The sequence below is a fragment of the Microtus pennsylvanicus genome, chromosome 9 (genome assembly GCF_037038515.1).
Source record: "Microtus pennsylvanicus isolate mMicPen1 chromosome 9, mMicPen1.hap1, whole genome shotgun sequence".
Classification (NCBI taxonomy): Eukaryota; Metazoa; Chordata; class Mammalia; order Rodentia; family Cricetidae; genus Microtus; species Microtus pennsylvanicus.
The window spans coordinates 106,375,390-106,519,568 of NC_134587.1; the positions used below are offsets into that span (position 1 = coordinate 106,375,390).

General features: G+C 40.7%; 4 protein-coding genes and 1 pseudogene across 11 annotated transcripts; 1 reads left to right on the forward strand and 4 right to left on the reverse strand.

The window, feature by feature from the left end:
- Positions 1 to 4,842: 4,842 nt before the first annotated feature.
- Positions 4,843 to 27,002, forward strand: LOC142857870 (uncharacterized). 7 transcript variants are annotated; one of them, XM_075986933.1, is made up of 6 exons: positions 4,843 to 4,948; positions 8,104 to 8,259; positions 11,903 to 12,004; positions 13,159 to 13,285; positions 13,490 to 13,550; positions 22,970 to 27,002. In XM_075986933.1, exons 2-6 carry the CDS (start codon positions 8,257 to 8,259, stop codon positions 24,087 to 24,089), a joined length of 1,413 nt encoding a protein of 470 aa, XP_075843048.1. In that variant the 5' UTR covers positions 4,843 to 4,948; positions 8,104 to 8,256; the 3' UTR covers positions 24,090 to 27,002. The 7 variants fall into 7 exon arrangements, with proteins under 7 accessions (XP_075843048.1, XP_075843050.1, XP_075843047.1 ...); XM_075986935.1 differs by lacking the exon at positions 11,903 to 12,004; XM_075986932.1 differs by lacking the exon at positions 8,104 to 8,259 and having other exon boundaries at positions 4,855 to 4,948; positions 22,970 to 26,996.
- On the reverse strand, positions 17,272 to 17,479 carry LOC142857871 (guanine nucleotide-binding protein G(I)/G(S)/G(O) subunit gamma-10 pseudogene; annotated as a pseudogene).
- Positions 27,003 to 50,654: 23,652 nt separating the features above from the next.
- Positions 50,655 to 90,518, reverse strand: LOC142857875 (uncharacterized). 2 transcript variants are annotated; one of them, XM_075986946.1, is made up of 4 exons: positions 90,418 to 90,518; positions 55,239 to 55,365; positions 54,979 to 55,039; positions 50,655 to 53,842 (listed from the first exon to the last, which is right to left on the reverse strand). In XM_075986946.1, exons 1-4 carry the CDS (start codon positions 90,418 to 90,420, stop codon positions 52,495 to 52,497), a joined length of 1,539 nt encoding a protein of 512 aa, XP_075843061.1. In that variant the 5' UTR covers positions 90,421 to 90,518; the 3' UTR covers positions 50,655 to 52,494. The 2 variants fall into 2 exon arrangements, with proteins under 2 accessions (XP_075843061.1, XP_075843060.1); XM_075986945.1 differs by lacking the exon at positions 90,418 to 90,518 and adding an exon at positions 59,936 to 60,026.
- Positions 60,737 to 90,518, reverse strand: LOC142857876 (uncharacterized). The gene is made up of 4 exons (XM_075986947.1): positions 90,418 to 90,518; positions 66,780 to 66,906; positions 62,945 to 63,005; positions 60,737 to 61,772 (listed from the first exon to the last, which is right to left on the reverse strand). The coding sequence occupies exons 1-4, from the start codon at positions 90,418 to 90,420 to the stop codon at positions 60,737 to 60,739; spliced, it is 1,227 nt and encodes a 408-aa protein (XP_075843062.1). The 5' UTR covers positions 90,421 to 90,518.
- Positions 90,519 to 105,574: 15,056 nt separating this feature from the next.
- LOC142857878 (uncharacterized) lies at positions 105,575 to 116,746 on the reverse strand. The gene is given in 7 exon segments (XM_075986949.1): positions 105,575 to 105,890; positions 106,079 to 106,105; positions 106,108 to 107,219; positions 108,324 to 108,384; positions 108,578 to 108,704; positions 109,574 to 109,714; positions 116,637 to 116,746. Coding segments are annotated over 7 exon segments (1,644 nt in total). The 5' UTR covers positions 116,640 to 116,746; the 3' UTR covers positions 105,575 to 105,717.
- Positions 116,747 to 144,179: the final 27,433 nt, after the last annotated feature.

A 144,179-nucleotide genomic window follows, 5' to 3' on the forward strand; every position in this document is an offset into this window, starting at 1 on the left:
AGAGCCCTGTGGTTTAATTCGTCCAAAGGCCTAAGTGCTTGTAGCAGAACTGAAGTTTCAGCAGAGTCCTCAGCCCCTGTGTCCTTAAGCCTCGATACCTTTCCTTCTGAAGGTGGGCCCACTTCCAGAACTGTCCCCAGGGGAAGGTATTCAGCAGGTTTCAGGTTCCAGATTCTCCTGCGCCCTCAGTGATTGGAAATGACACCCGGAAGGCTGTGTGATGCTTCTTGCCACTCAAAGTACACTTCCTGGCACACAAAGGCACAGGAAACTCTGTTCTTTTATTTTTTGATATTTTTTTAAATGGTGTGACTTAAAAGTACAATTACCACTCAAAGTACAGAGATGAGAGATAAGACAATTCTTTATTCAAGAAGGTTAAAAGGTTACTCACTTTCATTAAATATTTCTAAGATATTTTCTATGCCAGGAATTCTTCTGACAACTCATAAACCTCTTGGTAAACATGTTTTATTTACAACTAGTTCTTAAAATCTCAGGACTATGCACAAGATGACTACCATCTTTCTCAAAGGAAAAGAAATGTTGTCTAGCAGCTAACTCGCTAGTGAATACTATTTCATCTGTACACAGGGTTACCAAGGCTGGTAGAGTTCAGGGGTAGCCATGTAAGGCTTAGAGCTTGAACCCCAACACCACAAAACAAAACCAAAATTCAAACTTCTGGTTTGAATTTGTTTGTTAATTTGTTTTTGGTTTTTTTTTTTTTTGGTTTTGTTTTCTTTCTAGGACCACTAACCGACTGCAAAGTGGTCTAGGCATGTGCCATTTCTGTTGAAGTCATTACTTGAGAGCAACTATGAAGAAGGTCCGCTTGGCTCAAGGTGTGGGAGACTTCCGGACAACTTGCTTCATTGATGCTTTGCTGAATTTGTCTCAAGTTCTTCTGCCAGTGAGTGCTACCTCTGTGAGTGCCGCTGATTCCACCAAAGCAGTCAGAGGGAAGCAGGGAAGACAAGAGCATGCTCCAACATCAATTGTTGTATGGCCTACAAGCTACAGGTGGCTTTTGACCCCCTTTATAAATGAGTGAAAGAGACAAAGAATATCTCATGGTGTGAAAATTATCCAGAATTCTCATTCCAGTACCATATAGTTTACTGGGAATGCAGCCACTGTCCTTCATTTCTGCCTAGCTGTGGTGACTTCCACAGCCTGAAGGTGAGCGCCTCCTTTATATTTACTACTTGGCTCTTTTCACAGAGTTAACTGATGCCTGGTGTAAAGAACACCACACACACACACACACACACACACACACACACACACACACACACTTATGTATATCCTGTGCTTGTGAAAAAAAAAACAATAAAAACCTGGAATCAGATATTGGGGAAAATGCTGAGAGATCAGAGAGATGAAGGAACAAAACCACAGATACCTTTCCTACTCAAGTTCCCAACCAAAAAGAAAATGAGGTCCTGTCTCATCCCACCTTCTCACTTCCTCTCACCACCCAGCCACATCACTTCCTGTCTGTGTGTATAGACCTCCAGACCTCTCCAGTTAGCTAGAGGCCAACTCTGCCATCTGACTTTCAGGCAAGCTTTATTTGTACTAAGGAGATATCACCACATTGCTGTGTAGCTTGGTGGAGTCCCCTGGTGTCCTCTCTCCTCCTTTCCTCTTCTCCTGCTTCTTTCCTATTTATTCTCTCTGCCTGACAGCCCTATTTCTTTCTCCTGCCTAGCTATTGGCCATTCAGCAAAAGTCAGCATGATGCCCTTCCCCATCATGGCCTTTGGATAGGGAGAGAAGGCATATTTAGCTATCCTTTCATTTCAGGGTTAAAACAGTCATGGGCCTGTCTTCCTTGGCAGTGAACAGGTACTCAGTGAACCGAGGTCTGATGTCTCACATCCTGGTAACATCTTTTTGTGAAGAAAATATTAGTGAGATTGGTTGTCTTAATATCTTATACAATTTTAAGTCTAATGTCTGTGGTGTGATTCCTTGGGTTGTTACGAATTCTCTTAGTATTTGGTTAAACATTCCTGTTGATGCTGAAGACCATGCAGGTGGCCAAAATTAATTTTTCTTTTTGTGTTGTTGAGCAATTCATCATCAGGAGTCACTTGGGCTTGAGAGGAATCTAAGACTTCTAGGCTTTCTTTTATCAGTTTTCCATTAATGTAGGGATAAGTCAAAGGCTTTGCTTTATGTACTGTGGCTTCCTTTGAAACATTGAGGAAAATATTACCACACTGACCTTCCTTTTTGTAGACTGGACAATGTTTCAAATTCATTGAGTGGGGTCTCCATAGCTTCCATGACCATGACAAGTGATAGATACCCTCAGGCCTCAGGGAATCTTATAGACCTTCTATGGAAAGGAGAAAGATATTCTTCCTTTTAGCCCCTCTAACCACATTAGAATAACCTCCAAAAATGATTATGAATCATGCAGAAGGTCAGTTTTACATCAGTTTGGTCCTTTTGATGACTGTATACTATTATAATAGCCAGACATAACTCAATAAACTTTTGTTTGATGTACATTTTAGCCAGTCCTTGAAATGGTTGATATCTCATCTTGTCAACCTTAATACAATATATGATCTCTAAATCTCATCCTTTATGTACCTTGAACAACTTACTCGAGCCTTCATAACTTGCCAATGCTTTCTTGCATTTTTCATTCTGGAATCATCTAGTCATTACCACCGTCTTATATCTAAGTCTTCCTTTACTAAGGCCATTTCCATATTTAAAATTTTGAACTTGTGCCTTTATGTACTGGTTCCTTTCCCTAATACCATGAGATATTAGGCACATTAATAAATATATTTATGATCCTTTGTGAGACTTTTCTCCCCTGTGGAGAGAGACAAAACAATGCCTATTCCATTCCCCAGAAGTCCCAATGGCATTGCAAAGTACAAATTTACTAAAGTCAACCCTGGGGGAACCAATGAGTTTATTGGAATCAATTACTGGACATTTTAAGGAGAAATTTACAGGAGTTTGGGTACTGTGGTGGTTTGATACTGAAAAGCAGCCACGCAGGGAGGTCTCCACCCAGGATGTACAATGGCTCTCCCACACCTGCATGTGTGGAGCTCAGCTCCTCTCTAGTCTCTCACCTCTCTAGTCTCTCACTGCCCATTACTTAGTATTACACTACATTTCTCAGTGTACATAGGAGCTAAGCCTGATAGCTTTTAAGATGGCTTTCTCATAGGTGCATGTGCAGAATCCATCCCATACCCAAGTCTCTCCCAGGCTATGTCTATAGCTCCTTCCCAAACCACAAGGTCACATGTCATTAGGACTGAATTGTATATAGGTGCCTGGGAAAGAGCTGTATACTCAGATGGAGAGGGGACCTCATTCCATGATGGAATATCAACAGTTAGCAAACCTGGTGGTGGTCATTCTTTGTAAACAGGGACAGCTGATCACAGGAAGTGATGATGTTTGTCTTAAGATAGTACTGAGCAGCAACAACTAACTAAAAGACAGCTGGATAGAAACTGTGTAAAAGATAATGTAATAAATTACTTTTTTCTAGGTGCAATCTGTTAAACTAAACCTTAGAGAAAACACAAGACAGTCTTCATGTAATACATGGCATCACTACTATAACTATGCTTTTGTTTTATAATGGGTCTGTATAGGCAATACAAAGAAAAAACGAATACCTAACAAAACATCATCAAATTGATGTTTACAGCATCCAGTACAACAGAAATAAAAAAAAAATCCCTCTTGAAACTCTGATGTTCCAGCTTACTATAGTGAGATTTTTACACAGAAGCTCTCTCTTTCCTCTCCATAGTGATAAGTTTTTGCACCCCGTTAAAGCTCTCCAATGCAAGAATCCAAATCAGATCAAATCAAACTGAATTAGAAAAAGCCCAGGTTTAATGAATATCAATTCTCCCGGGTGGCCTTTCAGCTCCCCAGAGAGGAGACTGGGAAGGAAGACTGAAAAACCACATGCTTGTTATCTGGGGAGCAGTTTAAATACCCTGCGGGAGTGATCTTGAGCATCTCTGGAGAGGGGGTCATCATTTGTCAGGCTTTCTAGGAAGTGGAGTCTGGATTGAGGCAATTCCCGGGGGGAGGGGGCTTGGGATGGAAGTTTTACCCAAACATCCCATACTCTTTGGGTATATGGATGTCAGGGGCTGAGGTGAAAGCTTCCACCCAAACACACAGATAAGCATCCCATTAGCTGTTTTTACTAGGGACGTATGACCAATAACAATATACATAAAAGGTGAATAAAAATTTACATCTTAGCATCCTAATCTCTAGTTAACATACTGATCTTTGTATTTTAAAGGCAGCCCTCCATTAGCTAGACGTCCAGCTGGAAGTGCAGAGCTTCTAGCAGATCCTTGAGAAACTAAGTCTCTCCAAGTTTGACAACCTGCCTATCCCCTGGGAGGTTCTTCTCAGGTCTGGATATGTAGAGAAAGAAACGGAGCTCCTTCTCTAAAACCTGGAATAAGCTTGGGAGAGCTGGTAAATATCTGGACCCAGGGTCTGTGGGAAGGGGTGGCTTCAGATCCGGAGAACCCAACTCTTTGTATCCATGAGGCTGTGATTATCGTCCCAATGGCACTGTGGACTTTATGTTTTTGAGCTACCCTGTGTTCCTCTTGTGTAACGTTGTCGGTTTAGTCTCTTACCAATTGGTATATATTAACAAGAGATTTGCTGTTCAGTTTGCTGCAAATCAGTCTGTGCTTGTGATGAATGCCAGGGCTGGGAATCATTGTGTCGGAGCCTTTCAGCTCACTCAGACCTGTCTCAGACCTCACCAGCCAATCAGAGCCACCAGCAGACCCGCCAGTAGGATGGGAGGGTTCTTCCGGTTGCCAGGCTGCTTTCTGAGCGCCTGTGCGGAGAGAGTAGGACGTTTGCTTGTGTGTTCACTTGTGGAGAGAGCAAAAGCGTTATAAGCAGCAGCGCCATGGTGAGTGAGCGGCCTCGGTCCCCAGACAGAGAGGAGCGGCAGGGCATAGTGAGCGAGGGGCTGCTGTCCTCAGATGGGGAGGAGTGGCGGGGTGATCCTTGGGAGTCGGTGAAGTGGGTCTTTCCCTGGCTGGGTAGGAACCAGCGGCCAAACCGAATTCGGCCAGGGCCTGTGTGCCCTGTGTGGTCCTTCTGTGGTCCTGTGTGGGCCTTGCAACTCCCAGGGCTGGGCACCAGCCTCTGAATACCTTCATTCTGCCGGCTGCATCTGTGCAGGGCAATGGTGCTTCAGTTGTTGACGTCACTGTGAAATTCTGGCTCCGGTAGTGCTCGTATTGCTGCTATGGAAAGCAGAGTTGTCAAACCCAGAGAGCTCTGGTCTCTCTAGTATCTCCCATAAGTTCTGCACATTTAGCGTTTAACTCTAGGATGCGTCTGGAATAATTTTGTGAAGCTTGTAAACGGTGTCTCCACTGCTAAACTGCGATGTAGAAGAGTGGAATTAATGGTAGAAGAGTTGATGGTTTGCAAGAAGACTTTAAGTCACAGAAAGTAGAATTTAGGTAATACCCCGAAGATAAGTACTATGCTAATCGCACCTGTTAGAGATTAAAATGATAAGATGTAAATGTTTGTTCGCTGGGATTATCTACATTCCCACAACAGAGGAGACAACCCTGATTTACAACCCGCCTGAAGTCTCCCACCCCTATCAAAGACCAGGCCTCTAACAGGCTGCTCAAGGGGCCATTACGGGGTCACAACCAACATTAAGTCTGCTGTGCTATAAAGGCACATTAATTCTAAAACAGCTGCATCTCCAGTCTTTTTGGAAAATGGTTTTGAGTCAAGTTCTCATGTGTTGATTGAAGTGAACTTGAATCCTGTCGGTAGCATTGCCTTTACTATCACCCTGACTGACTATTCTTCACCCTGGGATTAAAGGTTTGTTGCACCACAGAGTCCTAAAATGACCATCGGGAGTCAAATAGTGTCCATCGCAGTAACGAGAAAAGGATTTGCATAGGGAGCATGGCTTCTCCCTTCAGGTCAGAAGAGGAGGAACAGTGGTCCATGCGCACTGCAGGGCGAGACAGACTAGATAATAGCTAGATCCCAGGCTGAGGTTTAAGGCAGTGAGCTGCAGGGGTCTCCATCATATTGAAGGATCTGAGAGGGCAGGGCGAGTGACCTTCTGGGCAGCTTTCCAGCATGTACTAATTTCTTCCATGTGAATAAAGACAGACAGAATTGGTGGATTGGTGGGCGCACAATTTAAGGAGTTGTAGCTTGAACTACTGATTATTCAGTTTCCAGTTAGGGTTCTCTTCTATGCAGATATGTGCAGTTCTTGATAACACAGTTAGGCCAGCTCAGAGGTTTGAGACACAGGCCAATCATTGACTGTGAATCTGTGTCAGCTTACAGCTATCAGCAGCTAACATTTTACATGGGACAAAATCATACAGTGTCTTATTAATGGCCTTCTCTCTACCAGGGAAGTGTCTACTCTGTTTCAAAGTCAGTATACTTAAATATCCCTCCAATCTAATCATTTATCTAATCATTTTAAAAAGTTATTTAAGTATCAGTATCATTTTTAAAATTTCTTTTTCTTGGGGGCTGGAAAGATGGCTCAGCGGTTAAGAGCATTGCCTGCTCTTCCAAAGGTTCTGAGTTCAGTTCCCAGCAACCACATGGTGGCTCACAACCATCTGTAATGAGATCTGGCGCCTTCTTCCGGCCTGCAGACATACACACAGACAGAATATTGTATACATAATAAATAAACAAATATAAAAAAATAAAATTTCATTTTCTTTAAATGCATTACTGCTATAATATCTATTTGTTTCTATTTGCCAATGTTTGTGGTCATTAAGAATTCCATTCCACTTATTTCTTATGATTTATTGATTGATTGATTGATTGATTTATATCAAATTAGAGCAGCAGTTCTCATGCTGGGAAGGTCAGGGCTCCCTTTGGGGTATCAAATGACCCTGTCATAGCAGTGGCCTCAGACCACTGGAAAACAACTCATAACAGTAGCAAAATTATAGTAATGAGGTAGCATTAAAAATAATTTTATAGTTGGAGGGGGGCACTACAGCATGAGGAACTGTATTAAAGGGTCACAGCACTAGGAAGGTTGAGAACCTCTGGTTTAGTTCGGTGTCTCCTGTAGCTCATGCTTGCCTCACACTATGTAACTGAGGATTGCTTTGAACATTTAATCCTGCTCTGCTGCCCAGTGCTGGGAGGACAGTCCTGCCACTCCCTCCAGGCTGGACCTTTATTGGTTTGTGAGAAGGAAAACAGACCAGTGAATGAGTATCCTCCAACTTCTCTAGATTACACTGCAAATTCCCACACGAAGTGGGACGTGTGTAAGAACTGCGTTCGCTGACCTGCTGTAAAGTAGGCATAGTCAAAACACAGGATGGGCAAGAAGGAGGGTAAAGTTTTCCTGATTTGACAGTAGTTGACAGTAGCAATGAGCAGTGAGGTAATCAATTTTAGATGATCTGGCAATGTCCTGAGAACAACTTGGCTTTGATCCTCATAATACATTCATCAAACTTTCCTCAGTGGTTAGTTTTTGGGTTTGCTTTTTGTTTGTTTGATATTTTCTTGTCTTGGTTGAGTAAAAAGAACAAAGCAGGCTTATACACATCTTCAGCCCCCAAGGGACCTAATTATGAAGCATAGCCTAGTAAATTTTCTAAAATCAAAATTATACAGCTTAGTGAGTGCTGAGGTTATATCCGTGCACTGTGCAGAGTTAAAAGTTAGTGTCAAATCCAAAGCACTAGGTATGCTACTCCATGTAGAGTTAGAAAGGAAAGCCTAAGAGAGTTGTATAACAAACAGAGACATTGTTCACACCCATTGTGCTATTCACACACACTGCTTATGTGTTTATTTCATGCATTTATTCCATCTATTGGGCATATCCATAGATGGCCAGAAAGATGACTTACCATTGTATCCATAGACCAATGGAACTCACATCTCTCCACTTAAATGCTTCTAACTGAATTAGATTATGATTAATGTGTTGGTACATGACTGGCCAGTGTAAAGAGGATAAGTGATTGGGGAATGCTCAGACTTAAAGCAACATATATAACTCAATCCCCGCCTAATTCTCAGGGATCATTGTGGAAGCTGTGGCAGGAAGAGTGTAAAAGGCAGAGGTGTGCTCTCTTCCCCCAGATCTAATCCCCTGCAGCTCATACCTAGTTCTGCAACAGATCGCCAGCTGAAGCCACCCTTTTTCCTGCCCATATCTCCTCTCTGGATATAATGGTAAGTTATTTTGAGTCAGTTTAAATCTATGTCCACTTAGCAGCATAATATTCTTTCCTAAGGCCAATGACCTGCCTAGTAGGTTCTTAGTCTGATAGTGGTGTCAGTAATGCATTTGATCCTGTGAAGGACTTAGATACAGTCAGGAAGTGGTACTTACTCCCACAGTGTTTGTGCTACTATTGCACTAGTGGGCTGGTCTTGCCATGCCAACCTTTACTGTAGCTTGAAGTGTCTGTAGTTGGGCATGACTGATGATTACTTGTCTGCTCTAGTAGCTTGCATAGACCCTTTCCACCACCATGAAAACAAGTCAGTAGGGATAAAGATTCTGCTTCTTTACCACTTTGATTTTGCCATGACCTTGACTCAAACATATAGTGTCTTCAGCAATAGGATCTTATCATCAAGTTCTTGATAGCCAAAAGCAGTAGCAATACAATGTAATGTTTGAGGGGTCTTTGGTACCTAATTAACAAGAACTCCAAAAGAAGCAACTTATACATGGCATAGATTTATTTGTTACCCTCTGGTTTCCAGTAGGGGCATTATTGCTCGGTTTCAGAGTCACTCCATTTAATTCTCTCTCTCCTCTCTCTACATTTCTTTTCCTATGTATCATGTTTGTATCTTTCTATGTGAGTGTGTGTTAGTGATGTTAAAGCAAATTTCCATGTCTTTTTCAAAGGTCGTCTTTTTATTCATCTTTTTCCCTTCTCCTTCCTGTCCCCTACCTCCACTCCCCCATCTCAGTTTAACCCTCTTTAGTCCATTCTTCACCATATATCTGTACATTCTATCTCCCCTCTTTTCATAGCCATCCCCATGGCATTTTAGTAATTTCATGAACCATGTTGGTATTACAATTGAAACACATATATGAAAATTTAACACTAACCTTCACAGTGACAGAGAATATGTCATGTTTATCTTCATTATTCTGGGTTGTCTTTCTCAAAATACCGTTTTCCAGCTCCTTCTGTTTAGTTGTGAATTTCATAGTTTCTTTTTCTCTCTATCTCATTATCCAGTATGACTTTAACAATTTTTATTCAACAGTTGGTGCAAATATAGGTTGTTTCCATTTCCTGTCTATTGTATATATAATCATAATAAACATGGATAAGCAAAAGTCTCTAGAACAGGATATGGACTCCCTTTTGTGTATGCATACATTTATATGTATGTACATGTACATATATATGTGTGTGTATATACACATAGCACACACATAAATTATATGTACATATATATGTAATTTGTATATATATGAGTGCTACTGCTGGTTCATATGGTAGGTACTTCTAGAGTTAGCTCCATGCTGATTTTTAAAATGGTTGCACCAGTTCGCATATCCTCAAGTACTAAAATGGAGTTCCATTTTCTGCAAATCAGTGCCAACACTTGCCATTTTTTTGTTTGTTTATTTAGCTGGGATGAGATGAAATCAGAGAGAAGATATAATGTACATTTCCCTAATAGCTAAGTATATTTAACATTTTAAATGTCTGTCAGCCATTTGTATTTCATTTTTTGAGATTTCTCCATTTAACTGTGTCCCATGATTAATATTTAAAGTCCTATTTAAAATATAAATACATTACAACTCCCTTCCGCTTCCTCTCTTCAATCACTTCATGCCTCCCAATGATTCTGCATCAAATTAGTTTTCTTTCTTCTTTTGTTATTATCTTTGCATATATATTTATACTTCTGTGTACATAAATATTTAAATATAAGTTGCTGAGTCCATTTGGAGTTTCTTGTATTCATGTGATTTCAGGACAGACCACTTTGTTTTAGATAGCCAACTAGGAAGCTCATCCCTGGGAAAACATAAATCTCCCTCTCAACAGTCACTGTTTTCTGTAGTACTTTGTCTAGGGCTGAGGTCTCATTAGATTGCACACACACAGAGACACACAAACCTATATTAGTGTGTCTATTGGCCAGGAGGTTGGGAATTGAGAGTAATACAGACAGTGGAGATCAAGATGATAGGGTTTCCGTTGGAAATTGATTCATGAAAAATTAAGCTAGAGGTAGGTCCCTTGAGTGGTATTTTGGTCCAATTTTTTTCTAATTTTTTCCATGCCCAAAGAAATTGAGTAAGGCCAAATTAAATTTTTTTAAAAAAAATGTTTCTTTATTTATTATGTATACAATATTCTGTGTGTGTGTGTGTGTGTGTGTGTGTGTGTGTGTGTGTGTGTGTGTGTGTGTGCAGGCCAGAAGAGGGCACCAGACCTCATTACAGATGGTTGTAAGCCACCATGTGGTTGCCGGGAATTGAACTCAGGACCTTTGGAAAAGCAGGCAATGCTCTTAACCACTGGGGCATCTCTCCAGCCCCCAAATTAAAAACTTATGGGTGTATTTCTTATGGCATATTAGATTGCTGGATGCCTACTAATGATAGTAACAAGTGGGGCCTAAATAAATGAATATGAAAAGGTAGGTCCAATGGCAGTCAAGTACTGAAACAGAGGCAGGGATTTTCAAAGAGATTATCACCATTAAAGAGAAGGCCATTGCTCTACAGTGGAAGCCTAGCAAGATCCCTAAGTGTAAGACTCCTTTCTAGTAAGTCTGCAGTTGATGGAAGTATTAGGCAAAGTGATTCCTAGTCCCAGGAAGCAGTTTCATACAAAACCTGCTACAAGCTGTGGTCCACGCTTAGCAGGGTCCATCCCAATTTAGAAACCAAACTTGTGCTGGTTCTAGAAAAAAGAATAAAAATTTTAGGTCATGGATTCTTAGCCTCTGGTTTCAGTTCAGCCCTGTTGCGGGCATCTATGTTTGGCAGAGTCGGAGCCCCAGTGCAGAGATTACTACAGTTCATTGCAGAAGGCTGAGAGAATGACGCCTGGGTTGCCTTTTCAGATGACAAAATGCTGAGATACCTAAGTAATGAGACATCTGCCATGCAGAGCTGCACATAGGACGTGGAAGTAACCAAAGAGAGAGATGTAGGAAAAGCTGCGGGGGAAATGTGGCATCAAAGGCCTTTGAAACTGAAGCCCCATGTATCTGAGACAGAGCTACCAGATTTGGTGTTTGCCCTGCTGGGGTTCAGTCTTGCTATAGTCTTCCTCATTGGTCTCCGTTTCTCTTTTGGAATGGAAAAGGGTATTCTGTGCCAGTGTGTGTTGGGAAGATGTAACTTGTTTTTCTGATTTCACAAAATGTCACAGTCAAGTAATTGCCTTTAGTGTCAGAAGAGACTTTGGACATTTGAACAGTGTAAGAACTATTGAAAACTATGGACATTGATGTTGAACACATTTCATCATGGGTTGACTATAAACCTGTAGTGACCTGGGTCAGAATCTAGTTAACTGAATGAAAAACCCATGAGATAGTATAATGTATCTGAGCACTGGTCTCTCCTTGGTGGCTTTCTTTGGGGTACTTGTGGAATCTTTAGTAGGAGGAGCCTTTCTGGATAAAATTCTTCACAGGGGATGGGATTTGAGTGTCTACATCCTTAATCAATTTCCTGTTCTTTGTGTCCTGCTGCCATGACTTCACCACCACTATAGACGGTATCACTAAAGCACATAAGATACAGTTGAAACACTTGCTTATTCAAAGCCATTTTGCAGACCTGATTTTTTTTTATTATTTTTCTTTTTGTTTTGAGGACAAACTTTCACTGTGTAGCCCTGGCTGTCCTGAAAACCAGACTGACTGGCCTCACCTCAGAGATCCCAATGATTCTGGATTATACATGCTGGGATTAAAGGTGGGCAATTATGCCTGGGTTTTTTTTTTTGTTTGTTTGTTGTTTTGTTTTGTTTTTGATTTGTTTTTATATTAGTGACTGATGAGTCTGGAAGATAGGTTTTTATACATGTCAAGCATATGCTGTTGTGCTGAGTTTCACCCACATCTTGAATTTTGAAATTTGGCAGAGGGTCTCATTCTCTTTCCCAGGATGTTGTGAATACTGCTATAGTCTGCTGAGTCACTGGATTGCTAGTGTGTCACATTCTTTCTACCTATTGTGTTTGTTTTGAATTTTTTTGAACAAATATGAGGTTTTTGCCTGTATGCATGGATATGCACCACATGTGTAACTGGCCCTCAGAGTAATCAGAAGGTGGCCTCAGAATGCCTGAACATGGAGTAACGGATTGCTGTGAGCCCCTGGGTAAATACTGTAAGTTGAGCTCACCTATCTGCAAGACCAGCAAGACACTTAACTGCTGAGCCCATTCTCCTGTCTTGTGTTGTTTATGATCAACATTTACATTGCTGATGTTTTCATTCGTAACTGTTTAAACCATTCACTCCCTTTTAGTAATATTATTGATACACTTTAAACTGGGACACTTCAATTTTCTGGAACTGGAATAAATGCGTAAGTCTTCGTAGGAACTTTAGTACATATCTCTGGGTTCTTTCTACCATTTTTTAAATTGATTTTTATGGGGGAGACAGGTTCTTACTAGTATGTAACTCTGTCTGTCCTGGAACTCACTGCATAGGCCAAGCTGGCATCCAACTCAATTAAATTCACCTGCCTCTGCCTCCTGAAAGCTAAGATAAAAATCTTGAGCAACAGCATCCAGCTTGGCTATCTTTTTTCTAGTTAGTAAGTTTTCATACAGTTTCTCTGAAATGTACTCAGCACCTTTGCTCTGATTGCTATCTCTCTACTTATGTCTATTAATTCGCATTTCTTTCCCAAGGCTTCTTCTAGTCAAAGTGAAGAAACGGCAGGTGTGAACCTCAATATTCGGTTTCTTTCTAAAATGACTTAGTGATTACATTAGAAATTCTGTATCATGGAATAAGTGTGGGGAGCACCAGAATTATATATTTTCAAGGAAGTGTACATGTACAATATTGTCACTATCATTGCTTTCTGTTACACACATGCATGGGATATTTCAGGGTGCAGTGACCTATGATGATGTGCATGTTAACTTCACTGGGGAAGAATGGGCTTTGCTGGATCCTTTACAGAAGAATCTCTATAAAGATGTGATGCTGGAAACATACAGGAACCTCACTGCTATAGGTAAGACTGTGAATTTTCCTTCATGTTTTAAAATAAGGGGACAACTCTTTCTTGGTTATTGGTAATCTTCTGTAATTTTGGTTGAGAAAGAGGAAGAATGAGGTGAATACATCAGGCATGGTTCTAAGGTTCACTGAAGATAGCAACTTAAATATTACACAGTTTCTAATAATTTATCATACATTTTCTGATACTATATTTTAGGCTACAGTTGGGAAGACTGTATTATTGAAGAACATTGTCAAAGTTCTAGAAGACATAAAAGGTAATTCCCATGTGAAAGGTAATGCAAATGTGCCTATGGAGAAAATTTAATGTGTCCTGGAAGTTTTAAAGAAAAGCAACAGTATAAATGCTGGGATCACCTTTGTGTGAGCTCTGTTTCTCTTTTAGACAAATTCAATCTCATGTAGCCCAGGGTGGCCTTATACTAACAGAGACCCCTCTGCCTCTGTCTCCCAAGTCCTGGGATTAAAGGTGTGAGCCACCACTCTCTGACCTCTAGTGGCTTACCTCTGATCTTTAGGCAAGCATTATTTATATAAGCAAAATATCACTATATATTATGACTCACACTATTGGAATACTTGTGAGTGTAAAAGTGTGGTAAAGTTCTAAATTCCTCCAGTTCTAGTTAAATATGTGAAAAACCTCATTTAGAAAAAAAAGATGCTACATTTACCCTTTTTGGTCTAAAATAAGAAAAGAAATATAAGAAAAACTGTATTTAATAAACACATAACTATATAATATATACAGACAATAAATACATCAACACATAACTATATAATATATACAGACAATAAATATATCAATAATGTCTAATCCATTTGCAATTGAAAAATTTAGAGAAAATACTACATAACTATCCTATCTTCTTGAGTCCAAAGTGTTGTACATAATTCATTCTAACTTGCATTACCATGCAAAACTATTTTTGGATATCTCTTGCACTTCTTTAGTGAATTTCTTTTCTGAGTCAGGCAAACAAGAAAAACTATAACTGTAACTATCTAGTATTTAATTCCCTCAGAGACCCAGAAGGAAATATTAACTGAGTAAACAGGAAGTGTGATCAAGTGACTTCCAAAAATATCTGAGAAATGACAAAAGCAATTGGCTGCCTGGACAGTCACCCAAGGTTCCTCAGCAATGCTGGGGCATCCATCTTTGGCCCACAGGCCTAGAATATTCAACAAACTCTTCTATGAAGCAGAATTTTTGAAGGACTATCTCTCCTTGACTTGGCAAAGTTTTGTAGTCATTCTCTTTTGTATCCGGCTTGTCCAATTAGGACAGCATATCATCAATAATCAAGGCAAAAGCACTTTTTAACCCATTGGCTTTTGCCACAAAGAAAGTAAACACTATGTAGAGTTTCTTTGACGCCCATTATCTTCTCTGAAGTAGATTGATACTACAAGGAGCAGACATGGCTCATTGTCATAAAAAAAGAGCCTATGTTATTAAAGCATCTTAAATGCCATATTCTGTAGATCTCTGAAGTACTTGAAGATGACCTGTCATTTAAAATATATCCGCTTGACCTTGAAAACATAACTCAAGTTCAATTGGAATAGGTGACTAATTGCTAACTTGCATTTCCTTATTATCTTAAATAGTTGGTAATAATTTCAGGAACTAGAAATTTGCATTACATTGTTAAATGAGCTGTATAGGTACAATACCTTGAACAAGAGCAGAAATGCATGTACAGTATGTTCTAACAAAATTAGTCTCAAATTTGTATCAATAAACAAAATTTTTATATAATATACAAAAGTCCAAACCAATGTGAAATAATTAAATCTGATAGTTGCTTTTTAAAAGTAGATTCAATATTCTACATTTCTATCTTATCTATACTTTTCCCTTTCTTATTTTCAAAATAGATTCAATAATCTAACCTTTTATCCTATTATATCTGCATCCCCCTTTTTTTCTTTTCAAAACAAGAATCCTGAATCTAATCTCCTTTGTTTAGTTTTTCTCCTGACCATTACCAATAAGAACTTATAATCAATTCCCTTAAACAATGACAAATAACCATAACCCATAGTATAATTTAAAACCACCAACCCCACCTCTTGGGAATGTGGACATGTTCTTAATTTACTTACTGCTGTCTGGGGGCAAGAGCATCTTTAGGAGATCCTGAAAAGAAAAATTTGTGTTAATTGTCAAGTCCTGGGAGAGGTAGCTGTATCATTTGTTGTCTAGTCTCTGTGTAATGGGAAAGTGTAGGGCTTGTCTCAAGTCCTGGCTAGAGTAGTCTATGAGGTTGGTTCATCTCAACTTGTAATTGCTCTGAGTCATTTGTAGTGCAAAGCCAATCTTTAGATGGCGTTTTTCAGCTTGGTGGTGTTATCATAGTCCTTATGGAATCATCCTTGTGGAGCCCCTCCTCCTTTTGGAGACTTCAAAGGTCACTGTTAGGTATGGCTGTGGATCACTGTAGAAAACTGATAGATTGAAACCTAAAATCATGTGCAGGAAGGTAGATGAAGGCTTTGTCTAGAATTAGTTAGTACTCTATATTAATATCATGACAAAAACTTTAAAATACATATATATTAATCTTATAAATTTTGATATAATATTTATGCCATAAGAAAAGCTGCTAATGAGTTAATATAAAACCAAAGGATTCTGAGATTAGTGGAAATAAGATAGTCCTTAATTTTTTTTCTTCTGTCCCTTATCAGGTAGCTCTTCTGACATGAGACAGAGATTTTTGGATATTACTTTAACATGCATGCTTGGGTTTAGAGAAGGAGAGAGCCACACCCCAACTTCAAAGCCAATTTTAATCTTTAATTGGACTGGGGGTACAAAAAGACCGTTTGCATTATATGTCAGTAGAGAACAGCAGAAACAAACATTTTGGAAGACTTATGAAAATTCTATCTGGTTGGAAATATGATATACCAATAAGCCAACTTACTCTTTTTCTTGGGAATTTTTTTCTGGATAATTTCCTGTTTCTTCAGATGTCTCATTTGTCCAGTGTTCTTCGGATTCTTTAAATGTCTTATATACTCTTGAAAAAACAGAAACAAAACCCTTTCCCAACATTATTTTTTTTAACTATGGAAAAATTTTATATCCAAATTCTTCAAAGATTATTATAAATAAAAATTTTTCTTTTAAAAGTTTCCCCAATTAAATCAAAGGCACATCACTCCAATAAAATACTTGTGACATTAATTCTTTTAGGTTATAATATTTTTACATTTTATAACCAATTACAATGTTTTGAATATAGTTCACATTTTAAACATTTTTAAAAGACATAAGCACTTTTTAAGGGCTACAAACACAATCATAAATTGTGAACTAAAGGAACTAAAGAAAGATCCAATCAACCTCACCCAGAATGGAGAGCCTAACATTACATCAATCTTTTCACTTGGCGAAGGAATCTGCCAAGATTACTGTCAAAGTAAGACCTTATCTCATTAAGAAATGAAAATGTTCTCCTTTAAAAAGTTTCTGCTATGCCGGGCGGTGGTGGCGCACGCCTTTAATCCCAGCACTCGGGAGGCAGAGGCAGGCGGATCTCTGTGAGTTCGAGACCAGCCTGGTCTACAGAGCTAGTTCCAGGACAGGCTCCAAAACCACAGAGAAACCCTCTGTGTCTCGAAAAAGAAAAAAAAATCTGCTATCGATTATTCCCCCAGTTTTATACTTTGTCTTCATTTAGTAATTATAAATTCTTAAGAACAAATTTTATTAGAGTATAAAATAAAAGTAGGAAGATTACAAATACTCAGTTTTTGAAAATAAAGCATTTCCCTCCTAAAATGCAAATACCCACTAAGTAAAACATGCCCATTTCCCAGGCAGAACAACAGAAGAGATGCAGCTTAGTAAATTTGGTGGTGAGGTTTTAAAAAAATGATTTCTGTAGACTTTAGATCCATGCAACAGAGAAAGTGATTTCTTGGGGCCTGGTTGCAGTCCAGTGAACTTCTTCCTGGAGATCTTCACAGTAAAGCACAGGATCTGGGTGCCCAGAAGGGATTGCTTCCAACTGGAATGCCAAGCTGCAGGACATTCTTGCAGGCATTCTGCATGTAGTACTGATGAAGCTCTGTGGCTGCCTGTGAGAGACATGATCCTTTCGGTGCCAGCCTCCAGCTTGAGCTCCTCCACTATGCACTGCAGGGCACTTTCACTGGCCCTGGAAGACATGGCAGCTACCAACCCTAATTTTTGGAACATTTCCTTTTGGCAAGTTATATCTGATCAAATGAAAAGCATTTGTTAGTTTTATAGGTTAGTTAAGATTAAATGGACATGCTACTTGATGAACTATCATTTCTTCTAATTAAGAAATATCTCTTGTTCAATAGATCTTTATCAATTTTGATGGTATCCATAGCTCAGAAAGAAAAGCAAAAACCCCTTCCCCAGCATAAAACATATCCTGGTTTTCATTCTGAGGTCAACATGACTTTAAAGTATACCAACTGATTAAATTCCATAGCTTTTTCTACTATTCAGTGTCTCTCCACAGCTGTTGTGCTTTTCTCATTAGCATTTAGAAAATTCAAAGTTAATAAAGAATTATGCAATCTATTTCTGGGGGTTTTATCATCCCTTTCTGTTTATTCAACATATCCTTTGGAATTTGACTTGATTGCTCTTTAACTTCCTGCCCTGTAGGGTTGTGTGGTATGCCTGTAATATGCTTTATATTATAATAAGCAAAAAAACTGTTTCATTTTCTTAGAGACATTTACTGGAGCATTGTCTATTTTTACTTGTCCAGGTATACACATAATGGTCATAACTTCTAGCAAATGTGTGATTACCAAATGAGCCTTTTCCAAACTTAAAGCAGTTGCCCATTGAAAACATGAATAGGTATCAATGGTGCAGTGTACTACATATTTTAGTTCTTCCAAATTCTACAAAATAAAACACATCTATCTGCCATATTTATCCCTTTTAGTACCCTTTGGGTTACTTCCTATAGGTAGTAGAGTTTGGTTATACAAAGAGCAAGTAAGACATTTCCTTATAATTTCCTTGGCATGTTGCCCGTGGCGCACTCCTGTAATCCAGCACTTGGGAGGCAGAGACAGGCGGATCTCTGTGAGTTCGAGGCCAGCCTGGTCTACCAAGGGAGTTCCAGGACAGGCTCCAAAGCTACAGAGAAACCCTGTCTCGAAAAACCAAAAAAAAAAAAAAAAAGGTTGTTTTTTTTTAAACCTTGCTATTGACATAATTTTTAGTTTTTGGTTTTTCGAGATGGTATTTCTCTGTATCTTTGGAGCCTGTCCTAGAACTCGCTCTATAGACCAGGTTGGTATTGAACTCAGAGAGTTCTCTGCCTCCCAAGTGCTGGAATTAAAGGCCTGTGCTACTACCATCCAACTGACATGATGCTTTTTATGAAGTTCTGAGGCCTCTAGCACATTTCCATTTCCAATCAATAATTGATCAGTTTCTGCATTACCTTGTGCTAGAGGACTTGACAGACCAGTATAGGATCAGATATGTGTTATATATATGGGATGACTCTTATTCCTAATTATTTCTTGTAACTGAATAAATAAAGTCGATTCTGTATCATCTTGTATAGATTCAGCAGTTTCTATATGCAAAACAACTTTTCCCGCATATTGTGAACCAGTAACTGTGTTGAAAGATTCCTTAAAATACATTGGTGACATGAGAATCACATATAGCTCTTACTTTTGGACAGAATCATAAGGGCTTAGATCCACTTTACTTAATTTTTCTAATGTATAACCTGCCTTTCCTGAATGATTTGCATCAGTATAGAATGTAGGGGCTCCAGATATTGGTGCTTCCTGTACAGTGTGAGGAAGGATTCAGCTAGTTCTTTTAATATCTTGGATTCCCTTGCTTTTGCTTTATTTGTTGTAAATCTTTACCAAAAAAATTATTACAAGCTCTTTGCCAGGGTTCACTTTCTGCCTAAAATTTGTCAATTTTATCTTCAGTGAATGGTACAACAATTTCTGCTGGGTCACTTCCTGCTTATTGACAGTAATATCAATTTTTCATTTAGAATTTATTCAGAGACATTTTATACATAAATTTTAATTTTTACTTGGTTTATATGGTAAAAAGGTCCATTCTAAGATAATATTTCCATCTGCATTAAAAATTTCTATAGGGGAATGCTTGGAGAGTAATATGGTCAGAATTCAGTTGAGTTTTGGATCCACATGATTGACATGTGCCTTCTGTAATTTTTCTTTCATCAAAGCCAATTCTGTCTCAGTTTCAGTTGGGACTATTTAAGTTCTTGTCACAATCTAAGGTTTTGACTAATTACTTAGTTCCTCAGGGCCTATCCTATTGGGCCATAAATATTGGGCCTAGTAATCTTTGTAATCTTTGAATGTCATTGGGAGTCTAAAATTGATCTCTCCTAATTTGCACCTTTTGGGGGTCTAATTTTTTTGTAAACCTATTTTTTTTTTTTTTTTTTGGTTTTTTGAGACAGAGTCTCTCTAGTTTTGGAGCCTGTCCTGGAACTCGCTCTTGTAGACCAAACTGACCTCAAACTCACAGAGATTTACCTATCTCTGCCTCCCAAATGCTGGGATTAAAGACATGCGCCACCACAGCCCAGTGCAAGCGTATTTTTATAGCTTAAATAATTAATAGAATCTCCTCTTTGTGTTTTTTTCAGAAGCAATTTGTAATTCACAACAAGGCAAGATTTTCTTCACCTCTTCAAACATTCTTTCTAAAGTGTCTGCCTTTGAACCAGATAGCAAAATGTCCATGTAATAATAAACTTCAGATTCAGGAAATTGCTTACGTATCATTTCCAATGACTGCCATACAAAATATTTTACATTTGCTGGGAGGGAATCTTCCACTGAGATATCTTAGCAGGCTGAGAATTTTTATAATAAGCAGACACTGTGTAGGCAAATTTCTCTGTCTTTTTCTTATAAAGGTATAGTGAAGAAAGAGTGTTTGAAATCAGTAACTATAAGAGGCCATCCTTTAGGCAACAGGGAAGACAAAGGAATGCCAGACTGTAGAGAGCCCATTGGCTGAATCACCTATTAACAGCTCTTAGATCTGTTACCATTCTTCATTTTCCAGATTTATTTTTTTAACAACAAATACAGGAGAATTTCAAGGGCTTGATCCTTCAATATGCTGAGCATTTAATTGCTCCTTTACCAGCTGTTCTAATTCCTGCAGTTTCTCTATTACTAAATGCCATTGCACAGTCCATACAGGTTTGTCTGCCAAATATTTTAAAGGTAGAGCTGTTAATACCTTTGAATGATCAGCAGCTGTTGTGCCCTCTTCTTGTACAACCTGAATGGTCAGTGACAATTCTTTATAATATCTTGTAATATTTTCACCAGAAACATACATTAATTTATGGTTTGTTTCTAAGATTGGAGGAATGTTGATCTGAATATCATTGTTATAACAAATCATGTCCCCACAAATTCATTGCTTTGTTAGTCACATATGATTTTAATATCCCTCTCTGTCCTTCTGATCCTATACATTTGTCCCATCTCATGCTCTGCTTTATCTGAGAAAAATTCTGATCCCTAAAAACTGAACATACATCCTGAAGAGGCAAATTTGGTTGCCAAGATTCTGGTGCACTTATTGTTACCTGTGTCTAAAAAATCTTCAATGATGACGTCATTTATTTGTATTTTTTAAAGATTTATTTATTTATTATGTAGACAGTGTTCTGACTGCAGACCAGAAGAGGGCACCAGATCTCATTACTGATGGCTGTGAGCTACCATGTGGTTGCTGGGAATTAAACTCAGGACCTCTGGAAAAGCAGCCAGTGCTCTTAACCACTGAGCCATCTCTCCAGCCCCTATTTATTTGTATTTTTAACTTTAGTCTTTGTTCATTTATTGAAGTTTGACAAAATACCCGCTTTATGTTTTTTCTGAACTTTTGTTCTCTTTTCTATAGCTGTTTTATCATCCAGAACAGTATGACTTCTTATAATATGCATTAGGTTCTTCAGTTATTCTGAGGAGGAGTTTCCTTTACAATAACAAGAAACAACTGTATCAAATTTGGTTTAGGGGCCTGCAAAAGGCCTCTCAAGGAGTTTCCCAATGGCAAAGGGCTGTCTTGAATGTCCCTCATTAATCAACATTCATTGCTCCAGTACTTACCTATGCTATATTTTCTGCATAACCCAAAAGGGAGGGGCATTCTGTTTGAATTATGCTTAGAAAAAAAATGTCTAGGAATATCCTGTTTATAGTTCCCTTTAAGGTAATCTGTTTTCCATAATTAAAACACTTGACATTTCCATTTTTCCTCAAACTTCTGGAAATCACCTCTCCTATCCAAGCATCATCATGGTCATGCGATTGCATCTTGGATCCATTCCTCCAAGGACTCTGGTCTTGCCTTTAAAGACCTAATTATCATTTTACATTGAGAATTAATATTTTCAAAATCCAGAGATTCAATTATTTTTGTCTGCCTTTTAAATTTGATATTATTCTATTTACTGCTGATGCCCATCTTTGTAAGAAATCAAAGATTGTCGTAGTGAAGGTTTCTTCCGGGCCTGTATGACTTCAGTAAGTGAGGCAATCTTCTTTCCTACATTTTCTATTACCTCCCAAGCATTGAAAGCTGCTGCATTGCATAAAGCCAGGATGTGGCCATCATATGGGGTTTGCCTTTCTATATTCACATAATCTCCTTCTCCAAGAAATTAATCTTGAGAGATTTCCATACCTGTAGTTCTACACTGTTATTCAATCATCTTAGCCTCTTCTTTCAACCAGGTCTTCCATGGTAATTGTGGACCAGCCTCCAAGACTACTTTAACCAAGTCTTTCCAGTCTTTAGGGATAGTTCTATTACAAGATGACCATGAGTTTAACACCTGCTTCACATATGGTGAAAGCATGCCATATGAGACTATCATTTCCTCGAATCTCCTTAAATCTAGCACAGTGCTCAGACTGAACGGGTAATCCTATCCTCAGACTACATCTCCAGACTCCATCTGTTTCCACCAAACCTCAGATTGCACTGAGTTCCCATCTCCTGCCTTATAGTCCTCTTTCCATCAAGACATATCATTCCTTTCTTGACTTCCCTAGGGCTGGGATTAAAGGTATAGGATCCCAAGTGCTGGGATCACCTTTGTGTGAGCTTTGTTTCTCTTTTAGACAAATTCAATCTCATGTAGCCCAGGGTGGCCTTGAACTAACAGAGATCCCTCTGCCTCTGTCTCCCAAGTCCTGGGATTAAAGGTGTGTGCCACCAGTGCCTGGCCTCGATTGCATAACTCTGCACTCTGATCTTTAGGCAAGCTTTATTTGTTAAAACAAAAACAAAATATCACTACATAGTATGACTCACAATATAGGAATACTTGTGGGTGTAAAAGTGTGGTAAAGTTTTGAATTCCTCTAGTTCTCATTAAATATGTGAAAAAATCTCATTTAGGAAAAAATAATGCTATAAATGTGGGCCATATAATAAAGGTTGTTACCATCACAGACATCTTCAAATATGTAAAACAACCCTTAATGAAGGGGAACACCATAACTATAAACCTTAAGTTCTAATTCCTTTATACAATTAGATCAAATTGTAAAATTCATACAGTTATAATGGTTCATCAGTGTAATAAATATGGTAAAGTTTTTTTTCATTTGCCAATTATCTTTGCAGGTATGAAAGTAACCATATTGGAGGGAAAACTTTTGAATATCCTCATTGTAGCAAAGACTTTGCATATCACAAGCATCTTGAAAGGCAAGAAAGAATTCATGCCGAAGAGAAATCCTATGAAAGTATACAGTATGGTAAAACCTTTGTACATCACAGTAGTCTCCGAAGAACACATCCTGGAGAGAAACCCTATGGATGTAATCAATGTACTAAATCTTTTGCACATCAAAGTAGTCTCCGAGTACATAAAAGAATACATACTGGAGAGAAACCTTATGTATGTAATCAATGTGGTAAAGCCTTTGCACGTCACTATCTTCAAAAACATAAAAGAACACATACTGGAGAGAAACCTTACAAATGTCATCAATGTGGCAAAGATTTTGCAGATCACACTCACCTTCAAGTACATAAAAGAATACATACTGGAGAGAGACCCTATAAATGTGATCAATGTGGGAAAGCCTTTTCACAAAACAGTAGTCTCCGAATGCATAAAAGAACACATACAGGAGAGAGACCCTATGAATGTGATCAGTGTGGGAAAGCCTTTTCACAAAACAGTAGTCTCCAAATTCATAAAAGAACACATACTGGAGAGAAACCGTATGAATGCAATCAATGTGGTGAAGCCTTTGCATGTTACAGTCGTCTCCGAATGCATAAAGGAACACATACTGGAGAGAAACCCTATGAATGTCATCAATGTGGGAAAGTTTTTGCACATCATAGTAGTCTTCGCGTACATAAAGGAACCCATACTGGAGAGAAACCCTATGCATGTAATGAATGTGGTAAAGCCTTTTCATGTCACAGTAGTCTCCGAATACATAAAAGAATACATACTGGAGAGAAACCCTATGGATGTAATGAATGTGGTAAAGCCTTTGTATGTCACAGTAGTCTCCGAATACATAAAAGAACACATACCGGAGAAAAACCCTACAAATGTAGTCAATGTGGTAAAGACTTTGCACGTCAAAGTCATCTTCAACTACATAAGAGAACACATACTGGAGAGAAACCCTACAAATGTCCTAAATGTGGTAAAGCCTTTGCATGTAGCAGTAATCTTCGAATTCATGAGAAAAGAAAATCATACTGCGGAAAAACCCCATAAATATAGTCATTGTTAGAAACTTTGCACTTCATGGTAGTCTTTTGACATGAGTAAAACTTTTAGTGTGTAGTTGGTCTGTTTAAGCTTTTGTATATCACAGCAATCTTTGAGGACCTGAAAAATACTAGTACAGAAGGGAATCTGACTATAAGGGATTCGGTAAAATCTTTAGCCAACACATTTACATTCAGTTAGGCAAGATTATTCTGGAGAAGAGATCTTAAAGATCTGACAGATGTCAACAATCTGTTCAAGCATTAGGATGACCCTATGAATTTATATGAAGAGGTAACCCATTTAGATTTCACACTTCTCTTCCATTACATGAACTAATTCATCCAGGTATAAAACTATGGATGTGTATTAGTGCTTTTTCTGTTGCTTTGATAAGCATGTCTAAGTCAGCTTACAGAAGAGTTTAATTTGGCCCTTGGTTGCAAAATCAGTATGACAATGGCATGACAGAATTTGTCAGGTGTGGTAGGCACAGCAGAAAGCTAAGAACTCACATCCTCAACCTGCACCGTGAAATACAGAGTGGGATCTGAAAATAGCGTGCAGACATAAACTCTAAGGCCCATCCACCCTCGGTGACATATTTCTTCTGACAGGACAGCATTTTCTAAATCTTCCCAAGTGACACCACCAACTGAGGATTAATTTCTCTGACTTCAAGTCGGCATGCTTGCTTTCTGTTACATGAACCAATTCATGATGAAGGTAAACTCCGTAAGCAGACCTTCAGATGCCTCAGCACCTGTGTTACAGTAATGAATGCTCTGGAAAAAACATTCATGAGTGAAATTTTTTTTAATGATTTGTTTTCATTTTCATGTTGTGATATCAGTGTGTCTCTGTGTGGGTACATGCATGTTTGTGCTCATTCCCAAGTGTAACATGAGGGCCAGGCCTGCTTGTTTGGACCCTGTAGTCTTGTAGCAGGAGGAATTTCATGGTGTTGTCAAAAACCTGACCTTGTCCCTGGGAATGAGCCTGTCTTAACTCTGTGGCCGTGTCTCCTACCCTGTAAATGTTTTTAAAACTTTATATGTTAACTTAATGTTAGATAATAGGAAAGATTCATACAAGGTAAAACCTATTCATGTAAATGATTTCACAAAGATTTTAAAAATCAAAGTTGTCTTCACTTTCAAGGAAAAAAATGTTGTTTCATCTCTTTTTCATCATATCCTGAAAGATATAAATTATTTTTCATGTTCATGCAAGTGTAGTGGTGAAGATAACAATTGTGGTTGTGCTTTGTGTTTTGAAACATTTGAAGTAGGTATGAAATTTACAGTACATGTAGCAAATCCATTTAGTGAAGTTTATTTTGTGGTTCTGCTATGCCTTGTGTGGCTATTGTTTTTCTTTTGCACTTTCACTTGGTTGGTATAAATTTTTTGTTGCAATATATAGAATGTGATGCCCATCTTCTAAGTGATCCATTGTTTATTTAAACATCAGGCAGTGTGTGATCACACTTTTCAAGTAACGGCGTCTGTGAAAGGGTGTTGGGATTTTGTTTCTGGTTTTGTTTTTCATGTACTCACAAATTCCCTTGAGATGTTGTTTTTTGTTACCTAGCCTGGTGTTGGGGTCTAGCCTCGAAGGGGTTCACACATTACAGGGTAGGAGCAGGAGGATTAGAATTATCAAACAAAAGAAACAGAGATATGAGAGAAACAAAATACAGAAGAACTGGGAGGGAAATTCAGTAAATACTGAAATCACCTGTGTTTATTTCCTACATATATATCCTACTCCAAAAAGGGAGTGGGGAGGCAACAGACTTCATTAACATGATAGAAGGAATAAACATAGCATCTTCAGTCAAGCACCCTGTTGTTTAGACAGGACACATAGCAATCCATCCCTAGATCAAGTACCTGCAGGCAGCCACTCCCTGGAACTTCCTGCCAATCTCCTTAAAAAACAGGAATAGACTTGTATTTTCTGATCTTTGGTCAAGGTACAGCAGATCCACCTTTATACTCAAAATACTAATTCATCACATCCTAGGTCAAGATCTCCTGTTTGTAGCCACACCTGTTGTCAACACTTTGAGAGAGCAAGAATAAGCTCAAACTCTAACATTTAGTCAAGGTGAAATGGACTCACATCTGTGGGCCCTTGTAGCCTGACTTGGATATCTGCAAGTAGTCAGGGATATATTTCAACTCTTGATCCATGTGTCAGTATCTTGAATACAAGTCCAAGACAGAAGATGTATCCCTAATGTGTACTGATTTTTCTACACATTTTAACAATGTTAATGTTAAAATGCTTAATAGAAAAGAACATAAAAAACAATAAATACCTCATGCATATATCCGAAGCAGCATTTTCTTCTCTCTGGTTGAGATATGATAAAGTAAGATAATCAGCACATATATGTCACACAACATAGCTATATTTGATATGGATATGGTTATATTATTTGATGTTCCATATGTCTTCATGTCCCAATTAATTATCTATTTGGTACTTCATCTTGAAGTACTGTCTTCTATGGAATTTATCTAAATATGCCAGATAACACAACAGCAATGGAATTTACTTTTTAAAAAAAAGCCTGGCATATGTGTTTGTATGTGTGTGTGTATGTGCATATGTTAATGCTTGTGTGTGTGTAAAAACCAATGTAATTATTAGTTTTTAGGTCGAGACAGATATGTAGAGACTAAAGACAATTTTGTGGGGTGTACTTTTTACCATCTTTATATGTATATCAAGGACAGGTTCAAGCCTTGCACACCATAGATATTTCCCAGTGAGCTCCCTCACTGATTCTCAAAAAAGATTAGTTGAAACATTACATCAATAAAATATTGTCTTTTCAGATTGTAAACATTGCCATCTAAGGATGGATAAAAACAGGAGAGTTTGAATAATAAATTATATTTGCAAATGAAAATGATATATTGCTGTCTTTCTTTTTTCTTTGTTCTTTCTCTCTTTTGATTCTGTTAGTTTACTCTGAGGATTAAACAATTGTTCATAACATTTCATCAGAACCACAAATGAATGCCAGAAATCTCAATGGGTAAAATTGATTGCTGCTAAGTCTGGTGACCTCAGTTAAATCACTGTGAGACCCGTATTACTCCTACAAGTTTTTCTCTTATATCTACACTTGGACTGTGCACACTCCAATGCCAGCACATACATAAGTAATCCAAACAAGGGCTAATGAGGTTGCTTTTAGCCAAACCTGACTCCCTATATTTTATCTCTAGACCTCACAGAGGAGACGTGGATAACTCACGTAGAGGAAGTGGATAACTGACACCTGTAAATTACCTCTCACTGTTACATGCACATCATGGCGTGGGTATATGCACACACAGTTCAAGCATTTTTAAGTGACTGAAATTTAAAAAAGCAATGAAAATAACCCAATTATTGGGAATGTATGAAATCATTTTCAAGTTTCAATTTATTATTATTATTATTATAGAATTTCAAGGAGTATTACTGTCCATCAAAACAATAATGGTTCCTTTATAAATCTCATTTTATTCTTTCATTATTCAAAGATAAGTCATTTTTAAAAATTTCAGCTGGTCTTAGTAGTGCAAGCCTGTAATCTCAGTACTTAGAAGATGGTGGAAGGCCATTCTCTCTGAGTTAGAAGCCACCTTGCTCAACATAAATGAGTGGCATAACATGCCTTGAACAGAAAACATAGTCAAGAAAAGAGAACATGGGCTGAAGAAATAGCTCAGCAGTTAATAGTATTAAAGACTCTCTCAGAGCATGCAGGGTACATTTCGTTATACATATGGTGGTTCAAACTATCTATAAATCCACTTCCAAGAAATCTGACACTCTCTTTTTGCTTCCCTGATTACCAGGCATGAACTGGGTACAGAGATACAGGTGAAACATCCGTACACATTAAATAATAACTTAAAAAAATTAAAGAGAACTGCAGAATAAAACTTTTTTTCTAGCCAGGCATGGTGGTGTATGCCTTAAATTATAGCACAAAGGATTCAGAGGCTAAAGATCACGATCAGTTTGAGGAAAATTGGTACTACATCAACACACACACATGAAAAGAAGAAGAAAATTGAATAACAGAGAAGAGGAGCCTTGGGGAAATGGTAACATATCTCCTAAAGTCTTATCAGTTGTAAACCACTCATCCCCATATAATCCATCATTTTCAAAAACAAAATTATCCAACAAATGTAGTAATATGGGGCGGCGGCGGGGCTGCGTCCCCCAACACCCCAGCCGCCGGCTTGGCTAGCTTATGCCCCAAAATAATTACACGGAAACTGTATTCTTTTAAACACTGCTCTGGCCCATTCCTATCTAGCTTCTTCTAGGCTAATTCTCACATATTAATTTAGCCCATTTCTAGTCATCTGTGTAGCGCCCCTAGGTGCGCTTACCGGGAAGATTCTAGCCTAAGTCCATCCTGGGTCGGAGCTTCATAGCGTGTGTCTTCCCTGGAGCAGGTAGCATGGTGTCTCTCTGAAGCATCTGCTCCAGAGAGGAGAGCTGTGGAGTCTGACCTCACTTCCTCTTCCTCCCGGCATTCTGTTCTGTTTACTCCACCCACCTAAGGGTGGGCCTATCCAATGGGCCTAGCAGTTTCTTTATTGCTTAGCTAATGAAATCAACAGATTGATATATGACACTCCCACATCACTCAGTCTCAGAATTAAAGTGCTGAGTGCCGCTCCTACCTGGTGGCCCCAGAGCTAGCACAAAATGGTACGTCCTCCATTTTGAAATTTTCCTGACTCAGCTTCAGCTGCAAAGCCTGCAGCTCATTAAGAGGTCCTGCCACGAAACACTTAAATGGTGTTGACGAAAAGCTGAACGCATGCTTTTCGGTTTTCAACCTTAGCAGGAACAAACCTGTGTTGTTTAAAAATGCCGGCTTTCTGGGCCATCCTGCCAGGGCAAACTCTGACTGTTTGAGGCAGGAGGGCCGGCTACTGAGAGAGGACTTGAGTGTTGTCTGTTGTAGCTCGCTGGCTGGCAGGGACCTTGAAACGCCAGTTGTGGCTATAAACATGGCTACAGCCAGTACCTCAGCCATGAGGCTGGAAAGCTAAGGATCCAGCCGTTAAAGCCACGGCTTTAGTCCTACTGATATTGCTTGGTAAATTAAAGGCTCTTGTGGTCAGAAAAAGAGAGATATACAGTAAAGAGAGATTCAAAGACAGAGAAAATTTCTGAATGGTTTACTGTGTGTTAAAAATATATGCAGACTAAAAGTTAAAATTCTTAAAGTAAACCTCTGTGACTTCAAGGCGTGGTAGCACACGCCTTTAATCCCAGTGCCTAGAAGGCAAAGATGAACAGATCTCTGTGAGTTCAAGGAGTAGTAGCAAACACCTTTAATCCCAATGCCTGGGAGGCAGAGACAGGCGGATCTCCGAGAGTTCAAAGACAGCCTGGTCTACAGATATACGCTCAAAAAGCAAAAAGTTAACCTAGAAATGTCGCAGCTTAGATTCTTAAGCGTCTAGTGATTTAAAGGCGTAAATCAAAAGTGCTCCTGGATAGTAAAAAATTGCAGATTCACAATAGGACAGATTCAGACCACTAAATGAATCACACTGTTGGATGAATGTACGTAGGCTTGGGAGAGAGAAGAAAAAGAATATAGAGAATAAAGTTAATGGTTTAAAAAGAAAAAAGTAAAAGTAAAGTCTTTAAAGAGACAGAGTACAGATAGTTATAGATATAAATAAAAATAAGCCGCGTAAAAATGAAAAATTCACAGAGAGTCTGGATTATGTACATTGTGTTTTCTTTAAAATTTTTGACTGTGAAGGAGCTAAGTACAGAGAGACATTTCATTACATGGGCTGCCAAGCTAAACCAGAATGGATATAAGGGTATTACGATTTCAGAATTTGGGTCTAAGGATATGATGCTTTGGAAAGGAGTTTCTTCTTTTGTTTTCACAGAGGATGAGACCCTGTTCATTTCTTCTATTCCGATTTGGTATGATGGACCACGTCCTCCTGAAGGTTTGCTGTGAACATCTTCAGAAAATTGCTTTGCCCAACTGCCAACTGAGATGAAACTAGCACACAGGTTATACCATGAAAGACCTAATTAACGACGCCCCCATTCAGCAGGAAGCAGTTTGGAGAGAAAAAACTGTGCCCATGTTCCCAAATATGGTTTATAAAACGTTCTTTTACATTTAAAGGGGGATATGATATAGGTATGAATAATTTGCATTGGTATGATTTTAAGGTCAATTTTGTTATATGTATAAATGTTTCTGATGTAATTTTTACTTAATAACTGTTTTGTTATATGTAATTTTGCTATGTTAAGGTTAAAGCCTTCCTTTTTTTGTTTAAACAGAAAAAGGGGAAGTGATGTGGGAGTGTCATATATCAATCTGTTGATTTCATTAGCTAAGCAATAAAGAAACTGCTAGGCCCATTGGATAGGCCCACCCTTAGGTGGGTGGAGTAAACAGAACAGAATGCCGGGAGGAAGAGGAAGTGAGGTCAGACTCCACAGCTCTCCTCTCTGGAGCAGATGCTTCAGAGAGACGCCATGCTACCTGCTCCAGGGAAGACACACGCTATGAAGCTCCGACCCAGGATGGACTTAGGCTAGAATCTTCCCGGTAAGCGCACCTAGGGGCGCTACACAGATGACTAGAAATGGGCTAAATTAATATGTGAGAATTAGCCTAGAAGAGGCTAGATAGGAATGGGCCAGAGCAGTGTTTAAAAGAATACAGTTTCCGTGTAATTATTTTGGGGCATAAGCTAGCCAAGCCGGCGGCTGGGGTGTTGGGGGACGCAGCCCCGCCGCCGCCCCATATTACTACAAACAAATTAGCACATGTTATTAATTCCAGGACCTGGGAGACAGAGTTAGGCTAATCATGATGAGCTCCAGGCCAGACTGGTCTAAACAGTCTGTTCTATAGTAAGACCCATCGTGAAAAACAAATGCTGGAAAGGAAATATATTTATTGTGTGTTAAACAGTGTTCTGTTGTGGTGCAGAGGCACAATAACCACAGAAACTTACACATGAAAGCATTTAACTGGGGCTTTCTTACAGTTTGTTTAGTCCATTATCATTGTCTTAGTGTTCCTATTGCTGTGACGAAAACACCACGACCAAAAAACAAGTTGGGAAGGAAAGGGTTTATTTGGCTTACACTTCCAGATCATAGGCCATCATTGGAAGAAATCAGGACAGGAAACCAAGTAGGTCTGGACCCTGGAGGCAGGAGCTGTTACAGAGGCTCTGGAAGAGTGTGGCTCCCTGGCTTTCTTCACATTGCTTGCTCAGACCACCCACAATATACTGGGTCCTCCCCAAATGATCACAAATTGAGAAAATGCCTTACAAGTGGATTTCATGGAGGCATTTTTTTTTTAAAAAAAACTGAAGCTTCTTTCTCTCTGATGAATCTAGCTTGTGTCATGTCCCAGCCCATACAAATATCATGGCAGTGATCCTGGCAGCTTGAAGGCAGACATGGTGCTCATGAGTAACCCAGAGTTCTGCACCTGGATCCACAGATCAGAGACCACAGAGAGACTTTTGACCTGGCTTGGGCTTCTGAAACCTCAAACCCCATCTCCAGTAACATACTTCCTCTGGTAAGATCAAACCTAGTAATCCTTCCAAATAGTGTCTATGAAACTATGGGGACCATTCTTATTAAAAACTACTACATTCCATTCCCTGGCCCACATAGGCTTATGGCCATACCATAATGCAAAAAATGTATTCAGTCCAACTTCAAAAGTCTCTGTCATCCATAATAATCTCAAAAGTGGTTAAAGTTCCAATATTCAAAGGTCTTCTGAGATTAAAGGCAATCTCTTACCTGTACCCCCTGTAAAATAAAAATATAAAAGCAGATCATATACTTCTGACATACAACATCAAGGAGGCCAAAAGAGTGCATCACATCTCCTGGGCCTGGAAATGCAGGTAGTTTTGAGCCATCTAATGTGGGTGCTAGTTATCAAACTTGAATACTAAACAGGAGCAGTACTACCAAGTACTTCAGCTCCTAATATTTCTTTATAATGCAAAAATGAATATGCCACATTACCCTTTCTGTGGTCTATGATTTGAAAGTCATTAAAGTCCCTGATATATGGTTGTTGGAGGATTTAGTGGATTTTAGCCTTCTATGAATGAACTCTCCACATTTCTTCTTATTGTCACTTTTAACACAATTCTCTTGATGTGAGTAAAGACAACAAAAGATTTTGTTAGATGGTGATAAGTTTAGCCAGGTTATATTATGAAAAGTTCTATAATTTGAGATATGTTTTTTGGAGGGGGTCAGTTAAAACAGTTACTCTAAATAGCCATACCTGTCCTGAAACTCACTATGGACCGTGTTGGCCTCAAACTCAGAGAGATCTGTATAATTCTGTCTCCCAAGTGCTGGGATTGCAGGCATGAACCACTACACCAAGCCAAGATATAATTTTTAAATGTTCTACCTTTGAATCAGAGCATGAAACGATAATGTTAAACTGTCATTGATTTGATGAACAATTACTCTTCTCAATATTCTACAATGTATTAATTTCAACTGGTAAATAATTTCATATGTTCTCAATATTTTGGTTGTTTATTTTCCTTGCTTTGTTAATTTTAAACCATTTTGACAATGTGTATACATTTGTTCTATGGTATGTATATAACAATGTGTATAATTTGTTCTATGGTATGTATATAACAATGGGTATACATTTGTTCTACGGTATGTATATAAAAATGTGTATAATTTGTTCTATGGTATGTATATAACAATGTGTATAATTTGTTCTATGGTATGTATATAACAATGTGTATAATTTGTTCTACGGTATGTATATAACAATGTGTATAATTTGTTCTACGGTATGTATATAACAATGTGTATACATTTGTTCTATGGTATGTATATAACAATGTGTATAATTTGTTCTACGGTATGTATATAACAATGTGTATACATTTGTTCTATGGTATGTATGTAACAATGTGTATACATTTGTTCTATGGTATGTATATAACAATGTGTATACATTTGTTCTACGGTATGTATATAACAATGTGCATACATTTGTTCTACGGTATGTATATAACAATGTGTATACATTTGTTCTACGGTATGTATATAAAAATGTGTATAATTTGTTCTATGGTATGTATATAACAATGTGTATAATTTGTTCTACGGTATGTATATAAAAATGTGTATAATTTGTTCTATGGTATGTATATAACAATGTGTATAATTTGTTCTATGGTATGTATATAACAATGTGTATAATTTGTTCTATGGTATGTATATAACAATGTGTATACATTTGTTCTATGGTATGTATATAACAATGTGTATAATTTGTTCTACGGAATGTATATAACAATGTGCATACATTTGTTCTACGGTATGTATATAACAATGTGTATACATTTGTTCTATGGTATGTATATAACACTCAGAGGATGACTTGCAGGTGTCAATTACTACATCCTTTATGAGAGTAATAGAGACCAAACCCAGGTAGTAAAAGTCTATCAACAATGACATTGCTGGCCTTATTTGGGATTAAAAATTATTTATGTATGTGGTGGTATGTGGGTGTGCATATGCCACAGCCCATCTCTAGAAATAAGAGAAAAAATGTAGGAGTAATACACGTCTCCCAGACATTGAACTCAGGTTGTCAGGGTTAGCATCAACCAACTTTACCCACTGAGACTGTTCTCTGGCATTAATTTGTGTCTGAGAAAGTGTTATGAACAAGTGCTTGATCCTCAGAATAAACATATTCATAAATAATTAAATAGCATTGTGAAAATTGTTTTTATTTTAAGTAAAATTTATTATTAAAATTGTCCTGTGTTCTTCCATCCTTAGGTTTTGCAATCTGAATAGGAGACAATATTTTGCCAATATTATGTCTCAACCAATCTTTGAGCAGTAGTGAGATGTCTCATTGGGAAAAATATGTCTCTGGTGTTCAAGCCTGGAAAGCTGATATTGATCACCATATAAAATGGGCCACAACAATCCCCCAAAGTTTGATTCTTATCTCCACATATCTGTCATGGCCTATACAGCCATAATTACATTACACGCGCGCACGCGTGCCCACCTGCACACACACAGAGACAGACAGAGAGAGAGAGAGAAAGAGAGAGAGAGAGAGAGAGAGAGAGAGAGAGAGAGAGAGAGAGAGAGCAGAATTGTTCCTTTAAAAATAGATCCCATTGTCCTTATATTATGAGGCATTTCTAGGATATAATACTTCAAGATGAAGTGTTAAATGGATGAAAAAATGGATCATGAATATACAAAGCATCAAATAATATAAGCATCCATAGCACATCAAGCTAGGTTATGAGATGTACAATTAATTAATGAATATCTTTCTTTATTACATCTCTACCAGATAGATAAATAGGTTGCTTTAGCTACACACACAAGGCATTTAATACTTGTAACATCCTCTTCTATTAAGCATTTTACATTAATATTTAAAAAACATGTTTAGTCTCTCAAATGTGGACATGCAGCTTTTCCAGGATCATTTGTTAAAGATACTTTTCTCCAGGTTATGCTTTTGGTGTTTTTATCAGATGTTAAATAACTGTAGCTTCATGTACTCATGTTTTGGTGTTCACTTTACTTCCATTGGTTTCCATGAATGTTTTTCTGCCAGTACCATATTGTTTTTCTCAATGTTTGTTTGTAATATAAGTTGAGGTACAGAATGTTAATCTCTCCAGAATTGCTCATTTTATTCAGGATTTTTTTTTTTGCCTTCCTGGCACCTTTTGTGGTTCTGTATAGATTTTAGAATAGATGTTTCTATTTCTGTGAAGAATTATAAGGAAATTTTCATTGGGATTGCTGATGGGGTGGGTCCTCAAGGAGATGCAGTAGATCGAGCTAACATTTATAAGGCCAACCCACCAGATGTCCAACCTATATGATGGAGGAAACTCATAGACAGGGTCTATGAAGAATATTGCCTGTAAATTCTGACTGTTTCTGTCTGTGATTTTCTCATGTGATGTCATGAATCCTCTCTACAATAGATGTGGAACTTGTCAGGGTATTTCTCATTCTTTGGGCCCTGTCCTTCTTGTGTACTGAAAGAAGGATGAATTTGCCTCATATTGTGATATTCTGGTAAATAAAACAATCTCTCATAGTTCATCCATTTTTCCACATTATGATGAGAGACTTAGAAGCCTGTTCTCCATAATTAACTAAGCTCATAAGGCATACAAGGACAGAAAGTGTCTCTGCGGTTAGAGCATACGTGGGACTCATAGATTAAACTCAAGGACGAAATTATGAAGCTTTGTTGAATTAAAGTCCTTCAGATAATAAGGCTACCTAATATACTCTGTGCTTCCCATGATGGAACTGATAAAGGGACCCAGCATCCACTAGCTCTGATCCTATAACAATCAACACCTGTACAAACATTCAGACCTTAGTTTATGGTTCTAGATTTTATGTTCAGTTTGCTAACCAATATCTTTGAGTACTGGATTTTATGTGGATAACAATTAACCAGCTAATCAATCTAACCTAGTCTAGAAATGACTGTGGTTTTTGTTTGTTTGTTTGTTTGTTTGCCTAGTTGCAGTGAGAAACGCCACACAGATGTCCAGAACTACAGGGAGATGCCTATCTTCTTAGCCTTGAACAAAAAAGTTACAAGGGTCCTTCCCTGCTGAGGCTACAAGACAGAAAATGTATTTTTAGGTCTCAGTCGTAGTCGTCGTCTCCTCCTCCTCCTCCTCCTCCTCCTCCCCCCCCCTCCTCCTCCTCCTCCTCCCCCCCTCCTCCTCCTCCTCCTCCTCCCCGCCCCCTCCTCCTCCTCCTCCTCCTCCTTCTCCTCTTCCTCTCCTCCTCCTCCTCCCCTCCCCCTCCCCCTCCTCCTCCTCCTCCTCTTTTTCTTCTTGCTCTTTGGCGAAAGTGCTGTTGCAATTCAATGCTGTTCCCTTTCCCGGGTCACCATGGTTACCCAAAGACGCCACTCCGCCTATTGGTTGTTTGCATAGGGCTCCGCAGCAGCTGTTCTCTCCTGGAAGCGCGGAAGAGACAAGAGACGCTGACAGCTTTGCCACCTAATGTTAGCCTATAATATTAAATATACTTAAGAAATGTAGAGTAGTACACGATTTCCTTACTGTATCTTTAGATCTCTCAATAGTTCAGCCTCCTCCCCTTGTAAGCCCTTAGGCTAATCTCCTTAGAAAGGCCGTGTACAGTCAAACACCCACCTCTTTTTACATCCATAGGGGCCGTCACCCGCTATCAGGAGCTGGCAAGCTTACGCCGCCCGTGTCTCTTATCGTGGAAACAAGGAATGCTTTCTGACCCTGATAAGAGTTTTCTATAACCTTTCTTTTCTGCCTAAAGTTGCTGTGAACTGTGTATACAAGCTGTGAAGAAAAAGCTGAAGCAGAATAATAAAGAGCATGACCCAAACAGCCTGCGTGTGAGTTATTTCATACCTCTCAGATTAGAAATATCCTAAATTCCTTTTGCTTCTCTATGGCTTATGACGTGAACCCTGGAGGTGGCCTGGCAGAGGTGGACTCCAAGGCCCATCAGATTGTACTAATAGCTTTATGTACAATGATCATTTTCTTTTCTTTCTTTCTTTCTTTCTTTCTTTCTTTCTTTCTTTCTTTCTTTCTTTCTTTCTTTTTTTGGTTTTTCTAGACAGGGTTTCTCAGTAGTGTTGGAGCCTGTCCTGGAACTAGCTCTTGTAGACCAGGCTGGTCTCGAACTCACAGAGATCCGCCTGCCTCTGCCTCCCGAGTGCTGGGATTAAAGGCGTGCGACACCACCGCCCGGCTCATTTTCACGTTATAAATCTCCCAGTGTGTGAGGGTCGGATACTGTTCGTTCTCTAGTGACTCTCCCATCCTGCTGCTGTCCTTCACATCCTTGATTAGGTTCTCTCTTGCTACTTAGATTTCTTTGAGGTTATTGTAAATGGGATTTTGTTCATCATCTCTTTTTTTGTATGTTGTTTATGTGTGGGAAAGCTATTGTTCGTGCAAGATGATTCTTCATCCTGGGTATTGCTGAGTTAGCTTGTTGTTTCAAGAAGTTTTCTGTGGAACTTTTGGGATACCCCATGTTATCTGCAAATAGGGATAGTTTGACTTATTTCTCTACTCATATTGCTTTAATTTCCTTCTTTTCCTTATTCCTCCAGCTAGTATTTAGAGCTTAGAACATTATAAATTAGTGGGTATAAAGGGTATCATGTCTTATTTCTGACTTCTGTTGGATTTCTTCAAGATTCTGTTTGTTTAGGAAGCTGCTGGCTGCATTTTCAAATAGACCTTTAGTATGTTGAGGTATGTTTTTCCTCTATCTGTACATTGCCTAGTACATATATCATTAAGCCATGCTGTATATTCTTAAAGGCTTATCCTTCACCTATTGAAATGAACATGTGATTTTTTTCTTTTAGTTCATTTATGTAGTTTAACTTAAGGCTTGCTTAAATTGAATCATCCCTGCACTTTAGGGATAAATGCTACTTAATGTCTTCTTGGTCATGGCAGATAGTCTTTTTGATGAATGTCTGTATACTGTTGGAAAGTATCATATTGAGGACATGGAGTCTAGGGTTTGGCAGGAGGGAAGGTAATATGGGAAGGAGCATAATCATATTTTTTATATTTTATTTATTTATTTTGCTGAAAGATATTTCTGCCTCCTCCCCACCTCTCATTTCCCTCCTTCTCCTCCCACTCCTCTCCCCCTCCCTCTCAATTCTGAAGAGCAGTTCCGATTCCCTGCCTGTGGGAAGTCCAAGGTCCTCCCCCCTCCATCCAGGTCCAGGAAGGTGAGCATCCAAACAGGCTAGGCTCTCACAAAGCCAGTTCATGCAGTATGATTGAAACTTAGTACCATTGTCCGCCATGTTCAGAGAGTCCGGTTTCGTCCCATGCTTATTCAGTCCCAGTCCAGCTGGCCTTGGTGAGCTCCGAATAGGTCAGCCCCACTGTCACAGTGGGTGGGTGGACCCCTCCCGGTCCTGACTTTCTTGTTCATGTTCTCCCTCCTTCTACTCCTTGATGTGGGAGTGTCATATATCAATCTGTTGATTTCATTGGTTAACTCCAGGTGTGAAAGTTAGCCAAGAAAAGGCTAGATATAATGGGCCAAGCGGTGTTTAAAAGAATACAGTTTCCGTGTAATTATTTTGGGGCATAAGCTAGAGCTAGCCATGTGGGCGGCCGGGTGCCGGGGACACAGCCCCGCCGCTCCTATTTCAACAGAGTGGTGCCCGACGTGATGAACTAAATCCACTTAAAAACCTAATAGGCTTAAAAATAAGGGAGAGAGAGTTTAACACACATTTTTGCTGTTTGTTGGTGGCGTGCTGTAGAGAGATTTCCTGATTCAGCAACAGCAGCATAAAAAACGCTGTGTCATTTTAAAGCGCGGCTTCCTGGGGCTGTGCTGCCAGTGCAAACTCTGGCTTTAAAGCATTTCAATGGCTTTTATGGCACTGGATATTTGTGTTCCCACTTGGGATCGGAAGGAGAGTGCTCTGAGACTGTGCCGATGGCTCAGTGCTCCCCGCCTGCACCTGGGCAGATGGCAGAATCAGGCTTAGGCAGGCAGAAGATGTGTTTTCAGACTGCACAGTGCTCTGCGTGTCAGATTTGGATGTAACTTGGATGAAAAGAATTTCTGGGCTGCACGCTCAGTCTCAGAATTAAAGTGCTGAGTGCCGCTCCTACCTGGCGGCCCCAGAGCTAGCACAAAATGGTACGTCCTCCATTTTGAAAATTTCCTGACTCAGCAGCAGGAAAAAACTGGCTGTTTTAAAATGCTGGCTTTCTGGGCTGTGCCGCCATTGCAATCTCTGTCTAGCTCCTGCAGGAGACAGAACTTTTGCATGGAGCATTTGGAGTAAAGTGCTACAATTTGTTTGATGGCAACTAGACTGCTGTGTGCCTAAAAGGGGGACATTGCGTGCCGCAGCTCAGAGGCACAAGCAGCTCCGCCATGCTAGTGGTGTAATGTGCAAGGATCAGAGGCACGAGCAGCTCCGCCATGTTGGACTGGGCAGGGCCAGCCGGCAGTACCTGTTTTTGACCTAGAAATGTCACAGCTTAGATTCTTAAGTGCTTAGTGATTTAAAGGCACGAATCAAAAGTGCTCCTGGATAGTAAAAATTGCAGAATCACAATAGGACAGATTCAGACCACTAAATGAGTCACACTGTTGGACAAATGTACGTAGGCTTGAGAGAGAGAAGAAAAAGAATAAAGAGAATAAAATTCATGATTAAAAAAAAGGTAAAATCTTTAAAAAGACAGAGTACAGATAGTTATAGATTAAGAGAAATAAAGTAAAAATAAGCCACGTAAAAATGTAAAAATTCACAGAGAGTCTGGATTATGTACATTGTGTTTTCTTTAAAACTTTTGACTGTGAAGGAGCTAAGTACAGAGAGACATTTCATTATATGGGCTGCCTAGTGGAACCAAAATGGATATCATGAGGGTATGACTTCAGAATTTGAGTCTAAAGATATGATGCTTTGGAGAGGGTCTTCTTTTGTTTTCACAGAGGACCAGACCCTGTGGATTGCATCTATCCCAATATGGTATGATAGACCACGACCTCCAGAAAAGTTGCTGTGAACACCCTCAAAAAATTACTTCACTTAGCTGCCAACTGAGATAAACCTGGCACACAGGTTACACCCTAAATGATCTAATTAATGATGCCCCCATTCAGCAGGAAGCAGTTTGGAGAGAAAAAACTGCGCCCATGTTCCCAAAATATTGTTTATAAATGTTCTTTGACATTTAAAGGGGGAAATGATATAGGTATGAATAATTTGCATTGGTATGGATTTTAAGGTCAATTTTGTTATATGTATATGTATTTCTGATCTTGAATAAGGTGTTGTGATTGTGTAGTTCATTTTTAAAATGTAATGTATAATTAGGAAATATAGGATGTTGATGGATAATCATAAATAATAGTCAAGTTTGTAGTCATGTTACTTAGATTTTCTAGATATATAGAGATATATTTCAGATAGGCATTCTTCATATCTCTCAAAGACTGCAGAATATGGCATTTAAAATATTTTAGTAACTTAGGACTTTTCATGACAATGAGACATGTCTGCTCCTGGAGGCACCAATCTACTTTGAGAGGAAGATGGGCATAGAAGAGGATCCTTATGGAGTTGGATAGCCATTTGGGCAAGAAACTGCTCTTGCCTGGACTGTTGCATAAAATGGACACAGAGAACCCGCAAAGAGAGAACTGCTGAACTTGCCTAAAGGTGAGATGGTCTTTTGGGTTTCATGACTCATGAAAGAGTCTGCGAGACATTCTGCAGGACACAACAGATAGTGATTGAACTGTCTTTGGAATTTCCTGCTTCATGGAAATGTCTGCTGGAAACTATGGGCCTGTAGGCTGAAGATGGATGTCCCAACAATGCAGAGGAACTTTAGGTGACTGTCCAGGCAGCAAGATGTCTCTGTCATTTTTAGAGTTTTCTTATTTCTTGTTTACTTAGGTAGTATTATATCCTTCTGGAGTCTTTGATGGAGTTGAAGAATTAATAGATAGTTGTAGTTTTCCTTAGTTATGATAAAAGATAAAATAGATATAAATATTGTAACTGTAATTCTTGCTTGATAACTGTTTTGCTATATGTAATTTTACTATGTTAAAGCCTTCCTTTTTCTGTTTAAACAGAAAAAGGGGAAGTGATGTGGGAGTGTCATATATCAATCTGTTGATTTCATTGGTTAAGCAATAAAGAAATTGCTTGGCCCTCATAGGTTAAAACATAGGAGGGAGGAATAGACAGAACAGAATGCTGGGAGACAGAAGCTGAGTCTAGGAGTCACCATGATTCTCCCACTCCTGGCAGACGCAGGTTAAGATCATTCCTGGTAAGCCAGCTCGTGGGCTACACAGATTATAAGAAATGGGCTAGTCCAGGTGCAAGAGTTAGCCAAGAAAAGGCTAGATATAATGGGCCAAGCAGTGTTTAAAAGAATACAGTTTACGTGTAATTATTTCGGGGCATAAGCTAGAGCTAGCCATGTGGGCGGCCGCGTGCCGGGGACGCAGCCCCGCCACTCCTACTTCAACAACTCCTCATTTGGACCTTGGGAGCTCAGTCCAGTGCTCCAGTGTGGGTCTCTGTCTCTATCTCCATCCATCACCAGATGGGGGTTCTGATATGGGGGTGATATGCAAGATATTCATCAGTATGGCTATAGGATAGGGTCATTTCAGGTTCCCTCTCCTCAGTTGCCCAAGGTACAAGCTGGGGACATCTAACTGGACACCTGTGAGCCACTCTAGAGTCAAGTCTCCTGCCAACGCTAAGATGGCTCTCTTAATTAGGATAGATACTTCCCTGCTCCCATATCCACCCTTCCTTTATCACAACCATCCCATTCCCCCAAGCTCCCCCCATCCTCCCCTTCTCATTTGTCTCACCACATTTCCCCTTACCCCCATCCCACCTCATCCCCAAGTTCCCAGTTTTTGCCCAGCAATTTTGTCTACTTCCCATATCCAGGGAGATAAATATATGTTTTTCTTTGGATTCACCTTCTTATTTAGCTTCTCTAGGATCACAAATTATATGCTCAATGTCCTTTATTTATGGCTAGAAACGAATTATGAGTGAGTACATCCCATGTTCATCTTTTTGGGTCTGGGTTACCTCTCTCAGGATAGTGTTTTCTATTTCCATCAATTTGCATGCAAAATTCACGATGTCATTGATTTTTACCGCTAAGTAGTACTCTAATATGTATATATTCCACACTTTCTTCATCCATTCTTCCATTGAAGGGCATCTAGGTTGTTTCCAGGTTCTGGCTATTACAAATAATACTGCTATGAACATAGTTGAACAAACGCTTTTGTCATATACTAGGGCATCTCTTGGGTATATTCCCAAGAGTGGTATTACTGGGTCTTGGGGTAGGTTGATCCTGAACTTCCTGAGAAACCACCACACTGATTTCCAAAGTGGTTGCACAAGTTTGCATTCCCACCAGCAATGGATGAGTGTGCCCCTTAATCCACAACCTCTCCAGCAAAGGCTATCATTGGTGTTTTTGATGTTAGCCATTCTGACAGGTGTAAGATGGTATCTTAACGTTGTTTTGATTTGCATTTCCCTGATCGCTAAGGAGGTTGAGCATGACCTTAAGTGTCTTTTAGCCATTTGAACTTCTTCTGTTGAGAATTCTCTGTTCAGTTCAGTGCCCCATTTTTTAATAGGGTTAATTAGCATTTTAAAGTTTAGTTTCTTGAGTTCTTGATATATTTTGGAAATCAGACCTTTGTCTGTTGCAGGGTTGGTGAAGATCTTCTCCCAGTCAGTGGGTTGCCTTTTTGCCTTAGTGACAGTGTCCTTTGCTTTACAGAAGCTTCTCAGTTCAGGAGGTCCCATTTATTCAATGTTGTCCTTAATGTCTGTGCTGTTGGGGATATACGTAGGAAGTGATCTCCTGTGCCCATGTATTGTAGAGTACTTCCCACTTTCTCTTCTATCAGGTTCAGTGTTTTCGGGCTGATAATGAGGTCTTTAATCCATTTGGACTTGAGTTTTGTGCATGGTGATACATAAGGGTCTATTTTCATTCTTCTACAGGTTGACAACCAGTTCTGCCAGCACCATTTGTTGAAGATGCTTTCTTTCTTCCATTGTATACTTTTAGCTCCTTTATCAAAAATGAGGTGTTCATAGGTTTGTGGGTTAAAATCCGGGTCTTCTACTCGATTCCATTGATTGACTTCTCTATTTTTATGCCAATACCAAGCAGTTTTCAATACTGAAGCTCTGTAATAGAGTTTGAAGTCAGGGATGGTAATGCCTCCAGAAGTTCCTTTATTGTATAAGATTGTTTTGGCTATCCTGGGTTTTTTGTTTTTCCATATAAAGTTGATTATTATCCTCTCAAGATCTGTGAAGAATATTGATGGGATTATAATGGGGATTGCACTGAATCTATAAATTGCCCTTTGTAGAATTGCCATTTTTACTATGTTGATCCTCCCAATCCAAGAGCAAGGGAGATCCTTCCATTTTCTGGTATCCTCCTCAATTTCTTTCTTCAAAGACTTAAAGTTCTTGTCTGTTGGTAAGAGAAAAACCCAGAGTTTCTGGAGTTTCTGTCTCATGTCAAGAACCCTGATATGGGACAGAAAGAAATATGAGTTTAGAAAACATCTTTGTTTTTCTTCATATCTACCATACTTTTCATTGAATATATCTACCATGCATTTCATTGAATATATACAAATATATGTCTATATGATTAATGTTTACGTTTTTCACAATGAACAATGAGTTTCTCCTGCAGTGACATTTGAAGTTTCCAGGAAGAATTGGGGCCCCATAACAACTACTCCACCTGGTTGATATAACGTCATGATACTGATAGCGCTACTACAAGACCAGTTTTGGGTATCAGCTGCACAAGACGATCCCAACTTGGTTAACTGAAATGGTGCACATCTTTCACAACATTCTGGCCAGACCTGCATAAAAAACTCAGAGACTATTTGCAATTTTAAAAGACATTGATCTTGAAATTTAACTATCATTTTACTTTCACAGGATCCCCCAGAAAGAACGTTGCCCCCATGACAGCTGGAAGTAATTCTAGAGGACGACATCCCCTCTCCCATTAAACTTTGTCTGTGGGTTTAGGGACATCATTTAGGGGTTGATTATAATTAGTATATGGTTGAGGGTTGGGGGAGGAATTTTATAAGCTCAGGGATCATTTTGGGATAAAAAAGAGGGATGATGGGATAATAGATTTGTAATTGTGAGTTACTGTTTTTAGACAAATATATTGGTATCGATTCTTGTATATTGATACAAAGTTAAATTATATTGACTATTGTATGCATGCAGGCTTTTACCTCTGTTTAAAACATTTTTATGTATTAATATATATATATATATATTATATATTTACCATATTGCAGTGTACATTCCTACCTCTGATTAAGATACTTGTATATTGTTTGTGTATTGATATATATTTACCATATTGCCATGTATATTTGAACATTGTTTATATTTGGAGGTCATTATCCTCATTTGTTACACAGTTGTTTGTTGTAATAGGGGTGACGGTGGGGCTGCGTCCCCCAACACCCCGCCCGCACGGCTAGCTTTACCCAAAATAATTACACGGAAACTGTATTCTTTTAAACACTTCTTTGGCCCATTCCTATTTAGCCTCTTCTAGGCTAATTCTCACATATTAATTTAGCCCATTTCTAATCATCTATGTAGCGCCCCTAGGTGCGCTTACCGGGAAGATTCTAGCCTAAGTCCATCCTGGGTTGGAGCTTCATAGTGTGCGTCTTCCCTGGAGCAGGTAGCATGGCGTCTCTGCTGAGGCGTCTGCTCCTGAGAGGAGAGCTGTCGAGTCTGACCTCACTTCCTCTTCCTCCCAGCGTTTTGTTCTGTTTACTCCACCCACCTAAGGGTGGGCCTATCAAATGGGCCTAGCAGTTTCTTTATTGCTTAATCAATGAAATCAACAGATTAATATATGACACTCCCACATCAGTTGTTTATTGTCTTAGTCTTTAAGTTAGATAGATATTGAGAAGTATATAGATCAATAGTCATCTAAGTTTGTCATCTATAATTAGACTAATCAGGTTCTTTAGATACATAGAGATTATACTCAGTAAAGATAGATAATCTTCAACCTCTTCAAAGAGCTGTAGAAAATGGCCTTTAATCTAACTCAGAGTTTCGTGATAGTGAGACACAATTGTTCCTGGCAGCACCGATCTATTCCCGAAAGAATGTTGAGCACCAAAGACACTCCACCTGGAGCCTTTCTTTTTGGCAGAACTGGCCTTCGGGCAAAGAAATGCCCATACCTCAACCACTGACATAGATACAGAGCATGCATCAATTGATAAAACAGGACTGTCATATCCTGCCAAGACAGGGTAAGATAGTTTTGAAAAGTTGCCTGCCTTTGAAAATGGTGTGTCAGTTATGTTAGGCCTTAGCCAAAGTTGGTTGCTTCAACGATGCAAATGTGAGTTTGGGTGATTGCCTAGGTAGCTAGTTGTCTGTGTGATTTGTTGCATGTTTTGGAAGTTGTTTTACTGAACTTCCTAATTACCCAGGTGTAGTAATAGGGGGGCGGCGGCGGGGCTACGTCCCCAAAACCCCAGCCGCCTGCCCTGCCCGGCTAGCTTTACCCGAAATAATTACACAGACACTGTATTCATTTAAACACTGCTCTGGCCCATTCCTATCTAGCCTCTTCTAGGCTAATTCTCACATATTAATTTAGCCCATTTCTAATCATCTGTGTAGCGCCCCTAGGTGCCCTTACCGGGAAGATTCTAGCCTAAGTCCATCCTGGGTCGGAGCTTCATAGCGTGCGTCTTCCCTGGAGCAGGTAGCATGGCGTCTCTCTGAAGGCATCTGCTCCGGAGAGGAGAGCTGTCGAGTCTGACCTCACTTCCTCTTCCTCCTGGCATTCTGTTCTGTCTACTCCTCCCACCTATCTTCTAACCAATGAAATGGGCCGAGGCAGTTCCTTTATTGCTTAGCCAATGAAATCAACAGATTGATATATGACACTCCCACATCACCCAGGTGACATTATTTCCCTTCTCAGATCTTCTATGAGGTTGAAGACTATATAAATGTAGTTACTTTTCTTTCATGACTTGGCCAAATTATTTATTATACAAGACCTAAGCTAGTTAGAATAGGATATTTGTAATTATTGTATATAATTTCATAGTAGGCTTAGAACTCTCTTACTTAAACAAAAGGGGGAGGTGTTGCGGGAGGTCCTTCTGTTCCTCCAGCCAATAGCCGCTGAGATACCAGCCCATTGGGGCGTGGTCTCTCTCTTTAAAAATGTGGCCACTACCCTCTCCTCTCTCTCTTGTTGTTTCCTGCTCCACTTCCGGTGACTAGACTCCCTTCCTGATTGGGCAGAGGGCTGTTGTCTGAGGTGATCGGTAAGTTTTTTTCCCCCTTTAAATAAATACCATCCTATCAATCATAATTCCAAACTGGTGTGGGATTTTTTGTGATTTACGCCTTCATCATCTGGCGCCTTCACTTCCTTGATTAGAGTTACCCCAAGATATTTTATGCTATTTGTGGCTATCATGAAGGTGATGCTTCTCTGATTTCCCTCTCTGCTTCCTTATCCTTTGTGTATAGGAGGGCAACTGATTTTTTTTGGAATTGATCTTGTATCCTGTCATGCTACTAAAGGTGTTTATCAGCTGTAGGAGTTCTTTGGTAGAGTTTTTGGGGTTGCTTATGTACACTATCATATCATCTGCAAATAATGAAAGTTTAACTTCTTCCTTTTCAATTCGAATCCCTTTGATCCCCTTATGTTGTCTTATTGCTATTGCTAGAACTTCAAGCACTATATTGAAGAGATATGGAGAGAGTGGACAACCTTGTCGTGTTCCTAATTTTAGTGGGATGGCTTTGAGTTTCTCTCCATTTAATTTGATGTTAGCTGTCGGCTTGTTGTAAATAGCTTTTATTATATTTAGGTATGACCCTTTTATCCCTAGTCTCTCGAAGACCTTTGTCATAAAGGGGTGTTGAATTTTGTCAAATGCTTTTTCAGCATCTAATGAAATGATCATATGGTTTTTTTCGTTCAGTTTATTTATATGATGGATTACATTGATAGATTTTTGTATGTTGAACCAGCCCTGCATCTCTGGGATGAAGCCTACTTGATCATAATGGATAAGTTTTTGGATGTGTTCTTGGATTTGGTTTGCCAGTATTTTATTGACAATTTTAGAGTCGATGGTCATGAGTGAGACTGGCCTGTAATTCTCTTTCTTGGTTGAGTCTTTGTGTGGCTTTGGTATCAGGGTAACTGTAGCTTCATAAAAGGAATTTGGTAATGACTCTTCTGTTTCTATTTTGTGAAATACATTAAGGAGTATAGGTATTAGGTCTTCTTGGAAGTTCTGGTAGAATTTTGCATTGAAACCATCTGGTCCTGGGCCGTTTTTTTTTTTTTGGTTTTTGTTTTTGTTTTTTTGTAGGGAGGTTTTTGATGACAGCTTCTAATTCCTCGTGACTTACAGGTCTATTTAAATTGGTCACCTGGTCTTCATTTAATTTTGGTATGTGGTACTTGTCTTAAAAAAAATGTCCATTTCTTTTACATTTTCCAGTTTTGTGTTATACAGGCTTTTGTAGTAAGATCTAATGAGTCTCTGAATTTTCTTTGTGTCTGTGGTTATGTCCCCCTTTTCATTTCTGATCTTATTGATTTGTGTTTTCTCCTTCTTCCATTTGATTAATTTGGAAAGGGGTTCCTCAATCTTGTTGATTTTCTCCAGGAACCAGATTTTTGTTTAATTGGTTTTTTGGATTGTTTTCTGTGTTTCTATTTTGTTGATTTCAGCCCTCAGTTTGATTATTTCCAGTCTTCTACTCCTCCTGGGTGAGTCTGCTTCTTTTTTTCTAGAGCTTTCAGCTGTGCTGTTAAGTCTCTGTGTGTGCTTTCTCTGTTTTCTTTATGTGGGCACTTAGTGCTAAGAACTTTCCGCTTAGCACTGCATTCATAGTGTCCCATAGGTTTGGGTATGCTGTGTCTTTATTTTCATTGAATTCAAGGAAGACTTTAATTTCTTTCTTTCTTCCTTGTCGCAGGGGTGGTTCAGTAGTTGACTGTTCAGTTTCCATGAGTTTGTAGGCTTTCTGGGGTTAGAACTGTTGTTGAATTCTAACTTTATTCCATGTTGATCCAATAGTACATAGGTGGTTACTACAATTTCTTTGTATCTATGGAGGTTTGCTTTGATACCAATTATGTGATCAATTTTTGAAAAGGTTCCATGAGATGCTGAGAAGAAGGTATATTCTTTTCTGTTAGAGTGGAATGTTCTATAGATATCTGTTAAGTTCATTTGGTTCATTACATCTGTTAGTTCTCTTATTTCTCTGTTAAGTTTCTGTCTGGTTGACCTGTCCATTGGTGAGAGCGGAATGTTGAGATCTCCTACTATTAGAGTGTGGGGTTTGATGTATGCTTTGAGTTCTAGTAATGTTTCTTTTACATAAGTGGGTGCTTTTATATTAGGGGCGTAGATATTCAGGATTGAGACTTCCTCCTGATGAATTGTTCCTGTTATGAGTATAAAATATCCTCCATCTCTTCTGATTGATTTTAGTTTGAAATCAACTTTGTTACATATTAGTATAGCCATTCCTGCTTGTTTCTTTGGTCCATTTGATTGGAAAACCTTTTCCCAGCCCTTTACTCTGAGGCAGTGTCTGTCTTTGAGGTTGAGGTGTGTTTCTTGTAAACAGCAGAATGTTGGGTCCTGATTTCGTATCCATTCTCTTAACCTGTGCCTTTTTATAGGTGAATTGAGTCCATCGATATTAAGTGATATTAATGACCAGTGGTTGCTAACTCTGGTTATTTTTTCTGTTGGTAGTGTTTGTGTGTTTCCCTTCTTTGAGTGGTGATGGTGGAGGGTTGTTAGATACTTGTGTTATTATGGGTGTTCTTGGCTTCCTTGGCTTGTGGTTTTCCTTCTAGTATTTTCTGTAATGCTGGGTTTGTGGCTATGTATTGTTTAAATCTGTTTTTGTCCTGGAATATCTTATTTTCTCCATCGATGGTGAATGCAAGCTTTCCTGGGTATAGTAGTCCGGGCTTGCATCCATGGTCTCTTAGTTTCTATAGCACATCTATCCAAGACCTTCTGGCTTTCATGGTTTCCACTGAGAAGTCAGGTGTAATTCTGATAGGTTTCCCTTTATATGTTACTTGACCTTTTCCCCTTGCAGCTTAATATTCGTTCTTTATTCTGTATATTTTGTGGGTTTTTTTTGATCCAGTCTATTTGGTGTTCCGTATGCTTCTTGTACCTTCATAGAATATCCTACTTTAGAAATATCTTTCTTTGGGAAAGTTTTCTTCTTTAATTTTGTTGAATATATTTTTGGGCCTTTGAGCTGTAATTCTTTTTTTTTTATTTAATTAAAAATTTCCACCTCCTCCCCTCCTCCCGTTTCCCTCCCACTCCCCCATCCCCCTTCCCCTTCCTCTCCAGTCCAAAGAGCAGTCGGGGTTCTCTGCCCTGTGGGAAGTCCAAGGTCCTCCCCACTCCATCCAGGACTAGGAAGGTGAGCATCCAAACAGACTAGGCTCCCACAAAATCATTACATGCAGTAGGATCAAAACCCAGTGCCATTGTCCTTGGCTTCTCAGTCAGCCCTCCTTGTCTCTTCTCCTACCTCTATTATTCTTAGGCTTGATCGTTTTTGGTATCCCAGATTTCCTGGATGTTTTATGTTAAGAATTTGTTGGTTTGCTGTTTTCTTTGATCAGTGAGTTTATTTCCTCTATAGTTTCTCCAGCGTCTGAGATTCTTTCTTCTATCTCTTGTATTCTATTGGTTATACTTGTCTTTGAAGTTTCTGTTCGTTTCCCCAGATTTTCCATATCTTGCCATCTATTCGTTTGTTTTCTTAATTGCCTTCATTTCAGTTTTCAAGTCTTGAACTGTTTCTATTACCTGTTTGATTGCTTTTTCTAGGTTTTCTTGGGTATCTTTGAGGGATTTATTCATTTCTTCTAACTTTTTGTTAGTCTTCTCATCCATTTCTTTAAAGGAGTTTTTCACATCCTGTTTAATGATCTCTAACACTTTCATAATGTTACGTTTAAGGTCGATTTCTTCTACTTCTTCTGGATTAGAATGTTCAAATCTTCCTGTTGTATGTTCGCTGGAATCTGGTGTTATTATGTTGTTTTTCAGATTGTTGGAGGAATTCTTACATTGGTGCCTGCCCATCTCTTCAAATGCTGTTAGGAGAGTCTTGGCCGCTTGGTCCGATCTTTGCTGTGGCTAATTGTGTACTTGGGGGTTTTTCTTGGTCTGCCCTTTCTTAGATCCCTTGAGTTGGCTCTCAGATCCTCTCCACCCTGAAGTAGGCTGTGGTGGTGTACCTAAGGACCCTAGAGATGGAGAGAAGTGCTTGGGGGACAAGCTGGGATGGGATAAGTAGAGAAAGGCAGTAGCCGGGGAGAAGCCCCACTGAATGGCCAGAATGTTTAGGGGATTGGAGGGTGCCTGTGCTCCATTCCTGGGGCGTCCCACCGGCCAGTCAGGAACTCATTTACCCCTCCAGACGGAACTTCTGGTACAGGAGCAGGGCCCACTTGCTGGCCAGGGACCTTGCAGACAAAAGGGTGGGCTTGCTAGGTGCAGGGTCAGTAGAACAAAGAAAGTCCTGCAGCAGTTGCACTCACCACTGTATCCCCAGACCCTCAACCCCAAAGCAGGCTGAGTTGGGGGATCCTATGACTGCACAGATGGAAAAGGGTGCTTGGGGGCAACCTGGGATGGGATAAGTAGAAAAAGGTTGCTTCCTGGTATTTAAATAAGCAATGGACAACTGAGAGGTTGGGCACCACATTCTATACATGACAACAGAAAAGTACTTATCAGAACGTGAAAACATAACAGAAAGTGAACAAAAGACAAAGCATATGAGGATCACAATAACTTTTATTAAATCAATTGACCACATCAAAAAACCACACTTTTAATATCCACCCCAAATATTTCAAAATAGAAATCATCACTCTTGAGTAAACATGGTAAATCAATTACTTACTTCAAGGCTACAATGAAAAAGAGATGAAACAGGATTTTTTTTTTCTTGAAAGTGAAGACAACTGTGATGTCTTTACAAAATCATTTTCACAAATAGGGTTTTTCTCTTCTATGAGTTCTTACATATTTCCTGATATCAAGATGATATGTACAAGGCTAGAGATTGGCAGAGCAGTTATGACAAGTTCCCTCCCAGGACCAAGGCCAGATTTTTGACAACTACCTGTAGACATAGGCTGCTTGTTCATTTCTCAGCTACCCAGACCCAAATAATCACATGGAAACTACATTAATTACAATATTCATTGCTTGGCCTATCAACTCAGGTTCATTATAAACTAACTCTTACGTCTTAAATTAACAGATTTCTACTAATCTGTGTATCACCATGAGGCTGTAGTCTACCAGAAAGTTTCAGCATGTATCTCCCTGACTTCACCTACTCTCTCTATATATCTTGTCCAGCCTGGTTATATCCTGCCCTGTCATACGCCAAAGCAGTTTTATTAATGAACCAATAAAAGCAACATATATAAAGGACATCACATATCAACTACCTGTGTAATTCCTGCTACAAGAAGATCCTAGAGTCTAACCTTCTTGGAAACCAGCATTAAAATGCATATCCCCACACAAAGATACAATGACATTGCATAATTAAAATTAAACTCTTAAACAAATGTTGCTCATGAATGTTTTTTTTGAGTAAACATTCATGCATATAACACAGGTGTTTAAGCACTTAAACACTTACTTATAGGTTTTCCTCATCTTTGATTGGTTCTAAGCATATCAGCTTCAAGTCAGAGAAATTAATCCTTCACAGCTGGCTCTATCATGTAGGAAGATTTAAAAAATAAAACTGTGCTGGAAGGATAGGACTGAGAGTTTCCATCCACACACCATTTCTATTTCCCACTCTCTGCTTCATGCTGAAGGCTGCTTTGGCTGCTAAGCCTGACACTTGGAGCCCTGCCACTTGCATGGTGATCTTGTATCACTCTGGAACCATGGGAAAATTAAACTCTTTCCTAAGGTGGCTTGGACATTATGTTTATCACAGCAACAGAAAAGGCACTATTACACATCCATAAAGTTTTACACACAGATGAGTTATTTCATGTAGCTGAAGCATGAAATCTAACTTACTTAAATCCACAGAGCTTTTGTCACGAGTTTGCAGATAAAAACAAAATAAAGAGAGATGTCATAATGCTTGAACAGATTGTTGACATTTGTCAGATCTCTTTTTCTCCATAACAAATAATCTTGTGTAATTGAATGTAAGTGTGCTGGCTAATGGTATTGCCAAATCCTTTATAGTCAGATTCCCACAGGTATGAGTTCTTTCAGGTTCTCAAAGATTACTGTGATATACAAAGGCTTTAACAGACCAATTACACACTAAAAGTTCTACTCATGTATAGACCACCATGAAGTGCCAAAATTTTGCCACACATTTATAGGGTTTTTTTCTGTGATACAATTTTGTCTCAGGATTTTGAAGGGTGTTGATAGAAGCAAAGGCTTTATCACCTTTATTATATTTGTATAGTTTCTCCCCAGTGTGTGTTCTTTTATGTCTTTGGAGACTTCTGAGATGTGCAAAGGCTTTATCACATAGCTTACATTTATAAGGTTTCTCTCCAGTACATCTTTTACATATCCTGAGACTACTTTGACATGCAAAGGGTTTACCATATTCATTGCATTCCTAAGGTTTCTCTCCACTGTGTGTTCTTTTATGTACTTGGAGATAACTGTGACTTCTAAAGGCTTTACCACATTCATTACAGCTGTAAGGTTTCTCTCCACTGTGTGTTCTTTTATGTGCTTGGAGATAACTGTGACTTGTAAAGGCTTTACCACATTCATTACAGCTGTAAGGTTTCTCTCCACTATGTAGTCTTTCATGTACTTGGAGATAACTTTGACGTACAAAGGCTTTACCACATTCATTACAGTTGTAAGGTTTCTCTCCACTGTGTGTTCTTTTATGTTCTTGGAGATATCTGTGACTTGTAAAGGCTTTACCACATTCATTACAGCTGTAAGGTTTCTCTCCACTATGTGTTCTTTTATGTACTTGAAGATAACTGTGACTTGTAAAGGCTTTACCACATTCATTACAGTTGTAAGGTTTCTCTCCACTGTGTGTTCTTTTATGTACTTGGAGACAATTGTGACTTGTAAAGGCTTTGCCACATTCATTACAGCTGTAAGGTTTCTCTCCACTGTGTGTTCTTTTATGTTCTTGGAGACAACTGTGACTTCTAAAGGCTTTACCACATTCATTACAGCTGTAAGGTTTCTCTCCACTGTGTGTTCTTTTATGTACTCGCAGATAATAGTTACATGTAAAAGCTTTACCACATTGATTACATTCATAAGGTTTCGTTCCAGAATGTCTTCTTTTATGTACTTGAAGATGACTGTGACGTCCAAAGGCTTTACCACATTGATTACATGCATAAGGTTTCTCTCCAGTATGTGTTCTTTTATGTACTTGAAGATGATTGTTACTTATAAAGTCTTTACCACATTGATTACATTTGTAGGGTTTCTCTCCAGTATGTGTTCTTTTATGTACTTGAAGATGACTGTTACTTGCAAAGGCTTTACCACATTCATGACATTCAAAAGGTTTCTCCCCAGTATGTGTTCTTTTATGTTTTTGAAAACTACTGGGGCGGGAAAAGGCTTTAACACATTGATGACATTCATAAGGTTTCTCTCCAGTATGTCTTCTTTTATGCTTTTGAAGATAACGGTGACATCCAAAGGCTTTACCACATTGATTACAATTGTAAAGTTTCTCTCCACTGTGTATTTTTTTATGATTTTGGAGATGACTCTGTTGTACAAAGGCTTTGCCACACTGACTATGTTCAAAGGATTTCTCTCCAGTATGATGTGCAGAGGCTGCACCATATACAATACCTTCATAGGGTTTCTTTCCAGTATGATTACTCTCAATCCTTTGAAGATGACTATGACATGCAAAGGCTATACAACACTGAGTGAATTCAGAGGGTTTCTCTCCAGTACAAATTCTTTCATGCCTGTGGAGAAAATTGGCAAATGGAAAAGCTTTAACACATTCATTATTCTGATGAATCTCTGTACTTATATACAAATTAATTTTAAAATTCAGACTAACTGTAAAGGGGAATCAGATATTAAGGTTTATACTCATGGTGTTGCCCTAAATTGAGCATTGTTTTGTGTCTTTGAAGATACCTGTGATAGTAAAAGCCTTTTAAAAAAATGGTCCATTTTTTAAATATAGTATCTTTTTTCCATGTTCATATATTTGAAGAGAACTGGAAGAACTTAGAACTTTACCATACTGTTCCATTAATAAGTTTTCCTACAGTGTGAGCCATACCACATTTCAAAATGAACCATGACAAACAGATGTATTTACACATTGCAACAGTCATGGGGATTTGCTACAATGTGAGGTTGTTGATGTATTCCCAATAAAGTTGGAAAACTAATTAATTGTAAACTTGTAAATTGTAAATTGTATCACATTTAACAAGCTACTTAAAGTGGAGACTACAAACTATCTTCTAATAGTCCTGGAAGAGAAACAGGTAAACCGCTCCTTTCCTTATGTGCAAATGGCTTGTATGCAGAGTGACATATGAGGTATCTATTAAAAAAGAATAACAACAAAAGATTTCCACAGTGCATTCACATTTTGACTTTCTGTTCCTCATAGACATGTGGTGTAGGTATTAAGATTTCTCCACAGCAACCTTGTTGACTCTCATAAACTGTCCCCCTTTGATAAATTTAGTAAAGTCACAAGTATATGAGGACCATGAGCCTTGCTATGGACGACTGCTTGTTAGACGGTTTTGGACATATACTTATGACATCCATACCTTTTGCACTATCTAAGTGGTATAAACCTCAATGGATCAGAACTTCTACAGTGTAGCTATCATTGGCCCGAGATTCAAATGGTGATATTTGTGAGGCATTGTTTCCTTGTCTTCTTTCTGAGAGGAATGACTTGAAAACAGAGATCACCTCCCTGACACTGAGTTATATGGTTTTGTGAGAAGTTAATAATCATGAATACACTTTAAGCTGTGCTTATTTATACCGTTGATTTTCTTTAACACTTCTAGGACACACTAAAAATTTCTTTAGAGCCACATTCTTATCAGCCGTAAATGAAAATTACCTTCCATGTCTTCTAGAACTTTGACACCCTTCTTCAATAGGACGGGTTTCCCAATGGTAGCCTAAAATACAGTAGCAGGAAATGTATGATATATTATTGGAAATTGTACAAGATTGAAATTACTATCTTCAGTGAACCTTAACAACTTCCCTGATTTATTCACCTCACTCTTTCTCTTTTTCAATCAAAATTACAGAAGATCACCAATAACCAAGAAACAGTTATTTTATTTTAAAATGTGAAGGAAAACTCAGTCTTACCTATAGCAGCGAGGTTCCTGTAGGTCTCCAGCATCACAGATTTGTACAGACTCTTCTGGGAAAGATCCAGCAAAGCCCACTCTTCAAAACTGAAGTCAATATGCACGTCATCATAGGTCACTGCACTCTAAAATATACCATACATGTGTACAATAGAAAGAATGATACTGAAAAGTTGTAAAGGTATACTTCTTTGACAATATATTCATATAATTTTGTTGCTCCCCATACTTTATTCCACAACATAGAAGTTCTAATATAATCTCCAAGTCACTTTAAAAGGAAACTGTATGAGAGGTTCACCTTTGCCCTTTCTGCACCCTTTGAAAAGGATATAGTCTTAAAAGAAAAATGCCTATTAACAGACATACAGCAAGCCAAACAACAGATCAACAGTACTGATAACACATCAGAGTGATTGAATGAACAGTTACAAGTATAAATACATGGACAAGCTGGGTGTCTTCACTCATGCCCATAATCAAAGGGCTCAGGAAGCAGAGGTAAGTGAATTTAATTGAGGTGGATGCCAGCCTGGCATATGAAGTGAGTTTCAAGATAGCCAGAGTTACGCATTAATAAGACCTGTCTCTACCACAAATATCAATCAAATAAAAAAGGTAGAAGGAACTGAGAGGTTTTTACAGAAGTTCTTACAAAGAGGAAGGCATTCACTCCAGTTCTATATTCATCTTCCAGGAACCTGAGGTGCTGCAGATTAAACTGTCACATTAATAAGATCTTACTAAAATGGAATGCAGTTACAAATGGACAGATGAAAATATTAGCAATGAAATGTTGTTATTAATAAAGAACACAGGGGAGGACAGATGGTTCAGTAGTGAAGATCTCCTGCTAGTCTTGCACATAGGTGGTTCAATTACCAGTATTTAAATCGGGGCTCACAACTATCCATTACTCCAAGTTGCAGGGATGATGAGGCCATCTTCTGACTACTGTGAAGAGCAAGTATATGTATCCATGTGGTACATAAACATGCATATGAGCAAAAAAATCATATTTGTTCATAGGAATTCAAAATAAGCACATTAGGTAAGAGGATTGTCACACGTTTGAAATTCTGTGACTCAGAATGTCCAGGCAGTATTAATTTCATGAATATTGCCAACCTGGGAAAAAGAATGAAACCCAAATTTCAAAATTCAAGATGCAGGTGAAAAATCAGTACAACAGCATATGCTTGACATGCATACAAAAACCTAGTTCCAAACCTATCAGGCAATAATATATATATTTCAAAACCCAGGCCCACCTTTACAACCCGCACTCCGGGGCCCAGAATCACTTGGATCTCTGAGTTGAAGCCAGCCTGGTATACAGAGCTACTTTCAGAACAGCCAGTACTACACAGATAAACCTTGCCTTAAAAAACAGAAATGAAAACAAACAAAAAAAATCAGCCTAACAAACTGCATTGAATAGCAATTGTTCAACTGTATCTCATGTGCTTTAGTGATATCATCTACAGTGATGGTGAAGTCATGAAAAAAGGACACAAAGTCCAGAAAATGGTTGAGGTTATATATAAACATGCAAATCCCATCTCCAGTGAGTCCTGAAGGTTCTACAAGCATCCCAAAGATACTCACCATAAATAAATAAGTATTCAAATAAATCATCCTATCTGGGGCTTTTCATTCAATTGGCTACATTCTGACTCAGGTCACTACAGACTCTTGATCATTCCATAAAAAATGAACTTACTGATTTAATGATTATCATAGCCTTCAACAGTCCCTATACTGTCAGGAGCCATTTCCTCCTAGGATTATTTCAGGAACCATCGCCCTGGGGAGTCTGCAGAGAACCCCACACCCCCAATTGTGTTAAGAATCGTTCTATTGACAGAGCCTGCCCCACACTCAATTAGCTGTTAATAGAGAGCTATCTGTTAGCAGAACCCGCCCCACATTCCAAACTATCTAGAGAACTAGGTGTGTCAACCGGTGAACTCCTGGCCTACGTGACCTGACCGAACTTAACCTCCTGGCCTACGTGACCAACGTGAACCACATGGCAAGAGCCCAGGCTCCTCCCCCCTCCCCCCAAAATTCCTTATCCTATATAAGCTGTGACCCTGTCTCTAATAAACAGAGGCTTTGACAAGAACCCCGCTTAGCCTCCTCCTTCTCTCTTATCCCATTATCTTCCAGATAGTGCCTTTCCGGGACCCTGGAATAACTGACTAGACTGAGTAACCCACCCAAAAGTGGTTTACACTATACCATTTAAATGTCCAAAGTCTCTTCTGACACTCAAGGCAATAGTGACATCTTGAAAAATCAGAAAACAAGTGACATCTTTCCAACATAAAATGGCACAGAATACCCATTACTATCCCAAAAGAGAAAAACAGAGACATAGTAAGGAGAGATTGGAGCAAGGCAAGACTGAAACCCAGGAGGGCAAACACCAAATCCTGTAGCTCTGTCTCAGACACATGGAGCTTCGGTTTCAAAGGGCTTAGGTGCCTCACTTTTTCCTGCAACTTATCATACATCTCTCCATGGAATATGTCTCATAGCTTAGATATTTCAACATCTTGTGCTCTTAAAATGCAACCCAGGCTTCAATCTCACAGCTTCAGGCAATGAACTCACAACACTGCATCTCGGACTCTGCCAAATATAGACACACACAACAGTGTTAAACTAAAACCACACACCAACTCCTAACCTGAAATTTTGACTCTCCTGGTTCCAGAACCAGCACAACATGGCAGATCCTGCCAAGACCAGCTTCTTAATTAGGATGGAACCTGTCTCACTTGGACCACAGTTGCAGCAGGCTAAGTACGAAGCTGCTTTCTGCAACTCGGAATCACTCTGCCTAATCTTTCCATTAATCAATGGAGTATCAGTTTTAGGACACCTACCTATTTTCCACTGAAGAACAAGGGCCTCCTCTTTAAAGGTGAAAATCTCCTTGAAAATTCCTGCCTGCTTCAGCACTTGACGGCCATCTGAAACTACCTTATCATAATCACTTATTTCTGTCCCACTTGCTAACTTTTTAACTGTGGACCTGAAGAAGCAAGCCATCACTAATAATCATCCAAAAGACTTAACATTCCATCTAAGAAAGCAGGCCATTACTTTTTAATGCTACCTCATCACTCAATTTCTCAGGGCATGGGCAAAATAGGAGAGATTTCTGGTCAATATATCACACAAATGTTCTCTAACTTAATTTTTCATTGAGTCTATTTCCAACTGAAATTCCATGACCTCGACTTCCACTGTCTGTATTACTCTCAACACTTCCAGGTTCTACAAGAAGAGACAGTTAAGCTCTGTGTACAGCTTTGCAGGTATTTTCTAATCTAAAGTATGGAAATCTTCCACATTCTTCCAAAAGACAATATTATCAGGTTCTGACCAGCAGCAACAATATCACTATTGGTGGCACATTTTTTTTTTTTTTGTTGTTGTTGTTCTAACATGATTCTCTGTTGCTTTGATTAAATCCTTTAGCCAAAAGAACCTCAGGTAATGAATGGGGTTTTTTTTATTGTTGTTGTTGTTTTTGTTTTTCTGATTCTGTCATTTTGGAAGCTTATGATAAATACTCAAGCTGCAACTGAAGACAAAAAGCATGACAAACAATCTTTCTTGGCTTTTTCTCTTTCATCGTCATTGTCTCATATTTAACTAGCTCTTATCCATCTGAGGCCCACTTGAGAAGGTATATTCCTCAGTGGAAGAACCGTTCCACATCAATCATCGACCAACAATCTCTCACAAACGTAGGAGTTTATGGTTATTATGAATAAAGCTGTTAGAAAAATGGTTACGCAAGTGTACTTGTAGTAAGATGGAGGAACATTTTTTGGGTATATGACTCATAGTGGTATAGCTGCGTCTAAGTAGACAGATTATCTGAAGAACTGCTATATTGATTTCCATAATGGCTATACAACTTTATATTCCCACCAGGAAGTAAGGAGAGTTCCCCATGAGCTGTCATTTGCTCAATTGATCCCGGCCATTCTGACAGGTATAAGATGAAATCTCAAAGTAGTTTTGATTTCCTTTTCCTTGATGGTGAAGAATGTTGGACATTTCTTTAAGTGTTTACTAGCCATTGTAGAATCTTCTGTTGTGAATTCTGTTTCAATTGGGCACACATATAACAACACACTTTTAATATCTACCCCAAATACTACAAAATAGAAATCACGATGCTGTAATCTCAACTATCAGTCTTGAGTGAACAGGGTCAATTATTTACTTACTTGAAGGCTACAATGAAAAAGAGATGAAACAGGAATTTTTTTTTTTGAAAGTGAAGACAACTGTGATGTCTAGTCTTACAAAATCATTTCCATAAATAGGGTTTTTCTCTTTTCTGAGTTCTTCCATATTTCCTGGTATCAAGATGATATTAAAAGCATAAATATTTACAGGGCTAGAGATATGGCAAGCCGATATGAGAAGTTCATTCCCAGAACCAAGGTCAGGTTTTTGACAACTACCTGTAATTCCTGCTACAAGAGAATCCTAGGGTCTAACTTTCTTGGGTATCAGCATGCATATGCACATATCCACACAAAGACACAATAACATCACATAATAAAAATTAAACCAAATCTTTAAACAAATTTTCACTCATGTTTTATCTTGTCGAAGCATTCATGCCTGTAACACAGGTGATGAGTCATTTAAAGGCTTACTTACAGGGTTTTTCTTCATCTTGAATTGGTTCATGTAACAGAAAGCAAGCATGTCAGCTTGAAGTCAGAGAAATTAATCCTTCACAGTTGGCTGTATCATGTGGGAAGACTTAAACAATGCTGCTGGGCTGAAGAAATGTGTCCCGGGGGCAGGCCTGAGACTTTCCATCCACACACCATCTCTACTTCCCACTCTCTGCTTCATGCTGAAGGCTGCTTAGCCTGATACTTGGAGCCCTGCCACTTGCATGGTAATCCTGGACCCATGGGAAAATTAAACTCTTTCCTAAAGTGGCTTGGATATTATGTTCATCACAGCAACAGAAAAGGCACTATTATACATCCATGGAGTTTTATACATGGATGAGTTATTTCATGTAAGCGAAGTGAGTTATTTCATGTAAGTGAAGTAAAGTGTAAAATCTGAAAGGGTTACCTTATTTTTTAAATTCACCGGGATTTCGTCCATTTGAATTTGGTGGTACAAATGGAATAAAGAGGGACATCAAATGTTGACACGTCAGATTTTTTCCCCTTCAATCTTGTGTAACTGGATTTAGGTATGTTGGCTAAAGATCTTACCAAATCCTTTCATTTCAGATTGCCTTCGGTATGAGTTTTCTGAGGTTCTCAAAAACTACTCTGATATGCAAAGGTCTTAACATATCAAGGTTTACTCTTGTGTTAATATTATGAAGTGCAAAACTTTTCCACACTCACTACATTTATAGGGCTTTTCTGCAGTATAACTTTTTCTCATGATTTTGGACAACAGCTGATATATGCAAAGGTTTTATCACACTGATTACATTTGTAGGGTTTCTCTCCAATGTGTTCTTTTATGTATTCGAAGATGACTGTGATGTGCAAAGGCTGCCAAACATTGATTACATTTGTAAGGTGTCTCTCCAGTATGTATTTTTTTATGTATGTGGAGACTACCTTGATGTGCAAAGGTTTTCCCACATTGATTACATTGATAAGGTTTTTCTCCAGTATGTTTTCTTTTATGAATTTGAAGCTGACCATTACTTGTAAAAGCTTTGCCACATTGATGACATTCATAGGGTTTCTCTCCAGTATGTCTTCTTGTATGTATTTGGAGATTAGTTTGCTGTGCAAAGGCTTTACCACATTGATTACATTTGTAGGGTTTCTCTCCAGTATGCGTTCTTTTATGTACTTGAAGATGATTGTGACGTGAATATGCTTTACCACATTGATCACATTCATAGGGTTTCTCTCTAGTATGTGTTCTTTTATGAATACGGAGGTAACTCTGATGTGCAAAAGTTTTACCACATTCATGACATTCATAGGCTTTCACTCCAGTATGGGTTATTTCATGTATTCGGAGATTACATTGCTCTGAAAAGACTTTACCACACTGATTACATCTGTAGGGCTTCTCTCCAGTATGTGTTCTTCTATGTATTTGAAGATGACTGTGACGTGCATAGGCTTTGCCACATTGATTACATTTGTACGGTTTCTCTCCAGTATGTGTTCTTGTATGGATCTGAAGATTACAATGTTGTGCAAAGGCTTTACCACAATGATTACATTCATAAGGTTTCTCTCCAGTATGTGTCCTTTTATGTTTCCGAAGAAGACCATGACTTACAAAGGCTTTATCACATTGATTACAATCATAAGGTTTCTCTCCAGTATGTGTCCTTTTATGTATTCGAAGACTACTACGGTGTGTAAAAACTTTACCACATTGATTACATTCACAGGATTTCTCTCGAGTATGAATTCCTTCACGCCTTTGAAGATGCCTGTGATAGGCGAAGTGAGTATATTCAGAGGGTTTTTCTCCAGTATGACTTCCTGTGTACCTGCAAAGACAAGTGGTACATGTAAAAGCTTTACCGCATTCATTACACTGATGAATCTTCACATATTTATGAATTAATTTTACAATTTGATCTAAATGTAAAAAGGGATAAGATCTTATGGTTACACTCATGGTATTCCCTTTTGTTAAGGGTTGTTTATTTTGGGTCTTTGAAAATACCTATGATGACAAGACCCTTTATTACATGGCTCACATTTATAGCATCTTATTTCTATATGACATTTTTCACATATTTGAAGAGAAATGAAAGAACTCCAAGCTTTATCATATTGCTGTATTCAAATTTTTCCTATAGGTAAATGATAGTACATTTCCAAAGCGAACCATGACAAACAGAAATATCTATACATTCCAATACTCATAGGGCTTTTCTGCAGTGTGAGTTTGTTGATGTATTACCAATGAAGTTGGAAAACAAATATTAATTGTAAACTTGTATCACATTCTACAAGTCTACTCAACAAGAAGACTACTACATATCTTCTAACTGTCCTGAGAGAGAGAGACAGAGAGACAGAGAGACAGAGAGAGAGAGAGAGGGAGAGAGAGAGAGAGAGAAATACACTGCTTCTTTCCATAATCCTGTGTTCAAAATGCTTGTACCCAAAGTGACATATCAGAGAAGAACAACAAATAAAAGGTTTCCACATTGCATTTACACAGATTGCTGTTCTGTTCCTCATAGACAGGAAGTAAGGTTTTCCCTAGCAACCTTCTTAGTCTCATAAACACCCTCTCTCATTAAACTTAGCAAAATCACTACAAATATTATGAGTAACACTAGCTTTACTGGGGACTATTTGCTTATTAGAAGGTTTTGGACAGATCCTTATCACCTATTCAATGTGTATATCTTTTGCAATATCTGAGTGCTGTGAAACTAGAAGAGTTTGTAGTTCTACATCCTAGCTCTTACGGTATTTTGATTCAAACGGTCATATCAGTTAAGGCACTGTTTCCTTGTCTTCTTTCTTAGAGGAATGTCTTGCAAAGACGGATCAGCTACCTGACAATGAGATATATGGATTTGTGAGAATTTAATAATCAATACACTTTAAGATGTGCTTGTTTACACTGTTGCTTTTCTTCAAAACTTCAGGACTCATTTAAATTTCATATGCATATTTGTATCGGCTTACACATGAAAATTACCTTCCATGTCTTCTAGAAGTTTGACAATGTTCTTCAATATTATGGTCTTCCCAATTGTAGCCTAAAATATACAACCAGAAAATATGTCATATATTTTTGGAAATTGTACAAAATTCAGGTTACTAACTTCAGTGCACCTTAAAACTGTTTGGTTGGAGCCAGATGGTGGTGGTACACACCTTTAATCCCAGCACTTAAGAGGCAGAGGCAGGCGGATCTCTGTGAGTTCGAGGCCAGTCTGATCTACAAGAGCTAGTTCCAGGACAGGTTGGAAGCATCACCCCAGCTGCTGACACCCCTATATCCAAAGAGTCTGGATTGTTTGAGTGGGGCTTTAATGGGGGAGAGTCTTCTGTTTTGTGTTAATTTCATTGGTTAAATAAAGAGACTGCCTTGGCACTTTAATAGGACATAAAATTAGGTAGGTGGAGTAAACAGAACAGAATGCTGGGAGAAAGAAGCTGAGTCAAGGAATTGCCATGATTCTCCTACCGGACACAGATGCAGGTTAAGATCTTCCCTGGTAAGATACCTCGTGGTGTTACAGGGATATTAGAAACGAGTTAGATCGATATGTAAGAGCTAGCCAATAACAGGCTGGAACTAATGGGCCAGGCAGTGTTTAAAAAAATACAGTTTCCGTGTAATTATTTCGGATAAAGCTAGCCATGCGGGCGGCCGGGTGCCAGGAACGTAGCCCGCCGCTTATTATTTCAACAAAGTGGCGCCCGACGTGATGGACTAAATCCACTTAAAAACCTGAGAAGGCTTAAAAATAAGGGAGAGAGAGTTTAACACAGATTTTTGCTGTTTGTTGGTGGCGTGCTGTAGAGAGATTTCCTGATTCGGCAACAGCAGCAGAAAAAACGCTGTGTCATTTTAAAGCGCAGCTTCTTGGGGCTGCGCTGCCAGTGTGAACTCTGGCTTTAAAGCATTTCAATGGCTTTTTTGGGACTGGATGTTTGTGTTCCTGCTTGGGATCGGAAGGAGAGTGCTCAGTGCTCCCCGCCTGCACCTGGGCAGACTGCAGAATCAGGCTTAGGCAGGTGGAAGAGCATGGCGGATTCCTGCCGCCATACAGAGACGTGTTTTCAGACTGTGCAATGCTCTGCATGTCAGATTTTGCTGTAACTTGGATAAAAAGAGTTTCTGTGCTGCATGCTCAGTCTCAGAATTAAACTGCTGAGTGCAGTTTCAATGTGGACTTACTGTGTGCCTGGAACTGTGTGTGGCTCAGGGGCACCAAATGGCTCTGAGGCAGGAGTAGCTCTGCTCCACCATGCTGAACTGTTCTGGTCTCAGCCAGGAACTACCATAATTACCGTAATAACGGCGCAGTTAAGGTTTCGACTGGGCAGGACACAGGCAGTACCGTATTACCTGTACATGGTGCAACTTCAGTTTTTAAGAAGTGCTTAACATTTTAAGAAATGCTTCTGGATAGTAAAAAAAATTACAGATTCACAATAAAACAGATTTCAGACATAAAAGACCACTAAATGAATCACAATGTTGGATGAGTATACGTAGGCTTGAGAGAGAGAGAAAAAATAAAGTTAATGCCCATAAAAAAGGGTAAAGTCTTTAAAGAGACAGAGTACAGTTATAGAATAAAAGAAATAAATAAAAATAAGCCACATAAAAATGGCAAATTCACAGAGAGTCTGGATTATGTACATTGTGTTTTCTTTAAAATTTTTGACTGTGAAGGAACTAAGTACAGAGAGACATTTCATTACATGGGCTGCCAAGCTAAGCCAGAATGGATATAAGGGTATTACGATTTCAAAATTTGGGTCTAAGGATATGATGCTTTGGAGAGGGTCTTCTTTTGTTTTCACAGAGGACCAGACCCTGTGGATTGCCTCTATCCCAATATGGTATGATAGACCACAACCTCCCGAAAAGTTGCTGTGAACACCCTCAAAAAATTACTTCACTCAACTGCCAACTGAGATAAACCTGGCACACAGGTTACACCCTAAATGATCTGATTAACCGTGCCCTATTCAGCAGGAAGCAGTTTGGAGAGAAAAAACTGCGCCCATGTTCCCAAAATATTGTTTATAAATGTTCTTTTACATTTAAAGGGGGAAATGATATAGGTATGAATAATTTGCATTGGTATGGATTTTAAGGTCAATTTTGTTATATGTATATGTATTTCTGATCTTGAATAAGGTGTTGTGATTGTGTAGTTCATTTTAAAAATGTAATGTATAATTAGGAAATATAGGTTGTTGATGGATAATCATAAATAATAGTCAAGTTTGTAGTCATGTTACTTAGATTTTCTAGATATATAGAGATATATTTCAGATAGGCATTCTTCATATCTCTCAAAGACTGCAGAATATGGCATTTAAAATATTTTAGTAACTTAGGACTTTTCATGACAATGAGACATGTCTGCTCCTGGAGGCACCAATCTACTTCGAGAGGAAGATGGGCATAGAAGAGGATCCTTATGGAGTTTGATAGCCATTTGGGCAAGAAACTGCTCTTGCCTGGACTGTTGCATAAAATGGACACAGAGAACCCACAGAGAGAGGACTGCTGAACTTGCCTAAAGGTGAGACGGTCTTTTGGGGTTCATGATTCATGAAAGAGTCTGCGAGACATTCTGCAGAACACAGCAGATAGTGACTGAACTGTCTGAAATTTCCTGCTTCGTGGAAATGTCTGCTAGATACTATGGGCCTGAAGGCTGAAGATGGATGCCCCAACGGTACAGAGGAACTTTGGGTGACTGTACAGGCAGCGAGATGTCTCTGTCATTTCTAGAGCTTTGGATTTCTTGTTTGCTTAGGTAATATTATATCCTTCTGGAGTCTTTGATGGAGTTGAAGAATAGTTAGTTATAGTTATAGTTTTCCTTGGTTATGATAAAACATAAAGTAGATATAAATATTGTAACTATAATTCTTGCTTGATATCTGTTTTGTTATATGTAATCTTACTATGTTAAAGTGAAAGCCTTTCTTTTTTGTTTAAACAGAAAAAGGGGAAATGATGGGGGAGAGTCTTCTGTTTTGTGTTAATTTCATTGGTTAAATAAAGAGACTGCCTTGGCCCTTTAATAGGACATAAAATTAGGTAGGTGGAGTAAACAGAACAGAATGCTGGGAGAAAGAAGCTGAGTCAAGGAGTCGCCATGATTCTCCTACCGGACACAGAAGCAGGTTAAGATCTTCCCTGGTAAGACACCTCGTGGTGTTACAGAGATATTAGAAATGAGTTAGATCGATATGTAAGAGCTAGCCAATAACAGGCTGGAACTCATGGGCCAGGCAGTATTTAAAAGAATACAGTTTCCGTGTAATTATTTCAGGGCATAAGCTAGCTGGGTGGCGGGACACAGCCCAGCCCGCCGCTCCTATTACAACAGGGCTTCATCTTAGCCCTTAGCATCCATTTTGGACCATCTAGGTAGAAAGTTCCATTTCAAGTCCCATCCTCTGGGAGTTACAGAAAGCCACCAAACAGTGACTCCTCTGCAGGAAGGGTCAAGACCACTCCCACAAGCTATTTAAACTGCACCTGCCTCCCCCTCCCTGAGAATGAGTGGTCCTCTAGGTTCTCCGTTCCCCTCTTTGTGTTTTTCCAGGAGTGCTGGCATCCATTAAACCTGGGCCTTTTCTAATTCGGTTTGATTTGGTCTGATTTAAATTATTGTGTCGGTGGAGAGGTTTCTTGGGCCAATAAATCTTTACAAAAACCATGCCTAATTTATTCACCTCATTCTTCCTTTCTTAATTGAAATTATAGAAGAATATCAATAACCAAGAAACAGTTGTCCCCTTATTTTAAAACATGAAGTAAAATTCAGTCTTACCTATAGCAGCAAGGTTCCAGTAGGTCTCCAGCATCACATCTTTGTAGAGATTCTTCTGGGAGGGATCCAGCAAAGCCCACTCTTTCAGAGTGAAGTCGACATGCACATCATCATAGGTCACTGCATTCTAAAATATCCCACGCATGTGTACAACAGAAAACATGATACTGACAGCATTTTAATGTATACTTCTTTGACAATATATTTGTATAATTCTGGTGCTTCCCACAGTTATTCCATGACTGAAGTTCTAATGTAATCACCAAGCCACTTTAGAAGGAAACTTAATAGGAAGTTTACCTCTGTCATTTCTTCACCCTTTGAATGGGATATAGCCTTGAAAGAGAAATGCCAACTAACAGACATAAAAAGAGACAAGCAAACAGATCAATGGTACTGAGTACCATCAGAGAAACTGTATGACCAATTACTAACTACAAAAAAAGATGGGAAAGCTTGGTGTATTGACTCATGCCTTTAATATCAGCACTCAGGAGGCAGCCGCAAGTGTATGTCATTGAGTTGGATGTCAGTCTAGTCTATGTCATAAGTCTAGGACAGTCAGAATTACATACTAATAAGAATCTGTCTCCCCTTCAAAAATCAATCAAACAAAAAGGCAGAAAGAACTCAGGGGTTTTCACTGACATTCCTACAAAGAGTTATACATTCACTTCAGCTGTATTCATCTTCCAGAAGCCTGAAGTGCCCCAGGTTAAACTTAACATTAAGATCTAATTATAAGGGAATGCATGTTTCAACAGTTACAAATGGATAGATGAAAATATTAGCAACAAAAAAGACAATCCTAGGGCAGGAGAGGTGGCTCAGCAGTTAAGAGCTCTTGCTGGTCTTGCAGATAGGTGGGTTCAATTGCCAATACTTACACAGGGGCTCAAAACTATACCTCCAAGTTCAGAAGTTCTAAGGCTATCTTCCAACTACTGTCCAGTGCAGGCAAACATGCAGTGAATATCCATCCATACAGGCAAAAGGCTCATTCATTCAAATAATTCAAAACAAACACAACAGGTAAGAATGTCACACACCTGCGATCCAATGCCTCAGAAGGCTCAGGCAGTATTAATGTTGTGAATACTGCCATCCTGGGAAAGAGAATGATACCCTCTAACAAATTTCAAAATTCAAGATGTGTGTGAAGCTCAGCACAAAAGCATACACTTGACATATACAAAAACCTACATATACAAAAACAAAACAAAAAAAACCAGGTATGTTGGACCCCCTCTAATCCCAGCACACAGGAGTTAGTCATTTGGACCTCCGAGTTGAGGCCAGCCTGGTCTATAGAGCTACTTTCAGGACGCCCAGAGAAACCTTGCCTTCAAAAACAAAAATAAAAACAAAATTATTTTGGAAAAAAAACATATTAGGCTAGCAAAATGGCTTCAACTGTATCTTCTATGATTTAGTTATACCATCTATAAGAGTGGTGAAGTCATGAGAGCAGGACACAAAGAGCAGGAAATGGGCTGTGGTTAGACATGCAAATCCCATCCCCAATGAGGAATTTCATTGAGAAAGGCTCCTCCTACTAAAGGTCCAAAGGACGCCAAATAGAGCCACCAAAGAGAGACAAGTATTTAAATACATCATTGTATTTGGGAGGTTTTCATCCAATTGACGACATGCTGATGCAGGTCACTGCAGACTCATTATCATCCTATGATGAAAATGTATTTAATCTAACTTCGACTACTGTCATAGTCTACAACATCCCCTACACTGTTCAAATGTTCAAAGTCTCTTCTGACACTCAACACAATCTCTTATAATACCAAGAAACAAATCAAACATTTCCAGCACACAAATACACAGAATATATTCCCATGCAGAACGAAGGGACTGTGGCAGACATCCCATGCTTATGCGCCGGCTGCATCAGCCAAAACAGGTAGGCAAAACCAGGCAAAGACTTCCTTCTGGACTAGAGGCCACATCCATCGGAAATCCAGGGAAGCTGCTAACCCATGGACTTAGTGGATGGAAACCATGGCTCTGTTCCCGGAACACTGACTGAGTGTTTCATGGATGGCTTTCCTTGTGGGAAACATCAGAGAAGCTCTCGCAAGCCTGGCAAAGACAGGTGTGACAGAATATTCAGCCTACGCTGTGCTCTTGATAATTGTTTTCTTTCACTTGGTCTGTAATGGGTATGGCAATGGCACAGAAGAAACCTCCTATAGAGTTGTAAGGTGGATTTATTAAAAATTTATGACCGGACTGAGAAAATGATTTCTGAAGAAACTCAAATCCCAGGAAAGTTCCTAAAAAGACAAAATAGAGATAATACAGTTCTTTTAAGCATATAATTGTTCTCAGAAAAAAGAGTATCCTCTGACTGAGAAAACAGTCCTTGCAAGAATGGATTAGAGAAGTTAATAAGTATATATAAACGTGAGGACAAGAAACTTATCTCTATAAGTACCAGAAGCTCAGGCAGTCAGAAATCAGGAGAGGTTGGCCAAGAGTCAACTAGCTCTTGTGCCAACAAATTTAATCTCCTTATTCTGGCTGTGCTTATACAGGAGAGAACTATGGACACTGCCGGAGTAGAGTCAGAGAAAAACTTGTAAAGCTCATTGCATAGGCTGCCAGCTAGATATTTAAAATACAACATGCTAACCACGATGACCACTGAGATGTGCTTAACTATGACGTCATATGATTAAACATCTGCCTAACCAAAAAAAGAGCGTGATAAAGAAACCTGTGATAAAACTTCAGATTATCTAGATTCTTGGAATGAATTTAAGGACATGAAAATGAAATTGTACACTTTGTGACTTTCAAGTGAAACAAATACAGAGAGGATCAAGCTATTTGGGGGAAATCTCCTAAAGAGCAAAATTGGTACTCATATCTTCCATTATGCCAATGTCACATCTCTGTCCTTAGGACCCTCGAATCTGCGAGAAGGCGACCCTAGAACCTCCTTCACTCTTTCAATACTCCCCAACACTATCCCCATTCCCACTCCATTCCTCGTTGCTGTATCCTAGCCCCAACTTGAGCAGAGATGCTCTGCTCAAACAAAAGACACATGAGCTACCAGAAGTCCATGCAGACCACCTGCCATGGACCCGCCCCCACACTATCCCTAGTCCCTCCTCCCCTCCTTGCCTTTTCTCAGCCAACAGTCTGGGAGGAGACTCCCTGCTGGTATAGAGGCCTTACGTGCTGCCAGTTTTTAAGCTCCCAACCTAGGAGGGGGAACCTCTATTCAACCATAGGATACACAGACCAGAAGATCAGAGAGCAAATATAAACTAAGGAACAAAACACCAATCCAAAGATAAACTGAGAAATAGGCGCATAGAACCATAATCACCCCAAACCGAGATACCTAGATGCCAGCTTAAGAACACAGTAACTTCCAGGAGGATCTATATATGTTTTTCTTTGGGTTCACCTTATTATTTAGCTTTTCTAGAATCGTAAACTATAGGCTCGATGTCCTTTGTTTATGGCAAGAATCCACTAATGAGTGAGTACACATCATATTCGTATTTTTGGGTCTGGGCTATCTCACTCAGGATAGTGTTTTCTATTTCTATCCATTTGCATGCAAAATTCAAGATGTCATTGTTTTTTTTTTTGTTGTTGTTGTTGGTTTTTTTTTTTTACCACTGAGTAGTACTCTAATGTGTAGATGTGCCACACTTTCTTTATCCATTCTTCCGTTGAGGCAGGCATCTAGGTTGTTTCCAGGTTCTGGCTATTACAAATAATGCTGCTATGAACATAGAAAATTGGAAGCAGACAAGACCACCAGGCAAAAGTTGGGAGCATGGGGGTGGGGTGGGGTGAGGGAAGGGGAGAGGGGGAGAGAGAAGGGAGAAGGGGAGGGTTGAGGAGAGCTTGGGGGAATGGGATGGTTGAGATGGAGGAAGGGCAGATATGGGAGCAGGGAAGAAGATATCTTAATTAAGGGAGCCATTTTGGGGTTGGCAACAGGCTTGGCTCTAGAGGGGTTCCCAGGTGTCCACGGAAATGTCCCCAGCTAGGACCCTGGGCAGTGGAGGAGAGGATGCCTGAACTGGCCTTGTCCCATAGCCACACTGATGACTATCTTGAATATCACCATAGAACCTTCGTCTGGAGGGAGATAAACACAGAGACCCACATCAGATCACTGGACTGAGCTCCCAAGGTCCAGCTGAAGAGCAGAAGGAGGGAGAATATGAGCAAGGAAGTCAGGACCACAAGGGGTTGCTCCACCCACTGAGACAGTGTGCCTGAGCTAATGGGAGCTCACCAAATCCAGCTGGACTGGGACTGAATGAGCATGGGATCAAACTGGACTACTGGAATCTCTGAATGTGGCTGACAATGGGGGCTGACTGAGAAGCCAATGATAATGGCACTGGGATTTGTCTCTACTGCATGTACTGGCTTTTGGGGATCCTAGTCTATTGGATGCATACCTTCCTAAGCCTGGTTGGAGTGGGGAGGATCTTGGACTTCCCACAGGGCACCCTGCCCTGTCTTAGGACTAGAGGGAGGGGAAGGTGAGTGGGGGAACGGGAGGGAAATGGGAGGAGGGGAGGAAGTAGAAATTTTGAATGGTATTATTTATAAAGCAATAAAAAATAACAAAACAAAAAGAATCCAGTCAACAACAACCATGGCAATGTCACCACCTGAGCCCAGTTATCCTATTACAGCAAGCCCCAAACATTCCAAAACAGCTGAAGCATAAAGAAAAGATCTTAAAACAACTTTATAAAGAGTGTATAGGTCCTTATAAAGGAAGGGGATAAGTCCTTTAAAGAAATTTAAATTTAAATTAAAGCTCTTTGGCCTCGGCGGCAGAAGCAAGATGACGAAAGGAACATCATCCTTCGGAAAGCTTCGGAACAAGACGCACACGTTGTGCCGCCGCTGTGGCTCTAAGGCCCACCACCTTCAGAAGTCTACCTGTGGCAAATGCGGCTACCCTGCCAAGGGCAAGAGAAAGTATAACTGGAGTGCCAAGGCTAAGAGACGAAACACTACCCTCAGTGGAGAAGCCTTCCTACATCAATCACAAATCAATACATTTTCCTATAGACGCTGTTACTAGCAATTCTTATCTGAGACTGTCAACAATTGATGTTGCCTCAGAAGACTCTAGGCTACATCATAGTGACAGGTGAAGCTACTTACAACAAAGCTAAAATAATATATAAAAAGGCTTTAAAAACTCAAAACCAATGTATAAACCATATCAATCACTAAAACAGCCAAAACCCAAACATGAAAATATCAACAACTGGAAAACACAGACATGCCTACAAATGAGGACAGCCAAGCCTCTAAGATAAAGAAAACTAAAACTATCACTTTATAGAAAGTTCCAAAACCAACAAATTCAAACATTTAATATAGTAAACTTTCTGAATACAGAAATGGTGAAGGTCCATCATTTTCCAGAGAAACAACAATATATTAAGATGGTAATAAAGCTAACAACATAGATGGCACCACTGGGGAAAAATGAGACCTAAAGAGACATCTACATTTCTATCTATCTATCTATCTATCTATCTATCTATCTATCTATCTATCTATCTATCTATCTATCTATCCATCCATCCATCTATGTATATATATCATGGTCCCTTCAACAAGAATGACAAGATTCTAATCACAAGTCAAACTCTAAGGAATCACTGGCCAGAACTCATCCCTGAACTCTTACTCTCCCCTCTGCCAATAACAGAGAAGGGGGCAGATGAAGAGAACATGGATTTGTATGAAAGCACACTAGGAATTAGTCATACTTTCCTCTCAGGCTGAACATCTGAAAACCAGAAAAATAACAGTATTTTAGGGAAGGTCACACCATTTTGTCCAGATCTATATTGGCTAAAGTAGTTTAAGTACAGTAATTTGGCTTCATGATAGGGTCAGTCCCTTTTCCAGATTCTTGGTTTTTCTCATCTGTGTACCCAAGAAATGGCCTACATTACTTACTGAACATATAAGGTTGATTATGTGACTTCACCTTGGTAATATCATATCAACTAGAGCCAATGAAGGAAATCTTTTACCTTCCTTCCTGCACCTCCCTTTCTGCACGGTCACTAACTACACCAGCTTCAGAGATGGTCAGTGAATGCAATTCATCCACAGGTTCCTCTTACTTCTAAATCCCCCCAAAAAACCCAGAGAGAGATTGGAGGACACTCATTAACTGGTCTGTTTTTCCGTCTTTCTTTCTGTCAAGGCCCAGCCTGGAAGGAGTTGCAGGACTGTCTTCCCAGCACTGGGCAGCAGAGCAGGATTAGCTGTGTTCAGAACAATTCTCAACCACAGTGAGGCAAGCCTAAGCTACAGGAGACACTGCTCTAAACAGAATAGTCCAGAGCACTTGAGAAATAGGAATGAAATTCTTACTGACCAGCAACAATGGAGAGCTGAGGCGAATAAATACTAGAGCAGCAATGTTCTTTAGAGAAAATGAGTTTAAATGATGTCAATAATTGACTTGGCTAAATGATGGTTTATTTAAGACTTAAAAACCAACTGTATTGACATTACTAAGGAGTAGGCCCTACCCAAGTAGCGGGAATGTCATTAATGAGAGATTGACGATCTTGCTCATATGCAAATGTTGGCTCCTGGGATCTATAACACAGAATCAATGGTCTGTGTCTCACACCTCTGAGTTGACTTAACTGTGTCAAGCAGGATTGAACACATGTGCATAGAAGAGTTCCCTAATTGGAAATTCAATATTCATTGAATCAAACTTACCTTCCCAAACTGTACACCCACCAATCTAATCAATCTTTAGTCACGTGACATGAATTAATACATGCTGGGAAATACAAAATCACTGCCAGGCCACAATCAGATTCTTTTTCATAAGGGGACTCAAACAGCTGATTGCCTACCCTGTTTACCCCATGCAGTGCACACGATAAACTATTCCTCCTATTCTGGTAGGAAGGCAGAAATCATGCTCCACATGCGAACCATTTCTTGTGACTGCAACGGACAGTCGACTACATGACTCAAATGGACAGTTTTACAACTCTGAGGTGATACAGTCATTAAAGAATTTTAGAGGTCTGATATAGAGAACAAGGTCACTGACCTAGAGAGCAACAGACTGTGATCAAGACCATCTGAATGAATGCATGAAAATGTGTCTCAGAAACATTTTTTTCTAAAAGGCCTGGCTGCTGCTTGTCTTAGGACTGTGGCATCGCTGCAGAGAATTCCATTCTTTTCTAACCTCTATTTTTATTTTAGTTATATGGGTGCTTTGCCTGCAGTTACCTTGTGTACAGTATCGACAGAGACCAGGGGAAGGTGGCAGATGCCCTGAACGGGAGTTATAGAAAAGGGTTAGCTACTATTTGGGCTCTGGGAATGGAACCTCCCCTCCCTGGAACAACACCCAGTGTTCAACTGTTGAGCCATCTCTCTAGCCCCTGTTCCTTTATTTAAAATTTATTTCTTTACATTTTAATTAAAATATATTACATCACTTTCCCCCTTTATTCCTCCCTTCATCCCTTCTCAAATACTTCCCAACTTCGTCCATGTTAAGTATGTATGATTATAAATGCTAAAATAAATTAATATAACCTGCTGAGTTCACCATTGATGGTTTTGTGTATTTTGTTTGAGATCTGACCATGTAGTATTCTATAAACAATTAAGGAGCCCATTCCTGAGTGATATCAGAGAGTGCAAACAGCCCCACTGGTCAGCCTTACTACCAGGCAGTGGTAGCAGTAGCCACACTAGTTGCAACAGAAACCAGGCGGTGCATGCCTTTAATCCCAGAACTAAAGAGGATTATAAAACGGGAGACAGCTCTCGGTCTGTCTCATTCTGAGATTCCTGGAGACAGGATTGCCATTTCAGACTGAGGTTGAGGTAAGAGCCAGTGGCTGGCTGCTTTGATTTTCAGATCTTCAGGTTGAACCCCAATTTCTCTCTCTGAGTTCTTATTAATTGTGCTTCATTTGGCACCTCTCATCTGGAGGAGAATTCCACTTTTCAATCAGCCCCAAATTTTGAATTCCTGGCTAGGCTGTCTTGGAGAGGAAACATTATAAAGAACAGAAAACTTAAAATGGAAAATACCTTAGCAGTTAGGAGCACTGAAGAGTCTTCCAAAGCACACAGCTTCCATTCCCAAAAGATATGGATCTGACACCATCTCCTGGCCTCCCTGGCTACTGGACATAAATGAGATACAAGGACATGCCTGTAGGCAAAATGCCCACAAACATAAACCAGCAACTAGACTCTTTCTGTGATACTACTAAGGAGGGGGGACAAACAGCACCAGGAAACTGAACTTTTAAGCTGGGCGTAGTAGTGCATCCTTAAAACACCAGAACTCTGGACACAAAGGCAGGAAGATCACTGTAAGCTTTAAAGCCTGTGCTACACAGCACACACACACACACACACACACACACACACACACACACACACACACACACAGGGAGGGAAGAATGGAGAGGGAGAGAGAGGAAAAGAAGGATAAAATGGAATAATATACAGGAAAAGGAGGATTGGGAAATCAGTACGATATTTCTTTAACTCATTTCAGGTGTCTGCCACTGGTGCCCATACAATAATGCTCAAAAGTGAGTATTTCCAAGCATGGTAGCACATGCCATTAATGCCAGTCATTGGGAGGCAAAGGAAGGCTGCTATCCATGAATTTGAGGCCATAGGCATGGGACTTAAAGTTAGGATAAACTCCTCAGTGGTTTCTGTAGTTGGAAGGGGTGAGTATTCTGCGTTTTGATCTTCCACAGAACACTACCTTTCTATTGCTGGGATAAAACACACAATGTCCAAAGCAATTTATAAAAGAAAGAATTAAATTGGGCTTACAATTCCATAGGTTAGAGTCCATGATGGTCCATTAAACATATGACAGAAGGACAAGCTGAGAGCTCAGACCGTAAGCCTCAAGCAGGAGGTAGAGAGCACACTGGGCATGTCAGAGAATTCTGAAGCCTCCAAGCACACCACCATGACACAGGCCATCCCTCTACTCCTTCCCACGTAGTTCCACCAACTGGAAACAATGGTTTGAGCTGGAGTCTACAGGAGCCATTCTGAGCTAACCAACTCCTGTTCTTTAAGGCTTAGTGACAACACTTAGTACTTTGTACATGACCACACTACTTCCTTGAAGTGACACTGTTATGTTTCCAACATAAATGGTAAGAATAAACATTCCTATTCCACAGAGAAAGAATCAAAGCAAATGAGGAATGAACATACAAAAGCAAGACCAAAATCCAACAAGACAAACATCAAATACTATAGCTCTCTATTGAGCATCTTGAGATGAAGATGAAATTGCCTGGACTGGAAAGGGCTTAGGTATTCCAGCTCCTCCAGTTTTAACAGCCCCAGAACACCTCTTTTTAAGATCAGCTTATTAGGTTTCTGCAGCTTTCTCAAAGGATGTGCATGGTTTTCTATTTCACTTTATTGAAAGTGGGTTAGAGGGGCTGAAGAGATTGCTCAGTGATTAAGAGCACTGCCTGTTCTTCCTACCATCCCAGGTTCCATTCCTAGCATCCACGTGACAGCTCACAACTGTCTGTAAGGACAATTTCACAGGCACTATAAAGCTAAATAATTAGGTATAAGCTGATACCTGGCACTGATATCACTGATTATACGGATGGGAGGTTTGTCTATGAGTCCTAACACTTAGGTTCAGAAATTAGTGACACAACAATACACTTCTGTTCTACAAGGGGACATGAGAGTTGTCTGAGTTATTGTCCTCCTTGCAGCAACAAAATAGTTAACAATACATGATACAAGAAATACAAGTTATATTACCGCTTATATATAGCTCCAGGGGAAAATATTCCAATATGCTGGGAAGGCATTAAAAACAGTGTTGGGAGTCTAGCTGTCAAGGGTATTTCACATATAAACTGAGAAGTAAATATCAGCGATAACGATCTAGTAACGCAGATTAGAGTAACTCAAAATCCATGTTCCCATACAATAACAGTCTCAGAAAGTTTTTTCCATCTACAGTAAGAGGACTAGGAAGTTTAGGAATCAAGGCATTTAAAATGTATTGAAGAAGAGAAGGCTTATGATGGAGATGGAGTATCTCTTTGCAAACAACTGAAAAGCTACAATGTAGGTGGGAAGGGTGAAAAAGTCTCTGGCTCACTTTAAGGAAAAAGATTAACAGTGCACCAAGAAGGTAGACTTACACAGTGAGGTGGAGAGAGTCCTACTGTGGTATCAGTGGCTGAGAACCTGTTTCCTGTATTCCAGAGGTAAAAAGGAGGTAGGGCATGCTGGTGTGTTCCGACCTATAAGGCCATTTTGAATGTACTTCTGTGCTTCAATCAATTTCAAGTCAATTTCTGATCAATACTAAGCTCATGGTAACCCCATTGTCCTTCTCTGTTCCTACTGCATCAGGGTGGAAACAATGCTACCACTCATCTGAAGTAGGACACAGTGTGTGATGTCAAAGTTGGAAATCCTTCTAATACACTTCAGATAGGACCTCATGACAATGTTAGTCTGTCCATGGGTGAACGTTAAGGTAGAATGGTAATGGGGACTGAGATCCCCTTACAAGTTCTATGGACTTCAGGAAGAGATTACTTACAATGTCACCAGGAGATTCAGAGTTTCCTTTCTGTTCCATTTCCTTAACTCACCTATAAATGGTCATGCTAGTAGATCAAGCTGCTCTATATTAGTGACAGCTGAACCATTTCTCTTCTGCTTCAGAAAGCACATCTAAGTAATGATTTTGTACCAAGTATACTTTAAGTACTTGTTTACTCATGGTGGACAGAATGTTTTAGAGAATAGGAAGGCTCTTTCCCTTCACTTACTAAGCTCACATTGTATTCAATAGCAATATTATACCCGTTTGTATTTTAAAAGGGGAGGCTTATTTCCATGGCAAGGATCTCCAATGCAATGCTGAATAAATGGAGTAGCTGTCTGTCCCACTCAAACATTAGAAAGAATCCCCATTTTGACATCAGGAGTCAGTACCGTTTTCTAGGAGAAGTCACCTTTAAGAATGTTTTATTTGTTATGACTTCTTTGTACATTATTTGGACATTTTACAGCATGCTCAAGTTTTTCCTCAATTTTGAAATGATCTTCATGTTAAGAGAATACTAATGTTGACAATTCCATTTATCTAAAGTTCTTACCCAATTGTAGTCTATCGTCTTTACCAAAAACTATTATGTCTACAACTTTATATGCTTTCTCATCTCTTGGTGGCTCACTTTCTGTCTGTCTGGTCAAACCAGTCAGCTCAACAAGCTAGTACAATCACACGCAGCATAGCTAAAAAGCGCTAGAGAGCACTAAGGAAATTATATGTTAGTGACACAGAAGAGACTCAAACTTGTGTGTCAGGGATCACTATTAAAAGTGTACTTCAGTAGGAGGATTGCACATGTCTATGAATTGATATCCACGTTCTCTCCACTTTTAACAATGAAAACCGGAGTCAGATATCAAGTGTGAATGCCGAAAGATCAGAGAAGCAGAGCAACAGCCACAGTCACTTCTTCCCTCTGTGAAATCTCAGAGAGAAATGGGGAGATCCTGTCTCTCTCCACCTCCCTAGTGCTGGGATTAAAGGCATGAGATCCCAAGTGTTGGGATCAAAGATGTGAGCCACCACTGCCTGGCCTCTATGGTTAACTAGTGGTTAGGTCCACCCTCTGACCTCCAGGGAAGCTTTGTTGGGATACAAATAATATCACACAACACAGGGCATTTGTCTAGCCTCATTTCTGTTAAGCTGACAAACTGACCCAAAGTAACTTTGGGGAAAAGCGTTCTTTTGATTCACAATTTTAAGTTACAGACCATCATTTGCATGGTATAAATGCAAAAAATCGAGAGCCTAATCACATCACATCCACAGCCAAGAATAAAAGGAGAATAAACACATACTAGCTTTCTTCTCTCTTAGACAACCCAGGGCTCAGCCTGTGGCTTATTATTCTGTATAATCCAGATAATCCACCACAGATCTGCCCATACGCCAACCTAGTCTCCACGATACCTCATTCAAACACTTTCCAAGTAATTTTATGGTGTGTTGAGCTGACAGTTAAAATTCGCCAGCAAATTCTACAACTTGTGACTTAAAACACAATCCAAAGCATCTCTTTCAAATCAGACCTTTCCACCCACGCTCCACATGGTCTCATGTTTGCTGTAGAATATTATTTTAAGGTGTCACTTTTGTTTATGCTCTGGAACATCTGTTTAATGATGTAAAGATGTGTTTGATCGAAGGAAATTTACTTGTGGTCAGGAGGCTGCATCAGCAACTAGCTGGCAGGAAGTTGTAGGGAGGAGCCAGGTGGAGAAGGGATTTTTAAGGAGGGGCAAGAAGAAGCGTGAGAACTTCTTGGGAGTAGTGAGGAGGTGAGTTGCTTGCTTGCTATTCAGTATCTCTGAGGAGCAGAATTCTGTCTCAGCCTTTGAATTCCCTCAGGTTGCGGCTCTAGCAGTCTAAACTGCTGCTGGTAGGGGCAGAGTTGAAGTTGCTAACTAGGATAGCCATAGCTTTAAAAAAAACCAGCAACAATTAAAAAGGAAATCAACACATGTTAATAATATCAGAAAGCACTTTCAACTTCTTAAATTCTAGTCTTTAAAAATTCTAACATTTAAAAAGTCTACAGTCACCTAAACTATATATATATATATATATATATATATATATATATATATATATATATAATGAAAGAATAAAAGACCCCTACCTAGTAGCATTAAGTTAGCAGACCCCTACCTAGTAGCATTAAGTTAGCAGACCCCTACCTAGTAGCATTAAGTTAGCAGCAATAACGAGCCCAGCCGCCCCCCCCCCCATAACCTGCAGCTAGCCGGCTCTCATGAGAAACATCCTGTCCGCTTGAGACCCTCAGGACCCTCTCAGGACCTGCAGCTAGCCGGCTCTCATGAGAACATCCCGTTTGCCTAGGGGAAACAGGATGCCTATAGCCAGCACATGTGCCCAACTTAGATATATCAACAATTCACAGGAGAAACAATTCCCCCTACGGAAGATCCCAGCTTAGCTGCTGTAACGTCATTCCACGCGGCTTTTGACGAACAATGTAAATGCAGAGTGAGGTCAGGGTTCCTGGCTGCAAGGCAGAATATAGAATCAATTAACAGGAAGCCTGTTGCCATACATCTGGGCTGGGAAAGGAAGAACCAAGAGAAACAGGATATTTGACCCCATACATCTATTCTGGGAAAGGAAAAACCACCTGTGCCCCTTGCCCATTCCAGCTGACCAATAACCATGCATTTGCTTCTGTAATCCGCTTCTGCTACCCTCTTTCCTATAAAAAGACTTTCCCCCAGTCTGCAGGCGCGCAAGCCCTACGAAAGACTTGCTGCCCGCAGGTACCTGTGCTTACTCAATAAACCTCCTGTTAATTGCATCCTGTGGCCTGGTCTCGGAGTGTCCTGGTTCTGGGGTCTTCATCAGAGAGGAAAGGTCCTCTCTGGGGATCTTTCATTTGGTGCATTGGCCGGGAATTGAAGACACCCCCCAGGAACTACCGACCCACCACAGGGAGGTAAGCTGGCCAGTGCTGATTCGTTAGTCTTTGCGTTTGTCTGTGTGACCGTTTGTGTTTCTATGTTTGCGCTTGCGACCGTACTAGTTAGCTAACTAGACCCGTATCTGGCAGAGGTGTCTGGGGCCCGTATCTGTAGGTGTATCTGTATCTGGCAGACCCGTGGAGGAGCTGACGAGCTCGTACTCCCGACCGCAGCCCTGGGAGACGTCCCAGAGGTGTCTGGGGCCAGATTCTTGGCCCATCTGTATCCGTATCTGGCAGAGGTGTATCTGTATCTGGCGGACCCGCGGAGGAGCTGACGAGCTCATACTCCCGACCGCAGCCCTGGGAGACGTCCCAGAGGTGTCTGGGGCCAGATTCTTGGCCCATCTGTATTGGGTGAGTCCTACCCAGGAAGGGCTGTTCGGGGCACCCCCACAGTCCAAAGGGTACGTGATTCTTCTGGGAGGAGAGAGGTCTCCGTCTGAAAGTCTGTTTTGGGTATTACGCCGAAACTGCGCCTGCGCATCTGTATTGTTTGTGTATTTTTGTGCTTAATATGTTCTTTGTTTTGTATATCTGTTTGTACTCGAGTCTAAATCTGGTACCATGGGGCAGTAAATAACCATCTCTTTGGCCCTAACTCTATGAAAATCCAAAAGAAATGCTGACAGTCTGCCCCTCCTTTACTTCTCTAGGCTGTGCTGCTGAACTGTCCTGCTTGCTGTTGCAAGGAGGGAGGGAGCAGGGCTGTGATCTCCTGCAGCACAGCCTGGAGCCAGGCCTAGGCGGGGCAACCAGCTCCAGCTCTGAGCAAACTTCTCAGCAGGACGCAGGGCGGGGCATGGCAGCAACCCTGGCCAGAGTCAGAGAAGGGGGCAGCTGTGGCCCCCACATCTGCGTGTGAGTCCCCTCCCCGGCCCAACAGCGGCCGCCTTAGCTGCTACCATGGGCGCCGACGAAGAGATGCTTAAACTCCTTAGCATCATTGCAGGAGCCCAGGGAGCATAACTCTCCCCTCAGTGCCAGGTGCTGGGGTAACACTGAGCCTCTGCCACACCCCACCCCACAGGGGAGCTCACTGACGGGAGAGCTCTCTTAGCTGTGTCAAAACCAAACAAAGGCTTTAGCTCCTTTAGACGCTGCTCAGGAATAAGCCCAGCTGATGACTAGTTGGGCCATGTAATCCTGCCCACCTCTGCTCACAATTTGCTCTCCCTGCTACGTCAGGTAGAGACTGGGGTTGGAACATCCACGAGAAGGGAATGCTTGCCCCCCCCCCCCCCTGAAATCCCTGTGCTGAGAGTGACGTCCTCCCTTGTTGACCTGAAGTCCACCAGCACCGCACGGGAGGACTGGGGGAGGAGGGCTGCCTTAGACAGTCCAGGGTGTTCCCTCCCCCTACAGCCAATGCACAGGTCTTCCCAGCTGCTACTGGCAGTGTGAGGGCTAAAGAGGAGCCTCAGTGGTGACCGATGTGGCATCCCCCAGGAACTGAGTTGAGGCTTCCAGACGGCCGACCAAACCTGACCTGATGAGTTCCCTGGAGGGAATGCCTCCTGGGGCCTCTGGAATCCCATTCAGAGAAAAGCTGCTAAATTGCTGTGAGTACTGAGGTGTGGATGGGGGAAGCTTGTGCTATACAACTAGGAGCTCACTGTGGACGGAGCTGCTGAAGCCAGGTCCTGGGAGGATCCCCAATGGGGTTCCCTATGGGGTCTTCTTTCCAAAGATAAGGCTTGTTTTCCTTGAAAAATAAGGTGCTAGGGATTAAATGGCAGCCTCCCCTCTACAAATGCCATATAAAGCCTTGTGCCAAAGATCTATGGCCCTTGCCCAGGGAAAGTAGCTGATGCTAGCGCCAGGGTCACGGAACTAAGGCCTCCTGGACCTTTCCGTTTTGGCAGTAGGGCAAGAGATTGCAAGTAAATATCCCTGTGGCTGTTGGTAAATGACAAATATGGATTCAGGAGCTGCAGGTAATGGAGTAAGCTGACATAAAAAGGGCCTACCAGCCCTAATAACATCTGTCTTCTGGGGATGCTCTATTCCAGTCATCATGTGCTGCATCCAGGTAAAAGCCTCTGGTTTAAAAATTAAAAAATTAAATTAAGTCACTTTAAAATAATGTGCTTATAAAAAACTACAGATTGTTGGTTTCTATATTTCTTACTATGCAGTGTGTCCAGAGAAAAGTGAATTCCCAGCTCTGTTTAGATGGGTGCAGGACTACACTGTCTTCAAGAACTATTGCTATAAAAGCCCTGGCACAGGGCTGGGGCCCTATGAACAGCCCAGATGAGCTTCTAAGCCAGCCCATGTTTAGATCTAAATTTAACACTTGTCTGCTCACAATGCTTGTAATAAGGTGGGGGCCCCGAGTTACCCCACAAGGCAAAGATCTGCTAAAGCCTCTCACCCCACTACAATGGCAAAGGGGGCGTTACTAAATGATGAGGTTGAGTTAAAATGGCCCTTTTGACTCTTTATAATGTTTATGGATATTTAAAAAAAACATGGCAAAGATTCTCATTTATTATTAATATAAAAAGGTACATTTTGGGTTGTTTTCAGATTCTGTCTATGATAATATAAAAAAATGTCGCTAAGTTTTTAAGGTAGTATGTTATCTAATTCTGAAAATCCACCATGCTAATGTTCAAAGTAGCTGTAAGCATAAATTGTCAAATGATATTTTTAACCTTGGTCAGTTTTACAGGAATAAGATAAAATCTCAAAATTGTTTAATTTGCATTTCCCTGATGATTAAAGATGTTATTTTTAAGCAGATTTTAAATATCTTTCAGTCATTTCAAGTTCATTTGTTGAGAATTTACAGTTTTGGTCTGTGACGTAATTGTACTGAAATATTTGTTTTTATGAGAATTAAGTTCCTAAGTTCCTTATATGTCTCATGATACCTCCCCATTCTACAGGCTGATATTATGTTGTTAATTATATCCTTTGTTATAAAAAAAAAAGCTTCTCAGTTCTAGAGATTTCAATTACTGATTGTTTCCTTTAATGTCTACGCTACTGAGGCCATGTTCAAAATTCTATTTATATTGTTGCCCTTATGTTAAGGTCTTTAATTTGTTTGGATTTCAGTTTTGTGCATAGAGATAAATATGGATCTATTTTCATTCTTCTACATGATAACGTCTAATTAATTCTTAAAGGGAGAAACTGACAGTCATAATGTTGGGCTCATGGCAAATCTCAGGGGGGGCTGCAAGGCACCCCACTAATTCGGCCAAGGTAAGAGAGGTTCTCCAGGGGCCAGTTAAGATCTGTGTTCCTTAAATGATTAATAAAAGTTTACAGGCATTTTACCCAACCTCTGAAGGTCAACAGACAGCAGTAGCCATAGCCTACATAGGACGGACAACATCAGATATAAAAAAAAAAAAAAAGATACAGCAAGTAGATAAAAAAAGATTATACTTAGTAAAATTTAAAGAAAAAAAAATTGTTAAATGAGGGACAGAGAAAGGGAAATGAAAGAGAGAGAGGCGGGAAGCAAAAGAAAGATAGGACTCAGATAGATTAGGAGCCTGGGCAACAGAAGATCAAAGACAAATGAAGAGGGATACTGGAACTGAATAAAGAATACAAACTGGACACCTTACGAACTATAAATTAAAAAAAAAAAGAGACAAATAAATGACTCGTTCCTCCCTGGTCACTTCTGAATATATGACCAAAGCCTTTTGTTGACCAAATGAGGGACTTTTGCTTTTGCTGCTGTTTTCAGTTCTGCAGGAGACGCAGGCTGCTTGTCTGCCTCTGCCTCTACCACGCCCTCCTCACCAGGATGACCACCTCTCCCTGCCTCCACCGCTGAAGAAATCCTCACCTCCTAGCAACTGCCTTGATGCTGTGCTTGCTCTAAAGCCTGCATGAGCCCTGACTGCTCACTTTACAGTCTTGCTCCCCTCACCCATGTCAGACTGCGATACAGCAGTCAAATGCTACCACAGGTGCCCTCCTGTGCCTGACTACTGCTCCTGTGCTGGGCTGACGTCGATGAACTATGGATCCTACCAGCATCTGCATAAAGGACAGGCGAATGGCAAAATGACAGACTAAGCTGTGCCAGGCAGAACCGAAAATGAGGGCGAAGCTTGCCAGGGGCACAAGGCTGACGGTCTGAGCTAAGCAGGTACACAAGACTGAAGGTAAGCGGAAGGCGGGGGCAACATTGGTGGACAGGAAGCAAATGATCGGGGCCAGTAGCCTCCGTTCAGGGATGGCAACCCGACCAGAACGCTGAACTTGTGGCTTTGATACAAGCTCTACAGATGGCAGAGGGAACGTCTATACTAACAGCAGGTATGCTTCAAAGCAATATACAGACAAGAAGGACTGACATCTGCAAAAATTTTGAGCCTCCAGGAGGCCACACATTTGCCAAAGAAGATAGCCATCATACATTGACCAAGATTGAGACACCCAATATAATGGCTAAAAAGATCAAAAAGAAATCATCCTAAGGTTTGGGATGCCCAAGATAATCATGTCCCATAATAGACCTGTCTTTGTTGCCCAGGTAAGTTAGGATGTGGCCAAGACATTGGGGATCAATTAAAATTTAAACTTACCAACCCCAAAGCTCAGGTCAGATAGATAGGATAAATAAGATTCTAAAAAAACAAATTGACATAATTGGCCCTGGAGACCAGCAAAAATGACTGGACAGACCTCCCTCCCTCCTGTCCTTCCTGGGTTCAAAACACCCCGGCAATCACTGCCACTAGTTCTGTTGCCTGGCTAGTTAGCTGCTGCTCATGTATCCGCTGACGGTGGCTGACCCTGGTGATAAAATCCTGAGCTCAAGGCTTGCACAGGGCAGGCACATCTGCTATAAGATGGGCTTACATCACCTTTAAGGCTCTTCTTTCCTAAAGTCAGAAACCCACAGGGCTCTGCTCATTTTTTTAAAAAAAATGTCTTTTAAAGCACAATATCAGACAGCAGAAGCAAAAGACAATCCTGTTCTGTTCCTCCTCTGTGTGTCTGGGACCTATGGACAGAAATTATTTAGTACAGTTTGAGACTTTTCCAGATCAGACCATATTGTGCAGATAGCTGCAGAGAGAAGCAAACACACCTAAAGCCTCCTTACCTCTTGGCAGGTTTTGTTTTTCTACAGAAAAATCTTGTTTTAATCTATAGGGATATGGCTTTCAAAAGATAAACAGATATGGTTTATAAAATAAATTATCAATGGGATGTCAAAACTTTTTTTAATACTGTACTTACAAATGTAAAGCCTGGGTAAGGTCAGTCTCAAAAAGATATTTATGTCTTCATTGGCTGTCCTCTGGTTTTAGGGCTTTTTGTTTATTTTAAACATTTGTCATCCTGTATTGCATTTTCTCTCATTGTTTGTTAAAGTTCTCACAATGGACACAACCCTGTATGTTTGGATAAAGCTGATGCTACAAGATGCAATGAAAACTCGTAAATGCCATGTGGTGCCAGCTGGACCGAAACTGACTTCTCCGGCACATTCTCTGGAGCTGAGAAACAACACTCCCGGTGCCTACAACAAAAGAGATTTAAAACTTGCCTCTTGGGAGAAGGCATCCATGTGTTTCATAGGACTGAGTTAAGCCCTTTGTAGTCTATCCCAAAAAAAAAAAAATGGGGAAATGAAAGAATAAAAGACCCCTACCTAGTAGCATTAAGTTAGCAGACCCCTACCTAGTAGCATTAAGTTAGCAGACCCCTACCTAGTAGCATTAAGTTAGCAGCAATAACGAGCCCAGCCGCCCCCCCCCCCCCCATAACCTGCAGCTAGCCGGCTCTCATGAGAAACATCCTGTCCGCTTGAGACCCTCAGGACCCTCTCAGGACCTGCAGCTAGCCGGCTCTCATGAGAACATCCCGTTTGCCTAGGGGAAACAGGATGCCTATAGCCAGCACATGTGCCCAACTTAGATATATCAACAATTCACAGGAGAAACAATTCCCCCTACGGAAGATCCCAGCTTAGCTGCTGTAACGTCATTCCACGCGGCTTTTGACGAACAATGTAAATGCAGAGTGAGGTCAGGGTTCCTGGCTGCAAGGCAGAATATAGAATCAATTAACAGGAAGCCTGTTGCCATACATCTGGGCTGGGAAAGGAAGAACCAAGAGAAACAGGATATTTGACCCCATACATCTATTCTGGGAAAGGAAAAACCACCTGTGCCCCTTGCCCATTCCAGCTGACCAATAACCATGCATTTGCTTCTGTAATCCGCTTCTGCTACCCTCTTTCCTATAAAAAGACTTTCCCCCAGTCTGCAGGCGCGCAAGCCCTACGAAAGACTTGCTGCCCGCAGGTACCTGTGCTTACTCAATAAACCTCCTGTTAATTGCATCCTGTGGCCTGGTCTCGGAGTGTCCTGGTTCTGGGGTCTTCATCAGAGAGGAAAGGTCCTCTCTGGGGATCTTTCAATATATATACACACATATACATGATATGAAAGACATCCACTGTTTTCAAAAAAGGGAAGACAAGAAGTACAGCAAATAATCACATTTAAGGAAAGCAAAACCTAACAGCTTCCTGTATCACACTGTAAATTCTGAGAACTTTAATGCTATTCGGGGCTCTCGGAGACTTAGAAAGCTCTGTTTCAGGGCTGCCATCGCCAGCACACACAGCCCTCCTACCATCCCAGCCCCACACCAGCAGCAACCCAAGGGTCCTAAAATCTACCACCTTTGCAGGTGCCATCATATAAGCGCAGGGCCTCTCTGCAGGTGTTTCAAATGTTACCAGGTCAACAGCTCTCCATGAGCCCTTCAATCCGGGATTGACAGGCAAGATACTCAAGCAGAAGAATCCCAGCAAATTCCACACCAGTCTGGATTCTAGACAGATAGCAAACAAGGGTAGTCTCTAGTCCTTCAGCCTATTGTATGTTGATTCTACTATTAAGCTGATAATTTGCTGAATTTGAGGAAATGCATGAGGGGGTAGGGAGAGGAAACCCAATAGACAGGAGATCAGAAAGAGATGGGAAATGCCAGGAGGAGACAGGAGAGGACCTGAGTCCTGGCCCCCTGGAGATGATTCACTGGGCGGAACCTGATAACTTGTTCCCAGTCATAGAATTACTGTTTGTGCCTCAAACCAACTTGGCTTGCCCTCAGTCAAGTGACAAGGACACTGAGATGTGTGCAGGGAAGAAGCAGGTTATTAGCCCCATTCAGTTGGTGGCTGTCAATCCTCCTCCCCATCCCCTACCAGCACATCCTAAGACTCTGCCACTGTAGAAATGTTGTGAGCTTGAAAGTAAAGGCAACTGGGACTCATCTCTCACTGCTTAGACTGTGGTTTCTACCACAGGGAAGAAGGCATCTTGAGCCTAAGGTGTGGGATTTTACAGAGACTCACATTGACATTTGCTTGAGCCCAGCATAGTCCTTCCTGTTCCTGCAGGTGTCTCCGTACCCCATTGTACACTCAGGCCTTAGATGACACTGAGACTCTTAAACTCCTGCCTCTGCCTCCTAAGTTCTGTGATCACAGGGGTGTGACAGCATGCCTGACTTGGGTGACTTGTCATTCAACTTTACTGAGTATCATGAGATGAACATGTGGACACTCAAAAGGAAAATTTTTAAATAAAAAGAATGTTTATAGAAAGTAGCTAACACAGATTGATTTCGCTGTATCCACAGTCAGGAACCAGGCCGTGATAAATGCCACCCAGCATCTGACCCCAGCCCATGAGCCGTGGAGCCCTATGGTGGGACGCCTTGCTTAGCCTTGATGCAGGACAGAGGAGCATGGTCCTGCCTCAGTTTGATATGCCAGACTTTGTTGACTCCCATGGGGAGTCAACAACCCTTTCTGAAGAGTAGATGGGGGGGGGGTTGGAAAAGAGATGGAAGGAGGATATGGGAGGAGAGGAGGGAGGAGAAACTGTGGTATGTAAAATAAATGAAAAATTTTAAATAAAAATGACATCAATAATTGAATTTTTAGAATTATAAAACTAATTGGAAGAACACTAGGCTACACTGACTTTGAAATAGCAGGCACTTCCCTTATAGAGAGAGGGCCATTAGTAACAGACTTTGACTTTGTCTCACTCAAAATGTTAGCTGCTGAGTGCTGTAAGAGACACGGGTTTAAAGCCAGTGTCTCACATCTCTGAGCTGACTTCACTATGTCAACCAGGATTGCACATATCTGTATAAAAGAGCTCACTAACTGGAAAGTGAACACTCGGAAGTTCAAGCTATTCTCCATAAATTGAATAGCCAAAAGTTCTATCTGTCTCCATTCACACTGAAGGATTAGAACACACAGGGGAATTACAGAGAAAGTCACTCACCCTACCCCATCAGGTCTTTCTTACAGGTAAAATCCAAGGACAGTGCCCTTCGGGGCTACAGACAGGGTTCAAGACCACCTCAATCAACACAGGAAACCTTGACTCAAAACCACTTTTAAAAAAGGCTGGCCGGGTGGTGGTGGCGCACGCCTTTAATCCCAGCACTCGGGAGGCAGAGGCAGGCGGATCTCTGTGAGTTCGAGACCAGCCTGGTCTACAAGAGCTAGTTCCAGGACAGGCTCCAAAACCATAGAGAAACCCTGTCTCGAAAAACCAAAAAAATAATAATAATAATAATAATAATAATAAAAAATAAATAAAAAAGGCTGGAGACGCAGCTGTTCTAGAATTAATGTACCTTTACGGCACAGCAGGACTTAAAGTTCATTGTGACCCAGTAATGGCCCTGGAGCAGCACGTTAGAGGCCTGGTCTTTGCTGAGGGGGAGGGGGCTGGCTGGTTGTAAATCAGGGTTGTCTCCTTTGTTATAGGATTAATCTAATGGCTGATTAATCCTGGTGAACAGACATTAACATCCTATCATACTCATCTCTAACAGGCATAGTTAACTACTATTTACTTTTAAGGTATTTGGGAGTTGGCCCTCCCTTAGTTGTCAGGAGCCATTTCCCCCCAAAATTATTGCCCTGGGGAGTTGGCAGAGCCTATCCCACACCCAATTATCTGTTAACAGAGAGCTATCTGTTAGGGGAACCCGCCCCACATTCCAACTATCTAGAGAACTAGGTGTGTCAACTTGCGACTTTCTCGTGGCCGGCTTGGACCATCTCGCTGCAAGATCCCTTCCTGCCCTGGTCTTGCCCCTACCCCCCAACCCAAATTCCTCATCCAGGGGTTATATAAGCTGCAACCATGTCGCTAATAAACGGAGGCTTCGACAAACCTAGGGACCCTGGAATAACTGACCAGCCAGGCGGGTTACAACCCCTAGACTAGCTAACCCGCAAGGCGGTCTACACTTAGTCAAATTCTACTTTGCATAACTTAATGTCTCTTAAGAACTGAGAAATCCTTCTACATCACAGTTTAGCAGTGCAGTGCTACTCTACACAGGAGATACCGTTTATAAACTCCACAAAATTAACTCCAGATGGATCCTAAACCTAACTGTTAAATGTTAAAAGTGCAGAACTTCCCCGGGCGATGTTGGCGCAGGCCTTTAATCCTTGGGAGGCAGACGGATCTAGTAAATTCAACACCAGCCTGGCCTAGAGCTAGTTTCAGGACGTCTAGGTCTGTTACACAGAGAAACCCTGTCTCAAAAAGAAAAGGGGAGTTGGGGTAGAGAAAGTGCAGAACTTCAGGTACATACTAGAGAAATCAGGGCTCTCCAGATTTGGCAAATCTGCCTTTCATAAATATAACAGCAGCACCGCAGGCGCCCGCATTTCACAATGTTATTAAGAGGAAATTTCAAAGCATTTCTGCTCCCAATGGTGGGCACAGACGCGGCCCAGAGTTGTTATTCAGGGAGTTGCAAGGACACGGGACGAGCAGAACCACGAAAGAACACGCCCAACTCTGCCCGCCAGATCCCACCCAGCCAGGGAAGGACCCAACACACCCACACCCGCATCCGCACCAGCACCCGCGGCGCAGCGCCGACGGCTGAACCCAGTCTGGGGACAGCAGCCCAGCACTCGTCATGACTGGTCACATCTCCCAGTCTGCGGAAGGCAACTCCTAACTCACCATAGTGCAACAGCCCAGCTTGCCTGTGCTCTCAACACACCTCCCCGCAGCAGGATCCGTGGCGCAGCACGCGTGACAACTTCCGCCTTCGTCAACTCCGGAGCTCAGCCACGGCCGGTCAGGAGAAAAGCCCTCTGGCACCTACGCTGGAGGCGCTGATTGGCTAGAGAGGCTGAGCGACGGGACCAGGTGAGCTGAAATTTCCTGCTCTGGCTTCCAGCCCAAGTAAGATCTATTCCAGATTGGGTGCAGATTTATGCCAAATTGAACAGTACATCTGTAGCACAACTAATAAAAACCCAGAGGCGAATATTGGGGTTCAAGCTGAAAGATCAGAGAAGCAAAGCAGCCAACCACTAGAGAGCTCTTACCTCTCCAAAATCTTCAAATTGAAAAGAGACCCAGTTACCCAGTTACCGTCTCACCCCAGCTGGTGCTGGGATTAAAGGTGTGCACCACCACCGCCTGGCCCCTATGGCTAACAAGTGTGGCTGCTGGGATTAAAGGTGTGCACCACCACCGCCTGGCTCCTATGGCTAACAAGTGTGGCTGCTGGGATTAAAGGTGTGCACCACCACCGCCTGGCTCCTATGGCTAACAAGTGTGGCTGCTGGGATTAAAGGTTTGCACTACCACCGCCTGGCCCCTACGGCTAACAAGTGTGGCTGCTGGGATTAAAGGTGTGTGCCACCACTCCCTGGCTTGTATGACTGACTAGTGTGGCTAGCTTTGCTTCTCTGATCTTCAGGCAACCTTTATTTATTAAAACACAAATAAAATATCACTCTACGTGTCTCTTGTTAATATATCAATGGTTCAGTTTTAAAAGAAAGTATATAAATTCAGGAAGAGGCCAATCAGACAATGTTGCACAAGACTGGTGCACAGGGGATCTCAAGAACATTGTAAATAAAGTACAGCGTGGCCTCGGGACTGGTAAGCACAGCACCCTGTATGGAAAGAGTTGGGTTGTCGGGATCTGAGAGTTTGGGTAGAGAGCTTATCTAATGGGTTATGGAGGGGAAAAGGGGGGGGGCAGAAGGGGTAAGAAGGGGGGTGGGGAGGCAGTAATTACTTCAGAAGAGGGACTGGAAGAGAGCAAGCACAAGGAGAGGAAGCAGGGGATCCACTTGCCTTGGTGGAAGGGAAGGGAGGTTGAGAATGGGAGGTTTGTCTCTTAAAGGAACAGGGTACCAGGTGACAGGGAAGGTCAGCAAAATCCCAGACTTTTACCAGCTCTCCAAATCATACTCCCAGATTTAAAGGAACTCTGTTTTCAGTCTATACATCAGTGCCTTAGGGAAACCTCACCAGGCCTAGGCAGAGAGGCCTAGTTTATCAAGTTTCTTAGTTTCTGGAAGTCCTGCACTATGCTTTTGACGTTTATGAGTAAGATCCATTCGCAGTTAATTTTGTGGAGGTTGTAAATGACGTTTCAAGTTGAGTAGCACTCAACTACTAAGTTGTGATGTAAAAGAGTAGAATTGTGGATATAAGTGATTTACCAATGCATAAAGTCACACAAAGGAGAATTTAACTAAGGTAGGACTGCCTCTAAAATAGCCCAAAGATAAGCAGTGCGTTAACCAGGTCTGTTAAAGATTAGGGTACTAGGACATTTATGTATGCTCCTATTGGTCACTTGTCTGTGGTAAAAAGTGCTGATTGGATTCTGAGTAAATCTGTCTCTGTAGTAAACTGGGCAGCACATTCTGAAGAGGGCCTTCTTAGTTGTGTTGTTCAGGATGCTGTCCACATCTATCTCATGTTGGTTTTCTTATGTATTTCCTGTTTTATTATATCGCCTACATCCACCCATTAAAAACCAAAAGCATGGTTATAGTAGTGGTGCCATGTTTTGCATAAAGACTGTCTTGTGTTTTCTCTAAGCTTTGTACCTAGGAAATACTTATTTCTTACATTATCTTACACAGTTTCAATTCAGTTTTCTTTTATTTAATTGCTATTGCTCAGCACTATTTTAAGAAACAATTGGCACCTTCCTATGATCAGTTGTGCCTACTTACAAAGGATGACCACCACCAGGTGTGCTGACTGTTGATATTCCATCATAGAAAATTTTTAGAAAACACTTCTCCTATTCAAGTAAGTGTGAGACCCAATGTCAGCTGTACTTTGGATCCATTCAACTATTGATACTAATTTTAAGTTTAAAGGCCTAATCACACTTTTGCATTATGAATTAGTATTTTCAAAAGTCAAAGATTGAATTAACATTTGTCGAACTTCTGGATCTGAAATTCTATTTACAGCTAACCCTGCCCCAAGCATTCAAAGCTGCTGTATTTCATAGAACCAAGGTGTGATCATTAAGAGTAAACTATCTTTGCAAATTACCATTATGGCCCTAACCGAGAAAATTCTCACTGGCCTAGGGAAATTTCAATACTTCTAGTCCTACTTCGTCATTCTATGACCCCAGCTTCCTCTCTCCACCATGTTTTACATTGTAACTGAGGAATAACTTCCAATATTGCTGTAGCAAAATCTTTCCAGTGTGGAATAATTCTGTTCCTAATTTTCCATGAATTCAACATCTGCTTCACAAAGGGTAAATGCATACCATATGAAATGACTGCGTCCTTAAATCTCAAATAATCTAACATTTCTACAGGATTCCAATAAATTTCTGCATAGCCTTGAGGATGCTTATCATATAGTGGTCCTTCTTGTAAAGTAACTGGATAAGGTGGATTTTCTATTAACCTCAAGTTGCTCCTTTTCTGTTTCATTTTTTTCCAGGTTCTTGGGTATTATTTATTTATTGTTTAAGTTAAATTTACTTAATAGCTGATTTACAAAAATATAAAAAGTATACAAAGTAATGGGATCGTATATGATTAAGAGTTTTTAAATTTAAATTTGATTTTAAATATATGGGTGTACCATACTTGTGCAGTGCCTGTGAAAGTCAGAAGAGGGTGTCAGATCACCGTGGTTTTAGAGTTACATAAGGTTGTGAACTGTCATCTGGGTGCTGGGAACTGAACTTGGGTTCTCTCTACTCTTCTGACACTTGTCTCCAGGCTCATATTATTTTTGATGTCTCCCTTTCTGTCTTAGTCACTGTTCTATTGCTGTGAAGAGACACCGTGACCAAGGCAATTGTTACTAAACAAAGCTTTATTTGGGGGCTTGCTTATAGTTTCAGAGGTTAGTCCATTGTCATCATTAGGGGAAGCACAGCAACACAAAGGCAGATCAAGTGCTGGAAAAGTCGTTGAAAATTATACCCTGATTTAGAAGTGCATTCATGAACGAGAGAGAAAGAGAGAGAGAGAGAGAGAGAGAGAGAGAGAGAGAGAGAGAGAGAGCAAGAGCGAGAGCTTCCAAGCCTGCCCCCAGTGACACACTTCCTCCACAAGGCCACACCTCCTAATCCTCCTAATCCTTTCCAGCAGTCCCACTTCCTGATGACCAAGCATTCGGATATATGGTCTATGAGGCCTCATCTTATCCAAACCACCACTTTCCACTCCCTGGCCCCAGCAGGCTTATAGCCACGGTATAACACAGGATGCATTTAGTCCAACTTCACAAGTTTTCATAGTCTGCCAGTCTCAAGACTGCTTTAAAATCCAAAGACTCTTCAGAGACTCAAGGCAAGTTCTTTACTGTAACCCCTGAAACATCAAAATCAAAAATCAGATCACATACTTCCAACATACAATGGCATGGAATATACAGTACCGTTCCAAAGGGAGGAAAGGAAGCATAGTGAGAAAATACTGGACCAAAGCAGGACCTATGACAGGTAGATTTTTTTGGGACATGGGTAGAAAGGAGCCAAATTCTTTGCCAAAATATCAAATATTCAAACTACCATGTGAGATGTAATTTTGACCTGGTTAAATAGATAATGTATTTGTGATTGCACGTGGGATACTTACATCATCTTAGGCATAATTATGACCTGGTTATTGTTTTCACTTGGAAATTTTTTTAATTTATTTATTTATTAAGGATTTCTGCCTCCTCCCCGCAACCGCTTCCCATTTCCCTCCCCCTCCCCCGATCAAGTCCCCCTCCCTCATCCGCTCGAAGAGCAATCAGGGTTCCCTGACCTGTGGGAAGCTCAAGTACTGCCCACCTCTATCCAGGTCTCGTAAGGTGAGCATCCAAACTGCCTAGGCTCCCCCAAAGCCAGTACGTGCAGTAGGATCAAAAAACCCACTGCGATTGTTCTTGAGATCTCAGTATTCCTCATTGTCCGCTATGTTCAGCTAGTCCGGGTTTATCCCATGCTTTTTCAGATCTAGGCCAGCTGGCCTTGGTGAGTTCCCGATAGAACATCCCCATTGTGTGTGGGTGCACCCCTCGTGGTCCTGAGTTCCTTGCTCGTGCTCCGTCTCATTCTGCTCCTGATTTGGACCTTGAGATTTCTGTCCGGTGCTCCCATGTGGGTCTCTGTCTCTGTCTCCTTTCATCGCCTGATGAAGGTTAATATTCAGGAGGATGCCTATATGTTTGTCTTTGGATTCACCTTATTTAGCTTCTCTAGGAACATGAATTATAAGCTCAATGTCCTTTATTTATGGCTAGAAACCAAATATGAGTGAGTACATTCCATGTTCCTTTTTGGGTCTGGCTTACCTCACTCAGGATAGTGTTTTCTATTTCCATCCATTTGTATGCAAAATTCAGGAAGTCCTTGTTTTTTACTGCTGAGTAATACTCTAATATGTATATATTCCATACTTTCTTCATCCATTCTTCCGTTGAAGGGTATCTAGGTTGTTTCCAGGTTCTGGCTATTACAAACAATGCTGCCATGAACATAGTTGAGCATATACTTTTGTTGTATGATAGGGCCTCTCTTGGGTATATTCCCAAGAGTGGTATTGCTGGATCCAGGGGTAGGTTGATCCCGAATTTCCTGAGAAACCGAAACACTGCTTTCCAGAGTGGTTGCACAAGTTTGCATTCCCACCAGCAATGGGTGAGTGTACCCCTTTCTCCACAACCTCTCCAGCAAAGGCTATCATTGGTGTTTTTTATTTTAGCCATTCTGACAGGTGTAAGATGGTATCTTAAAGTTGTCTTGATTTGCATTTCCCTGATCGCTAAGGAAGTTGAGCATGACCTTAAGTGTCTTTTGGCCATTTGAAGTTCTTCTGTTGAGAATTCTCTGTTCAGCTCAGTGCCCCATTTTATAATTGGGTTGATTAGCCTTTTGCGCGGTTTAGTTTCTTGAGTTCTTTATATATTTTGGAGATCAGACCTTTGTCAGTTGCGGGGTTGGTGAAGATCTTCTCCCAGTTAGTGGGTTGCCTTTGTGTCTTAGCGACAGTGTCCTTTGCTTTACAGAAGCTTCTCAGCCTCAGGAGGTCCCATTTATTCAATGATGTCCTTAGTGTCTGTGCTGCTGGGGTTATGCGTAGGACGTGGTCTCCTGTGCCCATGTGCTGTAGAGTACTCCTTTTCTGTTTCATAATGCAATGGTATGATAGGTTTTGCTCTAAATTCCTTTGTCTGTATCTGAGTATTTTCCTTATTTCATTAGTAGGCCTTTCTAAAGCTTGTATCGTATCAATAGTAAGCCCTTATAAAACTTTTACCTTATTAATCATATTTTTATTATTTCATTCTAAGGGTTCTATCGTATCAGTCATTTTTTTCTTTTCATTAGTAAGTCATTCTAAGTCAATTTTTCATTTTTTTGGGAAGTTATCAAACCACCTTTTAAGGATAAAATATGAATTGATATCTTAGTTAGGGTTACAATTGCTGTGAAGAAACACCACGACTATGGCCACATTTATAAGGAAAACATTTAATTGAGGGTGGCTAGCTTACAGTTTCAGAAGTTCAGTCCATTATCACCGTGAAGGGGAGTATGGCAGTGTGCAGGTAGACATGGTGCTGGAGCTGAGAATGCTAAATCTTGCAGGCAACAAGAGGTCAGCTGACAGTCACACTGAGGGAAGCGTGAGAAAGAGGGATCAAGGCCCACCACCACAGTGACATACTTCCTCCTAGTAGTGCCTCTCCCTTTGGGGGGATTTTCTTTCAAGCCACCTCATTTACAACACTGAAAGTAATTACAATCAGCGTTATGTTAACCCCAGCTAAGTGTCTTATCCCGTCATTTTTTTTTCCCATTTGCAAACCATCCATACAAACATTATACAGGGCCCTAACTCCCTGCATTGTAACATGTCCAATTTTTAGCATGGGAAAAATTTTTCTTTCTAATATTAGTTACTCTCTCTTTCAGGAATTCCCAAGTGTCTCACCAAATCTGCCGACTTCTTGGTTTATCCACAGCAACAGCGCCACCATCAGAGACCCATGTTCTATAGTCCTGCATTTAGGCTTAGACACAGGGGGTGACTGCAGAGGCACCAACTGGCAAGATTTCTCCCTCCAAGTGACAGCTATGCATTGGAGCACTATGTAATGTTTTTTCTGCCAACTTAGAGGGTGCACAAGAATGTTATGGTTTTGGTCCCTTTAAGAGACAAGCCACACCCATTCCCCTCCCCATCCGCTGAGGCAGGCTGATCTTCAGCTTTTGGCCTGAGCTCTTCCTCTCGGAGAGGCAGCTTCGCTTCTGCCTCTCTCCGCACTTCTCTGTCTCCCCTCTTCTCTGTCTCTGTCTCTGTCTCTCTCTCTCTCTGTCCCCCCTTCACCCTTCCTCCTCCATAACCCCCTGAATAAACATTCAACCTCACCCTGCATGTCGTGTCTATCAATGTTTCTATCTTCTGCCCGCCCGCCATGTGTCTCCCTGCCTGGAACCAGCCATTGCTCGGGGACCAGCAGCCTACTCTGTCTGGGGCCCACTGCCTGCTGCCACGTGGCCCACCACCACTGCTCTGGGACCAGCAGCCATCTCTGCCTGGGACTGGCTGCTCCTAGGGCCCGCTGTCTGCTGCCACATGGCCTGCCGCCACTGCTCAGGCCACCGCTCTGGGACCTGCAGCCATTTCTGCCTGGGACTGGCTGCTCCTAGAGCCCGCTGCCTGCCACCACATGGCCTGCTACCACCATTTGGGACCTACAGCATTTCTGCTGCCTACTGCCCCAGGGATCTTGGAGCATTTTTTAAAAAAGAACAACTCGAATGATTCGCCTGCCCCAGACTTCCACCCGGGGACAGAGTTCTGGCTGTAGGCGCCGTCTGGGACTCTGAGCTCCCTCCTGGGGCAGAATCAGGACTCGAGGACCTTCTCTACAACGACCCACGTGTTCCATCTGCCTGGACGCAGCTCTTCCAAACAACAAATCAACTAATCGTGAGTGTCCCCATCTCGGCCAGCTTAACCATCTCTTTTAACCCAAGGGATTGACCGTTGAGCTCCTGGCAACCCTTCTCAGTTTCTAGGGATGGGGGAACCTCCAACCGCGGGCTTTCAGGGCCTCGGTTGTTCCCTTTGCTCGCATTCAATTCGGCTTGTCTCCTGCACTAAGCCTGTGCCTGAGACGGCTGGCCTTAGCCAGCCCCTTAGCTCACCCGCGCCTAGAGGCCCAGGGTCTCCAGTTCTTCCTCTTTTTATCTTTTCATTCCTTTTCTTCCTTCTTTCCTCATAACTGCTGCTACGGTGCAGCATTCCAGTACGGTGCGGCCTGACCTTGGCTGAATCCCTCCTGCCTGGGAATCCCTCTCCCGTCGGAGGCTTGAGTCGATTCAGCCAGGTTATTACACCCCCCCCCCCACCATGAAATCAGACACCTTTTCATAGGGCCTGGGTGTTCGTGCCATCTGCATCTCACCTTAACAGGGAGCTGTTCTCATTGTAGGCTTGAGGTGCCACGGTTTTTGTGGGTGTTTTCACGGCCTTGACCATGGGAGCCAAGCCATCCAGACCTATCACTCCGGCCTTATGCTTTAATGCCTTACCCTTATCAGTCTCTGTCCAAAATGGCCCCAACTACCTTAAAAATAATTTAGATAGCCGTTTTGGGTTCCAGCCTTTTGCCCTTCCCTGCTGCGGCTTCTGTTATGTCATGGCGGCTCTCTAACAGAGCAGACTACACGTGGTGGTCGCCATCTTGGCTGAAGGCCTGATGGGTCAGGTGACTTTTTCTGCCATCTTGGTTGAGGGCCAGATCATGTGACCACACTCTCCTGGTTTTACCCTGCCTCTTCACTCGGTTTTCACTAAACTTATGCTAACTCTGTTAAGTGTGTTTTGAGCAATGGCATGTCTCTGATAGGGCCCATCAGAGTCGTCCACATTGCCCAATTCCTGTTCACTCTTTCTATACATAATAATACATATATTTTAAACTGGTGAGAGGTTTTGCAAGGTGACCTCACCAAACAAATTTCAAACCAAATTTATCTCTTATGCTACAGTCATTATATGTCTAAAACTTCTGTTTTCACAAACCCAAGGAGTTCTCGTGAGTTCCAGGGAGCCGAATTAAAGAATCCACCTTAAACAGGTCAGATACATCCCCCTCAATTCCCTGGTCCTAATTTTTTTTTCCTTAATTTAACTTTGTTCTTTGTTCTGCCAATACCTTAAACAGGATAAGAGATACCAGATATTTCCATGCCACAGACATTGGTCAGAAACAAAGAGACCAGCTAGCCAGGATGTGACCAGCACCCAGCCTTCTCTCGTGCCCCCCCCACAAAGACGATGCCCACAATCAGTTGGAAGCAGTCTTGAGAGTTCGCCGCCCCAGTTCCTTTGGGCTGTGGTGCCTGGTCTCCTGCTTTTTATTATAAGGAAGACCTGGGAATGTTGTGCTTTCCTGTCGCTTTAAGGGACAAGCCACGCCCACTCCCATTACCTCTGACCTGCCCACCGCCATATTGGGCCCTTCCTTTTCTGCTTCCTTGATGTGCCTGCTTTTTATTATAAGGAAGACCTGGGAATGTTATGGTTTTGGTCCCTTTAAGAGACAAGCCACACCCATTCCCCTCCCCATCCGCTGAGGCAGGCTGATCTTCAGCTTCCGGCCTGAGCTCTTTCTCTTTTCCATCTTCCTCTCGGAGAGGCAACTTTGCTTCTGCCTCTCTCCGCACTTCTCTGTCCTCCCCCCTCTTTCTGTTCCCCCCTTCACCCTTCCTCCTCCATAACCCCCTGAATAAACATTCAACCTCACCCTGCATGTCGTGTCTATCCATGTTTCTGTCTTCTGCCCGCCCGCCATGTGTCTCCCTGCCTGGAACCAGCCATTGCTCGGGGACCAGCAGCCTACTCTGTCTGGGGCCCACTGCCTGCTGCCACATGGCCCGCCACCACTGCTCTGGGACCAGCAGCCATCTCTGCCTGGGACTGCCTGCCACCACATGGCCTGCTACCACCATTTGGGACCTACAGCATTTCTGCTGCCTACTTCCACGGGGATCTTGGAGCATTTTTAAAAAAAGAACAACAAAGAATGTTCTGATTTTTATTTTATTTTATTTTTCAGATCAGAGTTTCTCTGTGTAACAGCCCTAGCTATCATGGAAATGAATCTACTAATATTGTATTGTCTGCAACCCCATGGCCCCTCAGTCAGCATCCCACCAGCCACTCAAGCAACAGCCTGCTGGAGCTTCTGGTTTCGTGGTCCAGACTCTGTTGCAGCCGCCACATGTACATTTAAATTAAGTATCTATCATTCTATTTATTAAGAAGACTCAAGAGTCAAAGGCTGGAGTTAAAAACCTGCTAACTCAGAGAGGCTGAGTAGGAACTAGCTGATAGTTCTTTCTGGCCAGAGACAATGCAAGAGAAACATCTCTTCCCTTGTCCCAGAACAGGAGCAAGCTGAAACTTCATTCCTAATCCTTTCATTCCTGTGCCCCCTCTCTATCCAGATTTCTGGCTTCTCTGTGGCTAATTCTGGTCAGCTAGTTGCTGGCTCCAACATATGATTCAAGGTTTAACATTATTGGCGAGTCTCAGGAGTTGGTCACAGTGCAATCAAAGTATCCCAGAACAGAGACGGTGGAAATGATGTGATTTTAATCCCAAAACTTATATTAAAAAGTTGAAACAGGCTTTATGACCATGTGCTCTAGAGACTAGGGATTTATATGAGAACACACCAAATATTACTTTTCTCTAAGGCTGTACATCATTCACTGGAAAATAAAGTCCTGTTAGGCAAGACCACACATTTTACCCAGACCTTCTAGAATGGTTGAACTAGAGTAATTACAGTAATTTGGTTTCATGATAAGTTTAGTTCTTTACCCATATTTTTTATTTCCTGGTCTGTGGCCAGTTAGGACACTTATCAATTAATCTTTGATTACCTCAGTATTCATACCTAACGCTGTCAAAACAGGAAAGCTTTTATCCTTCTTCATGCCCTTCCCTTTCTGCGCCACATTACACCAGCTTTAAAGCCCAGCAGTGTATTCAATTCTTACACAGGTTTCTCTGCATTTAGAACTTCTCAATAAAAGCCAGAGAGGTTAGAGGACTCTCATTTATTCATCTATTTTTCCTTTTCACACACCAGTCAAGGCCCAGACAAGGAGTGGCAGAACTATTTCCATCCCTGAGCAGCAAAGGCAAGATTAAATTTTCAAATCAATTCTTAATTACATAGTGTGGGACAAGCCTGAGCTATGGGAGAAACTGCTCTAAACACATAAAATCAACAGCACCCGAGAAAAACAAAGAAATTAATGACTAGAAAATATTTGAGAATAAAAACATGTAAGAGATTAGAGCAACAATTGACTTTTTAAAAAAGATAAATATTGTTGAAAAAGCAATAGTTCTACTGACTTTGAAAAAGAGCACGCCATTCTCTGGTAGAGGGAATGGCAATAATAAAATAATGTTTGACCTTGCCCTTATATGCAATGTTAGCTGTTGAGATCTGTACATTGACACACACAGTTCCAGCCAATGGCCTTTTACTCAACCCACTGAGCTGACTTAACTGTGCCAACCTAGACTGTATATATCTGCAAAGGAGAGCCCCCTCATTGGAAAATCACTATTCATTGGTTCAAGCTAACCTCCCCAAATTGTAAACCCACCAATCTAGCCTGGCTTCATTCACATGACATGAATAAATGCATGTTGATAAATTATAAATCACTCTCCTGCCACAAACAGGTCCTTTTTCATGATGACTCCATCAACTAATAGCCTACCCTATTTTCCACTGTGGTGTAGACAACAAACTATTCCTCCTATTCTAGTCTGAAAACAAATACCATGATCCTCATGCAAATCCTTTTCCAGTTACTGCAATGGACAGTTTACTACATGATTCAAATGAGTAATTTTAAAACACAGTGGTGGTACAGGGCATTAATAATTTAGTAGATTTAATCAATAGGACAGTAAGGTCATGGTCCTGGAGAGTATCTGAAGGGGATCAAGGCCACATGAGTAAACATAAGAGAACTTGTTTCAGAAACATTTTTCTAAAACACTGGATGTGCAGTTGTTCTAGAATTAATATGCCTTCCCAGATAGAAATTAGTCCACGCTCTGTTTGTTTGGGGGGTTGATTGATTTTTGTTTTTTTTCTAGATAAGAGTTTCTCTGTGTAGTTTTGGAACCTGTCCTAGAACTCACGTTTTAAACCAGGCGGAGACTGCTCATTTGTTCCTGACTGCCAAGATCCAAAATAATCATACAGAAACTATATTAATTACAACACTGTTTGGCCAATGATTCTAGCTTATTCCTAGCTAGCTCTTACATCTTGAATTAACCAATTTCTATTATTTTGTATTTTACTAGGAGGGTCATGGTTTACTGGTAAGGTTCCAGGCCGTCTGTCTCCTTCGGCAGCTGCATGGTGACTCTCTGACTCCACATTCTTTCTCCCAGTTTCATTTTCCCGCCTAGCTCTATCCTACCCTGCCACAGGCCCAAAGTAGCTTTAAGTACCATCAACCAATGGTAATAAAACATTTTACAGCATACAGAGGGGAATCACACATCACAGGTTGGCCTCAAATTCACAGAGATTTGCCTGCCTCTGCCTCTGCCTCCCAAGGTGTGCACCACAACTGTCTGACTAGTCCACAGTCTTAAAAGATTAATAAAAATCTCTTTAACAATAGAATGCATCTGGCTAATACTAAAAGAGGAGCCAAACTAGAATAAATTTTGCATTTGTCTCTTTTAGATTCAGGCCCCAGGTTGTATACTGAACAATTTAAATAAAGACAGAAGATTGAAAGTCTAGAGGATAGCCAGATCCATTACAGAAGAAATCTTTTAATCATATAATATGATCTACATTTAAAAGATATTATCAACAGATTTAAAAAGATGTATCATTGCCTTTAATTCTTACACATACAAAGGGCAGAGAACACAAATACAGAAAACATCAAGGAACACACCTGTAAGCACTGTGCATGCTGTTCTTAGATGAACAGTCCTGCTGAGCGACTCTAGTCTCAGCCTTTGCTTCTGAGCAGGCTGGCTCAGAGAAAGGCCACATGTACGAAAAGAAGTTCATTTTAACTAGCTCTGCCTGCTTTCTTGGGCTGTGACATCACTGTAGAGAATTCTGTTTCTAAGCTTTATTTTTGTGGTTTGTATACATGTGTTTGCCTACAAGTGTCTGTGTACAGTACCTACACAGGCCAGAAGAGGGCACCCGATACCTTTGGACTGGAGTAACCATCTTTAGCAACCAGGTTGTTTCTGGGACTGGAACCTGTGTCCTCCACAACACCCAGGGCTCTTAACTGCTAAGCTGTCTCTCTAGCTACTTTTTTTTATTAAAAAATATTTTATACACTTTAATTAAAATATATTACATCACTTTCCCCCTTGTCTTCTCTCCATGTAAAAATACATGAATAAAACTTGCTGAGTCTATTTCTGTTGGTTGTATGTATATGGTTCAGGGCTGAATACATTGCATTGGATCTGCAATTGGGGAGCTCTAATTCCTCCCCTTGAAGAAAAATTCCACTGTTTAAGGAGCAACAGGAGTCTGACCCTGAAGTGAACTGGGCTGCCTTGGACAGGAAACATTATAATTAGAAAACCTGGGGTGTAAATACCTCAGTGTATGCTTGCTGGTGCCATGGCCCTGAAGTCCTGGAGCTGCAGTAAAGACTATGGACACTGGCTAGAACTAATCATTGCCTCTCTTAGTTCTTGGGCCTCCCACCATTTTCAACTTAAATGACTTGACATCCTGAAATTCCTGTCTCCACTTTCTAAGTACCAGGGTTACAGGCCTGAGCCACCATGCCTGGCTTAGGTGGCTTCAACTTCATTTACTGAGTCATTAGGGTACCAGGATGAGTGAAATGAGAAGTCACACTTAATTGTATTCAGAAAGCTCTGATATCTGCAAGCCTGGATTTCAAAATCTGCCCCAGTCCCTGAATGAGTTATAACAGATTCAATGATAAAGAAAATCATTGCTCACAGTTGGAAGACAGTGGACTCTAAAGTAGGAAGGGTGCATTTAATGGGAGCCTTCTTCTGGTACTGGAGCTACCCAAACCATCTAGGCTCAGTGACTCATCCTCACTAAGACAATTAAGAGAGCTAGGATATCAAGTTGTGATGTGCCCCCGGAGGGCTCAGACAGGGCACTTGCCAGCGGGAGTTGGCTAATGGGATCTGGGGTCAAAGGAATGAGTCAGCTCACACACACCCTCTTCTCATCGTGTCCCATTAATTCTTCTCTATCTTACAAGGTTTATACACCCGCACAGAAACAATTAATTCTCTGGCACTACCAAGGATACCAGGCATGCATTTTTCGGGGCCAAGAAGACAGATAAGGCGACAAAGTGGGTGTCTGTTATCTTACTTATAATCTCAGAAGGGGCATGGTTGTGAAGCGCCTGGGCATATCTGAAAAGGGGAAACAGAGGGAGGGGCTGCGATTTCTAAGAGGAGGGAGAGGGGGTTTGGGTTTTAACTACATTTGTGTGGTTAGTTAAGCTAGAAGTTTGTGACTGATAGATGTAGAAAAAAGGGAAAAAACACAGCAGTGCTGTGCACTTTCTAAGCACTTCCATTCTGGCTGTGGCTGGGTATACGGCAGTGTGGTAACCACCGTAACCAGCTTACTGTGCGGGATGCATTAACATTTTCACCTAAATGTTAGTTGATTAAAGGTTACTCTCAGCCCTAGAGATAACATCTAAGGTGGCTAGATCAAAGGGAAAACTGCGGTTACTTAGTGTAAAATACAGAGCTTGGCATGTTCAGCCTCTGGGCCAAGTGGTGGCTTTATTCCAGCTAACCCCCAAGTGAAAATTTCCTTTCTATGGGGCCTTTTTAAGAATACAAAGCATTATATTCTATATATCAATATTATACAGAAAAATGAAAAGTCATCCGGTACAACAGTACATGATGAAGTTATGCCCAATAATTGATTAACATCCTGCTGGGGTTTTTTGGGATGAGTCCCACTACAGAAAAGAGAGCTATGGTTTCACAAGGGTTTTACAGAAACGGCAGTGACTATTCAAAAGGCAGGTATCTTCCAAGCTCTACAAACTGGTTTACTCCACTGGAATGTGTGATTTTGTCAGCTGTATTCTCACTGTATAATCAATCCTGTGGACCACAGCATGTGCCCACCTGTAATGCAGACACTCTGGAGGCAATGTGGGCAGATCTCTCTGATGTCCTAAGACAGCCTAGTCTACAGAGTCAGCTCCGGGCCAGACAGGGAATCATAGTATGGTTATTTGTTAAAATAAACACATAAACAAACAACAGAAAAATGCAAATGACTGAATTATTAAAACATGGTATTTATTCAGTATGATGAGTTTGGAACAGTTATGAAGATATAAGGTAATCAATTCATCCTTAGTTAGAAGGCAACTAAGAAATCTAACAAAGCCCTATAATGATTTTTTCCATCCCTAAATCCCTCCCAATTCTCAGCTTCCTCTAATGCAAGGTATTCGGATAAGGGGTAAATGTGTCTTCAGCAGAGTTTTCTTCTGGAGGACTCAGTCTTTGCCCAGAGTGAGACTCCTGGGGATCTCAAGGGGTGCACTGTTTCACTAGCTGCTAGCCAACAGGGGAGACAGAAAAGATGTTTCTATCTTTAGAATACCCTATTCCTACCAGGCAGGCAACAGGGGAGACAGAAAAGATGTTTCTATCTTTAGAATACCCTTATTCCTACCAGGCAGGCAAGTTACAGGGATGGCAGGAGGGGGACTGAGGAGCTAAGGCTAGTGTGGTGACCACAAAGTGGGAGCCTTCAGGATGCTGTCACTGAAAGCTACATGTAGTTGCCCAAAAAAGGAAAAATGGAAGACTTGGAGGGCACAGAACAATCACACCCATTAAGTTTTACACCTACATGAGCTATTTCATGTTATTGAACCGAAGTGTAAAATCTAAAAGGGTTACCTTATTATTTAAATTCATAAGGCTTTTGTCCATATGAGTTTACAGGTACAAACAAAATAAAGAGGGACATCATAAGCTTGAACAGACTTTCGACAACTGTCAGACTTTTTTTTTCTCCAGAATAAATAATCTTGTATAACTGAACATAAGAATGCTGGCTAAAGATTTTACCAAATCCTTTGATGTGAGTTTTTTCAGGTTCCCAAAGACAACTGTGATGTGCAAAGACTTTAAAAGGTTTCCTCTTGAATGAAGAAGACCACAAAGTGCAAAGACTTTGCACACTGACTGCATGTTTAGGGATTCTCTCCAACATGATTATTTCCCATGACTTGAAAGAGTACTGTTACATGCAAAGGCTTCACTACATTGCTTGCATTCATAGAGTCTCCTCCAGTATGTGTTCTTTTATGTATTTGAAGGCTACTGTGATGTGCAAAGGTTTTACTACATTGAGCACATTCATAGGGTTTCTCTCCAGTATGTGTTCTTTTATGTATTCGGAGGTAATTGTGATGTGCAAAGGCTTTATCACATTGATTACATGCATATGGTTTCTCTCCAGTATGTGTTTTTTTATGTATTTGGAGACTAGTGTGCCGTGCAAAGGCTTTACCACATTCAGCACATTCGTAGGGTTTCTCTCCAGTATGTGTTCTTTCATGTATTCGGAGATAACTATGATATGCAAAGGTTTTACCACATTCAGTGCATTCATAAGGTTTCTCTCCAGAATGTGTTCTTTTATGCATTCGGAGATAACTCTTATGTGCAAAGGCTTTACCACACTGATTACATTTGCAGGTTTTCTCTCCAGAATGTGTTCTTTTATGCATTCGGAGATGCCTGTTATGTGCAAAGGTTTTCCCACATTGAGTACATTCATAGGGTTTCTCTCCAGTATGAATTCTTTCATGATGCTGAAGAGTATAGAAATGTGCACAGGCTTCATCATGTTGAGGACATTCATAGGGTTTCTCTCCAGTATGCATTCTTTCATGCTTTTGAAGATGACTGTGACGTGCAAAGCCTTCACCACATTCATTACATTTGTAGGGTTTCTCTCCCGTATGCGTTCTTTTATGTACTCGGAGACTATTGTGTTGTGAAAAGGCTTTACCGCATTGATAACATACATAGGGCTTCTCTCCAGTATGCGTTCTTATATGTATTTGGAGACTAGTGGGTTGTGAAAAGGCCTTATCACATTGATTACATCTGTAGGGTTTCTCTCCAGTATGTGTTATTTTGTGTCTTCGGAGACTACTGAGATGTGCAAAGGTTTTACCACATTGCTTACATTCACAGGGTTTCTCTCCAGTGTGTGTTCTTTTATGTATTCGGAGATAACTGTGATGTGCAAAGGCTTTACCACACTGACTACATTGATTGCGTTTTTCTCCAGTAGGAATTCTTTCATGTCTTTGAAGATGACTGTCATATGCAACGGCTTTATCACTTTGAGTATATTCACAGGATTTCACTCCAGTATCATTTCCTTCATGTCTGCAAAAATAATTGGTATATGTAAAACCTTTACTGAACACATTACACTCATGAATCTTTTTACCTGAATGAATTAATTTTAGAATTTGGTCTTATTGTAAAGCCGAATCAGATCTTAGGGTTTTATCACTTTGTTTACACTCACAGTATTCCCCTTCACTAAAGGTTATTTTGCATCTTGGAAGATACCTGTGATGGTAAGAGCCTTTATTACATGGCTCACAATTATACATTGTTTATGAGTTTCCAGACAGTTGAAGAAAACTGGAAAAAGTTGGAAGTTTGTCACACTGGTTGCATCAGTAAGTTTTCCAATAGTGTGAATCATACCACATTTGCATAGCGAACTAGGACACACAGAAGATTTCCACATTTCTAATACTCATAGGCTATCTTACAGTGTTAGTTTGCTGATATAGTCCCAACAAAGCTGGAAAAACCAATGAATTATAAACTTCTATTTCATTCAACAAGTCCAAGCGAGGACTACTGTATAGAGGGGATATTGCTTCTCTCCATGCTCACATGGCTTGTGTGACATATGAAATATCAAGTAATGAAAGAATAACTAACGAAAGGTTTCCACATTGCATTCACATCGTTTGTCTTTTGGTTCCTCATAGGCCTGTGGTACAGAAGTTAAGGTGCTCCACAATCATCGTCTTGAAGCTCATAAACTGCCTCTCTCACTGAACTCAGCAAAGTCCCAACAACTCCCATACACTTGTGTATATGGGTAACACCAGCTTTTCCATGTACTATTTGCTTATTAGAAGATTTTGGACATATATTTATTACCTATTCATTGTGTATACCTTTTGGAATACTGAAGTGGTATGAAATTAAATGGACTGGGACTTTACATGGGGCCATGAGTCAAAAGGTGATCTCTGTTAAGGCATTGTTTCCTTGTCTTCTTCATATAAGAATGACTTGTAAACACAAATTAGTTCCCTGACATTGAGGCACATGGTTTTGTGATAATTTAATAATCATCACTACACTCAAGTGCTTATTTACACAGGTGCTTTGCCTTAAAACTTCCAGTTCACATTAAAATTTCTTAAAGAGTTACATTTGTATCTACTTGCACATGAAAATTACCTTCCATTTCTTCTAGAAGTTTGACAAGGTTCTTCAATATTATGATCTCCCGAATTGTAGCCTAAAATATAGTATCAGAAAATGTCTATTATTGGAAATTATGAAAAATTTAAGTAATTATCTTCATTGAACTTTAGAACTCTAACTGATTTATTCACCTCATTTTTCCTCTTTCTCAATCAAAATTTCAGAAGAGCATCAATATCCAAGAAGCAGTTGCCCCCTTATTTTAAAAAGTGAAGCAAAATTCATACCTATAGCAGTGAGATTCCTGTAAGTCTCCAGCATCACATCCTTGTAGAGATTCTTCTGGGAGGGATCCAGCAAAGCCCACTCTTCCCGGGTGAAGTCAACATGCACATCATCATAGGTCACTGCATTCTAAAATATCCCATACATGTGTACAAAAGAAAGTGTGATACAAACAGCACTGCAAATGTGTACTTCTTTTACAATATAGTCATATAATTCTGGTGCTTCCCACACTTTATTCCATTATACAGAATTTTAACTGTAATCACCAAGTCACTTTAGAAGGAACCTTAGGAGGTCCACCCCTGTCATTTCTGCACCCTTTGAATGGGATATAACCTTGCACAAGAAATGCACTAATTACACCAGACTTAATAAGAGAGAGACAAGCAAACAGATCAACAGTACTGAGTACACACCAGACACATTGTATGACCAATTACTAACTAGGAAAAAAAAGATGAAAAAATTGGGTGTAATGTCTCATGCCTTTAATCCCAACACTCAGGAAGTAGAAGAAGGTGTATCTCATTGAGTTGGATGCCAGTATGGTCTAAGCAAAGAGTCCCAAGATAGCCAAAGGTATATATTAAGACTCTATCACCCTGCAAAAATCAATCAAACAAAAGGAAAGAACTCAGAGATTTTTTTAATGAAGTTCCTAAAAGATTTATACAGCTCTGTATTCATTTTCTAGAAACCTGAAGTGCCCCAGTTTAAACTGTAGCATTAATAAAAAGTTATTAAAAGGGAATACATGATTAAACAGTTAAAATGGACAGATAAAACGTTAGCAATGTAAATGTTGATCATAAATAAACAACAAGGAGAGATGTCTCAGTAGCAAAGAGCTTGCATATGGGTGGGCATAAACAGAGTTCTTGCAGATCATGGCAGCTGGCTAGATTCTGGAGTGTTAGCCCCTGGGCTTTGATCTCCCTTTTGTGACTGTCTCCTTTTGTGTGAGCTACCTTTTGTTTGAAGTATGTATATCTTACCTGAGTTCTTCCTAAATGGTTCAAGGTTATGGGATAATCTTTTTGTGCACTGTGAAGGTATGTCTCTGCCAAGGCAACTTCTGATTTCTTTAATAAAGAGCTGAAGAGGATAGGTGGGACTTCCGGGCAGAGATAGGAACTCTAGGACAGAATCAGAGAGGCAGAGATTACAGTATGGAGGTGAGATAACAAGCCACATGGCAGAACATAGATTAATAGAAATGAATGGATTAATCTGAGTTTCAAGAGCAAATTAAGAACAAGTCTAAGTTAAGGCCAAGTTTTCATAATTAATAAGAAGTCCCTATGTCATTATTTTGGAGCTGGTATGATGGAGGAAGGTCATTGGTTAAGTAATAAAGAAACTGCTTGGCCTCATAGGTTAAAACATAGGTGGGAGGAGTAAACAGAACAGAATGCTGGGAGGAAGAGGAAGTGAGGTAGACGCCTCAGACAGATGCCATAGCTCAGCTCTCGGGGGCACACGCAATGAACCTCTGACCCAGGATGGACGTAGGCTAGAATCTTCCCGGTAAGCGCACCTTGGGGTGCTACACACTTTATTAGAAATGGGCTAGTCCAGGTGTGAGAGTTAGCCAAGAAGAGGCTAGATATAATGGGCCAAGCAGTGTTTAAAAGAATACAATTTGTGTGTTGTTATTTCGGGTAAAGCTAGCCAGTGGCGGGAGCTGAGTGGCGGAATGCAACCCGAAGCTCCCACAACACTGGTGGTCCAAAGAAAGTCCATCAATTGTTCAAAGTCTACGCAAAACTTGGTTGTAGAAGTTAGAAAACTGAAAGTTTCTGTGACTGAGAATTGCTTTGACATTTGTCTCCTTTGTAGAGTTTCAGATAAAAGGTTTCAGTATACGATCAGATGACCTAACAGCCATCTCTACTAAGGCTGACCATATGGACAACCGCCATTTTTAGTAAGGACAAAAAGATGTGTGCGTGTGTAGGGGGAGGGTCTGTGGATGTGCGCACACAGGCACACACATGTGACTTGGATTTAACTTTTATGTGAAAATGTAAGCTAGCTCCAACACTGTGTGTTTATGTATGCAATTTAAATTCAACTGCTCCTATGTGTGCCAATAACTACTGTTTAGAAAAACATCGTTTACTAAAGTAAAAGAGTAAACTTCTTAGTCCTAATGAGCTCTCTGTTCCTTGTATCTCCTTCTAAACTAAGAAAACAACGAGTCTCAAATATTTGAAATTGGTATGTACTTTTGTATGATGATAAAATATATGATTAGATCAGTTACAACATACTATATATCTGGCCTAAAATATAATCTATACATTGATAAAAATTTAAGGTTATAAAATCTATTCAGATTGATAAGGAATAAATGATCAAGCTCTTTAATTGTAGTCATGCTAAGTACTGATATAATTAACTACAGGGATAAGCCCTAACTAGTCCCCTATATGTTTTCAGAACTACACTTAAAACAAGTAACTAAAGACAAAGTTTGTTTACTCAGATATACCCAATAGAAAGTCAGTCCTCAAATGCTCAGAGATCTGCAGAATATGGCATTTAAAATGTTTAATTAAAAAGGTTTTTTGTAATGGAGAGTCAGGACTACTCCTGCAAGCACCCCTATTTCCTCCAAAGAAGACAAATGGGTACAGAAGAACCTCCACCCATAACTTGCTTCATAAGTGGCAGCACGCTTAGTCACTGAGGGGGGGGGAACTGCCTTTCGCCTCAACTGCTGCTTAGACTGTGGGCATCAGGACACTGAAAACTCAACTGCCTCAAGTTGCCTAGACAAAGGTAGGCAGGTCCTCCCATGAGGAGAAGCCTATGTGACCATCTAGGGCCTTACAAGCCCGCCTCGCCAGCTGAAGAACGCTGCTGTGAGACCGCTGCCCTCAACAACCATGGAGGACCTGAGGTGGCTGTCAAGCAAGTGAGTCTCTGGGTAAAGTTTATCCTCCTCAGAACTCTGATGCTATTTGATGACTAGTAGCTCTGCCAGCTTAACAGCAGCAAGCAAGGTTTCAACGGCCTTCGAAGTTCTCGGTGTGAAATTCAGGTCACAGGCCTCACTCTCCTAGAGCTAACTAAGTCCAGACACAATCCACATCATTACCAGACTCAGAAAAGAGATAAACTCACAAAACAAGTGTCAAGATAACTTCTTACCATACCTTTGTTTAAAGGAACTTTGCAGTGACTGCCCTCAGCAACCAACCTGAGTGTTCAAGTAACGCCATCATGATGGGGAAGGAACAGGTGCTTTAAGATTCACTTATGGAAAGATAGAAAAGCCTAAGATATGAGGATCTAAGAATGTTTTAGGGTCAAAGAAGGTGTTTTAAGGTGTGCAAATGTGAGTTGATAAGGTGTGGAAATGCGAGTTGATAAGCTGTGTACATACAAATTATAAAGGTCTGAGGATGAAAAGGCTTAAGTGCTGATAAAACAATTCAAGACATTAAAAAGAATGCAACATGTCCAGATTTCTCTCTCTCATTATGCCACTGTTATACTAAGACTCCAAAAGTTGCCAGTCTTAACATTAATTGCCAAAATCCTGATAAGCCATTAACCTGGCTGAGTACTACCACTATGTGAGTACACCACCCTTTTCTACAATGTAAATATCAGTACCGATCATAAACAGTGGGAATGCTTATAGGTCTAAAACTTCTGTTTTCATAAACTCAAAGTATTCTTGTAAGCTCTGGGGAGTCGACTTGGATCCACCCAAACAAGGCAGATTCACTCCAGATAAGTAACATTCCAGTTTTCCCTGGTCTTGCAATCCCCCTCCCTGAATAACCAGGACCTAAGGAAATTTTCTTCCCTAAAATTAACCTTGTCATCTGCTCTGCCAGCGCCCTGCCAGATCCAAGAGGCATAGGAAAGTTCCATGGAGCCTGGACAGCAGCCAGGCAACCAGACACTCCAGGGTGTGGCAAGCTTCCCTGCTTTCTCACATCCCCCAAGATTTCAACACCCACAAATCAGAACTCTGCACCCTCATTCCCCTAACCTGCTACGCCTAACTCCTCTCCTTTTTTTTTAAATAAACAAAAGGGAGGAATATTAGCATCAGGCACACCTGCCCCTGCCCCTGCCCATTGGGGACCTGGCAGAGTGAGTCACCCTGTGCGCATGGCAGGCAGTACCCTGACCTAGTGTGATCTCTGTGCACATAACTGCGCCCCATCACTTTAAAAGGAGGAACTCCCCCACTTCCTCCTACTCTTTCTCTTCTTCTCTCTCATTCATTTCTTTCCATGGCTTTCTGCCTCTTTGCACCTCTTTCTCTCTAGCTCTCTGCACCCCCCCCCCTCTCTCTCTCCCATATAGGGCTTCTCTGTGTGCTCCCTTTCTCTCTCTCTCCCTTCCCTACTCTTCCCTTCCCCCAATAAAACTTCCAAAGTAAGCTCTGTCTCCATGGCTCTCACCCACTGTGGGGCTCCTTGAACGTGAACTACCCACCAAGGTTCATTCTGCGCTATTTCATAACATTTTCTAATAAAAGAAAGAAATTAAAGATTGCCCTCCCTTCCTGCCCCCTCTCTGTGTACCAGACCCCATCTTGGGCTGACAACCCTGCTCAACCAGAGGCCACGCCTGCTAGAAGACTAGGTAGGCTGCACAAAGACCTATCCCACTATCTGCTACCGCAGACGCAATTCTCAAAGTTGCCCATAGAACTGGAACAGAAAACCAAGGGTACCTTCCTCTCACCCTGTTCACACCACCTGTGAATCCCTCAGACCATCCCCACTTGCCTCATCTCTGTATCCCAGACACCCATTGCTCAGTCACATCTCATGCATGCCAGAAGATCAGGTAGGTTGTCTGGAGATTTATCATACTGTTAACCCAGACACCCATTGCTCAGTCACATCTCATGTGTGCAGAAGATGAGGTAGGTTGTTGGAGATTTACCACACTGTTAACCCAGACCTGATTTTTGGTTGCCCCAGAACAGGAATAGAACAATAGGATTAGAGATGGCTCAACATATGAAAATCAGTAAATGTAATCCACCATATAAATAAATTGAAAGGAAAAAAAGCACAGGATCATCACATTAGACACTGAAAGAGCTTTTGACAAAACACAATACTCATTCATGACAAAAGTCTTGGAGAGATTAGGCATACAAGGGACATACATAAACATAAGAAAGGAAATTTACAGCAAGCCTACAGCCAACATCAAATTAAATGGAGAGAACCTCAAACCAATTTCACTAAAATCAGGAACAGGCAAGGCGGTCCACTCTCTCCATATCTCTTCAATATAGTACTTGAAGTTCTCACTAGAGCAAAAAGACAACTGAAGAAGATCAAGGAGATATAATATGAAAAGGAAGAAGTCAAAGAATCATTATTTGCAGATGATATGATAGCATATATATGCATATACATATAGCATATGTGTGTATGCATCTATACATTTATACACATATACACATATACACACACATGACCATACAAATTCAACTGCTAAACTCTACAGTCAATAAACACAGCAAAGTGACTGAATACAAGATTAACTCAACAGGGAAAAAAAAGGCAGAAACCCTTATATATAAATGATAAATAGGCTGAAAAACAAATCAGAGAAACAGCACCCTTCACAATAGCTTCAAATATTATCAAGCATGTTGGGGTAACTCTAAAAAAGCAAGTGAAAGACTTGTATAAAGGAACTGTCAGAAAAACCCTATGAAAGTGATTATTGCCTCAGCTAGATTCTCTGTTCTTTCTGCCCTTCATTTTCTACTGCTACCTGTAGTGCAGACAAGATGGCTGGGGCTCTCACATCCATCCAACAAATGACAGTACACGGAAGAGTAAAATAGGATGGGAAAAAGAAATGGGCTGACACTGCCTAAGCTGTAATAAGTGCTGTCAGAATAAGTCCTTGATAAGATACACTGAGAAGACTGCTGGGTCCGGAGCAATTCTCTCATTTTATGAGAACTCTGTATCCTGTAAACACACATACAGAAAAAGAATGTCTGGGGAACACAGTTTACTCTGATGTTTGTGATGAGGTGGCTTGGGTGTAGGTAATATGGCCAAATGCATCAGAATACATAAATAAGTGTAATTTTATATCAACTATAACAGCATAACATGGCTTTAACTGATTTTTGTAGTGACATTTCATTTGTATTTTAATAAATAAAGTTTGCCTGAAGTTCAGAGAGTAAAACAGCCGCACTGATCAGTCTTCCGTAAGGCAATGGCACCATACACCTTTAATCCCAGTAGCCACACTAATTTAACATAGAAACTGGGTGGTACTGGTGCACTCCTTTATTCCCAGCCCCAGAGAGAGGAATATAAGACAGGAGGATACAGCTCTCAGTCAGTCTCATTCTGAGATTCCTGGAGGCAGAACCACTATTTCGGACTGAGATAGAAGTAAGAGCCAGCGGCTGACTGTTTTGCTTTTCTGACCATCAGGTTGAACCCCAATTTCTGTCTCTGGGTTCTTATTAATCGTGCTACAGATTTTAACTGCTATCTGTGGGAAATCCCAACCTACTGCTATCAGAGTTTATTTCGCATGCTACTACACAGTCCCATGAAACACTCAGATCCACTGTTCAATTCTGGGGCATGTTTGATTGTCACTCTTAGCTTTCTCAAATGAATCAAACTTAGTGGGATACCGTTTATGTGATTATCATTATGAATCTGTGCACTGACCTATTCTGCAGTCCTCTTTTGGGATACCGTTTATGTGACTATCATTATGAATCTGTGCACTGACCTATTCTGCAGTCCTCTTTTGGGATACCGTTTATGTGACTATCATTATGAATCTGTGCACTGACCTATTCTGCAGTCCTCTTTTCTGGCTTCGTACATTATCTCCCACCAGTGTCAGATCCGCCCTCACTGCAGTTTGCACAATAGTATCCTTTATCCCTTTACATCCCTGTAAACATTACCATCCACATGACTTTTTAAAAAGGACATTGGGTATGCTCAATTTGAAGTATAAGTTTAATAATCCAAAGAAAATTCTCAAAGATTTTTAACAGGAAACCTGAAAGCCACACTCCATGTGGAAAACTTGAGAATTTTCAATGGAACTATGAAGAAATAGTAAATACACTAATACAATGTGACTTCTGTGCTTACCACAAATTTACACCAAACAAAAAAGTGTGAAGAATATGAATGGAGGGGAAAAGCCAAGAACAAAAGCACAAAAAGACAGTCAAGTTTTCTTCAAACGACCTCAGGAAATACAGCTAGGAAGACAGTGAACCTGACCAACGCTGCCTACGTTTGAGCTGTATAGAAAGCAAATAAGCAAAGACTTCAACAAAACTCACAAAGATGATTCAAAGTGACCCCGAAACTGTTATATTTCTGACCTTCCAAGTACTGGTCTCTCTTCCAAACAGCCCCATGCTCTGGAGCGCTCTCTGGAAGTGGAGGGCATCATAAAGGTGGGCTATGGCTCTGCAGCACTTCCCTCTCCTGCCTTTGTGGTTTCAGGCAAACCCCACTCCACTGATGCCCACACACAACAACGACCATCAACTCTACTCTTCTACATCACAGTGGAGTGCTACTCTACACAGGAGACACTCTACAAGTTCCACAAAATTATTCCAGAAGGAATAAGGAATAATTTTGTGCACCTAAATGTTCAATGTTAAAAGAGCAGAACTTCTGGAAGATACTAGAGAGATCAGAGCTCCCCGCGTTTGGCAAATCTGCCTTCCACAGAGACAATACACGCACGACAGGAGCCAGCATTTCACAGTGACGTCAAGGATGTTTCTAAGCACAGTCCCGCTCCCAATTACGCGCGCAAACTCAGCCCGCGGAGTGAAGTTATTCAGAGGCCCAGCCCAAGGAGTTACAAGGACCACGGAGGACACGCTGGACCGTGCAGGACCAGGCATGACCACGTTTAACTCTGCAGCTGGCCGCTGGCCCCGACCGAGCCGTGGTAGGACCCACCACAGCGGCTCCCATGGCTCCGGAGGCCGCTCAGGTCGCTCGCCATGGCTGACCGCCCCTGCCTGTCTGGGGACGGCAGCCCCTCACTCACCATGGTGCGCTGCCGGACTTGCCGGAACTCTGCCTGCCCACAGTTTTCCCCCGGCGGAGACCCCAGCACAGCACCCAAGACAACTTCCGCCTTCCTCAGCACACCGGACAACTTCCGCTTTCCTCAGCAGTGGCTCTGAGCCAGAAGCCCTGTGCCCGGAAGAACCCTCCCATATGACTGACAGATCTGTTGGAGACCATGATTGGCTAATGAGGCCTGAGTGGCAAGAATACTTGTCCCATGGGGGCTGGAGAGATGGCTCAGAGGTTAAGAGCATGGACTGCTCTTTTTCAGAAGGTCCTGAATTCAATTCCCAGCAACCACATGGTGGCTCACAACCTTCTGTACTGAGTTCTGGTGCCCTCTTCTGGCTTGCAGGCATACATGGAGGCTGAACACTGTGTACATAACAAATAAATCTTTAAAAAAAAAAAAGGAATACTTGTCGGGGGGGGGGGGGGGGGGGGCTGGAGAATTGAAGGGACCCAGCACAAGGGTTCCTGATCCTGGCTCTCACACTTAGCCCAAACCTATCCCAGATTGGATGCAGATTTCAGCCATTTACAACAGCAAGTTTCAGGTTAATATAAACCAATCAACTCAGTTTTAAAAGGAAGTGGACAAATTCAGACAATATTACATAGAAGGAACACAGGGTATCTCAAGAACATTATAAACAAAGTACACAGTGCCTTTGTAACCAAAAACCACAGCCCCATGTGTGAAAAGGGTTGCATAATCAGGATCTGAAGCAGCCCTTTCCCAAAGGCCTGGTTCCATACCATGAACAGCTCTCCCAACAAATTCTAGGTTTTGGAGAAGATCTGTTTTTGCTCTATACATCAGGGCCTTAGAGAAAACTCCTAAGGCCCGGGCAGGTTGCCAAACTCAGTTAGGTCTAATTTATCAAGTATCTTCCAAAAGTTTTGCACTTTGCATTTGACATTTAAGAGTAAGATTCATTCGCAGCTAATTTTGTGGAGGTTGTAAATGTCATCTTATGAACTGGGTAACACTCAATAGTAAGCTTTAATGTAGAAGAGTAGACCTGTGGATAGGAAGGATTTACCAATACTGGGAGATTAGTAAGCCACACAAAGGAGAATTTAGCTAAGGGGTGGTGCCTCTAAAACACCCTCTTAATGAATAGTATGATGGAGGAAGGTCATTGTTTAATAAAGGAACTGCCTTAGCTCATTTCATTGGTTAGAAGATAGGTGGGAGGAGTAGACAGAACAAAACGCTGGGAGGAAGAGGAAGTGAGGTCAGACTCGACAGCTCTCCTCTCCGGAGCAGACACCTCAGAGAGATGCCATGCCCCACTCCCAGGCAGACACACGCGATGAAGCTCCGACCTAGAATCCTCCCGGTAAGACTGGTGCCACAGATTATTAGAGATGGGTTGATTGGGATATCAGAATTAGCCAGTAAGGGCTAGAGCTAAGGGCCAAGCACTGATTAAAAGAATACAGTGTCTGTGTAATTATTTCAGGGCATAAGCTAGCCGAGCAGGCGGCTGGGGTGTTGGGGACACAGCCCCTCCGCCCATATTACTACAACAGACATATAATTTTTCTTCAGTATGAATGCTTTTATGTTTTTCAGGTGAAAGTGCTGTATAAAAGCTTTATTACATTGTCTACATGCATAGTGTTTCCCTCTGTATGCATTATTTTGTGTAATAGAAATGAAGAATGATATGTGAAGGCTTTACCACACTTACATTTATAAAGCTTTTCTCCAGTATGAAATTTTTCATGTAACTGAGGGAAGTGATTTGTTCAAAGGCCTTACCACTCTGTTTACACTCATAGGGATTCTCTCCTTTATGAGTTATGACACCTAAAGGCTTTTTCACACTGTTTATATTCATGGGGCTTTTCTCCAATATGAATTTCATATAATCTAAGATAACTGTGATATCTAAAGGCTTTGCCATATTGACTGAATTCATACAGCTTTCTCTAGTATGAATTATTTTATGATGTCAAAGGGTGAAGAGGAATGTATCAGAAGAAGGGGAACATGAATCAAATAATCCCACACTAACTACAAATACGGTATAATGATGTGTTCTTCATTAAATGGGAACTCAGGGATCACAAGAAGGAACAGGAACAGAATCCAACATCCAGGTGTGGCGATCAAGAAGAAAGAGAATGAGAGGGTGAACTTGTATGCCTTTTGGTACCCAAGGTCATGCCCAACCTGATCCAGCCTCTCAAAGGCCATTGGTTGAAGGGGGTCACAAATCACCTTTTCTTTTGTCTAAATAAGACAGTTCCAAACACAATAAAAACTATATAAAATAAGAACAGACATCAAGTATAAAAATTAGAATTCCAACCAGCATAAACAATATTAAGGAAGAAATATATACTAAATGATTTCATAGTTATTCTATCCCAAGGAGTCTAATTTTTTTGTTTTTTTATTTTTAGTTTTTTTCTTTTTTCTTTTTATTGAAAAAAAATTTTCCGCCACCTCCCCGAATCCCATTTCCCTCCCCCTCCTCCCACTCATCTCCCCCCCACTCCTCTCCCCCTCCCTCTCCAGTCTGAAGAGCAGTCAGGGTTCCCTGCCCTGTGGAAAGTCCAAGGTCCTCCCCCCTCCGTCCATGTCTAGGAAGGTGAACATACAAACTGACTAGGCTCCCACAAAGCCGGAACATAAAGTAGGATCAAAACCCTGTGCCATTGTCCTTGGCTTCTCAGCAGCCCTCATTGTCCACCATATTCAGAGAGTCCGGTTTTATCCCATGCTTTTTCAGTCACAGTCCAGCTGGCCTTGGTGAGCTCCCAATGGATCAGCCCCACTGTCTCCGTGGGTGGGTGCACCCCTTGTGGTCCTGACTTCTTTGTTCATGTTCTCCCTCCTTCTGCTCCTCATTGGGACATTGGGAGCTCAGTCCAGTGCTCCAGTGTGGGTCTCTGTCTCTATCTCCATCCATCGCCAGATGAAGGTTCTATGGTGATATGCAAGATGTTCATCAGTATGGCTATAGGATAGGGTCATTTCAGGTTCCCTATCCTCAGCTGACCAAGGAACTAACTGGGGACATCGCCTTGGACACATGGGAGCCCCTCTAGGTCCAAGTCTCTTGCCAACCCTAAGATGGCTCCCTTAACTAAGATTTGTGCTTCCCTGCTCCCCTGTCCAACCTTCCTTTATAACAATCATCCCTTTTCCCGAAGTTCCCCCCATCCTCCCCTTCTCACATTTCTCTCCCCATCTCCCCTTATCCCCCTCCCAACCCACCCCCAAGATCCCAATTTTTTGCCCGGCAATCTTGTCTACTTCCCATAAACAGGAGGATAGCTATATGTTTTTCTTTGGGTTCACCTTCTTATTTAGCTTCTTTAGGATCACCAATTATAGACTCACTGACCTTTATTTATGGCTAGAAACCAATTATGAGTGAGTACATCCCATGTTCATCTTTTGGGGTCTGGGTTACCTCACTCAGGATAGTGTTTTCTATTTCTATCCATTTGCATGCAAAATTCAAGAAGTCATTGTTTTTTACCTCAGTGTAGTACACTAATGTGTATATATTTCACACTTTCTTCATCCAGTCTTCCATTGAAGGACATCTAGGTTGTTTCCAGGTTCTGGCTATTACAAATAATACTGCTATGAACATAGTTGAACAGATGCTCTTGTCATATGATAGGGCATCTCTTGGGTATATTCCCAGGAGTAGTATTGCTGGGTCCTGGGGTAGGTTGATACCAAATTTCCTGAGAAACTGCCACACTGATTTCCGAAGTGGTTACACAAGATTGCATTCCCACCAGCAATGGATGAGGGTACCCCTTCCTCCACAGCCTCTCCAGCAAAGGCTATCATTGGTGTTTTTGATTTTAGCCATTCTGACAGGTGTAAGATGATATCTCAAATTGTTTTGATTTGCATTTCCCTGATCGCTAAGGAGGTTGAGCATGACCTTAAGTGTCTTTTAGCCATTTGAACTTCTTCTGTTGAGAATTCTCTGTTCAGTTCAGTGCCCCATTTTTTAATTGGGTTAATTAGCATTTTAAAGTCTAGTTTCTTGAGTTCTCTATATATTTTGGAGATCAGTCCTTTGTCTGTTGTGGGGTTGGTGAAGATCTTCTCCCAGTCATTAGGTTGTCTTTTTGTCTTAGTGACACTGTCCTTTGCTTTACAGAAGCTTCTCAGTTTTAGTAGGTCCCATTTATTCAATGTTGCCCTTAATGTCTGTCCTGTTGGGGATATACGTAGGAAGTGATCTCCTGAGCCCATCTGTTGTAGGGTACTTCCCACTTTCTCTTCTATAAGGTTCAGTGTGTTCGGACTGATATTGAGGTCTTTGATCCATTTGGACTTGAGTTTTGTGCACGGTGATACATATGGGTCTATTTTCATTCTTCTACAGGTTGACATCCAGTTGTGCCAGCACCATTTGTTAAAGATGTTTTCTTTCTTCCATTGTATACTTTTAGCTCCTTTATTGAAAATGAGGTGATCATAAGTTTGTGGGTTAAAATTTGGTTCTTCTATACGATTTCATTGGTCGACTTCTCTGTTTTTATGCCATTACCACACTGTTTTCATTACTGTAGCTCTGTAATAGAGTTTGAAGTCAGGGATGGTAATGCCTCCAGAAGATCCTTTATTGTGTGGGATTGTTTTGGCTATCCTGGGTTTTTTGTTTTTCCATATAAAGTTGATTATTGTCCTCTCAAGATCTGTGAAGAATTTTGATTCGACGTTGATGGGGATTGCATTGAATCTATAAATTGCCTTTGGAAGAATTGCCATTTTTACTATGTTGATCCTCCCAATCCAAGAGCAAGGGAGGTCCTTCCATTTTCTGGTATCCTCTTCAATTTCTTTCTTCAATGCCTTAAAGTTCTTGTCAAATAGATCATTCACGTCCTTGGTTACAGTTATCTCAAGAAGTTTTATGCTGTTTGTGGCTATCGTGAAAGGTGAAGCATCTCTGATTTCCCTCTCTGCTTCCATATCCTTTGTGTATAGGAGGGCGGCTGATTTTTTGGAGTTGATCTTGTATCCTGCCACATTACTAAAGGTGTTTATCAGCTGTAGGAGTTCTTTGGTGGAGTTTTGGGGGTCGCTTATGTACACTATCTTATCCTCTGCAAATAATGAAAGTTTAACTTCTTCCTTTCCAATTCGAATCCCTTTGATCCCCTTATTTTGTCTTATTGCTATTGCTAGAACTTCAAGCACTATATTGAAGAGGTATGGCGAGAGTGTTCAGCCTTGTCATGTTCCTGATTTTAGTGGGATGGCTTTGAGTTTCTCTCCGTTTAATTTGATGTTAGCTGTTGGCATGTTGTATGTAGCTTTTATTATATTTAGGTATGAGCCTTGTATCCCTAATCTCTTCAAGACTTTTATCATAAATGGATGTAGAATTTTGTCAAATGGTTTTTCAGCATCTAATGACTTGATCATATGATTTTTTTCTTTCAGTTTATTTATATGATGGATTACATTGATAGATTTTCGTATACTGAACCAGCCCTGCATCTCTGGGATGAAGCCTACTTGATCATAATGGATAATTTTTCTAATGTGCTCTTGGATTCAGTTTGCCAGTATTTTTTGAGAATTTTTGCATCGATGTTCATGAGTGAGATTGGCCTGTATTTCTCTTTCCTGGTTGAGTCTTTGTGTGGGTTTGGTATCAGAGTAACTGTAGCTTCATAAAAGGAATTTGGTAATGACTCTTCTGTTTCTATATTGTGAAATACATTAAGGAGTATAGGTATTAGGTCTTCTTGGAAGTTCTGGTAGAATTCCACATTGAAACCATCTGGTCCTGGGCTTTTTTTGGTAGGGAGGTTTTTGATAACAGCTTCTAATTCTTCGCGACTAACAGTTCTATTTAGATTGTTCACCTGGTCCTGGTTTAACTTTTGTATATGGTATTTATCTAAAAATGTGTCCATTTCTTTTACATTTTCCAGTTTTGTGGCATACAGGCTTTTGTAGTACAATCTAATGATTCTTTGAATTTTCTCTGTGTCTGTGGTTATGTCCCGCTTTTCATTTCTGATCTTATTAATTTGCATAGTCTCTCTCTGCCGTTTGATTAGTTTGGATAGGGGTTTATCAATCTTGTTGATTTTCTCCAGGAACCAGCTTTTTGTTTCGTTGATTCTTTGGATTGTTTTCTGTGTTTCTATTTTGTTGATTTCAGCCCTCAGTTTGATTATTTCCAGTCTTCTACTCCTCCTAGGTGAGTCTGCTTCTTTTTCTCTAGAGCTTTCAGGTGGGCTGTTAAGTCTCTAATATGTGCTTTCTCTGTTTTCTTTAAGTGGGCACTTAGTGCTATGAACTTTCCTCTTAGGACTCCTTTCATAGTGTCCCATAAGTTCGAGTATGTTGTTTCTTTATTTTCATTGAATTCAAGGAAGATTTTAATTTCTTTCTTTATTTCTTCCTTAATCCAGGTATGGTTCAGTAGTTGACTGTTCAGTTTTCATGAGTTTGTAGGCTTTCTGGGGGTAGCATTGTTGTTGAATTCTAACTTTAATCCATGGTGATCTGATAAGACACAGGTGGTTACTAATATTTTTTTGTAACTGTAGAAGTTTGCTTTGTTACTCAGTACGTGGTCAATTTTCGAGAAGGTTCCATGGGCTGCAGAGAAGAAGGTATATTCTTTCCTATTTGGGTGGAATATTCTATAGATGTCTGTTAAGTCCAATTGATTCATTACCTCCATTAATTCTCTAATATCTCTGTTAGGTTTCTGTCTGATTGACCTGTTCATTGGTGAGAGAGGAGTGTTGAAGTCTCCTACTATTAGTGTGTGCGGTTTGATGGCAGCCTTGAGTTTTAGTAATGTTTCTTTACGTACGTGGGTGCTTTTATATTAGGGGCATAGATATTCAGGATTGAGACTTCATCCTGATGAATTGTTCCTGTTATGACTATAAAATGTCCCTCTCCATCTCTTCTGATTGATTTAAGTTTGGAGTCAACTTTGTTAGAAATTAGTATGGCCACACCTGCTTGTTTCTTAGGTCCATTTGCTTGATAAGCCTTTTCCCAGCCCTTTACTCTGAGTAGGTGCCTGTCTTTGTGGTTGAGGTGTGTTTCTTGTAAACAGCAGAATGTTGGATCCTGTTTTCGTATCCAATCTCTTAGCCTGTGCCTTTTTATAGGTGAGTTGAGTCCATTGACATTAAGTGACCAGTGGTTGTCAACTCTGGTCACTCTTTTAGTAGTAGAGTTTGTGTGTTTCCCTTCTTTGAGTTGTGCTGGTGAAGGGTCTCTAGATGTCTGAGTTATTGTGGTCATTGTTGGACTCCTTGGTTAGTGATTTTCCTTCTCTTACTTTCTGTAAGGCTGGATTTGTGGCTACATATTGTTTAAATTTGTTTTTATCCTGGAAAATTTTGTTTTCTCCGTTTATAGTGAACAAAAGCTGTCCGGGTATAGTAGTCTGGGCTTGCATCCATGGTCTCTTAGTTTTTGCAGTATATCTATCCAGGACCTTCTGGCTTTCATGGTTTCCATAGAGAAGTCATGTGTAAGTCTGAAAGGTTTACCTTTATAAGTAACTTGGCCTTTTTCCTTTGCAGCTCTTAATATTCTTTCTTTATTCTGTATATTTTGTGTTTTGATTATTATATGGCGAGGGGATGTTTTTTTTTGATCCAGCCTATTTGGTGTTCTGTATGCTTCTTGAACCTTCATAGGTAAATCTTTCTTTAGCTTGGGAAAGTTTTCTTCTATAATTTTATTAAATATATTTTCTGGACCGTTGTGCTGCACTTCTTCTCCTTCTTCTACTCCTATTATTCTTAGGTTTGGTCTTTTTATTGTGTCCCATATTTCCTGAATGTTTTGTGATGAGAGTTTGTTGGACTTGCTGTTTTCTTTGATCAGTGTGTTTATTCTCTCTATGTTATCTTCAGAATCTGAGATTCTTTCTTCTATCTCTTGTATTCTGCTGGTTATGTTTGTTTCTGTAGTCTCTATTCGTTTTCCTGGATTTTCCATGTCCAGCCTGCCCTCAGTTTGTGTTTTCTTCTTTGCCTCCATTTCAGTTTTGAAGTCTTCAACTGTTTTCATTATCTGTTTGATTGTTTTTCCTTGGTTTCCTAGGGTATCATTCACTGATTTATTCGATTCTTCAAACTTTCTGTTATACTTCTCATTCATTTCTATAAGGGCATTTTTTACATGCTGTTTAAGGGCATCAATCACTTTCATAAAGTCAGTTTTTTCTACTTCTTCTTGATTAAGGAGTTCCTGTCCTCCTGTTGTGAGGTCGCTGGGTTTTGGTGGTTTCATGTTGTTTTTCAGATTGTTGGGTGAATTCTTGCATTGGTGCCTGCCCATCTCTTCCTCCGAGTGCTTCCCTATGGATCTTCTTTTACAGGATCAGGTCTCTTTGCCTACTGATGTACCTTCCCAATGATGGCCCTCCCCAGTGATGGCTCTCCTGATGCTCGAGTGATGTCTCTCCTTGTGCTGGGAATTGATCTCTGTGCTGGTTGGGTGCTCATAAACAAAGAGCCTCCCTTGCTTCCTGCAGGCAGGCTATTGAAACAAAGGAGCTCCGGCCTGCTAGGTTGCCCTCGGGATTGGCCCCAGTGACCCGAAGGGGGAAGGGAGGCAGAAAGGGGGGAGGGTTCTAGATGCAAGCTGGGTTGGATAGGAAGAGAGAGGCAGTATGCTGGGAGTATAGGCCCAGCAGGAAGCCCAGGAAGTATAGGGAGGATGAGGAAAGTCTGAGTTCTCTGTCCCTGGCTGCTGCCGCGGGTCCCAAACTCACCCCAATGATGGCTCTCCTGGTGCCAAGATCAGATCTCTGTGCTGGTTAAGTAGCTCGTAAACAAAGTGACTACCTTGCTTGATGCAGGCAGGCTATTGAAACAAAGGAGCTCCAGCCCTAGGGATTCGGCCCCAGTGTCCCAAGAGGGAAGGGAGGCAGAAAGCGGGGAGGGTTCTGGATGCAAGCTGGGTGGGATAGGAAGAGAGAGGCAGTATGCTGGGATTATAGGCCCAGCAGGAAGCCCAGGAAGTCTATCATAACTTTTTAACAGATTCTGATTGTTCAATTCAATAGTATTAATTCTTTCAGATAATTTCCCAGCATCCTTTGAAAGGGATTGAATTTTGTCTGTCAAATTAATGTTATTCTTTTCAATGGTATTAATCTTTCAGCTAGCTTTTCATTGGTAGTCTGTAAAGCCTGTACCATTATTAAAAGTGCCTCATTCTAGGCTCTGTTATCAAACCATTTTCTTAAGGATGTAATATGAAAGACAAAGCTAATTCCCTAAATCAAGTAAATGGATGTATAAAGAAAATTACATAAGCCTTGAGGAATACCACCCAAAGTGTAAGCAAAATTGTTATTAAATTCCTGAATGGTAATATTCTTAGCAACCAAATAACTTTCAAATTTATCAATTCACTTACCTTCTTTGGGCAATTTCAGTGAATTAGTGTAGCTGTAATAATGTTTATTGATCAATAGGTGTCATGGTTGCAGCCGTGTGGTAGAGAGATGCAGCAGAGAGAATCACATAGTGCCAAACAGTCCCACTCTGGTTCCATGCACTTACATAGATACTGACATTCTTCAGCATCAGTTCTGCCTTCACACCGCCAGGCTCCCCACCATGACGGTAATGTACAGAACCTCTGAAACTACAACAAACAACATGGTGATGAGGGTAATGTTAGCAATATCAATAACAGTGATTCTTACCTCATTCCATCAGCCAGCTTCAAGATGGGTGAAGCCCTAAACACACATGGTTTTTAGTATGCCAACTTCCCAATGATCAAATACCTTGATAACAACAGCATACCCTTAAAGGGCATCAGGGATACATGGATGACCTGGGAAACCAGGAATAATGGATAGACAGCATATGCCACTTTTATTAATAAAATAGCAGTAGATAAAACTACCTGGAGATGGAGTGCCCTGGTAAGAGGAGATAGTGATTAATACACAGACAAGAACTGGGTCATGTAAGAATAGAAAGTGTATGTTCTTTTTTATTATTTAAAACATGTAAGGCAATATGGTACCTTGAAATAATCTGAAACTTTTGATCAGAGGTCAAGAGCAACACTGAAAATTACCGTTTAGTAGTTGATTACCCTTTTAATTTTTTAAAATTAAATTTATGTGCATGGGTCTTTCACATACATGTGTAGTAGTCATGTACATTTCTAGATCCTGTGGATGCATGAAGATGGCATTGGATCCCATGGAATTTGAGGTACATATGGTTGTGAGCTGCCATTTGGGTGCTGGGAATCAACCGCAGTTACTTAAAAATTAGCCAGTGCTCTTCACAGCTGAGCAAAAAGACCAAATTATTAGAATTGTGAGAGAATTATAAAGTTCATAAATAACAGAATAGGTAAGATTTAAATATCTACCTTCTCCTAGTTTGATATTCCATAGCTTTGACAAACATAATGACCCAAACAAGCTTGGGGATGAGAGGAATTATTGAAATTCAAACCTTCTAGTTTCTGATTGAGCTTCTGCCCTGCTCTCCCTTAATGATGATCATTAGTGTATAAACTTAAATTAAACAAAGAGGCATCCTAGAAAGAAAAACCTAAAAAACTATGGAATAAATATTCAAGGATGTGCCGGGCGATGGTGGCGCACGCCTTTAATCCCAGCACTTGGGAGGCAGAGGCAGGCAGATCTCTGTGAGTTCGAGGCCAGCCTGGTCTACATAGCTAGTTCCAGGACAGGCTCCAAAGCCACAGAGAAACCCTGTCTCGAAAAACCAAAACAAAAAAAAAATGTTCAAGGATACATAGAAGGTTTGACTTTGAAACATTAAAAAAAGGACATTTGATTGGTTATTCAGTGTTACATGTGGAAGAAAATTGTGAAATTTTGTGGGATTAAGTTTGTGATTGTGAAGTCCCTGACTAGGTGTTTTATATGAATGTTGCTTGGAGTTTCCAACAGTCTTTCTACAACTTCATTTCTGTTTTTTTTTTTAAAAAAAGAAAAGTATACCAATAAAGTTATAAATTCCCTATCAGCAGAATTCCTGAGAATTTCTGAATATGACTGAAGATTCTACAGAATGTAGAGACAGGTAATATCAAGACACTGTATTTATATAGGGTTTCTTTTTGTGTTAACATTTATTTATTATTTGTATGTGCACATGCTATGGTGTGCATAAGAAAGTCAGAGGACAGCTTGTAAGAGTTGATTCTCTTCTTCTACTATATAGGTGTCAGAGATTGAACTTGGGTCATCAGGCTTGGTAGTGAATACCTTTACCTGATGAGTCATTTTCCTAGCCCAATCATATTATTTGTTTCCTTGCCAGATCGTGGACAAAATGGTTTCCCATTCCTTCTTCTTCATCTTCCTACACTACTGTACAAGGGGGTACAACATGCTCTTGTGTAATGAATAAATTCCTCTGAGATTGGAGCACTCCATCTTGCAGGGAGCTCCTTAAACAGAATGTTGAACAACTCAATAGAGCTTTAGGAAATCCCTGAAATTGACAAAATTTACTAGGCCCCTCTCTGCTCAAGTAAGTTCTTCTTAGGGGAGGAGAGTCAAGATGCAAAGAAAATTTTCAAAGAAGCAAAACTACAAAGAAGACTGAGACTAGACCATTGGCCTGGAAGAAGCAGAAAACAGCTGAACTGCCTGGGAGAGTTTTACACCAATTGAAGCACTTGGAAATGATACTCCCCAACCTGTTGATCCACCTGCAGGCTGTTCAGTGTGCCTCAGGTTCCTAGCTTTGTTAGATGTCACCCATGAGGGGTAAGCTTTAGTGATGCATCTGTCTTGCTGTCATTTCCGCTCCTGTTAATAACCCCACACCCATATTACTATAAGTAACCAAATAATACTCAGGGTTTCATGAAGCTGGACTGGTATCCATACTTTGATCAGGTATGGCTTCCTTATCTGGGGTGAGTAGATAAGTGTGTTGCATCTTTCAAGAATAGGTCTGTCATATAACACATGTCCACATTAAAAATCTATTTTTCTTTAATCAAGGTAGTCTCCAGTTTCAACATTAATCTCCTCATCAGGTACTAATTGTTGTTGCTTATATCTGCCCACCTGGATTTTCATACTTTTCTTTGAGGGGAGTATTGGTTTGGATGATTTTCCCCAAAGATTCATGCGTTAAAGTTTTGATTAACATCCTTCTGGGAAGGAGTGGTATCTTTAGTTGGTGGGGCTTAATGGAAGGAAGTTAGGTAATTAGGGGCGTGTCTTTTAAATGGACCTTTGGATCTTATCCTCCTCCTCTCATTGCTGCCCAGGCACCATGTGGTGAAGATCCCTTTTGATGTGGGATTCCCCTTTGTATTCTGTGAATATGTTTTATTGCCTTTGGTTAATAAAGAAGCTGTTTTGGCCAGTGGCTTAGGAGAATAGAGCAAGCCTGGAATTCTAAGCAGATAGAAGAAAAAAGAAGGCAAAGTCAGAGAGATGCCATGTAGCCACTGAAGGAGACAGATAATGCAGAACATTGCCAGCAAACCACAAGTGTCATGGTAATACACAGAATAACAGAAATGGGGTAATTTAAGATGTAAGAGCTAGCTGTAAATATGCATGAGCTAATTGGCCAAGCAGTGTTGTAATTAATATAGTTTCTGTGTGATTATTTTGGGTCTGGGTGGGTGGGAACAAACAAGTCACCTCCACCTACAGAAGGGAAGAGTAAGAACTCAGGGATTTACCACATTGGTTACAATGACAACATTTTTCTATAGTGCAAGTTTATCCATCAGTGTGATGTGAACTTGTACAAATAGAGGCCCTTCAATATTCCATGTACTGATACAGTTTTTTTGTACTGTGAATTTCTTCATGTATTCACAACAAAATTGAAAAACACAAATATTTTATTTTATTTTTGCTTGAAGTATTTAAGATTTATTTATTTATTATGTATACAGTATTCTCAGTACTCTGCCTGCAGGCCAGAAGAGGGCACCAGACCTCATTACAGATGGTTGTGAGCCACCATGTAGTTGCTGGGAATTGAACATACATCATATTCACAAGGTCCACTCACAATGTGGGTTCCCATATAGCTTTGACAGCTTATGAAGAATTATAGTTATATTGCTTGCTTCCACAGTCTTCATTTTTATATAATGTATATTTCAAATGAGATGTGATATAGCTATTAAAGGATATGGTATGGATATTAAAGGATGTACATGTAAACATTTCTATATACATTAAATTCACATGTTGTTACTTCAGTAGAAATATTCACGCTCATATGGAGACTTGGTGTAGGGCTTAAAGAATCCTGACCACTTCCTTTGCTCTCATACAGTGCCTCTAACATGCAACTTCTGTAAAAAAAACAAACAAACAAACAAGAAACCACAAAGTATATTAGTAAAAGTTGCTTTACTAGTGACTGCTTATTACAAGGTATAAGTCATACAGTATACTGTATTCATAATCTGTTAAGTGAATGCTTTTTGCCATATCTGACAAGTTTGAAATCAGATGGCTCTAAAATATGCCTCCCACAGAAGATCTGATCATAATCAGAACTGTCCTATTTGTTAGTCTGAGATCTGGTACTATTTTCAGACATAATGCTCTGCAGTAACCAGTGTCCTCATGCTGAATATTCTGGGTAAAAATATTATAATGGTAAAAAAATTGATGTAACTTTTGTTTTTGTTTTTTTTTTTGTTTGCTTTTTCTTTAATTATCTTGGGATATTAAAATTCCTTCAAAGTTCCTTTGATTTCATTTTTACACTTATTTAACCTGATTTTCCTTTCAACATTTTTATACTGGTTTTCCACAGTAACTTCCAGACAATATCCCCTATTCTGTTCTTTCCATCTGTGTTCTAAAATGTAGCTCCAGAAAATGATGACAGATTATTAAAAATTATTTAAAAATTTCTAGCATTAATGTATATGGAAACTTGCCTGATTTATTGAAGGCGTAAGTCGCAAACAATGCCACACCAGTTTGGAATTATGATTAATAGGGTGATATTTATTTAAAGGGGAAAAACCTTACAGATAACCGTCCCAGACAACAGCCCTCTGCGCAATCAGGAAGGAGTCTAGTCGCCGGAAATGGAGCAGGAAGCAAAGAGAACGAGAAGGGAAATAGCTGCTTTTTTAAAGGGAGAGAGACCATGCCCCAATGGGCTGGTATCTCAACGGCTATAGGCTGGAGGAGCGGAAGGACCTCCCGCAACAATTTATTAAACATATTCTTTCCTTTTGAGATTCTGTATCACAAAAGAGCACAGATGACAAGGAAGCCTTTTACTTAGAAACAGAAATCATGAGAAAATGATCAGGAACAACAAACACAAGCACAAACAGCAGAATACAAGAGATGGAAGAGAGAATATCAAGCGCTGAAGACATAATAGAGAAAATAGAATCATCAGTTGAGGAAAACATTAAATCTAACAAAAGCTTAACCCAAAATATTCAGAAAATATGGGACACCATAAAAGGCCAAATCTAAGAATCATAGGTATAGAAGAAGGAAAAGAAGCTCAACTCAAAAGCACAGAAAATGTATTTAACATAGAAGAAAACTTTCTCAACCTAAAGAAAGATATGCCTATGAAGATACAAGAAACTTACAGAACAAATTGACTGAATCAAAAAAAGTCCTCTTGTCGCATAATAATCAAAACACTAAACATACAGATTAAAGAAAGAATATTAAGAGCTGCAAAGGAAAAAGGCCAAGTAACATATAAAGGTAAACCTATCAGTACTGAACCTGACTTCTAATTGGAGACAATGAAAGCCAGAAGGTCATGGTCAAGCATTATGCAGACATTAAGAGACCACAAATGCCAGCCAAGACTACTATACCCAACAAAACTTTCAACCACCATATATGGACCAAACAAGATATTCCATGACAAAACTAGATTTCACCAATACCTAGCCACAAACTGAGCCCTACACAAAATACTAGAGGTAATACTTCAACCTTAGGAAGTTGGCTACACCAACAAAGCACAGACAAATCCCAAAGAAAAGAGGGGAAAACACACAAATTAACATCACCAACAATGAAAACTTAATTACCAGGAGATAGCAATCATTGGTAATTAATATATAAAAGAATCAACTCACCTAGAAAAAGGCACAGGCTAACAGATTGGATACAAAAATGGAATCCATCATTCTTCTGTATACAAGAAACACATCTCAACCTCAAAGACAGACATTGACTCAGAATAAAGGGTTGGAAAAAAATATACCAATCAAATGGACCTAAGAAACAAGTGGGTGCAGCTATCCTAATATCTAACAAAATAGACTTCAAACTAAAATCAATATAAGAGACAAAGAAGGTCATTTCATATTACTCACAGGAAAAATTGATCAAGACGAAGTCTCAATACTGAACATCTATGCCCCAAATATAAAGGCACCCACATATGTAAAAGAAACACTTATGAAGCTTAAATCATACATTAAACCACACACACTAATAGTAGGAGACTTCAACACTCCCCTCTCACCACTGATCACATCAGTCAGACAAAAAATGAACAGAGAAACAAGAGAACTAACAGATGTTATGACTCTAATGGACTGAACAGACATCTATAGAATATTCCATCTAAAAAAAAAGAATATACCTTCTTCTCAGCACATCATAAAACCTCAAAATTTGACTACATACTCAGTAACAAAACAAACCCCAAAATACAAAAAAATAATCCAATTAAAAATGTGGTACAGATCTAAACAGAGAACCCCAACAGAAGAATCTCAAATGGCCAAAAGACACTTCAGGAAATGTTCAGCATCCTAAGCCATCAGGAAAATGCAAATCAAAAGGACTTCGAGATACCATCTTACACCAATCAAAACTACTAAGATCAAAAACACCAATGAAAGCTTGTGCTGGAGAGGATGCAGAATAAGGGGAACACTCCTCCATTGGTATTGGGAATGCAAATTCCTACAACCACTTTGGAAATAATATGGCAGTTTCTCAAAAAACTATGAATCAATCTACCTCAAGACCGAGCAATACCACTCCTGGGCATATACTAAAAGGATGATGAATCATACTATAAAGATATTTGTTAAACTATGTTCATAGTGGCATTATTTGTAATAGCCACAATCTAGAAATAATTCAGATGCCCCTCAAACAAAGAATGGATAAAGAAAATGTGGTATATCTACTCAATGGAATACTACTTAGCAGTAAAAAACAATGAGATCTTGAAATTTGCATGCAAATGGTTGGAACTAAAAAAAAAAAAACATCCTGAGTGAGGTAATCCAGACCCAGAAAGATGAGCATGGTATGCACTCGCTCATAAGTGGACATTAGCTATAAAGCAAAAGATAATGAGCCTATAGTTCACTACCCCAGAGAACATAAATAACAAGGTGAACCCTAAAAAAATATAGATACACCTGAGAAGGGAAATAGACAAAATCTCCTAAGAAAATTGGGAGCATGGGGCTGGAGAAAGATGGAAGAGTAGATGGGAGAAGGATTGGGGAAGGAAGGGGCAGGAGAGCTTGAGGAAAGGAAATGATCTAGACGGGGGAAGGACAGAGACAGAGCAAGGAAAGAGATATCTTAATTGAGAGGGCCATTATGGGGCTAGCAAGAAACCTGACACCAGAGAAATCCCCAGTAATCCACAAGGATGACCCTAGCTAAGACCCTAAGCAATATTTGAGAGGGTGCCCAAACAAGTCCTGCCTTGTATTTAGATTGATGACAATCTTAAAGTTCATCATACAACCTTTATTAGCAACTGATGGAAGCAGAGCAGAGAAACAGCCATCTAGTTCTCTTGGGTGAGTTTGCTTCTTTTTGTTCTAAAGTTTTCAAATGTTCTGTTAATTCACTAATGTGGGACCATTCCAGCTTCTTTATGTAGGCATTTAGTGCTATAAACTTTCCTCTTAACACTACTTTCATTGTGTTCCATAAATTTGTGTATGTTGTGTGGTCATTTTCATTGAAATAACAAAACAGGTTGCAAGCAAGAATTACAGTTACAATATTTAATCTATTTGTATTTGACAAAATTAAAGAAAATATTCTATCATCTTTTATTTTTGTGAGTCTAAAGTTTTATATCTAATTTATCTTTTATTATAATGAAGGAAAACTATGACTATAATTATCTGTCTCCAACTCCATCAAAGATCCTAGAAAGATATAATATTACCTAAGAAAGAGGAAGTGCATTGTAAGCAACTTCCAACGTTCTAGAAATAACAGAGACATATTGCTCCCTGGACAGTCATCCAAAGTTTTTTGTAATGTTGGGGCATCCATCTTCAACCTATAAGCCCATAATATCTGGTGAACATTTTAGTGAATCAGGAAATTTGAAGATCTGTTCTGCCTTGTACTAGTAAAGTTCATCAGTTGCTTTCTTCTGCATCCTGCAGAATGTCTGGCTGTTTCTTTGTGAAGCAGGAACCCTGAAGGACTATCTCATCTTTTGGAAAGTTTAGCAATTACTTTTATGGGGCTCCTGCATGTCCAGTTCATACAGCATACCATCAAGCAGTCCAGGCAAGAGCAGTTTCTTGCCCAAACTCTTGCCTTGTCACATTGAAGGCAAATTCCATAACAAGTTTCTTCAATGCCTATCAACCTCTCTGAACTAATTGTTGCTGCCAGAAGCAGACATGTCTCACTGTTGAGAAAAGTCTAAGTTCTTAAGACATTTTAAATGGCATATTCTCATTTGTTTTCATCTAGACTCCAGAGTATTCTTTGCCTCTTCTGCTTGTCGGTGGCAAGGTCTGTATGAAAGACACTGTGATGAGAACTGTTTACAGTGTGAACTCTCGAGAGTGTTGTTTCCATTGTTACAGAACCTACTGGGATTCAGTGGACCAGGATGGTAGGGTCAGTTCTATGTACAGCAGAAAGTTATTATTTTCTCAACCATCTTCCTGGGTTACATATTGCTCTGAAAATCACTTCTGTAGGATGTAAACAATGTATCATCATATCCCATGCTAATTAAAAAATAAAATTAAGAGGAGAACCAGCTTTGGGGTGAGTTTCTGGCCCGCGGCGCCAGCCAGGGACAGGGATCTCGGGGGTCCCTTGGCCTCCTGTCTTTCTTGGGCTCTCTGCAGGACCTCTATTCCCTGGGTACTGCCTCTTTCTTCCTGGCCCACCCAGCTTCCGTCCAGAGCCCTCCCCACCTGGCCCCCCCCCTGCCCTCTTTAGGCGCGTGGCATTGGGAGCTGGGTCCCAGTCTTCGGGGCGGCCGGGCGGGCTGCACTTCCTTTGTTTCGGTGGCCTGCCTGCACCAAGGAGGGTAGGCGCTTTATTTGCGAGCTGCCCAACCAGCACGGAGGACTGATCTCTCGGCCCCAGGAGAACCAGCTTTGGGGTGAGTTTCTGGCCCGCGGCGCCAGCCAGGGACAGGGATCTCGGGGGTCCCTTGGCCTCCTGTCTTTCTTGGGCTCTCTGCAGGACCTCTATTCCCTGGTTACTGCCTCTTTCTTCCTGGCCCACCCAGCTTCCGTCCAGAGCCCTCCCCACTTGCCCCCCCCTGCCCTCTTTTGGGCGTGGCATTGGGAGCTGGGTCCCAGTCCTCAGGGCGGCCGGGCAGGCTGCACTTCCTTTGTTTCGGTGGCCTGCCTGCACCAAGGAGGGTAGGTGCTTTGTTTGCGAGCTGCCCAACCAGCACGGAGGACTGATCTCTCGGCCCCAGGAGAACCAGCGTTGGGGTGAGTTTCTGGCCCGCGGCACCAGCCAGGGACAGGGATCTCGGGGGTCCCTTGGCCTCCTGTCTTTCTTGGGCTCTCTGCAGGACCTCTATTCCCTGGTTACTGCCTCTTTCTTCCTGGCCCACCCAGCTTCCGTCCAGAGCCCCCCCCTTCGGCCCCCCTCCCCCCCCTCTTTTGCGTCCAGGCGGGCTGCAGTTCCTTTGCTTCTGTGGCCTGCCTGCACCCAGCAGGGTAGGCGCTTTGTTTGCGAGCTGCCCAACCAGCACGGAGGCCTAATCTCTCGGCCCCAGGAGAACCAGCAGTGGGGAGAATCAGCATTGGGTCGAGCCAGGGTTGGGCACGGAGACCTGATCCCCTGGTGCCAGGAGAGCCAACATTGGGGAGGCCGCGTTGGGTAGGCAAGGAGACCTGATCTGGTAAAAGAAGATCCATAAGGGAGTATTTGGAAGAAGAGATGGGCAGACGCCAAGGCAAGAATTCACCCAACAAACTGAAAAGCAACATGAAGCCACCAGAAACCAGCGACCTCACAACGGAAGGACATGAACACCTTAATCAAGAAGGAGAAAAGACTGACTTCATGAAAGTTATTGACGCCCTTAAACAGCATGTAAAAAACGCCCTTATAGAAATGGATGAGAAATATAACAGAAAGTTTGAAGAATTGAATAAATCAGTGAATGATACCCTAGAAAACCAAGGAAAAACAATTAAACAGATAATGGAAACAGTTCAAGACTTGAAAACTGAAATAGAGGCAAAGAAGAAAACACAAACAGAGGGCCGGCTGGACATGGAAAATCTAGGTAAATGAATAGAGACTACAGAAACAAGCATAACCAGCAGAATACAAGAGATAGAAGAAAGACTCTCAGATTCTGAAGATACCATAGAGAAAATAAACACACTGATCAAAGAAAACAGCAAGTCCAACAAACTCTCATCACAAAACATTCAGGAAATATGGGACACAATAAAAAGACCAAACCTAAGAATAATAGGAGTAGAAGAAGGAGAAGAAGTGCAGCTCAATGGTCCAGAAAATATATTTAATAAAATTATAGAAGAAAACTTTCCCAACCGAAAGAAAGATATACCTATGAAGGTGCAAGAAGCATACAGAACACCAAATAGGCTGGATCAAAAAAAAACATCCCCTCGCCATATAATTATCAAAACACAAAGCATTCAGAATAAGGAAAAAATATTAAGAGCGGCAAAGGAAAAAGGCCAAATTACTTACAAAGGTAAACCTATCAGACTTACACCTGACTTTTCCATGGAAACCATGAAAGCCAGAAGGTCCTGGATAGATGTACTGCAGAAACTGAGAGACCATGGATGCAAGCCCAGATTACTATACCCAGCCAAGCTTTCGTTCACTATAAATGGAGAAAATAAAATTTTCCAGGATAAAAACAAATTCAAACAATATGCAGCCACAAATCCAGCCTTACAGAAAGTAATAGAAGGAAAATCACTAACCAAGGAGTCCAATAATGACCACAATAACTCAGGCATCTAGAGACCCTTCATCAACACAAACCAAAGAAGGGATACACACAAACTCTACGACTAAAAAAAAATGGCCGGAGTTAACAACCACTGGTCATTAATATCACTTAATGTCAATGGTCTCAACTCACCTATAAAAAGGCACAGGCTAAGAGATTGGATAAGAAAACAGGATCCAACATTCTGCTGTTTACAAGAAACACACCTCAACCACAAAGACAGGCACCTACTCAGAGTAAAGGGTTGGAAAAAGGCCTATCAAGCAAATGGACCTAAGAAACAAGCAGGTGTGGCCATACTAATCTCTAACAAAGTTGACTTCAAACTTAAATCAATCAGAAGAGATGGAGAGGGGCATTTTATATTCATAACAGGAACAATTCATCAGGATGAAGTCTCAATCCTGAACATCTATGCCCCTAATATAAAAGCACCCACGTACATAAAAGAAACATTGCTAAGATTCAAGGCAGCCATCAAACCGCACACACTAATAGTAGGAGACTTCAACACTCCTCTCTCACCAATGGACAGGTCAATCAGACAGAAACCTAGCAGAGAAATAAGACAATTAATGGAGGTAATGAAACAAATGGACTTAACAGACATCTATAGAACATTCCACCCAAATAGGAAAGAATACACCTTCTTCTCTGCAGCTCATGGAACCTTCTCGAAAATCGACCACATAGTCGGTAACAAAGCAAACATCCACAGTTACAAAAAAGTATTACTAACCACCTGTGTCTTATCAGATCACCATGGATTAAAGTTAGAATTCAACAACAAGGCTACCCCCGGAAAGCCCACAAAGTCATGGAAACTGAACAGCCAACTACTGAACCATACCTGGATTAAGGAAGAAATAAAGAAAGAAATTAAAGTCTTCCTGGAATTCAATGAAAATAAAGAAACAACATACTCAAATTTATGGGAAACTATGAAAGCAGTCCTAAGAGGAAAGTTCATAGCACTTAGTGCCCACTTAAAGAAAACAGAGAAAGCTCACATTGGAGACTTAACAGCCCACCTGAAAGCTCTAGAAAAAAAAGAAGCAGACTCACCTAGGAGGAGTAGGAGACTGGAAATAATCAAACTGAGGGCTGAAATCAATAAAATAGAAACACAGAGAACAATCCAAAGAATCAATGAAACAAAAAGCTGGTTCCTGGAGAAAATCAATAAGATTGACAAACCCCTATCCAAACTAATCAAACGGCAGAGAGAGAATTTGCAAATTAATAAGATCAGAAATGAAAAGGGGGACATAACCACAGACACAGAGGAAATTCAGAGAATCATTAGATCTTACTACAAAAGCCTATATGCCACAAAACTGGAAAATGTAAAGGAAATGGCTACTTTCTTAGATAAATATCATTTACCAAAGTTAAATCAGGACCAGGTGAACAATCTAAATAGACCTGTTAGTCGCGAAGAATTAGAAGAGGTTATCAAAAAACTCCCTACCAAAAAAAGCCCAGGACCAGATGGTTTCAACGCGGAATTCTACCAGAACTTCCAAGAAGACCTAATACCTATACTCCTTAATGTATTTCACAATATAGAAACAGAAGGGTCATTACCAAATTCCTTTTATGAAGCTACAGTTACTCTGATACCAAAACCACACAAAGACTCAACCAGGAAAGAGAATTACAGGCCGATCTCACTCATGAATATCGATGCAAAAATCCTCAACAAAATACTGGCAAACCGAATCCAAGAACACATCCGAAAAATTATCCACTATGATCAAGTAGGCTTCATTCCTGAGATGCAGGGCTGGTTCAACATACGAAAATCTATCAATGTAATCCAGCATATAAATAAACTGAAAGAAAAAAACCATATGATCATTTCATTAGATGCTGAAAAAGCATTCGACAAAATTCAACATCCATTTATGTTAAAAGTCTTGGAGAGATTAGGGATACAAGGGTCATACCTAAATATAATAAAAGCTATATACAGCAAGCCGACAGCTAACATCAAATTAAACGGAGAGAAACTCAAAGCCATCCCGCTTAATTCAGGAACATGACAAGGCTGTCCACTTTCGCCATACCTCTTCAATATAGTGCTGGAAGTTCTAGCAATAGCAATAAGACAACATAATGGGATCAAGGGGATTCGAATTGGAAAGGAAGAAGTTAAACTTTCGTTATTCGCAGATGATATGATAGTGTACATAAGCGACCCCCAAAACTCCACCAAAGAACTTTTACAGCTGATAAACAGCTTTAGTAATGTGGCAGGATACAAGATCAACTCCAAAAAATCAGTCGCCCTCTTATACACAAAGGATATGGAAGCAGAGAGGGAAATCAGAGAAGCTTCTCCATTCACAATAGCCAAAAACAGCATAAAATATCTTGGGGTAAACCTAACCAAGGAAGTGAAAGATCTATTTGACAAGAACTTTAAGGCATTGAAGAAAGAAATTGATGAGGATACCAAAAAATGGATGGACATCCCTTGCTCTTGGATTGGGAGGATCAACATAGTAAAAATGGCAATTCTACCTAAGGCAATTTATAGATTCAATGCAATCCCCATCAAGGTCCCATCAAAATTCTTCACAGATCTGGCGAGGGCAATAATCAACTTTATATGGAAAAACAAAAAACCCAGGATAGCCAAAACAATCCTATACAATAAAGGATCTTCTGGAGGCATTACCATCCCTGACTTCAAACTCTATTACAGAGCTACAGTAATGAAAACAGGGTGGTACTGGCATAAAAACAGAGAAGTCGACCAATGGAATCGTATAGAAGACCCGGATTTTACCCCACAAACCTATGAACACCTCATTTTCGATAAAGGAGCTAAAAGTATACAATGGAAGAAAGAAAGCATCTTCAACAAATGGTGCTGGCACAACTGGATGTCAACCTGTAGAAGAATGAAAATAGACCCATATCTATCACCATGCACAAAACTCAAGTCCAAATGGATTAAAGACCTCATTATCAGCCCGAAAACACTGAACCTGATAGAAGAGAAAGTGGGAAATACCCTACAACAGATGGGCACAGGTGATCGCTTCTTAGGTATAACCCCAGAAGCACAGGCATTAAGGGCAACATTGAATAAATGGGACCTACTAAAACTGAGAAGCTTCTGTAAAGCAAAGGACACTGTCACTAAGACACAAAGGGAACCTACTGACTGGGAGAAGATCTTCACCAACCCCGCAACAGACAAAGGTCTGATTTCCAAAATATATAGAGAACTCAAGAAACTAGACTTTAAAATGCTAATTAACCCAATTAAAAAATGGGGCACTGAACTGAACAGAGAATTCTCAACAGAAGAACTTCAAATGGCCAAAAGATACTTAAGGTCATGCTCAATTTCCTTAGCAATCAGGGAAATGCAAATCAAAACAACTTTGAGATACCATCTTACACCTGTCAGAATGGCTAAAGTCAAAAACACCAAGGATAGCCTTTGCTGGAGAGGCTGTGGAGGAAGGGGTACCCTCATCCATTGCTGGTGGGAATGCAATCTTGTGCAACCACTGTGGAAGTCAGTGTTTCGGTTTCTCAGGAAATTCGGGATCAACCTACCCCTGGACCCAGCAATACCACTCTTGGGAATTTACCCAAGAGATGCTCTATCACATGTCAAAAGCATTTGTTCAACTATGTTCATAGCAGTATTATTTGTAATAGCCAGAACCTGGAAACAACCTAGATGCCCTTCAATGGAAGAATGGATGAAGAAAGTATGGAATATATACACACTAGAGTACTACGCTGCGGTAAAAAACAATGACTTCTCGAATTTTGCATGCAAATGGATGGAAATAGAAAACACTATCCTGAGTGAGGTATCCCAGACCCAAAAAGAAGAACATGGGATGTACTCACTCATAATTGGTTTCTAGCCATAAATAGGGGTCACAGAATCTACAATTGGCGAACCTAAAGAAGCTAAGTAAGAAGGTGAACACAAGGAAAAACATATCGTTATCCTCTAGGATAAGGGAAGTAGACAAAATTGCCGGGGAGAAAAGTGGGATCTTGGGGGTGGGGTGGGAAGGGGGTAAGGGGAGATGGGGAGAGAAAAGGTAGAAGGGAAGGAGGGGGGACTTGGGGAAATAGGAGGATCGGGATAAAGGAAGGTTGGATAGGGGAGCACGGAACCACAATCCTTAGTTAAGGACCCACTTTAGGGTGGGCAGGAGAATTGACCCTAGAAGGGCTCTCAGGAGCCCAAGCTGAGGTCCCCAGTTAGTTCCTTGGGCAGCTGAGGATAGGGAACCTGAAATGACCCCATCCTAGCGCAATACTGACGAATATCTTGCATATCATCTTAGAACTTTCATCTGGCGAGGGATGGAGATAGAGACAGAGACCCACACTGGAGCACTGGACTGAGCTCCCAAGGTCCCAATGAGGAGCAGAAGGAGGGAGAACATGAGCAAAGAAGTCGGGACCACGAGGGGTGCACCCACCCACTGAGACAGTGGAGCTGATCTACTGGGAGCTCACCAAGGCCAGCTGGACTATTACCAAAAAAAGCATGGGATAAAACTGAACTCTCTGATCATGACGAACAATGACGGCTGATGAGACGCCAAGGACAATGGCACGCAGTTTTGATCCTACGCAATCTGCTGGCTTGGTGGGAGCCTAGCCAGTCTGGATGTTCACCTTTCTAGATATGGACGGAGGGGGGAGGACCTAGGACTTACCACAGGGCAGGGAACCCTGACTGCTCTTTGGACTGGAGAGAGAGGGGGAGAGGAGTGGGGGGAAGGGGAGAGGGGTGGGAGGAGGGGGAGAAGAGTGGGAGGAGAGGGAGAAGAGTGGGAGGAGGGGGAGGGAAAGGGGAGGCTGGGAGGAGGTGGAAATTTGTTTTTTTTTTTCTTTATTCTTCTTTTATCAATAAAAAAATGTTAAAAAAAACATCAAAATTAAAAAAAAAAATAAAAAATAAAAAATAAAATTAAAATTGGTGTGGAGATACCACTAATAGGGAGAGAGCGGTTATCTAGATTGCTCAAAAAGCTCTTGTGTTTAGTTCCTAGGAACACTGAAGGAAAGAGGATTCATTATTCAGAAAATATTGGGTGAGTCTAGCATAAATTATTGTGGCCCAACATAGACACTTTAACCTAGGAGATGATTAAGGAGAGAGGTGACTAAGTGTGAAGAAACAGTTTGCTTGGACAAAATGTAGAAAGGTGTTGATTGATAATTAAGAATAAAATAAAAAATGGAAGTGAATGGTACTATATCTCTTTAGTGACACAATACACATTAGTGGCATTTTACTATATAATGATATTTACATGCAAAATATGTTGCATTGTTATAAAATTTGAAAAAAGTTTTCTTGTCATTCTATAACAAGTGCCATTTGCAATGAGAGAGGACACATATAAGATGGGAAACAAAAGATCTTTGTCTATTTTTTACAAATGCATCACATATACCTAGGGCCAAAATTAAATAAGCCCAAGTATTTTCAGACTGTGTAGTTCCAGATTTGAAATTTCATAAGTCTGCATTACAGATATATAAATAAACAAATTTAGAAAGAATATAGTTGCAATTTACTATAGCTCTGGGTAATAGCTGTTTTGATACAAAGCAATATTGTACTTTTCTTGGGTTACTTAGATGGGAACCCCTGAAGTGCTCACCCATCCACATCTCATCTACAGTGCACACCTGTCCACATCTCACCTGCAGTGCACACCTGTCCACATCTCACCTGCAGTGCACACCTGTCCACATCTCACCTGCAGTGTGCACCTCTCCACATCTCACCTGCAGTGCACACCTGCCCACATCTCACCTTCAGTGCACACCTGTCCACATCTCACCCACAGTGCACACCAGTCCACATCTCATCTGCAGTACACACCTGTCCACATCTCACCTGCAGTGCGCACCTGTCTACATCTCACCTGCAGTGTGCACCTCTCCACATCTCACCTGCAGTGCACACCTGTCCACATCTCACCCACAGTGCACACCTGTCCACATCTCACCCACAGTGCACACCTGTCCACATCTCACCTGCAGTGTGCACCTGTCCACATCTCACCTGCAGTGTGCACCTCTCCACATCTCACCCACAGTGCACACCTGTCCACATCTCACCCACAGTGCACACCTGTCCACATCTCACCCACAGTGCACACCAGTCCACATCTCATCTGCAGTGCCCTACAGTCCACATCTCATCTGCAGTGCCCTACAGTCCACATCTCACCAGCAGGGCACACCCATCCAATTCTCACCTGTTGTACACATACATCCACATTTCACCTGTTATACACATCCATCCAGTTCTCACAGGTTCTACATACCCATCTAGTTCTCACCTGTGTACACACCCATCCAATTCTCACTGCAGTGTTGTAAAAGGAGCATGGGCCGCTTCCCACTGCCCGGCTCCTGGTCGCCTGGCTAGCTATGCCCGAAATAATCACATGGAGATCTGTATTAATTAAATTGCTGCCTGGCCCATTGTCTCTAACCCCTTATTGGCTAACTCTCACATATTAATTTAACCCATCTCCATTAATGTGTATCGCCACTTGAGTGTGGCTTACCGGCATGAGTCTAACCAGCATCCATCTCGGAGAGGAGAGCCATGGCATCTGCCACACTGCCTTCTTCCTTCCAGAATTCTGTTCTGTCTACCACGCCCATCTAAGGGCTGCCCTATCAAAAGGCCTAGGCAGTTTATTTGACCAATGAAAGCACCACATAGAAAGAAGACCCACCTACACCACTGCAATGCCCTGTACAGATCCTTAGCTGTCAGTGTTGGTTCTTTAAAGATATTGCATCACTGTGAAATATGAAATCATTCTAACATTCATGTGAAACCACATTTGCTAAATATTCTGAGTTCTCATTTTGACTTTCTGATGTATCTTGCATAGAATACTTCAGAAAGATGAAATCTGTGTTTCATGAGTTATGATTGATACCTGTTTTCCTTACAGTTTTTCTTATGTTGAAGACATGGGGAGAGCTTAGCTCTGATTAAAACAGCAGCAAACCCATGTCCATATACAAAGACACACAGGGAGATGGTGCATGGTGGACCTTCCACATGCTTTGTTCTGATGGTTACGGTGACTGATGGCTTCCTAGTTCACGTTCACGGGGCTAGGATTCCTGTTTCAATCATCCTCCACGCCACTAGAGCAACCCAACCTTGTCTCTGTCACGACAGTTTGCTGGCATTTCTTTGAGACTGATATTCTCTCCCAAGTGGTTGGTTTGGTAGATAATGAATTTGTCCCTGCCTCTAAGTCTCCATCTCAGT

Excerpts from the sequence above, each read along its gene's own strand:
- LOC142857870 (XM_075986933.1), top strand. Across the intron at positions 12,005-13,158 it reads TATACATGCTGGGATTAAAG|GGTGCAGTGACCTATGATGA; the intron begins GTGGGCAATTAT and ends GGGATATTTCAG. Across the intron at positions 13,551-22,969 it reads AGTTCTAGAAGACATAAAAG|GTATGAAAGTAACCATATTG; the intron begins GTAATTCCCATG and ends TTATCTTTGCAG.
- LOC142857876 (XM_075986947.1), bottom strand. Across the intron at positions 63,006-66,779 it reads CTGGAACCTTGCTGCTATAG|GCTACAATTGGGAAGACCAT; the intron begins GTAAGACTGAAT and ends TGTATATTTTAG. Across the intron at positions 61,773-62,944 it reads ACTTCTAGAAGACATGGAAG|GTACACAGGAAGTCATACTG; the intron begins GTAATTTTCATG and ends TTGTCTTTGCAG.
- LOC142857875 (XM_075986945.1), bottom strand. The coding sequence starts at position 59,983 with ATGCTTGCTTTCTGTTACATGAACCAATTCAAGATGAAGAAAAACCCT. Across the intron at positions 55,040-55,238 it reads CAGGAACCTCGCTGCTATAG|GCTACCATTGGGAAACCCGT; the intron begins GTAAGACTGAGT and ends ACTGTATTTTAG. Across the intron at positions 53,843-54,978 it reads AGTTCTAGAAGACATGGAAG|GCATGAAAGAATTTGTACTG; the intron begins GTAATTTTCATT and ends TTTTCTCCACAG.